The sequence below is a fragment of the Tachypleus tridentatus genome, chromosome 2 (genome assembly GCF_004210375.1).
Source record: "Tachypleus tridentatus isolate NWPU-2018 chromosome 2, ASM421037v1, whole genome shotgun sequence".
NCBI lineage: Eukaryota > Metazoa > Arthropoda > Merostomata > Xiphosura > Limulidae > Tachypleus > Tachypleus tridentatus.
The window spans coordinates 54,033,077-54,177,255 of record NC_134826.1 but is presented as its reverse complement, the minus strand read 5'-3'; the positions used below and the strand labels follow the sequence as shown (position 1 = coordinate 54,177,255).

At 33.8% G+C, this 144,179-nt stretch overlaps 2 protein-coding genes and 1 long non-coding RNA gene across 6 annotated transcripts; 1 reads left to right on the top strand and 2 right to left on the bottom strand.

Annotated features, from left to right (window-relative positions):
• The first annotated feature begins 32,133 nt into the window (after positions 1-32,133).
• LOC143243842 (uncharacterized) lies at positions 32,134-67,274 on the top strand. 2 transcript variants are annotated; one of them, XM_076487537.1, is made up of 14 exons: positions 32,134-32,512; positions 42,635-42,782; positions 46,294-46,361; positions 47,971-48,051; positions 50,262-50,432; positions 51,290-51,405; positions 52,056-52,164; positions 52,968-53,190; positions 55,406-55,470; positions 56,967-57,047; positions 59,255-59,437; positions 60,513-60,598; positions 65,410-65,521; positions 66,550-67,274. In XM_076487537.1, exons 1-14 carry the CDS (start codon positions 32,422-32,424, stop codon positions 66,642-66,644), a joined length of 1,629 nt encoding a protein of 542 aa, XP_076343652.1. In that variant the 5' UTR covers positions 32,134-32,421; the 3' UTR covers positions 66,645-67,274. The 2 variants fall into 2 exon arrangements, with proteins under 2 accessions (XP_076343652.1, XP_076343651.1); XM_076487536.1 differs by having other exon boundaries at positions 59,252-59,437.
• Positions 67,275-84,870: 17,596 nt separating this feature from the next.
• On the bottom strand, positions 84,871-124,295 carry LOC143243841 (uncharacterized). 3 transcript variants are annotated; one of them, XM_076487534.1, is made up of 15 exons: positions 123,561-124,295; positions 101,610-101,887; positions 99,420-99,564; positions 97,811-97,878; positions 97,622-97,702; positions 96,912-97,082; positions 96,128-96,237; positions 95,406-95,523; positions 94,946-95,168; positions 94,289-94,362; positions 89,564-89,668; positions 88,589-88,786; positions 88,406-88,491; positions 87,394-87,509; positions 84,871-86,847 (listed from the first exon to the last, which is right to left on the bottom strand). In XM_076487534.1, the coding sequence occupies exons 2-15, from the start codon at positions 101,620-101,622 to the stop codon at positions 86,727-86,729; spliced, it is 1,629 nt and encodes a 542-aa protein (XP_076343649.1). In that variant the 5' UTR covers positions 101,623-101,887; positions 123,561-124,295; the 3' UTR covers positions 84,871-86,726. The 3 variants fall into 3 exon arrangements, with proteins under 3 accessions (XP_076343649.1, XP_076343648.1, XP_076343650.1); XM_076487533.1 differs by lacking the exon at positions 101,610-101,887 and having other exon boundaries at positions 123,561-124,294; XM_076487535.1 differs by lacking the exons at positions 101,610-101,887; positions 123,561-124,295 and adding an exon at positions 109,880-110,011.
• Positions 124,296-141,004: 16,709 nt separating this feature from the next.
• LOC143235614 (uncharacterized) lies at positions 141,005-143,193 on the bottom strand. Its single transcript, XR_013019339.1, has 3 exons — positions 143,041-143,193; positions 142,772-142,868; positions 141,005-141,134 (listed from the first exon to the last, which is right to left on the bottom strand). It is a non-coding gene; the product is annotated as an uncharacterized LOC143235614 (long non-coding RNA).
• Positions 143,194-144,179: the final 986 nt, after the last annotated feature.

The following is a 144,179-nucleotide window of genomic DNA, read 5'->3' as shown; positions in this document are numbered from 1 at the left end:
CTAGTGCAGATAGCCCTCGTGCAGCTTAATGCTAGATTCGAGAACAAGCAGACCAGAATCTGATGATAAATTTAGATGAAATCCTTACATTCTAATTTAAAACTGAATATAAAGCGAGTATTTACATTATTTTAATAGGACCCAATATGTCCAGATTTAATATTAGTGATACTGACATTCTCTGGATTTAGTGACACCAAAATGTTGAGGATTCTTGTTTTTTTTTTGGAATTTCGCACAAAGCTACTCGAGGGCTATCTGTGCTAGCCGTCCCTAATTTAGCAGTGTAAGACTAGAGGGAAGGCAGCTAGTCATCACCACCCACCGCCAACTCTTGGGCTACTCTTTTACCAACGAATAATGGGATTGATCGTCACATTATAACGCCCCCTCGGCTGAAAGGGCGAGCATGTTTGGCGCGACCGGGATGCGAACCCGCGACCCTCAGATTACGAGTCGCACGCCTTAACACGCTTGGCTATGCTGGGCCAAATTGATTTTCAGAGTACAAATTTTATTAGCATAAAACATACAATGCGTCTCATACGACGAGATGGAGTTTTATCTTATTTTGCCGTTCACTTTGATTAAAAAAAATCATATCGGTAGATTCAGCAACTATGCGGGGTTGTCGACAGGGAAACTGTTTTCAAATCGTTTTAATATTATAAAAACCCAAGATCCAGATACAAACACAAGAAAACATTATTTCTATGAAAGTTTAATAATTATTTGTAAAACAACAAATTATTTTAACGTATATGTACAGTGATAAATAAATAACTGAACCTTTTTTAGTACTCTCAGGTTGTTACGTAGCGGTTTGATATGGATGAGCGTTTGTTTTCATATTTATCTTATTGCACGAGTACAGTTTTTGTCATAAAGCGCATATTTGTACAATTTGATATTTGCACTGTGCACAACGTGGAGATCGAATCCCATATTCTAGTGACGTGAGTCTCTAGCTTATTCCTGAGCCAAATTTAAATTTCTACTAACAATAACATTTTAATAAGAATTTTGTTTGTGTGTTTGTTGCTAAACACGAAGTAACACAGTAAGTTATCTGTACTGTGCAAATCACGAGTATTGAAACCTGCTTTTCAGCGTCATAAGTCCATAGACTTACCGATAAGCAATTATGAAGGAATGAAGATAAAAATATCACGCCCCCTACTGATTACCTTTTGATTAAAATTATTTTTATAATAAATTCATAATCTTTTTCCCAGAAATAATAAAAGCAAGGACAAAAGCAAGAGCTGTCGAATAAATCAATATTTTTTGTGTTTGAAGAGTGTTGATGGTTTGATGTTTTATTCTAATTATGACAGAAACAACAAAACCACCTCCCTTCCAAAGATTTATAGGGATCACAAGTTTAGAGCGACATTTTTACAAGACATAATCAACATTTACAGATTGTATGTAAACGATTATTATTAATATTGTAAGAGACAAAGGCATTACAGAAGATTACGTACGTTATATTAAACGTCGTTATAGTACATTTCATAATGTCCAGTCATACACTTCCTGACAACTGTGCATGTTGACAGCAGTCCTATAGCATAGTTGCCGTTACTGAAGGTTCTATTGTAAGGTTGTCATGTCCAAAGCACACCATTCCTCCATGTGAGCGTTATAATCTATCTAGCGTAAAAGGATTACTAATTCCTAGCAATCATGTCAGCAATCTGATTACACAAAATATTCACGGTCTATTATATCTACAAATGGAATAGCATGAATACCTGATTTATTCTGTAGTTATTTGAAACATACAACGGTTGAATGAGGGGTATGGTTGAAAGCCATACCCTGTTTGCCTCATTTCAGGACGAAAAGAATTCTTGACTATCATGTGTATTGTTACCTGGAACAAGAGAGCGGCTTTTTTCTACTGACCTTTGTAGTCGTGGATTCTCAAAACTTGCAGGACAATGCATTTGCTTACGACAGTTTGGGTAGGACTTGTTTTAGCTTTCTAGATGGTCCTGGTACCTCAAGATCATCCAGACACATTTGCTTCCCAATGTTATTAAGTACAAAAGATATTCTTTTGTTGGCCTGAACATATCTTTTAGACTTGAGTGTTTTACGTAGGAAACGGCCAAAATCTATCAGTTTTCGATTCTGTCGCCTACGAAACGCTATAGTCGAAACTTGGTTCTGATACATCTGTGTCATCATGACTTTATATCGACTGTGCTTATCACGTGACTTTCTGATTTGCCTACTATGATTGTTTCAAAATAAATTAATCCTTTTACTACATGATATAAATCTCGCAGTTTCGATTTGAATAACTTCTAGAAACGACGATGTGAAGGACAAAAAAGCTTTATATATCTTAGGTACAGACTATTACCTCTAATTTAGGTGGTTATTAAGATTTTATACGTGAAAATACTTTAGATTCTACCTTGAACATTGGAACGTAAAATACATCAAGAAATATCGCTTTAAAAATAAGCCGTTTCGCGTACCAATGGTTTACATGGTAGTGAAAATGGCTACTCACTAATATTCCCAAGGGTAGAAATTATCACTAGGAAAGACGTCTCTCCTGAGTGTAACTACGATAACTGGTGACTTCTATCACTGCTACATTTCTTGAAATCAAAGTCTGCCTGTCATTCACAGAAACCAATTATGTGACTTATGTGGTAGTCTTGTTTTGTTCTGGAAGTTTACATTACTTGAAAAGACGTCGTTTTCACAGAGTTGAAGTGTAATATCGTTCTGAGGTTCTACAGTGTATCTTCTGAAAAATATAACATCAGCCATTTTGTATTCAAAGTGGAAACGTCAAATCATGATATGCAAAACATAATCAAAAATTCTAGTTTGATTTGTTTTGGTTTTTTTCGGATGTTTCCGTGAAACTATTCAGCATTCAACTAATAGACTAGAAAGAAGGTAGCTAGTTCACAGCACCCACCGCCAACTCCTGCCCTACACCTTCTCAAACAAATGGTGAAATAAATATGACCGTCACACTTATAACTCACTCCAGGCTCTAAATGGTGGAGAACGAATGTTTTTCTCCTTATTATAACGGAACTCAGTGCTAAGTTCACAGACCCATGGCCCAGAATATGAGTCCCTGGACCACATTAGACATTTTGATCATGTAGCATGATAAGATGGTTCATTTGATAAATTTAATAATCACTCTAATTAAAACGTTTCATAGCGTGTTTCAATAACACTCCACCAATGTTTGCGTCGGTCAGACAAACGTTGGTAAACACTGTGGCTTTGACTGTATTTTCACTTCACAATTACATTGAAATACTGACCAACATATATTTTATTATAATTGTATTTTGTGCCATATCGAGAAATCAGTCGTGATGCACTAATGTGCTGCGACACCTCGTACGGAAAACCCTAATTTAATAACACTTAGTACAGAACCAGTAATATGATGGGTTTTAAGTTACTAGATTAGAAATGATACAGAACTACTTATATATGATGGATTTAAAGCTACTAAACTATCAATAATACAAAACCAGTGATATGACGGGTTTATAGCTACTAGACTGTTAATGATACAGAACCTGTGATATGATGAATTTGAAGCTACTAGACTATTAATGATACAGAACCTATGATATGATCAATTTAAGGCTACTAGAGTATTAACGGTACAGAATCTGCAATATGATAGGTTTAAAGCCACTAGACTATTAATAATTCAGAACCAGTGATATGACGGGTTTATAGCTACTAGACTATTAATGATACAGAACCTGTGATATGATTGGTTTAAAGCTACTAGACTAATAATGATACAGAACTTGTGATATGATGGGTTTAAAGTTACTACATTATCAATGGTACAGAACTAGTGATAATATATAAAGTAGTTTATACGCAGTTGTCAGATGTGGACTTTCCAAATGTTTAGAAACCGTAAAATAACTCATATTATTCCGGTACGTGTCGCAGACACAGGAAATGATTCGTGATTCAAGTAATTGTTAGTTAAAAACGTGTTTTCGAAAGTAATCATTCTGATATGGGGTAAACGCGATTAGAAGAGAATGAGGGCGAGTGAAAACACGTGGACGTTTGATTTACATAACTAAAAGTATTAATGGTACTTGAAGAGAAACTGATGTTGAACAGTGTTGTTATTTACAAAATCTTGATATCATCACGAAGGATTTCTTTTCCAACTTCTCAGAGGTATAAGGACTTTGACATGTGTGTATAAGGGAGTGTGTGTTTTCTTATAGCAAAAGCCACATGTGGCTGAGCCCGTAGAGGAGAATCGAACCGCTGATTTTGCGTTGTAAATCCGAACACATACCGCTGTACTAGCGGGGAGCACGTAAAGGAGTTATTTAGCATACAGTGTAGAATGCTGCAATTTAAGATTGTATTACTCACAGTAGTCTCAAACGAAGCGTATAAGACGGTCACAGGAAGAGGTCGTTAAAATTTCGTGTTCACAAGCGTAGCTATAGAATAAATTAAAATAAATAACGCTTGGTATGACATGACGAAAGATTTGTATGTAAATAACGTCTTCCTCTATGTTTTACTGAATCAGGTTTCGTTCCAGTCTTGTTCTATTACTATTTCAGTCTATTTTAAGTTACATAAAAACAAATAATCTATTTAACTGTTGCAACCAAAGTTTTAAATAGAAAACAAATAAGTTAATGTTTGGGGCTCGTTTCTTACGTAATATGAATCTATTCCTAGAATATTTTAATACATGATTTAGAAATTATAGATGGAAGGCGGAGGTCTTTCTTGGATTGCTTCTACCTTGAAGTGTGCTTTAGCCTCCCCTATAGTCTCCATACTCAATGATCAATGCTTAGTTGGCTTACTTCTTATATACTACAGACTGTGAGCCCACAAGATGTAGAGTACAGCCCTCTCAATGTTTTATCCAGCCCACATCAGCCCATTTCCCAGGTAGAGAATATACCGTTCCAGATTAGAGTGGAAGTGTAGAAGCCACAATCTGTTTTCAGTAGACGATATTACCCAATTATCATTAAAGTTGGAAAGCGTGTGTTGAAAAAGAAAGATTCCGTTTCATTAGACAAGTAAATGAACTAACAGAGAAACATTGTACAGGAATCTGACCATTAAAAGTATCACTTTGCGTACAATTTAAATCTTTGTGATTGAGCTTTTTTGTTCTGAACGAAAAGTTTCAAAACCAGTATTAAAAACATTTTGTAAATGTAACATGATGTAGGGTTGACAATGCCTAAATGAATGCAAGTAAGAATATAGGGATGACACAGCTATATATGGATCATTTTCACGTGACTTTCAATCTTAAAATATAATTTTTTACTGTAAAACGCACTAATACTAAATGGTTACAATATCGGTCAATTTGACCGACATGTAATGCACCTTTGTGTTGTGTATATTGGGTACCTTAAATACCCCATCATATAGAGTTTGCAATTACAATAACTTTGCGTTATCACTAGGTCTAGCTATAAGGTTAATTAACATATCACTACATATATCTCAAAAAATGAAGTAAGTGAACAGAAAAAGTTGTCTTCAACTCGAGCAAAAAATTAGTTTTTAATGTAATCCGTGTGGCTGTAATATAATAAACATTAAATTATATATAAATATATATAGTAAGTCCTTCGAGTTCTATACAACTCTAAGATTCTACGCTTATATAAATAAAATTAAAAATTGTTACTGAGTTTATTACACATAATGCATAATGTATTTAATTTGTTGCAAAATTGTCTTTACAGGTTTCATAATTAGTACAGAGACTAACTGACTTCAGAACTATGGCTTTTATATCAATTGTACTCATTAAAAACGTAATTTTAACTTAATTTGTATATTACAGGAACTTCTGCTCAATAAAACTCTGTTACTAATTATATTAATGAATTACATACGAACTTCAGAGTTGCAGTCATTAGCCGACATAGTTGATTACAGCACCACCTGTAAGACAAAAGAACATCCACTAAATCGAGACTTCAGAAATTTCGTAGTAAGTGGTTGATGTATAATGGTTTTCGGAAATTTTAACCAAAGCGCAATTGTTCACGAAAGTAAAATTCTGTCACGTAATAACCAGGCCAAATACTCCGCCTAAACAATCTATCAAAGAATAACCAGGTCTTTGTTTGGTCAATACAGTGACATGCGATGAATGGGAGGGTTGTTAGACAAATCGTTTTAATTTACGTTTCCCAGAACGTGCTCCTATTTAAGCTATGGTCACCTACCGATCAACAGAAGTCAGGTACAAACAGTAATTTGTGCATTTCCCTAATAGAACGAAAAGTGTTGAGAAGTGCCAGGTTAATTGGTTAGTCCTTATATTAAATGTATTTTAGCACAGTCGACTGTAACGAGGATTGACCCAAAAGTCCCAGCTACGAATAACGTAGATGTTCTGGTGGCTCAGCTGGTTAGTCTCTCACTACATTTTACAATATAGTCAGGCACACCGATAAGTCCACGTTACTTATAACACTAAAATCCGAGTTTCGATTCCACCAGTAGACACAGCAGATAACCCAATCTGGCTTCGCAATAAAATGAACAAAAAGTATGGGAAAGTCTGTAGAATATGTTATTTAAATTTGTTTGCTTTGAGTAGAAACATACAAACACCGTTGTTTACATGGTTATAAAAATGCTGATGTTATTTATTAAAAACGATTAAACACATTTATTAAAGTCACTTTTGAACATTGACATCCTACTGTTTAGTACAATAAATTGTCCAAAGGTGACGCAATAATTAATACACGTTGAATACTACAAACTAATAAATTGTTCAACTCCATGAAATATTTTAAAAACAGTCCTTGTTAGAATTATAAAGTGTACTTTAGTGGTTATTTTTGGTTACGAAAGATTTCCTGATGCTAGGTATGAACGTAAACAATATAGACCTAAACCTAAATCTGAAGCAAGTGTGTAAGTAAACGTTAAAAACTTATATCTGACGCAAGTATCAAAGTAAACGATATAGACCTAAAGCTGACGCAGATGTGGAAATAAACTAGCCTGTAACTTTTAACTGATAGCTTAAAGCTAAACAAGAGCTATACGTGATAGCATCTTATTTTTAACAAATATATCAAATCTACGCAAGCGTTATATGGGATAGTCCGTATTTGTAAGGTAAGAATAGCAGACGAAGAATAACCATCTCTAGCTGATATCAATTTGAATAGCGAAATTAGATGACCTCACCTTCAGATGTTCGATGAACTTATCTTTAAATATTAGATGACCTTACCTTTGAATATTAGATGACATTATCATTAGATATTAGATGACCTTATCTTTCTATATTAGATGATTTTACCTTTTGACATGAGATGACCTTACCTTTAGATATTAGATAAACTTACCTTTAGATATTTAATTATCTTATCTTATATATTAGATAGCCTTACCTTTAAATATTAGATTACCTATCTTTGGATATTAGATGACCTTACCTTTAAATATTAGATGATTTATCTTTGGATATTAGATGTCCTTACCTTTAAATATTAGATGACATTACCTTTAGATATTAGATGAGCTTATCTTTATATATTAGATGATCTTACCTTTTAATATGAGATGACCTTACCTTTAAATATTATATTACCATATCTTTAAATATTATATTACCATATCTTTAAATATTAAATTATTTTACCTTTAAATATTAGATGGCCTTTTCTTTAAATATTAGATTACCTTACCTTTAAACATTAGTTTACCTTATCTTTAAATATTAGATGATCTTTTCTTTAAATATTAGATATCCTTACCTTTAGATATTAGATAAACTTACTTTTAGATATTTAATGATCTTACCTTTGAATATTAGGTGACTTACCTTTAGATATTATATGACCTTATCTTTAAGTATTATACTATCTTACCTTTAGATATTAGATTACCTTACCATTAAATATTAGATACTCTTACCTTTAAATATGAAATGACCGTATCTTTATATTTTAGATGTCCTTTCCTTTAGAAATTAGATGATCTTACCTTTAAATATTAGATGACCTTACTTTTAAATATTAAATGATCTTAACTTTAAATATCACATAATCTTACCTTTAAATATGATATTACCTTACCTTTAGATATTAGATGATTTTACCTTTAGATATCAGATGACCTGTTTTTTACGGGCACAAAGTGTGAGAGCGGGACACGACCCACGGACCATAGAGTCCACATTCAAGTTCGCTAGATTACAACGATTTGTGTAAAAACAAACAAACTATAAGTAGACAGAAAGAAAAGAACATAGATAATTACTGTTCCATTCTGTTCTTATAATTACCTAGATAATTATTGTTCCGTTATGTACTTACAATTTTCATAGCCGTACAATTTAAAATCCTATTTGAAATTGTATATACGTAACTAAAACCTTGTGTCTTTACTCATGTAAAGTTAAAAATTACATTGCCACGAAATCGTGTCGTGTTGATCTTACATTTAATGTATGATATTTCTCGTTCGTTTAAAGAATGTTAACTATAAACTAAAACAAACCTTCTTTGCTTAATACTTCTGATCTACTGCTATTCTTCACTTTCGAAAAATTCTCTTCTATTTTATCTCTTTATGTGGACACCCTGAATAAACGCCTTCAAAGCGAGGTCTTTCGTTCTTGAAACAGCTTGAAAAACAATCTTAAAATCTTATGTCATAAGCTCACATAAGCCCATGCCTAAATTTCCTATTTTATGTAGTTTATAAAACTTTTTTTCGCTTTCTCTGAACAGGCGTCTTTGGTTTCGTGACATTATCCAAATTCCCCCATCGTCATGGGGGTTTAAAAAAAGTTTAATGTAATGTCTGTCTTTCTTAGCACGCGAAACAGCGACAGTAAAGGGGAAAAGATTGGATTTTTCTATGACGTTGTTCTAATAATTTATACCAAAAGCTTAATTCAGACAGAAGCCTTGATGACAATAATGATGACATAATAACATGGTGGATAAGTTAAGTGATCATCAGGGTAGTACGTTATAAAACCTGTCTGAGCTATCCCAAGAAGTCCACTTAGACATTGATTTATAGCACAATATGGTTTTGAGAAACCTCAGGATCGGTGTTACAAGTCAAAAACGGATTATCTTCTGACGAAAATAAAGTTGACCATTAAAAACATACGTTTCGTGAAATATGATAGTTCATTGTAGTCTCTAATACTACAGTAGCAGGTTAAACTGGGATCATGGGTGAAAGACGTCACATGACACACATGGACTGAAGTATAATACTCAGCTAGTGAGATACCTACAGAAATAGATGAAATATGATGCTGGATACATTGAGACAGGTTTGGATTTTTAAAACAAATGTCGATAAAATTTTGTGTTTTCATTCAAAACAGACACCAGTCTAAAGTGATAACACAATAAGCACCCTTCTCTTAAACATTATGCGCGTTTGGTCTACTAACCATTGGTTTGTTTAACAGTGGACATCTGGAATCATGTTATTTTGACTTACTTATCATTGGTTTATAAAATAGTAAACATCTGGAATCATGGTCTTCTAATCTACATGTTCATTGGTTTATACAGCAGTGGACATCTGGATTCATGCTCTTTTTATTTACTGATCATTGGTTTACATAAAAGTGGACATCTGAAATAATGTTATTTTGATTTACTGATCATTAGTTTATATAATAGTGGACATCTGGAATAATGCTCTTTTAATTTACTGATCATTGGTTTATATAGCTTTGGACATCTGAAATCATGTTCTTCTAATATAATGATCATTGGGGTATATAATAGCGGACGTCAGGAATCATGGTCTTTTAATCTACTGGTTATTGGTTTATGTAACAGTGGACATCTGGAATCATGTTCTTTTGATTTACTCATAACTAGTTTATATAACAATGGATATGTGGAATGATGGTCTTTCAATCTACTGATCATTGGTTTATATAATAGTGGACATCTGGAATCATGCTCCTTTAATCTACTTGTCATTGGTTTATGTAACAGTGGACATCTGGAATCATGTTATTTTGATTTACTGATCGTTGGTTTATATAACAGTGAACATCTGAGATTATAGTCGTTTGATCTACTGACATTTGGTTTATATTGTAATGGACGTCTGGAATCATAGTCTTTTGATTTACCGATCATTGGTTTATATAACAGTGAACATTTAGAATCACGTTCTGTTGATTTACTGATCATTGATTTACATAATAGTGGACATCTGGAATCATGGTCTTTTGATTTACTCATAACTGGTTTATATAACAATGTACATCTGGAATCATGGTCTTTTGATCTACTGGTCACTGGTTTATATAACTTTGGACATCTGGAATCATGTTCTCTTGATTTACTGATCATTGATTTACATAATAGTGGACATTTGGAATCATGGTCTTTTGATCTACTGGTCACTGGTTTATATAACTTTGGACATCTGGAATCATGTTCTCTTGATTTACTGATCATTGGTTTATACAACAGTGGACATCTGGAATCATGGTCTTTTAATCTACTCATAATTGGTTTATATAACAGTGGACATAAGTAATCATGGTCTTCTAATCAACTCATAATTGGTTTATATAACAGTGGACATCTGAAATGATGGTCTTTTAATCTACTGATCATTGGTTTATATAACAGTGTACATCTGGAATCATGGTCTTTTGATCTACTGGTCACTTGTTTATATAACAGTGGACATCTGAAATCACGTTTTTTTATTTACTGATCATTGATTTACATAATAGTGGACATCTGGAATCATGATCTTTTGATTTACTCATAACTGGTTTATATAATAGTAAGCATCTGGAATCATGGTATTTTGATTTACCGTTTATTGGTTTATATAACAATGGACATCTGGAATCATATTCTTTTAATATAATGATCATTGGGGTATATAATAGTGGACATCAGGGATCATGCTCTTTCGATTTACTGATCATTGGTTTATATAACAGTGTAATCTGGAATCATGGTCTTTTTATCTACTCATAATTGGTTTTTATAACAGTGGACATCTGGAATCATGCTCCTGTAATCTACTGATCATTGGTTTATACAATAGTGGAGATCTGGAATCATGCTCCTTTAATCTACTTGTCATTGGTTTATGTAACAGTGGACATCTGGAATCATGTTCTTTTGATTTACTGATCATTGGTTTATATAACGGTGGACATCTGGAATCATGGTCTTTTTATCTACTGATCATTGATTTATACAATAGTGGGCATCTGGAATCATGCTCCTTTAATCTACTGATCATTGGTTTATATAAAAGTGGACATCTGAAATCATGTTCTTTTGATTTACTGATCATTGGTTTATATAATAGTGGACATCTGGAATCATGTTCTTTTGATTTACTGATCATTTGTTTATATAACAGTGGACATCTGAGATTAGTCTTTTGATCTACTGAACTTTGGTTTATATTGTAATGGACGTCTGGAATCATAGTCTTTTGATTTACTGATCATTGGTTTATATAACGGTGGACATCTGGAATCATGGTCTTTTTATCTACTGATCATTGATTTATACAATAGTGGGCATCTGGAATCATGCTCCTTTAATCTACTGATCATTGGTTTATATAAAAGTGGACATCTGAAATCATGTTCTTTTGATTTACTGATCATTAGTTTATATAACAGTGAACATCTTTTGATTATAGTCTTTTGATCTACTGACCTTTGGTTTATATTGTAACGGACGTCTGGAATCATACTTTTTCTAGTAAATTTCTAATCAACCTCTTTTCTGTGGTATTATCTAATTAATCTGTGTTATTAGTAGTTTGTACAAATTACTTATCATAGATAATTCTCTTCAATTCCAAGTGAGTTTTCCACCAGGGCTGTTTCGTGTGGAACAAACACTCTCTAGAGAGAGAAACTAATGAGTCCTGTTAGAACTAACACGAAAGTGTTAACAAAAGTGATCTATAGGCACACACTAACATGTATTCAGAAATAAAGAACGGGTTTGGAACTATCACGAAACTGTGTTATCAGTACTAGAAATTCGGTACGTCATCCGTTTCCAATGGCACCCGTTGTCATAATATCGTGAGTGTAACTGATGGTGTGAAGCTTTAATTATAATAATAAAGATTTCGTGCTGAAAAATAAATTGTTCTACTCGAAACTGGGGTCTTCACCTCTTATATATCCTTTCCAAATTACAAATTTTGACTAAATAATTCGAAAGAAAATGTAAATACAGACAACGTGACACAGATGTGATCAGACAACACGACATGAATAAGAGTACATGATTCAATGTGTGGAGACAATCTAATATTATTATTCATGGCACTCCCTTCTATCTTAATGGTCAACACTTTCAATACATATATAGACCTGTCCTGAGTTCAACATGTAGATCTGTCCTTAATTTCTCTATTTCATTTTGAAATAAAATGTTCACAGTTATCACTTCTAGATCTGCTCGTGATGATGTCTCACATTGGATTTATTAAAATTTTCTGAGAAACTACTTTCATAAAGGTAGGAATAATTTCGTTCACTAGACTCATTATGACAATTAATAAATGAAATAGGAACCACAGAAAAAATTGAAACATAATATACAACTGCCGTCTACACGCAAAATATCGTGACATAATTAATAATCTGTGGGGATAAATTTCGTTACACGTTGCAATGTTTTTATGAGGAGGTGTTGCCCAGATTTGTACATATCAACAAAGAGGAAATTTTATCTAGGATTTGATTGGCCAGAACACTCATTCGTGTTTCCTATCTAATTTGAATATAGTTTAATCTCTTTAACACCAGAGGAACATCAAAATGTAGTTTGTTAAATAGCATTATTTTTCTATGCATAAGAATTGGGTATTCTAAATTATTGTTTTCACCATGTTAAAGATAAAATTCTAACTTATTTTTCATTTCACTGTAAAATGATGGAATTATGTTAAATACCGTTCTGAAAGAAGTTGTTAAATATGGGATTCTGACGTTTTCTTCATTATAAGCACACAGGATCGAACGTCTTTGTGTTGTTTTTTTCTTTGGTGTTAAAAAAGTAAGTATACGTTAAGAGGACGGCATTACCTTTCGAGAACTGTTAATGCTGAAACCTAAAACTTCATTAAAAACTCACAGCACTCGGTACAATATAACTATGGTTCTTTGGATTGCCAATTTTAGTTTTATTGATCCGTTATTCCTAAATGTTCCTTTTGTTCGCGTATAACGATCAAAGCTATTATAAACTATTACAAACGCAACCAGATAATTATTATAAAAAGAAATTGATGCAAAGGTATGAGATTTGAACATTTCTGATAAAACATTTTCAGAATTCTGCATTCAAGTAAGATCGATCTTTATTCTTGTGTTGACCGTACTTACATATTGTATTACTTAGCAGCCTTTGATAGCAAACCTTACGAATCCGACTCAGATAACGACGACAACTTCTCTGTTTCTTCAGCTATACTTGCAATAATCTCTCTTTAACGTGATGTGCCAGAAGAAGGAACGTTATACAAAAACACAGAAACTTACCCGGAGAACAGTAACACAACATGAAACTACACGCTTCGGTTTCAAGATCCTGTTTAAGTTCTGGAGAAAATACAGCCACATTTAGTACATAACGAAAATCATACAACACCTTTCTGGCGAATCTGGCAGAATTCACGCCCGTTCTTTTGTTTTACACTGTTGTTGTGTTTTGGCCTATTGTACAACTAATAATTAAATTTTGATGTAGATTATACACTCCTAAAGAGTAGGGATCTATTTAATCACAATATTAACTACCTAACGAATGGCGTCCGCCCGAAATGCCCCCAAAAATAGTTTACCTTCAGAAGTGTATGTTAAGTTCATTTATCTGAATTTCGTCTTCTTACGTTTTGCGGAATATTTTGACAATAGAAACACATACACTTAAGAAGTGAATAATTATATGTCACGTAAAGATGCCATGTACAAACATATACGGCTCAGAAGTAAATTTTAACTTTAAATTATATTGTTCAATTAGCTTCAAATTATATATTAAAATTAACTTTACTAGCTGGGATACCCGCACCTTGGACGGAAGTTATGTAAGTTCATATTTAATGAAAGGTCATCTTAGGACATGAAAACTTGTTTTTTTTATATACAATTAAAAAATAAACAAACTAAAACGCTCATAAAAACAGCAAAACACAAAATGTGAAACCGTAAGTTTTCATATGTCTACTCATGGACTCAATAAACCTTTATGTCAGATTTGGTAAAGATCCATAAGCAGTGGCGAAGTAGTGGTTAATAAAAAAATTTGAAAAAAATCTCATAAAAACCGTAAAATGCAAAATTGAAAATTTGTATTGCCTCATGGACCTAATGAGCCTCCATACCAATTTTAGTAAAGATCCATCCTGCGAAGTATTTACATGGACATACAACAGACGGTACTATAATATTTATATAGATGGCGCTGGTGCATGAGAATAGAGTAAAATAAAGTTCTATGTGACAGGAAACGGAAGCGAAATGGAAAAATCGTGACCTGTATTACAAATTTACATGCACATAGAATAAACATTTCGCGAAGGTGGAGGTTGGACATCGCATAATAAAAATGTTTGTTCAGTATCATATAAGCAAGAGTTTCATTGTAGTATAATATTATGTTTTTCAATTAGTTTACGTCATGTTATTCAGGTACTTTTACATTACATTGCTCAATTTAGTTTTCAGAGGAAAGAAACGCTCCTAAGTTGGAGGGGGCTCAGTGATATTACTATCCCCTTTAGCCCCGCTTGTGGAAGATTTCTTCCTGTTATTCTCTGAAGAAACAAATCACATAATACAAAAAAAAACAGTATGATTAGTTGTGTTATCGTTTCCTGTAATTGTGACTTACTTTCAAAATTCAAGGCGATTTCACTCTTTTTTTATGAAAGAGTATGCAACCCTAACAACTAAAAAAACTTTTGTTTTATTTCTGTTAAGCTACACAGTGTGTGCACTGCCTCGTTTTAGCTTCATAAGCCTACAGATTAACCGCTGAACTCTCCCGTGATTGGGGGCGGAAGGCTTGTTTGTTTGTGAATTTCGCACAAAGCTACTCGAGGGCTGTCAGCGTTAGATATATTTTCTATAAAGTTTTTCATGACATGTTATGCTCCTAGTGTTTATTTTACCAAAGGCAGAATACCACATCGCTCCTTCCTCTGGCGGATATCACACGTTCATATTTTCTTTCACTTCTATTTGACCGGTCCCGATCAACAGAACAAAGTTTTACTAAATAAATGGAAAAAAATTACTTCTATTTGTTTTATCCGAGATTTAATTAACTTAAAATGAAAAAAATTTTGATTACTAGAAAATCCTCTAGGGGATTTTCAAGTGTTTTGAAGCCAAACATTCGAAGTACCTTCGAACATCGATTATCAGGGATCGAACGAAAACGTTATGTTAGAGGTAATTGAAAAACAACATGTTTCTACACCTTTCAGTTCACTAAAACATTTCATTTACTTAATAGTTGAAAAAAGGAGAATTGTGTTATTTCTGTTTTACAGCGACTTTTGTTTCTTTATTTCAGTTAAACTGACTGAAAAAGAATTGAGAAAAGTTCTGCATTTGAAATAATAAAAACTTCTTGAATAAAGAAATATTTCACGAAACCACTGAAGTCTATAACAAGTGGTTAACATTTAAAGCAAGTTTTAGTGCAATGTAAAAAGAAAACGGACCATGTTTATGTTCTATATTTCCAGCAGGTTTCGAGCCTTTTTTCCAAACAGTAACACTTGTTAAAAGCTAATTATCGGAATACGAGGAAAATCATTTGCCGCTAGGTGACTGCAATAGATGTGTTAAGTTGTTATAAGGGCTCAGCGACAGGACGACAAAATTTACCAGATACATAGACAATTGGATGTCAGTAAGTAATATTCTGTACTTTATGTGTACCAGCCTTTGTTATCATTTCTATAGTTAGTTTCATTAAATCATTTTTACTATAACGTTCACAATAATTTTGGAAACAACTTCAATAATGTCACACTTATAAAGATTATTTTACATAGTTAGATTAATGTATGGACACAAAAGAAGCCTATAGCTCTTATTGGGATTACGGTCGAAAATGTTAATAGTGAAACTGTTCGACTAGTGACTGAGTGAACTTTTATTGTCAAAGATTTTAGTTTTCTCATGTATTGGATTAGGGTATTAAAATTATTAGCCAGTTTCTTATACAAGATTCCCATTTGGTTTTTATAAGATACTTTAAATTATTTTATTTCTCATTTACGTATTTAGGTAATCTGCGAGTTAACACAAGTTCTTAATAACTTACTCAAAGATCGAAGGCGCATGCTCAGTAAGCAGTAAGCGTTGACGAGCTACTAGATTGTTTCATTCTTGGGGGTAAGCCGAAGGTGAGTTCTAAGGGAGATTGTCAATCCACATTGTCAGGTCTTTTTAAGTGTCTGGCTATTATAACGCAATATTAATTTGTTAATCTAACATAAGAACATTTAAAAAGTTTTATTGTATTAATATTCCTCCACATATAGAACATGTTATTATATTTGGTATATAAGTATATACCTAATACTTATTCCAGGTATAGATATTTGCGAAGGCACGAGCCGCCAAGAGAAAGATTTAAAACACAGTGAGAAACAAAGTTTAATAGTTAGTTTAATTATAACGTTTTCTCGTCTCCAACACACACGTCTGTTCTGTTGCAGAGTTCACCTTAGCAAGTACAATGTAATTTCTATACACTTTCGTTACATTTTCATGTTGGACAGAGTGCGAGTTTAATGAAGAAGTTAAGCCTAATATCTAACACGTTGTTCTGATTTATTCTCTGACAGGAAGTAAGACTTGATTTTAAAAAACGGGATTTCAGATTACAGAAAGATCCCCTCTATATCTAAATTTACTAAAGAATCATTCAGATTGATAGATCAACTTGTGAATCCTGGCCAGGAAACTGTTGCGTGGAACATGTGAATACTGTCCAAGAAGCTGTCGTGTGGAACATGTGAATACTGTCCAGGAAACTGTTGTGTTGAACATGTGAATACTGTCCAGGAAACTGTTGTGTTGAACATGTGAATACTGTCCAGGAAACTGTTGTGTGGAACATGTGAATACTGTCCAGGAAACTGTTGTGCGGAACATGTGAATACTGTCCAGGAAACTGTTGTGTGGAACATGTGAATACTGTCCAGGAAACTGTTGTGTGGAACATGTGAATACTGTCCAAGAAACTGTTGTGCGAAACGTGTGAATACTGTCCAAGAAACTTACGTGTGGAACGTGTGAATACTGTCCAAGAAGCTGTTGTGTGGAACATGTGAATACTGTCCAGGAAACTGTTGTGTGGAACATGTGAATACTGTCCAAGAAACTGTTGTGCGAAACGTGTGAATACTGTCCAAGAAACTTACGTGCGAAACGTGTGAATACTGTCCAAGAAACTTACGTGTGGAACATGTGAATACTGTCCAAGAAGCTGTTGTGTGGAACATGTGAAAACTGTCCAGGAAGCTGTTGTGTGGAACATGTGAAAACTGTCCAGGAAGCTGTTGTGTGGAACGTATCAATATTGTCGAGGAAGCTGTCGTGTGGAACATGTGAATACTGTTCAGGAAACTGTTGTGTGGAACATGTGAACACTGTTCAGGAAACTGTCGTGTAGAATGTGTAAGGAACCGTGAAGCCAAAAAATGTATCTCAAAACGGCTGGTATGGATATTAAAACTTTTATTATAATAAAGTAGACCTTTCGACCTTCAGATTTATATATTAACCTGAAGATGATCTAAGAAGGTAGAAATGTCGTTCTCTATTTTATTTCAATAAAAGTTTTAATATCCATACCAACCGTTTTGAGATACATTTTTACTTCAAGTGGGTTTCTTGTTATCGCGTATAACCTAAGGATTGAAGTGCCGCTCACGTGGACTGCGCCACTCCATGAACAGAAAACAAATGAACACATGTAACGTCTGTCAGCCGAAGATCCCCCGGGGTTCAACTAAGTAGAACTACTTAAAGATGGAGTTTTGAAAAGTACCAATAATCAGGAGATTTCAGACATGCACATGTGACTTATTTTAAAATGAAAATGATAGTGTTCAAAATAAAATAATGACTTTTAGAAATGTTTCGATGGCCTTCTTTAAGAAAACTAGTTTCAAGCATTTATTTTCTGTAACACGAGGATTGGTTTCAATAATTCACTTACTCATTCATTTGTAACATGAGACTGCTTTTGTTCATTCACTCCTGTAATACGAGGACTGGTTTTACTCATTCATTTGTAACATGAAGACTGCTTTTGTTCATTCACTCCTGTAATACGAGGACTGGTTTTACTCATTCATTTGTAACATGAAGACTGCTTTTGTTCATTCACTCCTGTAATACGAGGACTGGTTTTACTCATTCATTTGTAACATGAAGACTGCTTTTGTTCATTTACTCCTGTAATACGAGGACTGGTTTTACTCATTCATTTGTAACATGAAAACTGCTTTCGTTCATTCACTCCTGTAATACGAGGACTTGCTTTACTCATTCATTTGTTGTAACATGAAAACTGGTTTTCCTCATTCACGTCCCCTGCTGGAACAGCGGTACGTATTCAGATTTACAACGCTAAAATCAGGGGTTCGAGTCCCCTCGGTGGACACAGCAGATAGTCCGATGTGGCTTTGCTATAAGAAAAACAAACAAACACAAACGCTCATTCATTCCTGTAATACGAGGACTGGTTTTACTCATTCATTTGCTGATTATTTATTAATCTGTTTAGAAAGAGGACCGGTTTCAATCATTACTTACAGACTGATTCTCGCCGTATTTTGCACTTTTATATCCAAGTGCTGTTTTTAACGTATTATTCAATGTGTTACTTGGAATTTTATGGTTTCTATTAAGTATACACAGTATTGTTGTTGTGATGGAAGACTAAGTTCGCTTCCGGTTTCCGTTCACAAATTTAATTGTAAGTAATTTTGTTAACGCCTCTTCCAGTCTTCTATAGATTGTAAAACGTTTGGAAATTCTTAATTCAGCCAAGGTGAGACTCATACTCACAAACAGTTCACAATTTAACCCTGTAACGAAACATTTTGAAATTCCATAAGAACATTTCCTACATCTATTTGTTACCAAACAGTGAAGGAGCTAGTCTGAAGTAACAATAGAAAACTCTTGGAAAAAATTCCTGAACAACCTTAAGTTATTCTGTTCTTAACAGAAAATGTCAGATAGGATCAGAACTACTTGAGGACTGTCTAAAGTTACGACAATATTTGCCATAAATATAGTTTATTAATTAAAAAAACAGGTAACTTTGTATCTGTGCTACATTTTGAAACATCTATGGGCGAAAGTTAACACGTGTGTAGAACATTTATAGTAGAGAACATGTTATATTGTCATTATATGGGTTAAAGAGCCATGTCTACACCCCTATAACAATCTTTAATGTGAAGCTACAAGCCAGAGATGAATGCGGCCTGCAACAAACATTTACCTTCAATAGAACTTTAAAATGAAAAAAACAACAAAAACGAAATTGACTGTCACTCTTATAAAAAGATCAGAGCTAACAAAGTATTCCGAACCTTGAATGTTCAGATTAGCAAGCCATCACTAGTTCATCTCCACTTCATTACACGAGTAATTTGATGGGCTGGTGAGCTGTAAGAGCCCTGTAGCATCCCTATTTAACTATTTTTATAGCTAGAAGTACATAATACAATCATTTCACAAACCTTACTCTTCTTGGTACAGGTTAGCATGGGACAGTCAAATCTAGTTATTCGATTAGAGTAACCAAACCTTTGCCAGTGAGTGTTGACAAGGTTCCTTCCTTGTAGTTTATCACATCAAAATTAGAAACGAGCAGATAATCTGAGTATATACTCTGTGTACGTATACGTAAGGTTTAAGTTATTAATATTTTATATGTATAAAATGAGCAAAGGGTTGTTTTTTTTTCCTTTACTGGAAGGTAAATAAATTATCCCACTCTAGAACATTGGTAGATATATTATTAATGTATGTCTACGCATACAGAGACGAACGGTGAGATAATAAAGGCTCAATGACGTCACGTGAAAACTTTCTTCGCTTCCCCACAGACTCAGAAGGATTTTGTATGGATAGACTTAGTTTCCATTTTCCTGATTGACTGCGTGTTCTTCAAATCATCGATGTCAAATACAGAGAAAAGAAATTATATTAGAGTAAAAGATCGTCTTTCATTCATGGCTCCGAAGTTTCAACGCCGCAAATAAATTATATCATTCACTTTCAACAAAATTCAATATATTTTATCTCGGATTCTTCCTTTATGTGGGCAGGATGAGTTATGTTAGTATTAATAGTTTGTATGAAACAGGATCACAAAACTGGTTCCTGTAGAAGAAAACAAACACTTTACGTAGGAGTAAAGAAAATAGTGATTTCATTTACATACGTGTGAAATTATCAATATATATATGTGTGAATTGTTTAATGTCATAACATATACACGTGTGAAATGTCTAATTTCATAACATGTATACATGTAAAGTAATCAATGTTATAAACACGTTTCTCTGGTTTCAGTATTTTCTTATGCTGCCAGAATACATCAACAACGTCTGCAACAAGTCAGAAAAGAGTTTCTACATACTTTATAGCAATACGTATCAGGATTGTTACAATGTATTCGTCAAACTCGGTCTAGATGGTGTCTTTGAACTTGGTGTAGATTGTATTTTTAAACTTTGTCTAAATGATGTCCTTAAATTTGATTTAGTGTCTTTCAACTTGAAGTGCATGAAGTTTTTTAACTTGGTTTAATTTTCTTTAACGTGGTGTAGACGGTGTTTTTAAACTTCGTGTAAATGGTGTTTTTAAACTTGGTGTAGACGGTGTCAATAAACTTGATCTAAATGGTGTCTTTCAACTTGGTCGAGATGGTGTTTTTAAAATTGGTCTACATGTTGTCATTAAACGTGGTGTAAATGGTGTTTTTAAACTTAGTACAAATGGTGTTATTAAACTTGATGTGGATGGTGTTTTTAAACTTGATCAAGATTGTGTCATTAAACTTGGTCTAGATAGTGTCTTGAAGCTTAGACCAGATGGTGTTTTTAAACTTGGTCTAGGTGGTATCATTAAACTTAGGGTAGAAGGTATCTTAAAACTTGGTATAGATGGTGTCTTTAAACTTGGTGTAGATGGTGTCGTTAACCTTGTGGTAGATGGTGTTTTTAAACTTGGTCTAGATCGTATCATTAAGCTTGGTCTAGATGGTGTCCTTAAACTTGGTCTAGATGGTGTCCTTAAGCTTGGTCTAGATGGTGTCCTTAAACTTGGTCTAGATGGTGTCCTTAAGCTTGGTCTAGATGGTGTCCTTAAACTTGGTCTAGATGGTGTCCTTAAACTTGGTCCAGATGGTGTCCTTAAGCTTGGTCTAGATGGTGTCCTTAAACCAAGTGTATATGGTGTGTTAAACTTGGTGTAGATAATGTCTTTAAACCTGCTGTAGATGATATCCTTAAGTTTGGTCTAGATGGTGTCATTAAACTTGGTGTAGATGGTGTTTCTAATCTTGGTCTAGATGGTGTTTTTAAACTTGGTCAAGATGGTATCATTAACCTTGGGGTAGATGATGCCTTTAAACTTAGTGTAAATGGTGTTTTAAACGCGGTGGAGATGGTGTTTTTAAACGTAGTCAAGATCGTGTCATTAAACTTGGTGTAGAGGATGTCTTTACACTTGATCTAAATGGTGACTTTAAACTTGGTCGAGATCGTGTCTTTAAACTTGGTCGAGATCGTGTCATTAAACTTGGTGAAGATGTTGTTTTTAAAAGTGGTCTAGATAATGTTTTTAAACTTTGTCTAGATGGTGTCAATAAAGTTGTTTTAGATGTTGTCAATAAAGTTGTTCTGGATGGTGTCAATAAAGTTGTTCTGGATGGTGTCAATAAAGTTGTTCTAGATGGTGTCAATAAAGTTGTTCTAGATGGTGTCTTTAAACTTGGTCTATATTGTGTCATTAAACTTGGTGTAGAGGGTGTCTTTACACTTGGTCTAGATGGTGACTTTAAACTTGGTCGAGATCGTGTCTTTAAACTTTACCTAGATCGTGTCATTAAACTTGGTGAAGATGTTTTCAAAAGTGGTATAAATGGTGTCTTTAAACTGGGTCTAGATGGCGTTATAAAACGTGGTGTACATGGTGTTTTTAAACATGATGTAGATGGTATCATTAAACTTGGTCTAGATGGTGTCTTTAAACATGGTCCAGATAGTGTCAATAAACTTGGTATAAAACATGTATTTAAAAGTGGTGTAGATATTGTTTTTAAACTTGGTCTAGATGGTGTCTTTAACCTTTACCTAGATCGTGTCATTAAACTTGGTGAAGATGTTTTCAAAAGTGGTATAGATGGTGTCTTTAAACTTGGTCTATATTGTGTCATTAAACTTGGTGTAGAGGGTGTCTTTACACTTGGTCTAGATGGTGACTTTAAACTTGGTCGAGATCGTGTCTTTAAACTTTACCTAGATCGTGTCATTAAACTTGGTGAAGATGTTTTCAAAAGTGGTATAAATGGTGTCTTTAAACTGGGTCTAGATGGCGTTATAAAACGTGGTGTACATGGTGTTTTCAAACATGATGTAGATGGTATCATTAAACTTGGTCTAGATGGTGTCTTTAAACATGGTCCAGATGGTGTCATTAAACGTGATTTAGATGGTGTCTTTAAATTTCGTCTAGATGGTATCTAGTTGGTCTAGATCGTGTATTTAGCTTGTTCTATATCGTGTCATTAAACTTGGTGTAGATGGTGTCTTTAAACGTGGTCTAGATGGTGTATTTAAACTTGGTGTAGATGGTGCTTTGAAACTTGGCCTAGATGATGTTTCTAAACTTGATCCAGATTGTGTCTTTAAACTTGATGTAGATGGATTTTATAATCTTGGTCTAGATTGTGTCTTTATACTTGGTTCAGGTGGTGTTTAAAACTTGATCATGATGTTGTTTCTAAACTTGGTCTAGATGGTGTCCTTAAATTAGGTTTAGATGGTGTTTTCAAAAATGCTGTAGATGACATCTTGAAACTTTGTGTAGATGGTGTGTTGAAACTTGGCCTAGCTGGTGTTTTGAAACACCAAAAATGGTGTCAATAAAATTGAAGGAGATGGTGTATTTAATTTTTGTGTAGATGGTGTATTTAAACTCTGTCTAGATGGTGTCTTTAAACTTGGTTTAGATCGTATCTTTCAACTTGGTGTAGAGGGTGTCTTTAAACTTTGTCTACATCGTATCATTAAACTTCGTCTTGATGGTGTTTTTAACTTGGTATTTGTGGTGTCTTTAAACTTGGTTTAGATAATACTTTTAAACTTGGTCAAGATCGTGTCTTTTAACTAGGTGTAGACGTAGTCTTGAAACTTGGTGTGGACGTAGTCTTTAAACTTTGTCTAGATGGTGTCATTAAACTTGGTGCAGATTGTGTTTAAAAACTTGGTCCAGATGATTTTTTTAAACTTGGCCTAGATGGTGTCTTTAAATATGGTGTAGACGGTGTTTATAAATTGGTCTTTATCGTGTCTTTAAACTTGATCTAGATCGTGCCATTAAACTTGGTGTAAATGTTGTCTTTAGACTTATGTAGATGGTGTCTTTAAACGTGGTATAGATGGTGAATTTAAACTTGGTCTAGATGGTATCCTTAAACGTGGTCTAGATGGTGTATTTAAACTTGGTATAGATGGTATCTTTAAACGTGGTCTAGATGGTGTCTTTAAACTTGGTCTAAATGGTGTCTTTGAACATAGTCTACATCGTGATTTTAAAAGTGGTGAAGAAGGTGTTTTTAAACTTGTTGTAGATAGTGTCTTTAAACTAGGTTTAGATGGTGTCTTTAAACGTAGTCTAGATTGTGTCTTTATACTTGGTGTAGAGGGTGTCATTAAATTTGGTGTAGATTGTATTTTTAAACTTGGTCTAGATGGCGTCTTTAAACTCGGTTTGGACGTTGTGTTTTAACTTGGTGTAGATGGTGTTTTTAAACTTGGTGTTGTTTGGGGTTTTGAACTTGTTCTAGATGGTGTCCTTAAACTTGGTCTATTTCGTGTCATTAAACTTGGTCTAATAGTGTTTTTAAACTTAGTCTAGATGGTTTTTTACACTTGGTCAAGATGGTGTCAAAAACGTGGAGTAGATGGTGTCTTTAAACTTGATGTCGATGGTGTCTTGAAACTTGTTGTAGATGGTGTTTTTAAACCTGTTCTAGATGGTGTTTTTAAACTTTGTCTAGATAGTGTTATTAAACTTGGTGTATATTGTGTTTTTAACTTTGTCCAGACAGTGTCTTTAAACTTGGTCTAGATGGGGTCATTAAACATTTCTTAGACAGCAGTTGAAACAGATACAGCAAAGACCGTGTATATATTCACAGCTGATATAACGTATCTTTACTGCAGATCACCTGTACTATATCTGACGAACTTGCTATTTCTTAAATCTGTTATAACATCTTTTGACCGCAGGCCACTTGTCTGCGTATGATCACCCTGTTATCCATACACCTCATATAACGTCTCTTATATGTACAAAATTGCCAAGTTAGCAGTGAAGGTTTATCTTTGATCTGACGATATTTAATAAACACGTAATGTATGTCAATCGATTCACACGTTTTTTCTCTCCTGATAGAAAGAATTTCGAGCCAGTGGAAACAGCGGTTATCGACAGACTTTGAAATTTAAATCATCGACAAAAAAGGAGAAGACCAAGACCTGAAAATGCCCCTGCTAACCACGAACAACTATTTACTGATCCTACGTTATGATGTCCCCCTGGAGATGACTGTTTGAACAAAATAAATGAGTTTCTATCGCCACATAAAGTATCAAAAAAATGTTATTTCAGTAGCCACGATAACAGATATCAAGCTTGGGGTAATAGTGTTTACCATTGAATTAACTATGCTAGAATTTTTGTTTCATGTAATCAGTACGACGTATGGAGCAGCACTAATGCTGTAGTTGTATTCCTCTTTCCTAATAGAACTTCACTAACATCGAATCAAAAGTTTGCTTGTATAGAAGATTAAATAATTTTGTGTTGTTTTCAAGTTGAATAGTAAAATAATAGAAGACGTAGATTTATTCCTGACATGAAAGGACCACGAAGAAGATTTATAAGGGACAATTTCAAACGAAACAGGAATTTGTCATCTTATATTATATTACGTCAACAGTAAACTTCTTGTATTTCCCAGAGTTTTTCCGATCAAAACTTTAATATTATAAAACAACCTAAGCCAAGGAAACCAACAATCCCTCAAAGTTAGTAATTGTCAAATTAAGTGGAGACAAAAATGGATATACAACCGTGCATAATCATGGGTAACTATAATTAATAATTTAATGTATAATCATAAATAATTAGGGATAATCGTGTTTAATCATGGATAATTATAATAAATAAGAAGGATTTATATCACTGTCGTGCCTTTGCAGACGACTCATTTATAGCTTACATTTAAAGCTTACCTATCCAACTATGTTTGTTTAAACCTAAACAAACTCGTCTAAGGCTTACATATTCGACTATGTGTGTTTCATACCTAAACAACGTCGTTTACAGGTTACATATTCGACCATGTTTCTTTCAACTCTAAACAAACTGATTTACCAAAATCTATCTCAGAACGGTTAGTATGGGTATTAACACTTTTATTGATAAGCAGAGAACATCATTCACAACTTACATATTCGCCCATGTTTGTTTTAAACCTAAACAAACGACTGGTTGCTAATTACTGGCCCCAATCACCAGCTCTTGGACTATTCTTGTATAACCGACCAATCTTCAAATGTATCCACTGCCCTAAAGTATGTAACGCGATTTCGCAACAGCTAAGGGTTAAAACGTAGAAATAGGGGTTACAGGGGCTTTACTATCGTATTATAAGATAGACGAAGATAAAACTTTGTTTCTTTATCCTAGTAAGATAGGGACAATTAAACTACTCACTCCAGTAAACGATAGGAAAAATTGCTTTCGTATCTTAGTCAGATAGAAACATCTTGGTAAGATGAAAACAGAAGTTTTGTTGGCGTTATATATATTAAAAAAACAGAACTGTTAATATTTATATAGACATCTCAAAATAAACTTTCAACTTGCCTCTGTGGTCTCTACACTTGCACACAAACTTCTGACTCCGTTGTAAATGTGGTTGTTTTAAATGCATTTACAGAAGCGTATACAGTTATGTTACTTGAAGTTAATACTATTGTATAATGTTAATAATAGTACTAAATATTCTTATAAAAAACCTCCCTAACACTTGTGTATAAGCCGAGGTCTAGTAAATTAAATATTTCTGTACAAATCCTTGTCTGGTATGTTAAACATTCGAGTGCATAACCCGAAATTAGTACTTTAAACATATGTCTACAAAACCCAAAATAGGGTGTTCTAAACATATGTCTACAAAACCCAAAATAGGGTGTTTTAAACATATGTATGAGAAGCTCGTTTGTGGTCTTTAGAATAACTGTTAAAATTAGTTTTTAATAATTTTAATTTGGTCGTAATAATAACAGGCGACGAAAGGTGGAGCACATAATACACAACTTAATAACCTACTGTAGTAACTAACCTATTTTAGTAACTAACCTATTGTAGTAACTAACCTATTGTAGTAACTAACTTACTGTATTAACTAATTTAATGTAGTACCTAATTTACTGTAGTAATTAACCTATTGCAGTAGCTAACGTACTGTAGTAACCAACCTACTGTAGTAACTAACCTATTTTAGTAACTAACTTACTGTATTAACTAATTTAATGTAGTACCTAATTTACTGTAGTAATTAACCTATTGAAGTAACTAACTTACTGTAGTAACTAACTTGCTCTACTGTTCCTGTCTTTCTGTAGTAACGAACCTACTGTAGTAACTCACTTGCTCTACTGTTCCTGTATTGTAGTAACTAACGTTCTCTACTGTTCCTGTCTTTCTGTAGTAACTCACCTCTTGTAGTTCCTAACTTACTCTATTGTTCCTGTGTTTCTGTAGTAACTAACGTTCTCTACTGTTCCTGTCTTTCTGTAGTAACTCACCTCTTGTAGTTCCTAACTTACTCTATTGTTCCTGTGTTTCTGTAGTAACTAATCTATTCTACTGTTCCTATCTTTCTGTAGTAACCCACCTCTTGTAGTTCCTAACTTACTCTATTGTTCCTGTGTTTCTGTAGTAACTAATCTATTCTACTGTTCCTGTCTTCTATTATTTAATAGGATACAAAGACACGTTCTAGCATCAGTCGTAAATTGTACTCAGAATTAGTCCTTTATGCCAGTTTCCAGTAAATCTCACGATGTCCCGAGGTTAACGCACTTGTATAAATACTGATATAGTCACGCATTCTCTCGTGGTATATCTTATCATTACTGACTGATAACGTATAACACTCCCAGTTGATACTCTGCATTCTTGCATAATAGTGAAGAAAGACGAACTTATAACCAATGCTGTTATCTTCTGTTACTGGAACTTCTATAGACACTAAAGTAGAAACTGTTTGTATCAAAACTCTGAACACACAGTAACTTTTTATTCATTTATTTTTACTAACATGAGAAGATATTAAAATGATCGCAAAAGTCATAATAATGCTTTTCAGACATTTCGATCTTTCTTAGCCCACGTAGTACAACAAAACTTTCAAAATCATTTATTTAGAATTATTTATTCATCTGTCTAAACAGGAGTTCAGCCTCATTCGTGTCTCTAAATAAAGATATTTTTGCTTTAACGACCTGGGAAATTAAAAACCGATCATGGCGAGAAGCGAACTTAGCCTAACGTAGCAGAAAATTACGTTCCTTTAATACAGAACTTTCACTAGACTAGAAAGAACATTGTTAGAGTTTCTATGGCAACAATTAACTTATACAACCAAGAAGGTATTTTCTTCAATGTAGATGTATTCTTGGAGAATGAGAAAAAAATTTTGGAGTGTTTGTTTATACTGAACATTTTAAGGCTTGTATCTGGGTCCATAAACAACAGTTCTATAGATCACTGTGTGAGACTAGTTTCATTAACTCCATTTTCATTCAATCTGACACAACGTACGTTTAACTGATATGTTAGGTGTAACATGTTTAACGGTTTAACAGAGATCTAATACGATTATATTATTATAGATATAAGTGTGGCATTTTAACGGCTTAACAATTCAGGTTTAGCATGTTTAATTCTATTATAGATATAAGTGTGGTATGTTTAACGGTTTAAAAAAGACCTAAGGTGTAACATGTTTAATATTACTACAGGTGTAAGTGTGACATGTTTAACGGTTTGACAAACAATTAAGGTGTAGCATGATTAATGTTATTATAGATATAAGTATGGCATATTTAACGGTTTAACAAACACCTAGGGTGTAGCATGTTTAATATTGTTATACATATAAGTGTGACATGTTTAACGGTTTAACAAGGAACTAAGGTGTAAAATTTTTAATGTTATTATAAATATAAGTGTGACATGTTTGACGGTTTAGAAAAGACCTAAGGTGTAGCATGTTTAATGTTATTATACATATAAGTGTGGCATGTTTAACGTTTTACAAAAACCAAAGTTAATATAATTTTATTAAAAATAATAACTGTACACGTCATCCTTTTAACTCTTAATATATTTATACATAAACAATACCAACTGTATACCACATCCTTCAAAGTGTTAATATAACTATATGTGCAATAACAACTGTATACGTCATCCTACTAACGGTTAATATAACGATATATATAATAACAGCTATATACGTCAATCTACTAACACTTAATATAACTATATATAACAACTGCATACGCCATCCTTCTAACAGTAACAACTACTATATAAATCATCCTTCTAACAGTAACAATTACTATATAAGTCATCCTTCTAACAGTTAATATAACTAGATGTACAATAACAACCGTATACATGAGTCTACTAACAATTAATTTAACTTTATAAACAATAAAAGCTGTATACGTCATTCTTCTAACAGTTACTATAAGTATATGAACAATAATAACTCTAGGCGTCATTCTACTAACAGTTAATAAAACTACATATACAATAACAACTTTATATGTTATCCTACTAACAGTTATTACATCCATATGTAAAATAACAACTGTATACGTCATTTCATGACACTTAATATAACTACATAAACAACAACAAATCTATACGTCATCTTATTAAGGGTTAATATAACTACATAAATAATAACAGCTGTATACATCATCCTTCTAACAGTTATTATAACTACTTAAACAATAACAATTATCTACGTCATACTACTAACGGTTAATATAATTATATATACAATAACGACTGTATACATCATCTTACTAAAAGTTAATATAATTATATATACAATAACGACTGTATACATCATCTTACTAAAAGTTAATATAACAAAAAACAATAACTTCTGTATATGTCCATATTTTAATAGTAAATATAACTATATATACAGTAATAGCTATATACGTTATTCTGCTAACAGTTAATGTAACTATGTAAATTATAACAACTTTAAAGGTCATTCTTTTAACAGTTAATATAACTATATGTACCATAACAACTGTATATGCCATCCTACTTACAGTTAATATATCTATACATAAAATAGCTACTGTATATGCCATCCTACTGACAGTTAATGTACCAATATGTTCCATAACAACTGTGAACGTCATTTTGGCACGTCACAACCAAGTGTGTTAAGGTTTTCGACTCGTAATCAGTGTTTCACGGGTTCTATATCCATTCGCAACAAACATGCTCGCCATTTCAGCCGTAGGGGTGTTATAATGTGACTGTGAATCCCACTATTTGTTGGTAAAAGAGTTATCGGTAGGTGGTGATGACTAGCTCCCTCCATCTTGTCTTGTAGATAGCCCTTGAAGAGCTTTGCGCAGAATTCAAAACAAACGTCTTTCTCTCAACAGTTAATATAACTATATGTACAATAACAATTATATACGTGATCCTTCTAACACTTACTATAACTATATATACAAGAAAAATTGTATATGTCATTCCATTTTGGTTAATATAACTATATATACAATAACAATTATATACGTTATTCTACTGACGGTTAATATAACTATATAAACAATAACAAATGTATATGTCATTCTACTAACAGTTAATATAACGATATATAGAATAATAGCTGCATAGTACATTATTTTAACAGTTAATATATTTATATGTATAATAACAACTGTATACATTATTCCACTAACAGTGAAAATAACTATATGTACCATAATAACTATATACGTTATTATTATAATTATTAATACAACTATATATACAATAACAACTGTATACTCCAGTCTACTTATAGTTAATATAACTATATGTACATTAATAACTGTATACGCCTTTCTTTTAACAGTTAATATAACTATATATATACCATAACAACTGTATACGTCATCTTACTAACAGTTACTATAACTATATGTACAATAAAAACTGCTAAAACCTTTGTCTTTTCTAAAAGGCCAAGCCTTACCATCTTCGTTTAGTTACCCTTTAAGTCATTGGGTAAACCTTAAATGGTTATCTCTATGTTATAAACTGTTTTAGACACAGTTCCTTCTACGTACAGACTAATCCCACTCCATTTTATCGTGCAAGATGTAATTATTTCAGTCTGGTACGTAATACTGGTGAGTTGTAAAGGATCGCTCACCCTACATCACCTTCAACACGTTGAAGGGTGAAGGTAAACGTTGTGGTTGATCAGACATCATATTGACCCTTGTCTGACATGGCAAGATAGTTAAGGTGCTTAGTTAGAAATCTGAGGTTTGCGGGTTCGAATTTACGTCTCACCAATCATGGTTATCCCTTCAGTTGTGGGGACGTTATAACGTAACGGTGAATCCCACTATTTGTTGGTAAAAGAGTAGCCCAATAGTTGGAGGTGGGTGGTGATTACTCTCTGCCTCATGTAGCGAAATTCAAAGCTAGAGCTACTTTCACCAGCGAAACGTGCAGACTGAAGTGTCGTCTGTTTGTTGGAGACAACTAGAGATAATTTGACATTGTCTCCTTTCGGTGGTTAACATATTCATAATATCACCGATATAACTTCCAGAGTTATCCTACTTCCAAGGGTCATCACCTCTAAACTTGCACTTATATAAATTTGAATATACTTGTAATTTGACACTTTAAGATAAATAAGTGGTGGTTTTTACCATAAAATGCCTTTCTAAGGTTTTATCACTCTTTTTAAAATTTCAGAAGATTTCATAGATTAGTTATTTCTAATCACCAAAAGTGTTGGGAAAGGCTCCTCTCACGATATAAAGAAAACTAACATCCACGAGCCAACTGAACTCAGGCTTTCAACTTGGAAAGTGGACATCAAAGGAAATATTCCGAACTTTGGAAGTAAGTTCTAAGATCTCTCAGAGAGCATGCTGGTTCCATAATCACCGACAGGAAGATGGCATTATAGCTAAATGGTGTTGCGTGCAAATCGAGTTATGCGGCAGGATGTTGAAAACCGACAGCCCATTTCCTCTGCACTCAACGTGGGCTACAATAAAAGGCATCATTCGATTTCAGAAAATGGAATAAAATATGAGAGTAGTGACTTTGTGGATATGTTAATATTTTCAGTTCTTAAAGCTATTTATATTTTTTTATGCTTTATTTATACAGGTAAGGACAGTTGCTACATCAAGTTACTAACACTGTAATACTTCATAGACTCTGCCTTATTAAACAGCAGGTTTTTAGAAAGTCATGTAATAGTAACTTCCGCCGTGATGATAATTCCTGTACAATTGTTTGATGTGCAGTACAAGTATGTCCTAAGGAGAAACCAAATTAATCCAACAAGGGGCGCCACAAAATGGCGCTCGTGTACCCATAGCCACAAAGAGTAACTGCGGAGTTCCTAACCCTACTTATCGATCATAAAACGTACCGTGTGCGACGTGACGTGAACTATATAAGTCACTACACTGTAGCCAAACACGAAGCAAACGTCAGATCACCAGCTGCTTAGCGCTAAGCGGTTCTCTCACTCTTTCAAAACCAAGTGAGCAAAGGTAATGAACAGAGGACTTGTGGTCTTGGACGAACGTAACAAGTGTTTTAGGCCATCGCTGATTGTCTGAATAGTTATTGAAGTATTCTGTATAAAAATAAAATAGTTGTGTCAAATATTAGTCAAACTTCTTCATACAAACGTCCCAGTTATTTTCGTATCCATGCGTGATGAACTGGTTATTTTTAAAGAGTAGATATTTTCAATAATGGTTATATCGACAAGTGTCGATATGAGACTACCTGCCAGAAGAGATGTCCGGACTTTGTACGTCTTTCTACTGTCAGTACACGTTACAGGTAAGGTCACAATATCTAACTTAATAGCAACAACCCATCCGAAGGTTCATTTCAAGACAGAGATTGAACCATATTTGTTAAATTGACGATATTCGTAAACATTTTTTATCTGTCGTTGTTTCAAAATCACAAACACTTGCAGAGCTGTTACTTGAGTGACGTCATACATGGTGTTACAGAGTTTTGTACCGAGTATATTTGTATTACATGCTAAGTTAGGTTGTTTTTACGTGTTCTAATAACCACGTTACCGTAACATACGTTAGAAGACACATGTATATCTTACTGACCAAACTACTGTAATAAATATTATACCGTGTTGTGTCTGTTGTAGTAATAACGTTTCTTGTATTACACATTATACGGCGTTATGTCTGTTGTAGTAATAACATTTCTTGTAATACACATTATACGGTGTTGTGTCTGTTATAGTAATAACGTTTCTTGTAATAGACGTTAAACGGTGTTGTGTCTGTTGTAGTAATAACGTTTCTTGTAACACACATGATACCGTGTTGTGTCTGTCGTAGTGATAACGTTTCTTGTAACACACATAATACCGTGTTGTGTCTGTTGTAGTAATAACGTTTCTTGTAACACACATAATACCGTGTTGTGTCTGTTGTAGTAATAACGTTTCTTGTAATACACATTATACGGCGTTATGCCTGTTGTAGTAATAACATTTCTTGTAATACACATTATACGGTGTTGTGTCTGTTATAGTAATAACGTTTCTTGTAATAGACGTTAAACGGTGTTGTTTCTGTTGTAGTAATAACGTTTCTTGTAACACACATAATACCGTGTTGTGTCTGTTGTAGTAATAACGTTTCTTGTAACACACATAATACCGTGTTGTGTCTGTTGTAGTAATAACGTTTCTTGTAACACACATAATACCGTGTTGTGTCTGTTGTAGTAATAACGTTTCTTGTAACACACATAATACCGTGTTGTGTCTGTTATAGTAATAACGTTTCTTGTAACACACATAATACCGTGTTGTGTCTGTTGTAGTAATAACGTTTCTTGTATCAAAAATAATACCGTGTTTTGTCTGTTGTAGTAATAACGTTTCTTGTAACAAAAATAATACCGTGTTGTGTCTGTTGTAGTAATAACGTTTCTTGTAACAAAAATAATACCGTGTTGTGTCTGTTGTAGTAATAACGTTTCTTGTAACACACATAATACCGTGTTGTGTCTGTTGTAGTAATAACGTTTCTTGTAACACATAATACCGTGTTGTGTCTGTTGTAGTAATAACGTTTCTTGTAACACACATAATACCGTGTTGTGTCTGTTGTAGTAATAACGTTTCTTGTAACAAAAATAATACCGTGTTGTGTCTCTGGTAGTAATACACGTTATACGTCTGTAACTTCTGGTTGTTATAAAACATCTTTTGAATAAAACTTTAAATTTTAGGTTTTGAAAACAAACTAAATTCTTCAAGTCCTGCAATTGTAATTATTACAGAAACAACGTGTAGTGTTTAAATGTACAGTAGCAAGGACTATTTCCCACAACAGACACTTGTGTTTACATTGTTTAAGCACAGATAGCCACCTGTATAGCCATACGATTAACAACAATTTTATGAGTTAATTCACTTTGATTTGAAGTTAATTAAGCCTACATTTTCCGTAATTACCTGATATTAACATGTTGAAGTAAGCTCTTAAATAGATTTTCTTGTAAGAGTAAAATTCTATTTTTAAAGCATAAATTTCACGTAAAACGTCATTGCGTAATTCAGTCGTGATAGGAAACTGTATTCCACAAGGTATTTAACGTACAAATGTATTTAGCCTTTAAAAACATAAATGACCACGAAAGAGATATGTCGCTCTAAATATACATCAATGGTGTTTTTGTGTCTGTTAATACACTTGACCATCTGTACACATTTCAAAATAATAATAATCTGATAGCAAGATGTCATAAATCAATCTCAGTTCTGCTTCCTTCCGGCAGTCAACCCTTAAAGGACTTCCGTTAGAGACAAATCAAATTTACTGGGTGGATATTTTTAGCGTTTTATTGGTTGAATAGAGGTTCTGGTGGTTAAAAGGTATGCAAGAGTGAAAAGACATCAGAGCGAAGAAAATTCTACAAAAATAACAATAGTATTGTTAACTATTATACGAAATAAACACCATGGTAGATGTTACGGTGAATTATCATAGCAGTATAACAATTTTATCAGGTAAATATTACAATCCATTATCATAGCACTGTAACAATGTTTTTATTAATTATTTCATAAGTACTACAATGAATTATTACATAACCTGGGCACACTCACCTTCATTACTCAAACGTTTGAAGCTGTAAATCTGTCTAAACGTTTCTGATAACCGTGTCATTTTCTTTGTTTCGTATTTAAATACAATGTAAACATGTTTCTAACAGATACAGTCCATATATATATTATTATTGTTTGTTTATGTATTTCTGAGAAAAGCCACCTTGGATTCTGTGTCCACCACAGGGAATCGAGCCCCAGATTTTAGCGTTGTAACTTGACTCTACCACTGAAATGTCATGTTTCTAACACACATGTTACAGATACAGTGTGGATAAGATGTTAATATCATTTATTCTTCTTAAAAACGCTTCGTACGTAATAGACACAAGACTATTAAAAATTATGAATTTTAAAATGAAGTAAGGTTTGGTTTGAATTTCGTGCAAGGATACACGAGGGCTATCTGCACTAGCTGTCCCTAATTTGGCAGTGTAAGACTAGAGGGAAAGCAGCTAGTCGTCACCAACCACCTCGTGGGCTACTCCTTTACCAACAAATAGTTGGGTTGACCATCACATTATGACGCCCTCACGGCTGAAAGGGCGAGCATGTTTGGCGTGACTGGGATTCGAACCCGCGACTCTCGGATTACGAGTCGATTTCCTTAACCACCTGTCCATATCGGCCCCATGAAGTAAGGATCCTGCTATCAAACGTAATGAAATAAAAATTAAAACCCTAATCAAATATATATATAATTTAGTCCCCGTTTGGCAGCTTTTTACATTTATCTTTAGGCTAAAGCAATCATTGAATGTTATAAATTTATGATTATGGTATTAATTCTTGTTCTACCACGTTCTATAGCAGTATCGCTACTTTATTTTAAATTTCACATTTTTTAAAAAATAATCTTCTAAAGTATATACTTTAAAAAACTGTCGCGTGTCCGTCTATCGAAATGTAACGCTATTTGTTGTGTTGAATTGGACTGAAAAAATATTTAGGTACGTGCATGATAAGTTTACAATTTAAATTATCCCTGCATATACACATGGATTTCTTTCGAAATATCGAGATCAGGAATCAACATATCAGTCAAGAAACCTGGAGAAATCTTGTAGCAATAGTCCAAGCTGTCTAGGCGCTAGCCCCGCTGACGTGATAGTGGTAGATAGTGGACGAAAAAGTTGCTGATTTTGAAATTTTTAAATCGTTGTGTTGGAAATGCTACCGATCTTTTTCAGCATATTATTTGTACGTATGCGTACATCGTAACCAATACAATGGTTGTTTTGTTTGCTTAGGAATACGGTTGGGTGTTTTATTCGGCTCCTGTATAATTTTTAATCCTTATCGATCCCTACTTATACGTACTACCTTACTGAAGATAGCGGACACAGTGTAGTTCAAATATTATTATTTTTCTTGAAAACACATTAGGAACTTGTTAAAATATGTAAATTTAAAACATATAACAGGCCTAAGACTAATATCATATGCAAAGTATAGCCAGTTACAGTCAAGCTATACCAGCATGTTGTAACAAACGATTTGTGTAAATAGTCCTTCGGTCAATATTAAATTTGTTGTGTCACAGCTTGGGAACACAGTGTGGTTGGAAAACTTTTATAGACTTTTTCTAATGAATAAAATAGTCTGATAAATCGAATAGAAAATGCAGTTTTAAGAATATTATGTCTCTAACAATAACGTGTTATGACTACAACAATTAATATTATATTTTTTTCCTTATGTTAATTCTCTTTGAATTTATACAGCGTATAAAGTAGAAACTAATTAATTTACTTCTAATTAAGTAATTACAAATAATATTACCCTGGTCTTACCCCATCTAACGAGCCAGTCTTTCCGACGGCATAACCTTTACCCCTGGTTAATGCTCTCGGTCATAAATGTTAATTATAGTTTAGAACGAACTGTGAAACATCCTAACCTACACGCAGGTCTATACTGGTAGTTCAAGTGGCAGAGCCGTATGTCTGCGGACGTACAAAACTAGAAACCGAGTTTCGATGCCCGTAGGGGGCATTGCACAGATAACCCTTTGCGTAGCTTTGTGCTTAATTACAAACAAACTGCTCATTTCTTCATTGACTATGCAAAACGAAACTTTAATCACATTAAAACTTTATTATAGAGGACGCGTTGTATTAAACCATACACTACTATCATTATATCTAAATCTCTTAAGAAAGAAAACGAATAATAATCATAAGAGAAGTAGAAAGAAAAGTTTTAATATGCTTAACATAGGAAACCAATCTGTTAATATTTGAGTAGAGCTTCGAAAGATGAAAATAAAAATAAAAAACTTTTTTATCATTTAATAGGGAAAATGTGAACACTATGAAATTAGCCTAAATACTAGCTGGTCAAAAGTTTAAGGCCATACTGAAACGAAGCGTTAATCGGTAAACACGTAACGAAATTTAGACATTTGTGTTTAAGCATTAGCGTTATCAACATCTCCCCACTGACATCTCCTGTGTTACATTGGGTAAAAACATGGCAAAGGCTAAAATGTTGACAGAGTTTGAACGTGGAAGAATTGTCGAGCTGCAAAAGCACGGTCTCAGTGTGCCATCGCTGGTGAGATTGGGCGTAGTAAAACTGCTGCTGCAAATTTCTTAAAAGACCCTGAGAGAGACGGAACGAAAATTTCAAGTGGTCGGCCCAAGAAATTTTTGCCGGCGTTGAGTAGGAGGATTCGACGGGTTGTCCGGCAAGACACCAGCCGATCGTCGAACTAGATTAAGGCCCTTACGGACGCAGAATGCAGCTCAAGAACGATAAGACGGCATCTACGAGAGAAAGGCTTTAAAAACCGTAAACGTCTTCAAAGGCCACGCCTCCTTCCACACCACGAAACAGCTCGGTTAAACATTGTTGAGAAGCACCAAACATGGGACGTAGAAAAGTGGAAAAAGGTTTTGTTCTCTGATGAGAAAAAAATTTAACCTGGATGGTCCAGATGGCTTCCAACGTTACTGGCACGATAAGAATATCCCACCGGAAACATTTTCTACACGACACAGTGGAGGAAGTTCCATCATGATCTGGGGTGCTTTCTCCTTCCATGGAACAATGGAGCTTCAGGTTATACAGGGACGTCAAACAGCAGCTGGCTACATTGGCATGTTGGAGAGAGCATCCTGATTGACTAAAGGCCCTCGCTTGTGTGGAAATGACTGGATCTTTCAGAAGAACAACGCTGCAATCCACAATGCCCGCAGGAGAAAGGACGTTTTCATGGCGAATAACGTGATTCTTTTGGACCATCCAATGTGTTCACCCGAACTGAACCCCATTGAAAATGTTTGGGGACATATAGACCAGGGAAGTCTATAGAAATAGATGTCAATTCCAAACAGTGCATGATCTTCGTGAAGCCATCTTCTCCACTTGGAATAACATTCCAGCCAGCCTTCTGCAAACGCTTATATCGACCATGCCAAAGCGACTGTTTGAAGTTATTCACAATAACGGCCGTGCAACTCACTACTGAGACCTCTTGTTGGGCATTTCCTACCCTGTTTAGGACTTCTTTTTGGTATGGCCTTAAGCTTTTGATCAGCTATTATTTAGGCTAATTTCATAGTGTTCACATTTTCCCTATTAAATGCTAAAAAACGTTTTTTTTTATTTTCCCTTTTCTTATCTTCATCTTTCGAAGCTCTACTCAAATAAGTGATTGAGTCTAACAACGCAAAATGCATATTTTGTTTTTTATGTTCATTGGCCTTAAGATTTTGGCCAGATGTATATCTAGAAATTACAAGCCTGTTTTACTTGTGTGCTGAGAAAAGTTTTAGAGACTCTGATAAAAAAAGTGTGATAAGTTTATTTAATAAAATCCGATTTTATGATACAAGTCCATTGTGGATTTGCTAACTCTATTAAATTTCTTATCAAGTTGTTACTTGGTATTTCTGCTGTGCTTAGACTTTAGACTTTCAACAAAATCTAGATGATGTTATTAAACAGAAAAGTCACTTTAATAAGAATTAATTAATTGCATTTTTATTGCTTGAATTAGCAAAGAAATAGGCTATTATTGATGGAGTCAACTTCTACTCTTGTTACAAGTAGAATTATTAAGTTATCTTAGAATTTAGTATTGGGATCTTTATTTTTCTTTGATTCTTTTTGAATTTCGTTTTTATCTCCCTAGCGTGTTGTCTTCGCTAGTCTACCCTAATTTTGAAACGATATATTCGAGAGAATACGGCTATTCATCAATAACCATAGGCAGGTCTTGGGTTACTCATTACACAGAAATAATGAAATTAACTGTCATATTGTAATATTCCCACAAACGAGAAAGGAAATGGGATTTGAATCTGTCACCCTAAGACTGCGAGTCAGTGTCGTAACCATTAAGCCTTGTCCTTCTTATTTCCACTGATTATATCAGAAATATTAAGTTCCTCTGGGTCAGGATGTTGTTATATAACACAGTGACATGGATCAGTCGGTAAGTTGAAGAATCAACTAAATTAATACAGGTGAGAGATAGTTGTCACTCACATCAGATGTTTTATAAATAGTCAATCTGGGAATACTGGGGGTTAAGTCACTCAAAACTTTAAGTTACTGCTGGGTTTAAAGTGATGAAGATAGCTGATTTTTATAATGTAACTACAGACACATCCTGAGCAAAGGCATGAAAGAAACCATCTCAGAACAAATAACTAGTTAGATATATAGCCTTATTGGAAAAGGTTCAGAGAAAGGCTAAAAGAGAGAGAAAAGGTTAGGTTATAGGTAAAGGTGCCTGAACAGGTAAAGAGTAATGCTATTGTTTACATTTGGTCTGCCAGATCGACAAGATAGATGTTTGATTTTTATTTGGAATCTGAATATAATTCAAATAGAGGATACTGGTTTAAGATTTAAAAAAAAAAATGTTATGCTTTACTTAACGCGTGTTTATTTTTCTCGTACGATTGGCTAATAACACGTCGTTCTATTGGCACAAGTGAAGGCCAGTACTTTATAAGAGTTTAGAGAGAAATCAATAAATTGATAGTTCAAAATATTTACTTCTCTTAATATTGAAAAACATTCTTGAAGGACTATACAGTTCCTTTTTGTTTGTATATCATGTTTTAACTGAACTCAAATAACAAACTGATTACATGACCCTCACTAATCACTACATAATAAGATCCTAAATAACAATTATTTCATTAACATTGTGATGACGGCAAGTTTAGTGTCTCTCATAATCTCTTATAATCACTAATGTCTACACATGAATCATTAGGATAATGATATTTTATAACCATTAATTTCTACACATGTGTCATTACGATAATCATGTTTTATGACTAGATATCTCTTTACATGTAACATTAGTATAATGATGTTTTATAAGTATTAATAGTTACACATGTATCATTAGAATAATGGTGTTTTATAACCACATAAATTATTAAGATAATGATAGTTTATAACCACTAATATCTAAACATTTATGGTTAGGATAATCATGTTTAATCACCACAAAGGTCTACACATCTATCATCAGGAAAATGTTTTGTAACTACTAAAAAAGCTACACATATACCAATAAAATAATCATGTTTTATAACCGCTAATGTCTACACATCCATCATGAGAATTATGGTGCTTTATAATAGCTAATGTCTACAGATGTATCACTAAAATAATGATGTTTTATAACCACAAAGGTCTACTCATGTATCATTAATGATCTATTATTTCCACTGATGTCTACACAGTTCTTCAAAGAAAATAAGTGTTTTATAACCACTAATGTCTACACATGTATCATTAGAATAATGATATTTTATAACCACTAATTTCTACACATGTGTCATTAGGATAATGATGTTTTACAACTACTAATGTTTACACATATATCAGTAGCATAATGGTGTTTTATATCCACTAATATCTTCACTTCAATCATTAGGATAATGATGTTTTATAAAAACTAATGTCCACACATGTATCATTAGCATAATAATGTTTTAAAACCACAAATACATATACATATAACATTAGAATAATGATGGTTAATAATCACTAATGTCTACACATGTAAAGTTCGAATAATGTTATTTCATAACTACTGGTATTTACACATGTATCGTTAGGATAATGACGTTTTATAATCTCTAATCTCTAGACTTGTATCATCAGGATAATGATGTTTTATAACCATCAATATCTGAATACGTATCATTAGGATAATAATGTTTTAAAACCACTAATTTTTACACATGTATCTTTAGGGTAATGATGTTTTATAACCACTGATATATACACATATATCGTCAGTATAATGATGTTTTATAACTAGTGCCTACACATACGTCATTAGGATAATGATGTTTCATAATAACTAATGTCTACAAATGTATCGTTAGAATAATAGTGTTTTATAACCACTAATGTGTACACCTGTATCACTACGATAATGAATTTTTATATACACTAATGTCTTCTCTCTTATTATATGGATTCATGTGCCATAACCCCTAATGTCTACACGTCTATTATTAGGATCATGATATTTTATAACCACGACCTCCTACTCATGTATCATTGGGATGATGATGTTTTATAATAACTAATGTCTGCACATGTATCACTAAAATAATGATGTTTCATCACTACTTAGGTCTACATATATATCATTAGGATAATGATGTTTTATTTTCATTAATGTCTACATATGTATCTCTTCGATATTGATGTTTTATAACAATTAATGTCTACACATGTATCATTAGGATAATGATATTTTATAATCACTCATGAATACAGATGTATCATTAGGATAAAGATGTTTTATAACCACTATTATCTACACTTGTATCACTTGAATAATGATGTTTTCTAACCACTAATCTCTACCCAATTATTACATGGAAATAATGTTTTATAACCTCCAATTTCAACACATGTGTCGTTAGGATAATGACGTTTTATAAGCTCTAATCTCTACATATGTATCATTAGGATAACAATATTTTATAACCAGTAATGTCTACACATATATCATTACCGTTATGGTGTTTTATTACCACTAATATCCTTACATGTATCATTAGAACAATGATGTTTTGTGACCACTAATGTCTGCAAATGTATCATTAGGATAATGATGTTTTATATCCACTTATATTTACGCATCCATCATTGAAATAATGATGTTTTATAACCAGTATTGTCCACACATGTATTATTAGGATAATTATATTCTTATCCACTATTCTCTATGCATGTTTCATCAGGATAATGTTGTTTTATAACCACTAAGGTCTACACATGTATCATTAGGATTATGTATGATGTTTGATATCCAATAATGTCTACAGAAGTGTCATTAGGTTACCTTGATATATTGCCACCAATATATATACGTGTATTATTAGGGTTACTGTGTTGTATAACTCTGATGTCTACACGTGTTACATTAGGGTTACGTTGGTTTATAAACACTGATGTCTACATTTGTATCATTAGGGTTAAGGTTTTGTATAGACACTGATATCTACACGTGTAACATTAGGGATACGGTGGTTTATATACCGTGACGTCTACGCGTGTAACATTAGGGTTACGGTGGTTTATAAACACTGATGTCTACATTTGTATCATTAGGGTTACGGTAGTTTATAAACACTGGCATCTACACGTGTAACATTAGGGTTACGGTGGTTTATAAACACTGGCATCTACATGTGTAATATTAGGGTTACGGTGGTTTATAAACACTGACGTCTACATGTGTAATATTAGAGTTATGGTGGTTTATAAATACTGGCGGTTACTCGTATATCATTAGATAATTATGTTTTACGTTCCTGCAGCTTCGTACAGATGTCAATTTCCAATCAGATGGACGGGTCTGTGGTTTCAAAAAGGACTTGAATCTCCGATCAGGATTGAGGGTGACAAGTTTTCCTGGAGAGGAAAGTGTGTTGATTCTGAAGGAGCTTTGTTTTTAATCGATGACAGGTAGGTTTAATACTCCAAGCCTCCGGTTAATCAAATTAGAAAACTAAATCTATATGTAAACTTATCGGTGTACAGGGTTCAACTTGTGACTTCAAATACATCACCGTAACCGGGGTAAAAGATACAATAAAACCCGGATAAAACATACAATAAACTACTGAAATGTTCTATATTTCAACAATGGTCACCCACGGAGGTTGTTTGAATTATTGAAAATTAGACTGGAACTCAAGTCTCTTTTATTCAGAATTCTGTATGTAAACATTTGCATGTTAAGATGTTGATCAAGACATAATATTTAACAGTATTCTATTTTATTATTTTTGTATGACAAAGTGTACACTGGCTTATTTGAGTTGAACTTAGGTTTTCCTAGTTTTAGAAAAACTTCATATGGCATTTGTAGATATCGTGTTTCGGTTTTACCACATTGTTTACTTTAAGTATTACATATAATTGATAGACTCATAAATAAATAAGAGAGGCCTAATTTTGATATTTCCAAGTTTATTGAAGACTGTGTTTATTTCTAAGTGTCATGCGAATGTCCCTTAATTGTTTCAACTGAATTTTTTCTTCAATGTGACAAATCACTGTAAATGGAATAAGCTATCACAAGTCTTAATATCAGAGAAACTGGCTTCGACACGTACGTACACCATCTTGAGACTCGGTCTTCAACGTGAGACTTCTATCGGTTTGTTCCGTTTACTATGGTTCTTTCACTAATTTCTAGATACGACATTGTGTTCATTTAGTTTATTTCGTTAGACACTCCCATACAAGTGAAGACAGTTTCCTTAATGTTGGGTATACAGATGGTGTGTTTGGTATGAGAAACCGTCAGATTGTCATTAGAACACACAAATTGATCCTAGATAGAAAATATCCAAATTGGATCTATTCCGAACACTAAATATTCACGTTGATAAAACAACAGCAGGATCTCAATCAAGAACTAGAGCACGTATGAAAGGTCATGAACCTGGCTTGGTGTGTCGTTAGAAGACAAAATGTGATCTTTACTTTCCATGTTCGTTCAGATTACCAGCTAGGTGTGTGAATCGTGTTTCTTATATTATAAATAATAATGTTATACTTTATAGTACAAGTTCATTAGATGAGTTTACTTTCATTTTCAAAGGTTAAAGAAGTGTTTTATGTAGAGTAAATACATTACTATAAGAAAGGTAAGTACCTTTTTCATGTATGGTAAGTACCTTATTTTATGTAGGTTAGTACATTTAGTATAGTAAGTACCTTATTTTATGTATGGTAAGTATCTTATTTCATGTACGGTAAGTACCTTATTTTATGTATGTTAAGTACCTTATTTTATGTGTAGTAAGTACCTTATTTTATGTATGATAAGTACCTTATTTCATGTGTGGAAAGTACCTTATTTTATATACGATAAGTACCTTATTTTAGGTAGAAACTGAAACACGTGGTATACTAACTGGCATATTTCTCAGGACGTTAAAGAAACTTAAATCTTAACCATCGTTGTTGAATTCGATTGATCGTTCAGACAGCCTAACGTTTGAGTTCAATAGCTTGAAGGCAAGACGTGTAGTATGATATTGCATTTGATCTGTAACAGTCTAATAGGAACATAGAAACGAATATTAATCGAAGATCCTTCAAGTTCTGTTTTAAGCCTAAAAAAACATTAATTAAACTCTGTACTCAGGTAATTCTGACTAATCTGATTCATGATAAGAGTTAAAGATCATTCTACTGTAGTCTGATTTAGAAACTCGCTAACAGACTAAGGGAAATCTTTTTTTTTTGCTTTTACTATCCAACGAAAAGAAATTCTAAGTTTGATAGTTAAAACTAATCACTAATGGATCTAACTCACCAGAATACATCAAAAAGAAATAAAAGTTGGAGAAATTTGAGTCTTTAAAAAATTGGTTGCGTTCCCTCTGGTATAAAATAAACAGAAAATTGTTAAATAGTCGTTAACTGAAAATATGAACTTCCTCAAACTAAAACTATACTTATATCCTAGTTTTTACTAAGTTAAAAACTTCTTCATTACGCAAATCTATCATTGTTTTTACTAAGTTACAACTTCTTCCTCACGTATTTCAAACCTAATTTTACTAAGTTATAACTTCCTTACGTACTTCAAACCTAAGGTAGTTCTATACTAATTTTTACTGAGCTATAACTTCTTGTTGACGTAGTTTTATCCCAATTTTTATTGAGTTATAACTTCCTCACGCAGTTCTATACTAATTTTTACGAAGTTATAACTTCCTCACGTAGTTCTATCCTAATTTTTATTGAGTTATAACTTCCTCACGCAGTTTTATCCTAATTTTTTACAAAGTTATAACTTCCTCACGTAGTTCTATCTTAATTTTTATTGAGTTATAACTTCTTCACGTAGTTCTATACTAATTTTTACTAAGCTATAACTTTCTCACGTAGTTCTATACTAATTTTTACTAAGTTATAACTTCCTCGCGTAGTTCTATTTTAATTTTTAGTCAGTTATAACTTCCTCACATAGTTCTATTCCAGTTTTACTAGGTTGTAGCTTCTTCCTCACATAGTTGTATCCTGGTTTTTACTAATTGTTCAACGCCCACTGTGAAAGACATATAATGTGTACAACATACACTGTGAAAGACAGTTAATGTGGATAACACCCATTGTCAATTAATTGGCTACTCGTAATTGATCGATAGAAATATTTTTGTCACTCTCGTAACTCGAAAGTGCGGAGCACATTTTTTTATGAATTAATGGATCGCCATTTATGCATCGTCAGATTAACAGTTTGGGCATGTTAATCATTAGGCAACGCCCGAGTGCATATATAATCGTAGTGAATAAAGTATGGCATAGGTACTGTTAAGAAAACAGACATAATAATATTTAACTTAGAATATTAAGTAATGTTTGGAAATGGACAGGTAAGGAAAGCCTCATTGTTTATTTAATTAAAACGAATTAATGCAACTCATATTCTAAGGACTGAATTATAGTGCCATAGGTTATTAGTAACATGAAATAATATACACAAATATCAAAATAATTATAATTCATAACTAAGTAAAACAGTTGTTTTTTTTTCACAAAAGGAAGATATAAACATAGCTATAGACAATGAACTGGCAAATTACAGAGAGGTTAGTTAATCAACTGATTATATATAGTTTCTGGTATTACACATTTTACTTATTATTGAAACTTCCATCTGATTTTGTTACTGCTATCTATTTATCGCGTTTATAACAACAAGAACCAAACCAAGCCGATAGATCATTAATCAGCATTGCTTCAAAGAATGTTATTTCAACTTTTACTTCGGGAAAATAGTTCTGAGAAAGTCGAACTTTGAAAACAACAAAGAACAGAATAGAATAAAAGGATGAATTAGACTTTAATATTCTAATAATTATATGCATAAAATATTTAAATCGATCTTTTTGCATTTAAACTAGTGCTTTATTTATTACACTAAACAAGTTTTGTTTTATTGTTTCATTTACAGTAAATTAGGATGCTCGAGATGTGTTGTGATCTATGAGAAGCATCCCAGTGTATTACAATACAGAGAGAGTAAGTTGATTTTAATATTTATGTAGGTTTTATCAAGTTGTTTTTTAAAGTCTTTATGTAGGTTTTACCAAGATATTTCTTTAAATCTTTGTGTAGGTTTTACCAAGATGTTTCTTTAAATCTTTGTGTAGGTTTTACCAAGATGTTTCTTTAAATCTTTGTGTAGGTTTTACCAAGATGTTTCTTTAAATCTTTGTGTAGGTTTTACCAAGATGTTTCTTTAAATCTTTGTGTAGGTTTTACCAAGATGTTTCCTTAAATCTTTATGTAGGTTTTACCAAGATGTTTCTTTAAATCTTTGTGTAGGTTTTACCAAGATGTTTCCTTAAATCTTTATGTAGGTTTTACCAAGATGTTTTTTTAAATCTTTGTGTAGGTTTTACCAAGATGTTTCCTTAAATCTTTATGTAGGTTTTACCAAAATGTTTCTTTAAATCTTTATGTAGGATTTACCAAGATGTTTCTTTAAATCTTTGTGTAGGTTTAACTAAGATGTTTCTTTAAATCTTTATGTAGGATTTACCAAGATGTTTCTTTAGTAATTATCACAAGAGTGATTATTAGTCATGTTTAGAATATACGCTAATGCTAATTCGTGATGACGAGAAACCTATTTGATGTAAAAATATATCAACAAAATCACAGAAAACCTTTATTCTTACTTACGAAGTATAGATTCACGCACACCACAGCTATACAACACCCATAAACCTCACAAATCCGCTGTCCACTACGACCCATAATGTCGACCTATGACTCATTTAACTGCAGCCTCGGTAAATACATAGTGTGGGTATTTTCTAAATATGTAACATCAGCCAGCACCAGCAGTCTTGAGATACGTTAATGCTAAACATACGTGAAAAATTATGCAGTCCTGACAGATTTTGTGAAACTGTAAAATAAAATGAGAAATATTATAACTATTATAAATATTTTACCATCTGGATCATAAAAAATACACGTTAGCGAGCGTACAGCTTATTTTGTGCTATCCAAATTTTCTGTATAACATTATAACAATAGATATACACTGCTGGCCAAAATCTTAAAGCCAATGAACATAAAAAAAAATATGCATTTTGCGTTGTTAGACAAAACCACTTATTTGAGTTGAGCTTCGAAAGATGGAAATAAGAAAAGGGAAAATAAAAATAAAAACTTTTTTTAGCATTTAATAGGGAAAATGTGAACACTATTTTTATTTATATTTCATTGGCCTTAAGATTTTGGCCAGCAGTGTGTTTCTTCTCTCTTTGAAACAGAACGGTAGGAATCTCCATGAATCGCTTGACAAACTTCTTAGTATCTGATTAGAAGGGCGAATTACATGACTTGCTGAAACATATCAAAAAGAGTTCTGGTTGGAGGGACATGTATATGTACTAATCATTGTTAATTTAAACACAGCACACATAGTTGTACTAATAATTATATTTACCAATTTAAACACAGGACACGTAGTTGTACGAATCACTGTTGATTTAAATACAACACATGTAGTTGTACTAACCATTGCCTATAGATAAGTACACATGCACAAATAAAGAACAGTCGGAACTATGAAACGTTTGAAATACTATTTTTGTTGATGCTGTTGTTCGTACAGCTTTCTGTGAGAAACACAAGAACTTAGACGAGGCTTGTTCGAAACTGAGCGTGGACGCTCACCTTCATTCAATATTTCGAGGTAAGATTAATATGTTAGTTGGAGTTAAATATTTAAAGTGAAGGAGTTGGTCAGAAGTTGTGTTGGAATTAAAATGGTTTAGGATATTTCAATAGATTATTTTAATTTTCCTCAATATTACTTGGTGTTCTCTTTCTTTCATTCCTTTAGATAATATTTACTATTTTAATATTCCTCAATGTTACTTGGCAATTTCATTCCTCTAGAAAATATTTATTATTCTAATTTTCCTTGGTATTACTTGGCGCTCTCATTCTTTCATTCCTCTAGATAATATTTATTATTCTAATTCTCTCAGTATTACTTGGTGATTTCATTCCTCTAGATAATATTTATTATTCTAATTTTCCTCAGTATTACTTGGTGATTTAAATTCTCCGCATAATATTTATTATTTTAATGTTCCTTAATGTTACTTGGCGATTTCATTCATCTAGATAATATTTATTATTTTAATTTTCTTCAATGTTACTTGGCGATTTCATTCCTCTAGATAATATTTATTATTTTAATTTTCTTCAATGTTACTTGGCGATTTCATTCCTCTAGATAATATTTATTATTTTAATTTTCCTCTGTACTAATTGGTGATTTTATTCCTCTAGAAAATATTTATTATTCTAATTTTTCTCAGTATTACTTGGTGATTTCATTCCTCTCGAAATAATTTATTTTTCTAATTTCTCTCACTATTACTTGATTATTTCATTCCTCTAGATAACATTTATTATTCTAATTTCTCTCAGTATTACTTAATGATTACATTCCTCTAGATAATGTTTATTATTCTAATTTATCTCAGTATTACTTGGTGATTTCATTCCTCTAGATAATATCTATTATTGTAATTTCTCTCAGTATTACTTGGTGATTTCATTCCTCTCGATAATATTTATTATTCTAATTTCTCTCACTATTACTTGGTGATTTCATTCCACTATATAATATTTATTATTGTAATATCTCTCAGTATTACTTGGAGATTTAATTCCTCTCGATAATATTTATTATTGTAATTTCTCTCAGTATTACTTGGTGATTTCTTTCCACTAGATAATATTTATTATTGTAATTTCTCTCACTATTACTTGGTGATTTCATTTCTCTAGATAATATTTATTAATGTAATTTCTCTCACTATTACTTGGTGATTTCATTCCTCTCGATAATATTTATTATTCTAATTTCTCTCACTATTACTTGGTGATTTCATTCCACTAGATAATATTTATTATTGTAATTTCTCTCATTATTACTTGGTGATTTCATTTCTCTCGATAATATTTATTATTGTAATATCTCTCAGTATTACTTGGAGATTTCATTTCTCTCGATAATATTTATTATTCTAATTTCTCTCAGTATTACTTGGTGATTTCATTCCACTAGATAATATTTATTATTGTAATTTCTCTATGTATTACTTGGGGATTTCATTCTCTAGATAATATTTATTATTGTAATTTCTCTCACTATTACTTGGTGATTTCATTCCACTAGATAATATTTATTATTGTAATTTATCTCAGTATTATTTGGTGATTTCATTCCACTAGATAATATTTATTATTGTAATTTATCTCAGTATTATTTGGTGATTTCATTCCACTAGATAATATTTATTATTGTAATTTATCTCAGTATTATTTGGTGATTTCATTCCTCTCGATAATATTTATTATTCTAATTTCTCTCACTATTACTTGGTGATTTCATTCCTCTAGATAATATTTATTATTCTAATTTATCTCAGTATTACTTGGTGATTTCATTCCTCTCGATAATATTTATTATTCTAATTTCTATCACTATTACTTGGTGATTTCATTCCTCTAGATAATATTTATTATTCTAATTTCTATCACTATTACTTGGTGATTGCATTCCTCTAGATAATATTTATTATTCTAATTTATCTCAGTATTACTTGGTGATTTCATCCCCCTCGATAATATTTATTATTCTAATTTTTCTCATTATTACTTGGTGATTTCATTCCTCTAGAAAATATTTATTATTTTAATTTCTCTCAGTATTACTTGGTGATTTCATCCCCATCGATAGTAGTTATTATTCTAATTTCTCTCACTATCACTTGGTGATTTCATTCCTCTAGATAATATTTATTATTGTAATTTCTCTCAGTATTACTTGGTGATTTAATTTCTCTCGATAATAATTATTATTCTAATTTCTCTCAATATTTTTAGTGGACGCTGCTCCAGTTCCCTGTCCATTTGAAGGACCTTTCACGTTCAGCTACAGCAGAGACCACATAGAGTGCAAGTATCCATTGTCCATTATCGAGTCTTGCACTGACCCCTCTAAACTTTTGTTCCGCTTTCAGGCTTGCGTAGACGTTCCAAATTCGGAGAGGAGTGGTAAGATCTTTTTCGAAATATTAATAACGGAACACAGAAAACAATAAAGACTTTTTTAAATCAAAATATCCTCCTGTACCTGTGACGTAGAAAATGAAAGTCTAGAGTTGATCATACAATAAGCAGGAAGACAAACGTCACAGTGTTTCCATACTCATGACGTCAAGTGAGCTAATGCTTTAAACCAGGGGTGTGCAACATTTTTCGTCGGTGGGCCATATAACTAACTTCATCAATCAAGCGGGGCCACTTAAAAAACAAGCTTATTCGTGTACATGCACAATAAATTTAAAAAAATTCTCAAAATGCAAGCAATAATATTTTATATTTTTGCATGAGTGATCATTTTACTGCGACACTTGAAATTTAGAGTCCTTGCAGAGCTTGTCAATATCAGCTTTGACAGAAGTGGTTGCCACTCTTAACTGACTGGTCAAATGTTCATCAGTCAGCTGACTTCTACATTTGGTTTTGATGAGCTTCATTTTACTAGCCCTGAAATCAAAACAAAAATTATTCTCACGAAAATAGCAAAGTAGAAACTGTTGCACACCCCTGCTTTAAACCTTTTAAAATTTTCGATTCGAGATGGACTATAAGACTGAACAGGTGTCGTGTTGTCTTCAAACTAGATGTATGGTGTAGTTTGTTATAGATGAATTATTTCGTGTTATTTCTCACAGTCACTTGGGGAATTGTGGTTGATATTATCTTGATGGTTTGAAGAGTTGAATCAAGTCTGAGATCTCTGTCGATTATGAAAAATTGACATTATACAAATTATTAAACACGTTTCACATTGTCACTTAAGTATAATGTTTTAAGATATACGTAACTACTGGACGTTCTTTCTTTAGAAGAAGAGTTAACCTGTGTGGCCAGCTGGAAGGAGGGGTCAGCTCAGTACATGGTGGGAAGAATGAACAAGAACCATGGATTATTTGAAAAAGATGAAGATTTATACAGATGTTTCGTAAGTTCGTTTTAAAGTCGCTTTGACTGTGTCACAAAATGTTAGAATGTGTAAATATCTACATGTGGTCACAGACTACAATATAATGAAATGTTAGAATGTCTAAATGTCTATATGTGGTCATAGTCTACAGTATAACGAAATGTTATAATGTGTAAATATCTATATGTGGTTATAGTCTACAGTATAATGGAATGTTATAATGTCTAAATGTCTATATGTGGTCACAGTCTACAGTATAACGGAATGTTATAATGTGTAAATATCTATATGTGGTTATAGTCTACAGTATAACGGAATGTTATAATGTGTAAATAGCTATATGTGGTTATAGTCTACAGTATAATGGAATGTTATAATGTGTAAATCTCTGTATGTTGTAACAGCCTACAGTATAACGGAATGTTATAATGTGTAAATATCTATATATTGTCACAGCTAAAGGTAAAGTGTGAATTATATAGATTTTTAACATGTAGTTGTAGCTACTACAACATTTAAATGAGTTATTTTAGCAACAAAAAACTACAGACAATTATTATATTGTTGTTTTCTGTAAATATAAAATATGAGTTTAACTCGAGTAGTAGCTAACCCAATAATACAAAGATTCTTTATACGAATGGACGGACTTGTATCTTTTTTATTAGATTTACGACAACCTTTCGGATAGTTACATCATGTCTCAATCTGCTGATGCAACATGCGACGGCCTGGTTTCGCCACGAGAGGGCTACCGGATTATGCGTCTGACTAAGAGTACGTTAGAAACGTTTTTATTTAATAATTATTAACAATATTGATGATATAAATGGTATCAATATTAGCAGTGTTAACAACGTTGATGGTATATAGACGATATTAATGTTAGCAGTGTTAACAATGTTGATGGTATATAGACGATTTCAATATTAGCAGTGTTAACAATGTTGATAGTATATAGACGATATCAATATTAGCAGTGTTAACAATGTTGATGGTATATAGAAAATATCAATATTAGCAGTGTTAACAATGTTGATGGTATATAGACGATATCAATATTAGCAGTGTTAACAATGTTGATGGTATATAGACGAAATCAATATTAATAATCTATAATTATTTCTTCAATAGTATTTTATAAATTAATTCTAAATATTTCTCTAGTTTTATTTCATAAATTAATTATATATTTTATCGGATTTAAAAAGAAGTAATTATTTATAAACAGAAACGCGACTGAAGTTATTTTTGTAGTATTCTAATTTATTTAAACCCCTGGTGGCTTAGCCAGAAACATATGTATATATTCCGTAGTGGCCAAAGTACGAATAGTCCATTACGTAAATTAATCTTTAAACAAGAACGAAACTCAAGTAAATTATTTTTCAAACACCATTTACATTACGTTATATGTAAACTTTGATTTTGTTTGTTTTTTCTTCCTTCTGTGTTCACCGCGGGGAATTGAACCGTGGACTTTATCGTTGTAAATCCGTAAATTTAATGCTGACCCATTACGTAGGGGACTGTTGTCTGAGTAATGGGTTTTACAATGTATTATCTTTCACTCTTTACAGTTAAACATTCTAACACTGGTTGTCAGTTCCCAGGATGGATAACATCTCAGCGCTTCTGGCACACTCTGGATTACAGCAGATCTTTCGACTTCAGCCGAGAAAACAACAGTTTCTGTATAAACCAGCTCAATCCAGATTATCCAGACTCACGAGTAACGTGCGTTAAAGAAATCCGTAATTCTTTAAACACGACGGTTGTTGTGGCATACAGTACCTCGGGATGGTAATACCATGCTTCGAACTACAGGGGTAGGGTCGGACGTGGCTCAGTGTTTAGCGTTCCGACCTGTGAATCCGTGTTTCGAGCCCTCATGTGGTTTCAATAAATAATTTAAGCTGAGGAAAGCAACGAATCTCATTTTCCGTGCAGACATAACGGATTCACGACTCACTGTGTCCGTCTCAAGGACTGTTGTATTAAAACAAAAACATCAGCTAAAAACAGCATCTCAAAATGTCTCGTTGATGTTGAACAAACAGAACCTAAGAATCTAGTGACCTCGGTACAACATACACATTGTGACACGTTACTTGTTAGTTATCGTAGCTGTAGTGTATAAGTGTATAGTTACTTAACCTGTTACTGTCAGTGTGGTTGTAGTGTACTACTGTATGGTCACTTAACCTCTTGCTGTCATCATGGCTGTAGTGTACTACTGTATGGTCACTTAACCTCTTGTTGTCATCATGGCTGTAGTGTACTACTGTATGGTCACTTAACCTCTTGCTGTCATCATGGCTTTAGTGTACTACTGTATGGTCACTTAACTTGTTACTGTTATCATTGCTGTAATGTACCACTGTATGGTCACTTAACCTCTTGCTATCATCATGGCTGTAGTGTACTACTGTATGGTCACTTAACCTCTTGCTGTCATCATGGCTTAAGTGTACTACTGTATGGTCACTTAACTTGTTACTGTTATCATTGCTGTAATGTACCCCTGTATGGTCACTTAACCTCTTGCTGTCATCATGGCTTTAGTGTACCACTGTATGGTCACTTAAACTGTTATTGTCATCGTGGTTATAATGTACTAGTGTATGGTCACTTAAACTGTTATTGTCATCGTGGTCACTTACTGAACAAAGTTGCAAGACACAAGACAGTCCTATGACAGAGCGCTGCATTTCAGAGTTAGCGATCCGAGCTTGAATCCGAGCATTACTGTGGAATATTCTTCATTATAATAGGTGTTAAGATGTTCTATTCCCTATTAGAGTCACCGTACATGATAAAACACTTATTGTAGAGTTTAGTAATGAATTTTTTCAAAAGCGAAAATTCGTTGGAAAACCGTGTTCGACAAATTACATAAATTAATGTCTCTTTAATTAAAATTTTCAGCTTAGGTTTACTTTCTATTTATGCTTCCTCCTCTTCAATGACAACTTTAATTATGTTTTCTGAAATGACAGGTTTCAGTTTTGTTTCTTGAAGGTATTCTGACCCAGCCTTCACTAAGAGACCAGAGAGAATACAGTTAGCTTACGTGGTGAACCACCAATACTGTAATAAAACAGTGGAATTTGATCTACATCTTATCATGCATTCGTCGCCAAAAACATAGAGGGCGCAACTTTACGATAGTAAGATGCAACCCTCAAATTCTCAGTTCGAGCACGCTGACCACTGTACCACACTCTAGCCAAGTAAAGGGCACGTTTGAAATTTGAAAGTATGCCTTTGATAGACGTAAAATTAACCAGGCTTGTAAGGCCTAACATTTGTAATTGATATTACGTTAGACTGAAGGTGTTTCGTCTTAACTCTCTTTGTAATAAGTTTAATAATCACGTGAGTGTAAAATTAGCCAATAAGATCCTAAGAATACAAATATTAGTTCGTCAAAGCGATTTTTAAGGATACAACTATTCCTATTTTGAGTCAGCCAACTAGCCGACGATTATTTTTTCTATTGTAAAAGATAAGTTATTTCGTCAACAATTTATGAGTTTTAAGCATCTCAAGCAAACCATTTTTGAGACAATAATGGTTAACTTATATATATACTGTTATTTCAAGATTTACTTTATTTCTTGTATAATACTACTTTATCTATTTTCTTATTTAGTTTACTTAAACTGCAATAAAAAAAAAGTGTTGACAAACACTGTTTGTCTTCCTAAACTAACTAGTGCATGAAGATAGGAGGAAAAGGTGAACTAGCTTGTACACGAATCTAGTGCTATTTTTATTCACATTCGACATAAACCAACTGGAACAACAAGCGAAGTCAGGTTACAAGATTTAAATAACACCACTAGCACATAGAATGTTTTTGGAACAAAAATAAAATTTATCTTAACACTACTTTTTACCACAAAAACACTACTAAATACAATAACAGGTTTTAGTGTTGTTGTTTTTTTTTAGTTTTATTAAGTACAAACACAAATTTATAATTTGTTCCTTAATCTTTAATATTTTTTTTCAGCAATAACGGTTTCGTTTGTGTGAGTTTCCACAGGAGAGACGAACATATCGCGGAACTTCAAATCGGTAAGATGAAAACTTATGCATTTCGTTAATTTTGTTAATGTCTTGTTATTCTATTTATTCGTACGATTTTTCTTTCTTTATATTTTCTACCGGAAGATGACTCTGAGTAGATTCTTGGTTGGAAGGTGGAAATCTCCAGAGATTTAAATACGACACATGAATATCTTTGTATTTAAAACTACTTAAAAAGTTTAAATAAGTGTTAAAAAGTTGGCTTTATGTTAAAAAAAAGTCTTTATGAAGACTTTTACAACCAGTAGAGAACTTGGTTAAATTTAGAACTACCTGAAGAGTTAACGACTGGTAGAGAACTTGGTTATACTTAGAACTATTTGATGAGTTTTACGACTGGTAGAGAACTTGACGTATTTAGAACTACCTGAAGAGTTAACGACTGGTAGAGAACTTGGTTATACTTAGAACTATTTGATGAGTTTTACGACTGGTAGAGAACTTGACGTATTTAGAACTACCTGAAGAGTTAACGACTGGTTGAGAACTTGATAGATTTAGAACTATCTGAAGAGGTAATTAGAAAGGTGTTGGGTTCTAACTACAGATGTGGTGATTAAAAAGGTATTGGCTTCTAACAACAAGATGTGGTAATTAGGAAGATGTTGGGTTCTATTTGTGAAGTCGTTTTCGTTACCAGGGTGATCTATGTGGGTCGAAACACTTTCTGCTCTTTTATTATCGTTACTGAGAGATTAGTGCCCTGTGGGTAAGTGTTAAGTGACATCGCTGAGGTATGGGACTATGGTGTACTGAAACAAACAACATTAGAGATTAAGGGTGACTTTTAGGGTCTATGAACCTTTTGCCATCACATAACTTAGAACTTAGTGGTGATCTACATGCGTCTTTAACAGTGTTTCTCAACTTTTTCTTGTCTAAAGCACACTTACTTTAAAAACATTGTTACAACTCGTTTCAACCTTGATTCTTATACGCATGTGAAGTACAAAGCTATTAGAGAAAACCGTAATATAAATATTTCACGGCTGTATCCCAAAGGTGGAACAGGTGCTGAGGTGCAGCAGTAGGTATATAATGTCTTCTTAACTTATCTTAAACGAAATTAGTTGAAGCGTTTTAAATTGTAATTTTAAAAAGCTGAAAAGATAAAAAAAAATTCACAGAACTAATCTTCTACCGCCACCTAGAGATAAGGAGGGAAAAAACGATCACAATTTTACAAGCCTGAAACCAAAACCTTTTTAAATCAATTTCGAAATTTATGTTGCTTTAAATTAACACATGAAAATATTTCATGCCTTCTTTAGTGCGACTTTAGAGAATAATGTTTTACTTAAGCGGAGAAAACAATATAAAAAGAAAGTAATGTTTGTTAAGGTAGAGTAGTTTATAATTAATTACCAAATAAAACTAACTTCTAATTACCAATTAAAACTAAATTCTAATTACCAAATAAAACTAAATACTTTTAACTTCCAAATAGAACTAAAAAACTTCTAATAATTGATGTTTGTGACCAGGAAATTTTGCTCGAAATATCGAAGACGCTTGTATTCCTCCAGTCCATGTTTCAGGTTTCCAGGATTACATAACTTTAGTGAGTAAGTACTTATTTTAATTTCTGGATTTAAAAGATTGCGTAACTTTATTGAGTAGGTGCTGACTTTGATTACCACATTTCAAAGAAACTGGATTAATTATACTGGCTACCAATACTGTCAAAATTTAGTTTACTCTTGGCTAGGAACTGCTCATGAAACGGTAGGGTATATTAACACTGCTTTCTTATGAATGTAAAGACACGTAACGATAGGGTAACTACAAACGTAAAGACACATAATTGTAGAGTAACTACAGACGTAAAGACACGTATCAGTGGAGTAACTACAGATGTAAAGACACGTATCAGTGGAGTAACTACAGATGTAAAGACAGGTATCAGTGGAGTAACTACAGATGTAAAGACACGTATCAGTGGTGTAACTACAGATGTAAAGACACGTATCAGTGGTGTAACTACAGATGTAAAGACACGTATCAGTGGAGTAACTACAGATGTAAAGACACGTATCAGTGGTGTAACTTCAGATGTAAAGACACGTGTCAGTGGTGTAACTTCAGATGTAAAGACACGTATCAGTGGTGTAACTACAGACATAAAGACACGTATCAGTAGAGTAACATCAGACGTAAAGACACGCTACAGTAGGGTAACTACATACGTAAAGACGCGTTACAGTAGGGTAACTACAGACGTAAAGACACGTTATAGTAGGGTAACTATAGACGTAAAGACACGCTACAGTAGGGTAACTACAGACGTAAAGACACGCTACAGTAGGGTAACTACAGACGTAAAGACGCGTTATAGTAGGGTAACTACAGACGTAAAGACACGTTATAGTAGGGTAACTACAGACGTAAAGACACGCTACAGTAGGGTAACTACAGACGTAAAGACGCGTTACAGTAGGGTAACTACAGACGTAAAGACGCGTTACAGTAGGGTAACTACAGACGTAAAGACACGTTATAGTAGGGTAACTACAGACGTAAAGACACGTTATAGTAGGGTAACTACAGACGTAAAGACACGTTATAGTAGGGTAACTACAGAGGTAAAGACACGTTACAGTAGTGTGTCTACAGAGGTAAAGACACGTTACAGTAGGCTAACTACAGACGTAAAACAACGTAATGGTAAGGTAACTACAGATGTAGAGACACGTAACGATAGGGTAACTACGGACGTAAAGATACGCAGCACTGGAGTAATGACAGTCGTTTAAGTTGAAGACTGTTGGGAATATATTGAAATATTAGAGTTGAGCTGGGATTACTGGGAACGTTTCATAAATGAAGATAGAATTATTAAAACATTGTAAGAGTTTAAAACACACACAGGTTGAACACGTCGTGTGAAAACGGTTTCGGAATCTCACCACGTCAATACAGTCGATGTCGTCAGGTCCCATCATGACAACAGTGCATCTTAACAATAGAGCCGCGGCGTAGTTTTTTTGTAAATGTCATATCCCAATCACATCCTTGTTCTCTGTTATTTTTTCATAAACCACATAATGTACAAAAGATAAGTGATTCACCATACTAATCACGCAAAAATCCTTAGGGGCTGCATTCGACGACCTGGGCACTAAGATTTGTAACAAGTCATGAGAAGCAAATAATGATGTTTTGTAACGGGTGAGAGCCTATGAGTGAATATCAGATACAAAAACTGATGTTTTTAAACGAGACCCAAAGTTCAAACGCTTCTGAGGAGTTGGCTATTCTTCTTCAGGAGAACAAAAGCGTCACATGCCCTGAGCAGCAAAATGTAACATAATCAAGGAGAATCTCCGGCTAAAAACGATAGTTACAAACTGCAGACTTACCTAAATATGGCTTCTGGTCAAATCTAAAATCAAGCAGCTAGTGAATGAAACGCGAATTCGTGTTATTCCACTTGAAAGAAAACGGCTCGAGTCATCAGACACAATTCCTCTGAATATCTTTGTGCTCGGACGTATGGAACGGGCTATAGGAAAAATCATCTTAGTGCACTAGATGGATTATGGAAAGCTGCAGGAAGCAGTAGTGTGCTTTAAACCTTACGACGACGCCTTTCACAATAGAAATTATGCTGTAGGACTATTAACAGGGGATTAATCTTTCACAACTTTATCTGGCAACAAGTTCTTTTTCTGTTCTCTATAATGTATCCGCTTTCGAAAGTTAGGGAAGGACTGTATAAGTGTTTGAAATCAATATATGATTGTGCTCACTCTATCTTTCCCTGTCTCAGCAGCTTCTACTCCAAATACTGACCACTGTCCAGCACTAGCCGAAACCAACGGGCTTCGAATAGAGCCGGGAAAGCTGAGCTCCTTATCTGAGAAGTGTTCCAAGTACGTCACAGCTATGGTTGGATGTCGAAGCGATAGCAGTTTAAAGTTACTGATGACGTGTGCTTCGTACCAAGATGAGAAACGTAAGAAGACTTACGTAGTTCCATTCAGTGCCAAATGTTCAAAATTTCTGTTTAATAAATCTTAAATTCTTGTCAACTGTTAAACGTGTAACACTGCCTTAAGGAAGTTTCAAAGGCTTCATAGTTTTTACATTACTAAAAACATGTATCTCAGAACGGCTGGTCACCTTCAGGTCGAAATGTTGTTCTCCACTTACCAGTAAAAGTGTTAATACCCATACCAGCTCTTTTAAAATACATTTTTATTTCAAGTGGGTTTATCGTCATCCAGAATTATTTAAAACAGTTTATCTATAACCTGTGATGTAAAGTGTTACCACAATTATATATTTTATCTCAGTGGTTAGTTAACAGTTTCGTTCGATTTGCTGCTCGCAGCAATTACCAGGTCAGCGTAGTAACTAAAGGTTCTTGTTCTAACACTAATTACCAGGTCAACATGGTAACTAAAGATTATTGTTCTAACAGTGATTACCAGTTCAACATTGTAACAAAAGGTTATTGTTCTAACATTATTATCAGGTCAACGTAATAACTAAAGGTTATTGTTCTAACATTATTATCAGGTCAACGTAATAACTAAAGGTTATTGTTTTAACACTAATTACCAGGTCAACGTAGTAACTAAAGATTATTCTTCTAACATTATTATCAAGTCAATGTAATAACTAAAGGTTATTGTTTTAACACTAATTACCAGGTCAACGTAGTAACTAAAGAGTATTGTTTTAACAGTGATTACCAGATCAACGTAGTAACTAAAGATTATTGTTTTAACAGTGATTACCAGATCAACATGGTAACAAAAGGTTATTGTTCTAACATAATTACCAGGTCAACATAATAACTAAAGGTTTGTTCTGACAGTGATTAGCAGATCATCGTGGTAACAAACAGTATTTGGTCTATATGTGATTAGATCTTTATGTGTAATGTTTTTTATTATGTATTCGCAGTTGGTATAAAGCATAGCTTAACAAAACCGTAATCAATAATTTGTCAAAATTGAACAATATACCTACAGTTTTAAACTACTTGTTAAGAGTTATTTAGATAAAACTAAAAACTTCTGTAGGTTTCCAGTGTCATGGAACTTGGGAAGAAAAGGGTCGAAACTATCTCATAACGGGACTGATAGAATCGCGACAGAAGTTTTGTTTTGTGAGTAGCCTCAATGTGTTAGTAAACATGTTTTATTACCATATTACATAGTCTTGAATAGCGAGAGAAGTTTTGTTTTGTGAGTAGCCTCAATGTGTTAGTTAACATGTTTTTATTACCATATTACATAGTCTTGAATCGAGACAGAGGTTTTGTTTTGTGAGTTGCTTTAATGTGTTAGTTTACATGTTTTATTACCATATTACATAGTCTTGAATCGAGACAGAGGTTTTGTTTTGTGAGTTGCTTTAATGTGTTAGTTTACATGTTTTTATTACCATATTACATAGTCTTGAATAGCGAGAGAAGTTTTGTTTTGTGAGTAGCCTCAATGTGTTAGTTTACATGTTTTATTACCATATTACATAGTCTTGAATCGAGACAGAGGTTTTGTTTTGTGAGTTGCTTTAATGTGTTAGTTTACATGTTTTTATTACCATATTACATAGTCTTGAATAGCGACAGAAGTTTTGTTTTGTGAGTAGCCTCAATGTATTAGTTTACATGTTTTATTACCATATTACATAGTCTTGAATAGCGACAGAAATTTTGTTTTGCCAGTAGCCTCAATGTGTTAGTAAACATGTTTTTATTACCATATTACATAGTCTTGAATAGCGAGAGAAGTTTTGTTTTGTGAGTAGCCTCAATGTGTTAGTTTACATGTTTTATTACCATATTACATAGTCTTGAATCGAGACAGAGGTTTTGTTTTGTGAGTTGCTTTAATGTGTTAGTTTACATGTTTTTATTACCATATTACATAGTCTTGAATAGCGACAGAAGTTTTGTTTTGTGAGTAGCCTCAATGTGTTAGTTTACATGTTTTATTACCATATTACATAGTCTTGAATAGCGACAGAAATTTTGTTTTGCCAGTAGCCTCAATGTGTTAGTTTACATGTTTTATTACCATATTACATAGTCTTGAATAGCGACAGAAATTTTGTTTTGCGAGTAGCCTCAATGTATTAGTTTACATGTTTTATTACCATATTACATAGTCTTGAATAGCGACAGAAATTTTGTTTTGCCAGTAGCCTCAATGTGTTAGTAAACATGTTTTTATTACCATATTACATAGTCTTGAATAGCGAGAGAAGTTTTGTTTTGTGAGTAGCCTCAATGTGTTAGTTTACATGTTTTATTACCATATTACATAGTCTTGAATAGCGAGAGAAGTTTTGTTTTGTGAGTAGCCTCAATGTGTTAGTTTACATGTTTTATTACCATATTACATAGTCTTGAATAGCGAGAGAAGTTTTGTTTTGTGAGTAGCCTCAATGTGTTAGTTTACATGTTTTATTACCATATTACATAGTCTTGAATCGAGACAGAGGTTTTGTTTTGTGAGTTGCTTTAATGTGTTAGTTTACATGTTTTTATTACCATATTACATAGTCTTGAATAGCGACAGAAGTTTTGTTTTGTGAGTAGCCTCAATGTGTTAGTTTACATGTTTTATTACCATATTACATAGTCTTGAATAGCGACAGAAATTTTGTTTTGCCAGTAGCCTCAATGTGTTAGTTTACATGTTTTATTACCATATTACATAGTCTTGAATAGCGACAGAAATTTTGTTTTGCGAGTAGCCTCAATGTATTAGTTTACATGTTTTATTACCATATTACATAGTCTTGAATAGCGACAGAAATTTTGTTTTGCCAGTAGCCTCAATGTGTTAGTTTACATGTTTTATTACCATATTACATAGTCTTGAATAGCGACAGAAATTTTGTTTTGCGAGTAGCCTCAATGTATTAGTTTACATGTTTTTATTACCATATTACATAGTCTTGAATAGCGACAGAAATTTTGTTTTGCGAATAGCCTCAATGTGTTAGTTTACATGTTTTTATTACTATATTACATAATCTTGAATAGCGACAGAAGTTTTGTTTTGTGAATAGCCTCAATGTGTTAATTAAATGTTTTTATTACCATATTACATGGTCAAGAGCAGGTTACACATGTATTAATAGTGTTATGCAAGTCTTGAACACATGTAAGTGTCAACTTCAACTATTTTAGTGATGTCATTATTCTATTAAACCTAACTGTCTTCACGCACAATTGTGTTCGCAATATTAAAATTGCCTTAGATATAATTGTCTTAGAATTCATTAGCTTTACAATAGACTGTGTTAACTATGATATAAATGTCTCAGAACTCATATCTTCCCACTATACTGTGTTAACTATGATACAAATATCTCAGAACTCATATCTTCCCACTATACTGTGTTAACTATGATATAAATGTCTCAGAACTCATATCTTCCTACTATACTGTGTTAACTATGATATAAATGTCCCAGAACTCATATCTTAACACTATACTGTGTTAACTATGATATAAATGTCTCAGAACTCATATCTTAACACTATACTGTGTTAACTATGATATAAATGTCTCAGAACTCATATCTTAACACTATACTGTGTTAACTATGATATAAATGTCTCAGAACTCATATCTTCCCACTATACTGTGTTAACTATGATATAAATGTCTCAGAACTCATATCTTAACATTATACTGTGTTAACTATGATATAAATGTCTCAGAACTCATATCTTCCCACTATACTGTGTTAACTATGATATAAACGTCTCAGAACTCATATCTTAACACTATACTGTGTTAACTATGATATAAATGTCTCAGAACACATATCTTAACACTATACTGTGTTAACTATGATATAAATGTCTCAGAACTCATATCTTCCCACTATACTGTGTTAACTATGATATAAATGTCTCAAAACACATATCTTAACACTATACTGTGTTAACTATGATATAAATGTCTCAGAACTCATATCTTAACACTATACTGTGTTAACTATGATATAAATGTCTCAGAACTCATATCTTCCCACTGTACTGTGTTAACTATGATATAAATGTCTCAGAACTCATATCTTAACACTATACTGTGTTAACTATGATATAAATGTCTCAGAACTCATATCTTAACACTATACTGTGTTAACTATGATATAAATGTCTCAGAACTCATATCTTCCCACTATACTGTGTTAACTATGATATAAATGTCTCAAAACACATATCTTAACACTATACTGTGTTAACTATGATATAAATGTCTCAGAACTCATATCTTAACACTATACTGTGTTAACTATGATATAAATGTCTCAGAACTCATATCTTAACACTATACTGTGTTAACTATGATATAAATGTCTCAGAACTCATATCTTAACACTATACTGTGTTAACTATGATATAAATGTCTCAGAACTCATATCTTCCCACTATACTGTGTTAACTATGATATAAATGTCTCAGAACTCATATCTTAACACTATACTGTGTTAACTATGATATAAATGTCTCAGAACTCATATCTTAACACTATACTGTGTTAACTATGATATAAATGTCTCAGAACTCATATCTTCCCACTATACTGTGTTAACTATGATACAAATATCTCAGAACTCATATCTTCCCACTATACTGTGTTAACTATGATATAAATGTCTCAGAACTCATATCTTCCCACTATACTGTGTTAACTATGATATAAATGTCCCAGAACTCATATCTTAACACTATACTGTGTTAACTATGATATAAATGTCTCAGAACTCATATCTTAACACTATACTGTGTTAACTATGATATAAATGTCTCAGAACTCATATCTTCCCACTATACTGTGTTAACTATGATATAAACGTCTCAGAACTCATATCTTAACACTATACTGTGTTAACTATGATATAAATGTCTCAGAACACATATCTTAACACTATACTGTGTTAACTATGATATAAATGTCTCAGAACTCATATCTTCCCACTATACTGTGTTAACTATGATATAAATGTCTCAAAACACATATCTTAACACTATACTGTGTTAACTATGATATAAATGTCTCAGAACTCATATCTTAACACTATACTGTGTTAACTATGATATAAATGTCTCAGAACTCATATCTTCCCACTGTACTGTGTTAACTATGATATAAATGTCTCAGAACTCATATCTTAACACTATACTGTGTTAACTATGATATAAATGTCTCAGAACTCATATCTTAACACTATACTGTGTTAACTATGATATAAATGTCTCAGAACTCATATCTTCCCACTATACTGTGTTAACTATGATATAAATGTCTCAAAACACATATCTTAACACTATACTGTGTTAACTATGATATAAATGTCTCAGAACTCATATCTTCCCACTATACTGTGTTAACTATGATATAAATGTCTCAGAACTCATATCTTAACACTATACTGTGTTAACTATGATATAAATGTCTCAGAACTCATATCTTAACACTATACTGTGTTAACTATGATATAAATGTCTCAGAACTCATATCTTAACACTATACTGTGTTAACTATGATATAAATGTCTCAAAACTCATATCTTAACACTATACTGTGTTAACTATGATATAAATGTCTCAGAACTCATATCTTAACACTATACTGTGCTAACTATGATATAAAAGTCTCAGAACTCATATCTTCCCACTATACTGTGTTAACTACGATATAAATGTCTCAGAACTCATATCTTAACACTATACTGTGTTAACTATGATATAAATGTCTCAAAACTCATATCTTAACACTATACTGTGTTAACTATGATATAAATGTCTCAGAACTCATATCTTCCCACTATACTGTGTTAACTATGATATAAATGTCTCAGAACTCATACCTTCCCACTATACTGTGTTAACTACGATATAAATGTCTCAGAACTCATATCTTAACACTATAAAGTAAGTATATGTTTCAGGTTTTTTCTTCTTCTTCACGAGTGACCCGGATGTCAGGTTTACATGACACTTGCTCTCGTAATGTCCAGCCTGGTATTACAGGGAACCTAACTTTCAATATTACGGCAGCAGGTGGGTAGACTATGAGATTAAGATATTTTATATAACGCTATGGAAAATTTATTTAAATCATGCAATTAATATTTATTGTATATTTTCCAACTCCAATCTGTATCCTAAATTAAAGGTATAGATTACCCTTGTGTGGAAGAAAAGCAACACTTTTAACTTGTGACGGCTAGTTTAAAAATCAGTTAGATATTATTATAGAAACTATATAATCCCACGTGCTTTTGTTAGATAAGCTTTCGTTCATCAAGACCCCTCTTAAATGAGAAACCTCTCGGAAGCTCTCAGGTTGTAAGGTTTCTTGCTTGTTCTTTATCTTAAATCGAGTAAATTCTATTCCCAATCTTATATATCAAGTCCCATGGAGATGTCATCAAATGAGCAAATTTCATATTGAAGGTTTTGTATCGTTTCTATCGAAGGTTTTAACGAAGGAAGAACAAAACCAATATTTAAGCCTATGTATCAGGCCTAACGAAGTTCTTTGAGAAGGAGTGACGAGTTTCATATTTAAGCCTGTCTATCAGGCCTAATGAAGGCCTTAGTGAAGGAGGAACACGTTTCATATTTGTATCTGTTTATCAGGCCTAATGAAGGCCTTAATGAAGGAGGGACACGTTTCATATTTATATCTGTTTATCAGGCCTAACAAAGGCCTTAGTGAAGGAGGAACACGTTTCATATTTATATCTGTTTATCAGGCTTAATGATGGCCTTAGTGAAGGAGGAACGTTTCATTTTTATATCTGCTTATCAGGCATAACAAAGGCCTTAGTGAAGGAGGAACAGATGACAACTTTAGATAAATGTTAATTTTCTGTTAGAAATTGGTTTCGGTTAATCAGTGTTTTTTTATTCTTCTTCTATTACAAGAGGTTTTTTTTTTTACTTATTTGAATAGAAACACATTAGTTAATCAAATGTGTAAATGTTTGCTAAATTTTAAATGGATGTTCCAAGCTTCTTATTTGCTCTTGTGAATATTTTTTTCGTATTAAATGCTCTATTTCTTTTCACTGTCTCGCCCTCAGGAGAATGTGACTACACTTTAAGCCCAGCCATCAGCCCAGTGATTTCAGTAGGCTTAGCATTAGGTGCAATATTAACTCTCACGGTGAACGGTTAGCTGGGTACACTTCCTCAAGAGAGTTCCGGTAGTTTCTATCACGACAGATTGGAAGGTGATTTAAGTGACTCTTTGTCGGAGCCCTCTCATGGTTGTTAAGCGAACTTCCAAAAGTTGATAGGTGTCGTTTAATTTATGAAGGAATCCCTGGACTTCTAAACGAGGAAGTAAGCCTTGAATTCAGTTTAAATATTTGTTACAAAGTGATAGTGGTTAGTTACAGTGAAAGGAAGATGTGAAAAATATATGTGGACGTATTTCAAGAAGGCTAGTGGACCAGTAATGGACACTCAGAAGCTGATTGAAAGCAGCACTAGATTTTGTTCTTCGCAGAATAATCTATACATATATTAAAGGTTTAAAAATTATACTTCTCATAACTCACTTAGTAAATTCGTAATGAGTCTTGATGAATGTCTTATATATAAATCTGGCTGTTTTTAAATAACAAGGCGTTACCATTAGTATCAATTACTAATGTTTTTCTGGAAATATAAAAACGTATTTGTTTTATGTGTAAACAAACAAACAAACTGTGTGTTTGAGGTTTGTTTTAAAACACGATGATTTTCCTAAATTAACCTCAATGCTCGTAACCTGCTGTCTTTCAAACTTATTGAGTAACCGTTGTCTGAGAAACCTTAATAAAACTAAAGTATGTATTTATATATATATAGCACATTTCATGGAAAGTATCTATTCAGTGCATTTTGTGATATTTCATGCTTTTACGTGGGGTGAATATGTGATGGCAGTCTATTGACAGTATTAGATGTTTAACAAACAAATATAAACAAAGCCTCATCGACATAGAGATAAAATATTAACTCAAACACTGAAACTTTTGAATGCAAGCTGCCCACCGGCTGATAATACGCATCCAAATTTAAACTTGTGGAGTTTCGTTATTAACTCTACGAATGCACTACCATCTAGTGAGCGTCATGGGAAACTAAATGTTTGTTTTTTTTAAGTTTTCTCGAGGTATGCATACGTTCCTCCAATCATTTAAGAGTTTGGTTTTAACTAAAACGTTATCCTGTGAAGGAGGTGAATAGGTCACACTAATCTCTTGAAGTTTTCTTTTATCACTAAGACGTTATCCTGTGGAACTGCTAAGGGTTTAATAAATAAAGTAAACAAATTTTAAGGGTTTAATAAATTAAGTACAGATCATATCTTTACCTGCTAGAATGATTACCCTAGTTCATTACATACATTTGTACAAGTATACAGGAAGGAGCTCCATAACAGGATCGCGCTAACTAAGTACATTGCGCTACACTGTTAATAACATTCACTTTGACCTGTAAAAGCCTCACTATAGAAAACGAAACGTTTGATTTTCATGTGAAGAAGTTTTCGTATAGAAACTGAAACATTTCCTCACACTAGAGACAGCTTTGTTTTGTTTGTTTTTTTAGAATTTCGCACAAAGCTACTCGAGGGCTATCTGTGCTAGCCGTCCCTAATTTAGCAGTGTAAGACTAGAGGGAAGGCAGCTAGTCATCACCACCCACCGCCAACTCTTGGGCTACTCTTTTACCAACGAAAAGTGGGATTGACTGTCACATTATAACGCCCCCACGGCTGGGAGGGCGAGCATGTTTAGCGCGACGCGGGCGCGAACCCGCGACCCTCGGATTACGAGTCGCGCTTGGCCATGCCGGGCCACTAGAGACAAAGTCCACTAAACTAAAACGATTTCTTATTCTAGAGACAAACAGGGAAATTTAACAAACCGAAACGTTTTTCTCATTCTAGAGATAAACAGGGAAGTCCACCAAACCGAAGCGTTTTCTCATTCTAGAGATAAACAGGGAAGTCCACCAAACCGAAGCGTTTTCTCATTCTAGAGACAGACAGGAAAATTAACAAACTGAAATGTTTTCTTATTCTAGAGACAGACAAGGGAAATAAAAAAACGAAACAATTTATCATCCTAGAAACATACAGGGAAATTTAACAAACGAAACGCTTTCTCACTCTAAAGACAGACAGGGACTTCCCACCACGTCAAAGCGTTTTTTTACTCTAGAAACAAACAAGGGAAGTCCGCCAAACCGAAACGTTTTTCACTCTAGAGACAGGCGGAGAAGTCCACCAAACCGAAACTCTAACATGAATACACTGCCTGAAATACTCTTGAAACAACCTTTTCACGTGGTTAGCACATTAGACAACAATATGTAAAAACACTATGGTATTCACATGCTATTATTTCATAGTGTAAAAAAAACATATGTAATTATCAACTTCTAAACCAGTTTAAATTGGGGTAGATTATTGAATCACATTAGCCAAAAATCATTTCCAGTTTACTACAAATATACACGTGTAACACAAAACTTTAAAGTAAGTATAATTACTGTGAGTCACAGGTTAAACTCCAACTTAAAGTCTCTGTATTCCCTCCACCTGCATTGTCAGTGGACGGGCAGACAGGTGCTGATGTCAGTTTATCTACAATGCCGCCTTATGGTTGGCTGTCTACATCGCAGTCATGTTGCCATGGCTCCTGAACACCTGCCAAAGGTTACCTAGATTCTTTAGTACGCCGAAACTAATGGCCAGTTCGAACAGAAACAGATTTGATCAGACGTCGTATTAAGATGTTTACATGAAGAAAATTATATTTTTATTTGTTGTTTTTAATAATCAACAAATTATTTATACATTGTTATATTTGTGTTTTAAGCCTTGTGTGTGTGTGTTTTCTTATAGCAAAGCCACATGAGGCTATCTGCTGAGCCCCCCAGAGGAATCGAACGCCTGCTTTAAGCCTTGTAAATCTGTAGACATACCGCTGAACTAGCGGGAGGCTTTTAAGCCTTCTTCATCCTTATTTGTCTATAGCTGAGCAACAAATCATCAAATAAGTAGGCATTTTCTTAAAAAGAGAAAGTTGTTCACTCTGACGTAATTCATTCAAGCCTTCCTTACTGAATATATTTCTGACATTCATTCTACACAAAATTTATCAGAACTGTTTACAGCAGCAATGAGTTTTATATTTAAAAATAAACTCGTTTCTTTCAGTTAATTTAACTGTATTAAAAAAAAGACTTTACGAAATCTATTATATAATTTTAGCCACCTGGATACTTATGGCGTCACCTGTTTTTCTTCCTCAAGTCGTTCGACTAGAGTGATTGTCAAATTTTTCATTAACTCACAACTTGTCTTGCACAAAATGTAACTTGTAAAGTTCGAACCTGATGAGAGACGAAGGTTTAGAAAAAAGTGACAGTGGCCATAAATATTTCCAAATAATTTTGGAATTAAATGAATTACATCAACAAAAGACTATTGTACGAAAGAGATCTCTTCGATTCAAAAGTCTTTGTGGCGAAACTAAGAATATTTCTGGTACAATAAACACCATAAAATATAATTATAAAAAACCGGTATGTGTGTTTTTATGACCACCATAGCTCCAAGAGGAAATAATCTAGAGACCTGAAACTTTGTACGTTTACCAAGGGGACGCAGAGAGTAAGCGTCTGGGTTTTTTTTTTTTTTTGATTTGACTCAAAAAATATTTATCCTGTACCTCTAACATTTCTGCTACTTGAAGATCTATATAAAAGCATAATATTTTTTTCTAATTCTCATTAACTGAATGAACAATATGTGGAGATTTTCTATCAAATTATCTTTCTTCAACATAAACACAAGAAAAAATATAAATATGACAATTAAACAAAGCTGAATTAAAATATGTTAAGAAAATGATAATAAACAACGGAAAAAATATGAATCACAGAATATTGGAAAATTCAGAGAATGAAAATAATTCAAATAAAAACACAGGAAGAAAAACGGATCTAATAATAGTAAAACTATATGCTTTTAATAAGAGTTGAACTGAATTAATTTCGCGAAATGGCAACAGGCAAATCAATTAAAGATAATAGAGATATTTGACTGGTGCTTTGAGACCTCTGTGAATCATTAACGCAGCAAAGTATGAATAATTTATGCTCGTAACGAAATATTTGAAGTTTCTTTGAGGTATTGTTAACAAGTTTAATGTAACATAATTTTATTGGTAGTTCATTCGTTCTAAAACAGTTTGTTGATAAATGAATCTGTAAATCGATAATGTTATAGAGAGTAATGAATTATTGGATTCTAATATAACTTATGTTCTAGATTCATAAACACTCATTTCTAGCGGTAAAAGGGCATTTACAACTTAATGTTATTTAGTGGTCTCGAAATTCTTAAAAAAATACTCTGACACAAGAGATTTGGTACAACAGGTACATATGAAAGTCGAAGGATGACACGTAAGGACTTAGGTCTCGAGTGCTAAGAAAATTTAAGTCTTGGCACTGTGTTGATTGAAGAGACAAGTCAAACTACTATAGTCCTAACATCTTGGTACTGTTCTGGTTGAAGAAATCGAACTACTACAGTTTAGTTTACATTTTAGTACTGTCCTAGTTGAGGAAACGAGTCAAACCACTATAGTTCTAACATCTTGGTACTGTTCTGGTTGAAGAAATCGAACTACTACAGTTTAGTTTACATTTTAGTACTGTCCTAGTTGAGGAAACGAGTCAAACCACTATAGTTCTAACATCTTGGTACTGTTCTGGTTGAAGAAATCGAACTACTACAGTTTAGTTTACATTTTAGTACTGTCCTAGTTGAGGAAACGAGTCAAACCACTATAGTCCTAACATCTTGGTACTGTTCTGGTTGAAGAAACGAGTCAAACTACTATAGTCCTAACATCTTGGTACTGTTCTGGTTGAAGAAACGAGTCAAACTACTTTACTCCTAGCATTTTGGTACTGTTCTGGTTGAAGAAATCGAACTACTACAGTTTAGTTTACATTTTAGTACTGTCCTAGTTGAGGAAACGAGTCAAACCACTATAGTCCTAACATCTTGGTACTGTTCTGGTTGAAGAAACGAGTCAAACCACTATAGTTCTAACATCTTGGTACTGTTCTGGTCGAAGAAACGAGTCAAACTACTATAGACCTATCAGCGCCTTCCAAACCCATTACGTGTAGCTGGAGCCAGAGATTACCAAGCGCTACTGACTTGACAACTGACATTATCTGTTTAAAACAGCTAAATAGATAGCTAGTGTATAGAACCATTTGGTGTCTTGTGAGTTGGTGATTAACTGTAATGCACTTTAAATTAATCTGCAAAAGACTCAGCAATACCAGAGTTCATTAATTGTCGTAACTCAGAGAACTTAGGTACAGATAGTTTAATGTTAGATGATGAAACCTGATTGATTGAGAACAACTATTCTGTATCTAAACTACGTTTACAAATAACTAGTGACACACTCATATCCTGATAAAAATAAATTGTAATTATTGTACGCAAACAACGGTGTTTAACTATTTTAACGTAAATATATTTAAGATTGTAACCATTATATATGTTTAATACCGTAACCATATTACATGTTTAGTACTATAACCATTACATTTGTTTAATACAGTAACCATTATACGTGTTTATGATGTTTTAAAAACACATAAGTCCAAGAAGAACTGGGAATCTTTGTTAGTTGTTTTCCCTTGAAGAAGAAAGGTCTACCTTTCGAAAGCGTTCAGATTATACGGTTTATATTTCATTCTATATGTTTAATACAGTAACCGTTATATATATATAATACCTTAACCATTGTAAATATTTAATATTGTAGACTGTACAAACCTGTACAAACACTTTGTGGTCTAAATGTTATGACAAACAGATGAAAACTTCTAAACTATACCGATATCACTTCCATGCAGTTCGTCAATGAACAAATAGATATGTTTAATGTGTTTAAAGAAAGCACTGTCGGACACGTTAGGGACTATACATATATAAAAATATGTTATTTTTTGTTTTAAACATTTTACTACCAAATATTATAAACAAAGTGTGATACAATTCTACTTTAATTTTCCTAACAAATAATGATTAATAAATCGTGCAGTCAACCCAGTACGTATACTTAATATGATTGTCTAGTGGGACGCTTGCAACTGTCTTTGGTGTTATTTGAATGAGGAAAATTGTACTCTTATTGTATTTAACCAAACAAAACTTAACACAATGCATTATTGGCAAAACTGTTTGGGTTTCGATAATAGGTGCAACCAACATAATGGAGCTCTCAGGTTCGCTAAGTAGCCGCAGGGAATCTATCTGATGGATTCTATCTTTTCTTCAAATTGAGAACCTGGCGGCTAGGGAGCACTAAACTCGCAGGTTCAGATCCCCATCACCTAAAATTCTCGTCCTTTCAGCCATGAGGACGTTATAACATTATAGTCAATCCCATTATTCTTTGGTAAAGAGTATCCCGAGAATTGGCAGCGAAAATTAGGAAATAATAGCGCAAAATTTAGAACAAACAAACAGACGCTGTATTCTATTTCTTCCAGTGGCACAAAGATATATCTGTGGATTTACAACGCTAGAAACCGGGTTTTGATACCCATTGTGAGCAGAGCAGAGGTAGCTCGTCATGCTGCAAGATCTACAGGTTGTAGCATTTGACAGTTTATCATACAATAGTCAAAGAGGGAGGAAGGAGTCTTGACCTTCCGAGTTCTCGCATATATAGACTTTTAAAGTTATGAGCTTGGTTCCAGGGAACGACGTCGTAACAATTTGTGTTTTTTATACTATAACTTTCGATAAAAGTTACGTATCTTCACGAAATTGGTCAAAGTATCATAAAATATAACAAGGTTTTCGTATAAAAAAAATATAATTTTTTAAAGATTTCTTCGTACGTCTTTTGCTATTTGAATGTAATTAAGATTTTAAAATTAAAAATACTTTCATGTATCAGAATATTTTCAAATTTCATTTGCAAAAGCTCAAAACTTCCTAATAAAATCCACATAAAAATCTAACAAATTTTAGAAATACTTTACATTTTTTTATTATTTTATCTGTCTTATTTCTTTATTAGTCTGGTAAAATTGACCGGACTCGTAACCAGCATAAAAAATTAGAAAATAAGAATAAACTTACGCTTTTTTCTCATTCTAGAATGACTGCAAGTTATCATACGAAACCAAAAATGTTTATTCTGAATAGTTTAACTCTCGTAGCATTATACATCTGTTTATATTTATTATTTTTATTTTATTTACCTTTCAGCCATGTTTGACTAACATTACAGAAGATACAATCACTGCACACATGCATCTCATGTTATGTATCTAATACCATAATACTGATGTTTAAAAAGTGACTTCTCTTGGGTTTCCTCTGGTGGACCAGTATTTTTGTTAAATACAACAATATTTTGTTTAAAATACATTACATACAAATATATATTATTATTAATTAAATATAGATTATTAAATTTCTCTTATTTTTATTAAAACACAGAACATTTAATAAGTAAATATAGAAAACAACAATCTTTACTTCTTACATTGTAAAGAAGTTTGTACTCACCATATTTAGCATGCTAAGCTTTGCCATAGTTAGCACGTGAATAATGTAAAGCAAAATAATTTTTTATGTTTTATATATGCACTTTGAAGTAACAAAAAACATATATTATTCTACCAATATCACAGAATTCCACTGCAATTTATCAAGCTTAGTAACTAAGCTTTATTTCGGTCTAAAACATTTTGTTTTTCGAACACCATTTTCTCTTACCCCTTTCTTAGGAGACTGAGAACAAAAAGATTAATCTTGGGAAATAGACACCTTGAATAGGCTGAAAAACCACGTGCGTGAATCTAAGCTTGTGATTGATTAAAAACACGTGATATTTTGACGTAAGTAAGCAATTGCAAAAATGGAAGAGATGGGCGGGGCCTCTGTATTTTATTCGTTAAATATAGTTATGTCTCAGTTAATAGAAAGGATAAGGGTTCTTATTTGATATCCTAGCTTGTCATTATCGGTAATTTTAGTTCTTAATTTGTAAGAAACTATAGATTTCGTATTTGGACATCAAAAATATCTAATTTAAACCAATGCAACATTCAACACACCACGTGATACATAGAAACCTGTACTAATGTATAATAATAAAACTTCGTACCAAATGTGTTGACTTACATTCATAAAATAGTGTTTCAATAAAATATTGAACGTGTAAGTCTGCAAACATGATGACGTGCCCTTTGACCCCTGACCATAGGAAAACCTATAACAATACTGTTAAAATCAATAGTATTAATAAAACAGTAACAACAAACTGAAAGACAAAGACTCGATAGACTTATAGGAAGTCAGCTGCTCTTTATATTTGAGTTTATTAAAACCTTTTGAAATCATTTAACCCCACATGGTAGGAACTCAGGCGTCACCTAGTTGAACTGATGGAACCTGAACAGATAAAATAAGTCGTGCAAAGTAATAATAACCAAAGTTACTTAATCTACAAGTTAAAAGTTACGTTTCTGGTCTAATAACTCGCCTTCGCGACAAATCAATAAAAGTGTCTGGAAACTGTTAAGTTAATGGACTTATCCCTTCACCATGTCCTCTTATCCATTATCATTGAAAGTTTTATCTTAAAAATCACACATACATTTTTGTCAATCATAGTAAACCATGTGTAAGTTCATAGATATAAATGCTATGCCTATCATAGTAAACCGTGTAATATATATATTATGCCTATCATAATAAAAAGTACGTAAATTTCGTGATGACGAGAAACTCACTTGAAATACAATTCTATTCTCAAGACGACTGGTAGGTAAGATGACCTTCTTACGTCATCTTTACGTCAACCTTTTTTTAACATGTAGATGACCTCAAAAGGTTGAAACGTTGTTCTATACTTTATTTAAACTGAAGTTTTAATATCCATACCAGCCGTTTTGAGAATACGATGTGTAAGTTTATATATATAAATACCATAGACAGGTTTATGTAAGGAATGTCCTGATTTAATATTGTGAACAATTGTTACGTCATAAAAAGACACTGTTCTGACAATAGTTACTTACCTATCACTAATTTGGACTTTCCGTTTCACTATATATTTGATTTTAATTTATTATGAATAGCTGTATTTCTTTTATTCAAACTATCTGGATATGAATTACAATTTTTATCTTTACCGGATATCCTGTCTTATTACCAATTTTTTTTTAAATCAAGGTTTATTTTCCTTAACTATATTTGGGAAACAACATATTAAAGACTTTTTACTACCGAATTTGCCAAAAAAAAAGATTTCTTATAAATATTTTTGTTATTTAGTATAATAACCACTTTTACTATGACAGTGTGATAGTCATGGGTTATGACACGTAGTTTACTTGAACATGACTTGCTGTTGTTGGCCAACGTCTCGTATTTTAAGTTCAAGAAATAATCATATTCTGATCAGGATGTGAAGTTTTATTGTCCAGAGAGATTCTGATATTCAAATGTTCAGTACAGACAGTTTCCAATAAGTCCTGAAACAATTTGTATATTAGAAATGTGGATTTATCAAATGTTAATACCTTCAGTACAACATGATTAAGTTAACAAAGATATAGCCTATACTCTTATTCTTTGTATTTTACTTATAATTTCTGGCAACTCTCCAAAATTTATGTGACTCCTGATTAGAATTCACATGACTCGTCTTATTTTAATAGGAGAGAAGAAGAAAGCAAACGCATGTTATTTCTAGGTCTTCCCGAAATGTAATTTGGACTTTGCGGGAAGAGTTTTCTTTCACGCATTATGGAAATTGTATCTTCCAATCTCATCAAACTGAATTTGGTTCTCGCAAGGACCGTAATTGGAAGCCATTATAGAGAATATGTCCATAACGAAGAAGATAGTAACTTATGAAGTAACGAAGCGCTCAGATTGTGGTATTGTTTGGTCATTAATTGTCGTGGCAATAGAAACTCAGAAAAACCGAACGAAAAACGTGAATGAAAACATCGTGTGAAACGTTAGAAAAGATTCTTTACACCAAATAACAACAAGAATTTATTAGCCATAACTAGTGAGAACTTGGAGAGTAACCTATGTGTGTTGTTATTGATGGAAATGAAAGCAAAACAGTGGAATAGAGTAACAAGGAAACACTAGAGGTGATTCGTCACATACTATATAAGGTAGTTCTAAGTGCCAAGTAATATAAAGAATGGCACAAATAAGTGGTGAAACTCCAGGTTCAGAATCGTGCTGTGATGACTTTGTTCCATTTTCAGCAAAGGATAAATAATTGGGTAAAGAAGGGTAACACTGACACTGAAGGGTAAATTAGATCCTATCCTAGGAGTATAAACAGTTGAAAGATCTCGGGTGTTTGTCTACTGAGTTTATAAGAACACCAAAAACAGTAATTTGTGTGAGAACTTACATAACCAAAAACAGTAACTTGTGTGAGAACCTACATAACCAAAAACAGTAACTTGTGTGAGAACCTACATAACCAAAAACAGTAACTTGTGTGAGAACCAACATAACCAAAAACAGTAACTTGTGTGAGAACCAACATAACCAAAAACAGTAACTTGTGTGAGAACCAACATAACCAAAAACAGTAACTTGTGTGAGAACCAACATAACCAAAAACAGTAACTTGTGTGAGAACCAACATAACCAAAAACAGTAACTTGTGTGAGAACCAACATAACCAAAAACAGTAATTTGTGTGAGAACCTACATAACCAAAAACAGTAATTTGTGTGAGAACCTACATAACCAAAAACAGTAGCTTGTGTCAGAACCAACATAACCAAAAACAGTAGCTTGTGTGAGAACCTACATAACCAAAAACAGTAGCTTGTGTGAGAACCTACATAACCAAAAACAGTAGCTTGTGTGAGAACCTACATAACCAAAAACAGTAATTTGTGTGAGAACCTACATAACCAAAAACAGTAATTTGTGTGAGAACCTACATAACCAAAAACAGTAACTTGTGTCAGAACCAACATAACCAAAAACAGTAATTTGTGTGAGAACCAACATAACCAAAAACAGAACTTTGTGTGAGAACCAACATAATCAAAAACAGTACTTTGTGTCACAACCTACATAACCAAAAACAGTAATTTGTGTCGGAACCTACATAACTAAAACATTGCCACTCATCAAGCTAACCGTGACTGAAACTTTATTTACTACTTTGTAGTTGAGCGTTACTGAAATTTTATAGGTTTGATGTTGAAAGTAGTGATTGTAGTGGTAGGTTTCAACCATGATGTCTTCAACCCTATCTTATGATGATTTCGTTACTCCTATTTTACCATTCAGAAGTTTATAGGAAACTCTGACAAGGTCCTCAGTTTATAATAAATAATGTTTATAAATGTCTTTAATTAACGTGTGTATTCTTGTGAGTTAAAGTTGGACATTTTCTAATGTTGGTAACACAAATTGCTAACAGCAGTAGAAACAAAATAGAATTTCAACTATACTTTATGTTTTTTCAATTGCATATTTTTTTCGGACAACTTTAAAAATTTACAGGTTCTAGACCAACGACGGAACATTTCTCAATTAATATTTGTGTATAATTTATCATAGCGTTCGTGTGTGTTTCTAATAACAAAGCCCCAGTGGCTTATCTGCTAAGCCCACCGAGGAGAATCGAACCCTTCATTTTAACGTTGTACACCCGTAGCCTTACCACTGTACTAGCGGGGATCTAGAGTCCATCAACATTAAACACTAATAGAGAAAAAATCCCCAAAACAACTTGTTTAGACTCCCTCTGACGGAGAGAATAGAACGCTTCCACTAAATATCGAATTAAGAAACTTCGGAAGATACTAATGTAGCAGCAGTTATAGCTGGCTATTATTCTGAAGTGTGTGTTCACAGCTTCCACTAGAGTTGCTGCAGGGTTAAGATAGACTCCTGTTATTGAAATATAAAATCAAGTTAGCAAACTCTTGCGACCATGACAAGAAACAACAGAAGTACATTGAATATTACTCCTGTCTTCACCCTAGGCCTCTTTAAGATAGCGACTTTCGATAATCATTTCTGAAATGCTTCTTATGCGTCGTATCACAGTTCTAGTTTTATTTTACACCACCTTGTTACAAAAAGCCTTTAATTCCACAATTATCCGACATCCGTGAATCCAGCGAATTGAAATCTTTCAAAATATGAGATAAATCTTAGTCATAAGTCTCCAGATTTGAAGTTCTACCAACTAGAAAGAAAGAGATTCGAAACTTTTCACATTATAAGAAGAGTGTGTTTGTGTGTTTTTCGTATAGCAAAGCCACAAAGGGCTATCTGCTCAGCCCACCGAGGGGAATCGAACCCCTGATTTTAGCGTTGTAAATCCGGAGACATACCGCTGTACTAGCGGGGGGCCTATAAGAAGAACATTAATCGTCTGCTGTAATAATCATCAGCGGTGTAACAAGTTCTTGTAAAGTTGGAGAACTTTTCTAGACGCGCAGAATTTACAAGTAAAAATTGAAAGTATAAGGAACTGCTCCAAACAGCTCCCGTTCTGCCGAAGACAGATCAATCTATGGGGTTCTGGGGGCATTCCCCCATTAAATTAATATAACAATATAATTTACAGTTGTTATGTAAATCACATATGTAAAAACTGAAGTGTTATAGCACGTCTCAGATAATTGTTAAATCGTAAATATTTATTTTACTACTATAAACAAAATAATTATTTGATATGACTTTATAATACCAAAATCCCATTAAAGCGCACTTCACAGTTGTCAACTGATACATCGTTCAGGATTCCCGAGGTCAAAAATGTCAAATCTTGAATTACCATAAGGAAAAACGATGTTAAACTAGTCTGAATCTAACGGCCCCGCGCGAACGCGAGACCAGAGCACCGAACTGTCTGTTAAAGAGAAAACAAATGGGACAGTTAACTCCCTCTAGAAGTGAGTACAAATTAAATTAAATGTTTTAATCCTGTTACACTAGCGTCTTGCTTAAGCCTAATTCACTTTCATTAGCTGGAAGTAGAAAAGATCCTAAAACTTGTCTAACATTTTAAAAAATATTTTAGAAGAGAAACAAAACTTAAATGACTTGATTGCTTGAAAACGACTATAAATTATTTCTGTAATTTCAATAAATTAATTTCAAATACTTTTACCCACTGACAAACATAAAAGAGACTTCATACTTGGTAAACAAGTTAGACTGTTATTTCACTGGTTGGTAGCCTGATATTAGGCCAGCTGTTAGACAAGAGTGGCTGATATTAGTTTTTTAACCATGATTATATTACAAATGGTTTAACATGCTAAAAGTGAAAAGAAGAAAAATATTTAATGAAATATGAAAATTCCGAGTGTGATAAAATAATTAAAACATTAATAAATATGACAAAAATATTATTTTCATACCCTAAATACACGTAACTTTATTAAAGATCAGGACAAACCTAACTTCTGAATAAAAAAAGTGTGTTTACACGTGAGTAATTTAAAAGTATGTATATTCCTAAGCTATTTAAAGCTATGTTCAACCCCTTGAGTAATTTTAAAGTATGTTTACGGCTAAGTGGTTGAAGGTATGTTTAGGGTATGATGATTCGTTAGTATTATATTTGTATGTTAAAACGACATGGCTGCTATTTCAAAATTAACAGATATTTAATATAGTAAGTCTATCTCTTTAATCTTTGTAATATTTATACGAAGATATATTTGCAATTTTGTTGAAAGCGGCATCTTTTGACTATTATCAGCACTTTTAAGCGATGGTTAATCGAATAATTTCTTTTTTATTCATGTGTTTTACCGATACTTTGAAACATGGATACGGTTTACCCTACTCTGGTCAGTCTTAATAAACACAAGAATAACACATTTGAAGACGACTCTCAACAATATAAACAACAACATCTGCTTTGAAAATACAATTACTGCTCGTTATTAGTTTTTACACTTTTACTTATATTTACAGAATTCAAACCTCTGGTGTGTAAGGCTGGTTCTTTAGATCAATCATTTATCTTCCACAACTCCCTGTCCAGATGGCCTTTCGCTCAGTGCCATAAATCTTCAATGGGTTTAGGAGTGTTTTATCTTATTTACAATTTTGTTCGTATAATTGTTTATAAACTCATAACTATCACGTCAGAAACTTTCTTTCTCTGCTAGTTTATGTGATATACACCAGAACGACCATACAAACATCAATAATATATTAATTAAACAGACAGAAACTGCTGGTCAGCTAATCACATTAAATCCACAATAGCGTGTCAGCAAACCTCTGTCAAATGAGACTCACACCACTAATCAGTTTCATTTAATTAGCCACTAGATTTTTACCTGACTGCCTGGTCAAAAGCATAACATAGACTGTAGATGACCGATACGGTTGTGGTAAATGTTGTGTATGTTCACGTGAGGTCTTGTGTTAAAATATAGCCTTACAATCGTATATTTCAATCAAGCATCGCCTTTCACTACTTTTAAAATACGTATATACATTCTAGTAATACAATCAGTTCTACGTGCTCTATTATAGCTCTATTACTGTACTATTAGGTATTTGTTCACAATAATTTTTTTAAACGGAGTTGTACAATATATTTAATAAGTTGTTTCACAGTAAATTACACGTATGTTTACGATTAACTACAGTCCCCTCTCTCGGCTGACGTATGAACTTCAAGATGAAGTTCATGTGAACAAGCATTGCTCTAGCAATTAATATAACGTTGTAGCAACGTTTCTGAAACGTTGAAACTATGTTGCGGAAACGCTTGATAAATTTCGCTGTTGTTTTAATGTTTCGATAAAATATTTGTCTATATGGGTTTATTTTATTGTAAAACAGTTATACGACATTACTTCCTGTCGTAATGAAGAAATCCATTGTATATAAACACCTAAGAAAATTCATTATGTTCTTATAACTTCAATACACGATAATATTCCCCATTCAATGTTCAGTCTGTTAGATAACCATATTTGTTTGTTTTTAACCTTATAACAATTTGTTTTCCCTTAGCTCTGCGTGCAGTCTGTACTGTGTCTACGATGAATGTCTAAACCTGGATTTTAACGGTGTCAGCCTTCTGAGTTGTCGCTTTGCCATTAAGAATGGAACTCCTGTATTCGAACAAGAAATCCAAACGTTAATGATACAAAACAAATAAGGAATTTTGTAAGACTCTGTTCCCAAGACTTGTACACAAAAACTATAGAGGGCAAAATGTTATTTAAATAAAATTAAAGCATTGGCGGTAATTAGAAAAGTACACAACGTTATTTGAACTTAGAATTAAATAAACTCAATTAATATAGGATTTTTTCAACAGATGACATTAGCGTTATAAATTGATGTTGATTTTCATGAAACTGGATTAAAGCTCCACAGTTACTTGTCTATAGTTTCTCCCCTGAGGGAATAGAGCCCCTTTTTAGTGTTGTATGTCCGTGAACTTATAGCTAGCTGCCCCTCAGGGAAGGGAAAAACTCACTTAACTGTAATATCGCTTTCGGATTCTAAACTAACGATGTTCGTTTAGTGCGGCGTATCTCAACCATATTTCAATCCCAGTATAAAGTATTCTACAGCTTCTCTATCTCCAGGTGTCACTATGGACAAGTATCTAAATATATGAGAGCTGGTGATTATTTACTAATATTGAAAAAATACATGTTTGTATTAATAATCAGTCCTTAATGTTTTGCTTCAAACGAAGTTATTCTAAAATAATATATATATATTTGTATTTAATCATAACATAGTACAATAATAAGTCAAAAGATGGCAGCAGCAAAACATTTATTTATTTGTTGGTTCTTACTGTGGATTAATTGAAATTTATAATAATTGAGTCATCAGCGAGCAAGTTATTTGATCTTACAAATTCTCTGACCAAATTTGGTAGGTTATCACAGTTATTAATTGGTATTTATATCACCGACACAATGTCACATATTTGTTGATAAGGCATAAATTTTCATGTTAAGACGCCAGTTTCTGAAGTGTGTTTAGACAAAAACAAACGGATAACTTTAATCTTTGTTTACGAGTTTAAGCCATTCGAACAAACAAACACATATAGACCAGCACATAAAACAGATATACCTATTATCTAAATACGAATTGTTCAAAATAATTAGATTCCTTACACGTAATCCAAACACTATCAGATTTACAAACAAGTCTTCACCGGAAGTCTCGGGTTTTCTTCCTAAGTTTGATTAACTTAATTTAAAAGGCTGTCCTCAGAATTGTTGTAAATTAATAGAACGTATTTATATTTAAAGATGTAATACACAGATACAATATATGAATAAAGTCAAACATTACTAACAGTTAATAATATCTGGGGAGGAACCAATATAGCCACCAGGGGCTCCAGGCGACATAGAAAGTTTGGGCTTCAAAGAAGTCCATCGTAACTACCGTAGTGCCTTATGCGAGTGAGATACAAAATGTCATAACCACCGTGGGTACAAAGTGTGGGCTCCAGGTGAATCAGTCATAACCACCGCGGGGCGCCAGGTGATATACAAAGTGTAGGATTCTCGTTATATTGAATACGAAAACAATTTAACGGACATGTACAAGAGGGTAAACTGATACTCTAGTTAAATGTAACTGTTGGAGTTTATGTTGTTTAATTTTAATTAAGAATCATTTATAACTGCAAGCACGTTTCTCTCAGCTAAAATGGCCTTAGACAGCTACCGTCCTTGCCTTAAGACTGGTGCAGTTTATATATGTTACGAGACATAACTTCACGTATACGATTTCCAAACATTTCTTCGTTGTAAAGAAAAAAAAAAGGATATTTCTTAAAGTAAAATAAACCGTTAACCCTATTCACAAATAGTACTTAAGAAAACATCTGTAAGTAAATATCTCTAGAAGAATAAAACAACGGAAAAAAAACATTGACGCAACAAAAATACATATTTATGAAGATGTTCTGAAAAAAACATGTACAAAGATAGTGTTAGTAACGAGGATAACAAGTCATCGTTGACATATGTGAACTAGACCTAAGCTAATGTAACGTACATTCTTTCAACTTTCTAATCCATTCCTGAATGATTAACAAGGAAATAAAACGGCAGAAAAGTACGTGACATCACTATCCTATCGAATGCTTACACGTGTCAAGTTATTACCTTCATAAGATTTCTCCACTACGTTTTGTCTTTAGTTAGAACTGAAACAGAAGGTGCTAGTGGATCGTTCCTTATAACAGATGCATCGAAACCATTTCTATAGCAAACAATTTTTAGGTTTTCTGGGAAACCAAAACATAACTGATGAGACAGTCCACAGACTAAACATAACGACATTTGTTTTAACCTTGTAAACTAATCACTTTTATCTGGACAAGAACATGAGATTTAAGATGGCTGCCAAAGTGATAACTAAAGGTTATCACATTACAAAGTGGTTACATTCTTATCATTATGAAAACCACTTTGGATTCAAACGAAAACTTGATTTACCGACTCTCATAATATAAAATGTAATCTCAAACATTTATATAAGTTAGAGTTTTCTTATTCAGTTCGACCGTCCAGGGCTAAACCGTCACATATGCACTTTAAAACTTATAAACTATTACATATAATCCATCCCAAAATACCCAGTGTTGAATTTATCTCTCATAATAGGGACATTCTTAAATATGTAACAATGAAGATGTGAAAGGGCTCAAAGGATACCAGGGGGCTACCTAGCCCATGGACTAATTCTTTAAAGAAAGAGTTTTCATTAATACAGTTGCATCAGGGCGTTAATACACACTAATAAAGTGCTAATTCAACTAAACACCCATGAAGTGCTAACTGACACAACTGTGTTGTTTCGTGTTTTCTAGCAACGACAGGTTGTCATACAACTGTATTTTTGGTTTTATCTCTAAAAACGACAGAGAGAGGGTAGCCAACGAGAAACACCATCCGCTACAAAGATTTTGTATGGTCCTTTGATAATATAATGAAATGAACTGTCACTTCTGTAATGCACACTAAACTAAAGTGAGAAATATATTCGACAATATAACGTCTAGGGTCTTGGACGCTTCCATATGTATGGTTACGTGTCGCAATCCTATAATATTTCAGCGAGAAGTTCACGAGACTCAATACAGTTCAATGGAGTTAACACACCTTCTCTGTGTCTAGTATCGAACAAGGTGAGCTTACACATCTCTGTGTCTAGTATCGAACAAGGTGAGCTTACACATCTCTGTGTCTAGTATCGGACAAGGTAAGTTAACACACATCTTCTCAAACAATTTTTGTGTAATAGTTTAAAATAAACAAGTCAACAAAAGTTACAACCAAAGAATATAGTTTATTATTTTTACATAAAAACAAAGGTACTTTGCATAATAGAACATTAAATCGCTGAATTCAAGCTACACTTCAAACCATAAGCAGTTTGCAAGGCACGTGAGAAAGAAACTTCGACAGATTTGTATTTTTGACAGATCTAGTTTTATAACCTCAGTTCAGTTTGAACAAAGAAACCTGTTAATAAGAAACGAGAGAATCCGTTAAACTTCTTTTTAACTTCCTAGGGACTTAAACAATTAATATGGTGTTTTTACCTTTTCTAAATGTTGATTGTCATTCTAAAAGTTTCCAGAGAAAGGTGACAGTTGAGAGAAAATGAAACCCAAATTTTACTGTCCATTAACAGTGATCTAAACTCGCCTCTTAGTTATAAAATTTGTATTTTTACAAAACTGACTTCTTATCTCTTGGCAATGATAAATAATAAACCTCTATGACTCTGATTAAATTCTTATAAAGTTAAACATGATCTCTGTGAAAAATGTTAACCCTTTAAACTACTTATAAAAGCACGATCTCTGTGAATACCAAAATAACACAAATATGATGAAACATTCGTCAAATGAAAACACAGTTATTATTTTAAAGAATACGGAAACAGTCAATCAACATAGAAAAAAGAAAACTGTTCCTAGAAGGAAAACAAGGTACGAGAGGAGCAAATAATAATAATAAAACGTTCAATAACTAAATTTTCATGGTAGTGTATGCTACAGATTTACCAATAAACAAAAGGTGTTGCTATGTTCACTATCAGGACTTCATTATTTGTTAAATATATACGTATATATAATAATATTTTTTACATCTGTCACTTTTGCAAAGGTTATATTTATAATATTGTTTCCTTCTGCCAGCCGGGGTTTATCTTCACGTGAGCAGCTTCTCCAGCGGGTTTAACATTTTTAGACATCTACATATCTATTCAAAACCGTCGTTTATCTAAACTGATCCATTACAAACCCACTGTTTCCCATTAGAATGTTCTCATCCAAATATACACACTTTAGTCATGCCTATATTTCAAGTTTTTAAGACTAGGTGAAATTTGCAGTGGGCAAAGTGATTACGAATCAAACTCCGAAGAAATTAAATATATTTCATAAATTTCTCCAGTCCTTAGAGCTTTCAACAGAGAAAGTCACTCAACACCCATTCTGTAAAGCTAGGCCTAAAGTCGAAGCCCATTCTGTAAACCACAATCATGCTATTTCATTCCCTAACTTGTTTTTCAACTGAAAAATATGTTCTCGAACCTTCGAACCACGCCCTTTTTTATTGTTATCCTAACAGGAAATCCGATGAAAGACTGTTTTCCAAAAACATTATTTGGCGTTTGTCAATAAACTACAAAATATACAATAAAATAAAACAAATACAATTTCTTCGCCCACGCATTTTCTTTTATTCCCAGAAATCTTTGATGAGACAATAGCTAGTACCATAAAGTTATTTAAAGGTTTCTTTGTAGTCACACTTCTGTTGACTTGCTTACTCGATCATTAATATATATTACAGAAATCAGTCTTTCACATTATAAAGATATATTCCAATGACTACAACAAAATTGTAGTTTATATACAAGGGATAATTGGTTTATTGAAAACGAAGTCTTAAACCACTCAAGAACAAAATAAAATTAGATAAGAAAACAAACAAAACAAAATATTTATCACTCGAGTCCTAATACGTTCATTTCAGAGGTAATCACCTCAACACTTCCATTTATCCTTGTTGGACTGTAGCAGTAAGTATACTTGTTACCCTGTAGTTATTATATTTTAACCTTCAATCACAGACGCCGAAAGTCAGCATTATCTGTTGTTATTCGTCGTCACCGATAACATATACTGTCATTGGTCAACATTAAACTCATGATATGAGCCAAAACTAACGAGACGACAACATGGCTTTGTATGGGCTTCGTAACTTGGGCGCCATCTTGTTCACTGCATCTACCTACAGTAAAGGGTCAAAGTGAAACTGGAAGTAAAAGATGGTTAAAACACACACTACGTTCACAAACAATAAAAGAAACTACAACGTCGTGTTCACGTTTGTTTTTCACACACATAAAATATCGAACCACTGACTCACAAACAAATATACTGTTCTAATTACCTCGACAAAATCACAAATTGACCACGCCTTAATTAATGAACCACGTGGATTTTCTATCGACTATACAGTCTACTGGAAGTTCTATAGCCAGTAATAATTCTATGGAGACAGTTTTAATGGGTGGTTTTATTTAGAAAAGCAAGTAAAATAAAGGATTCCTTATGAATCCATACATTCAATATAAACAGGTGTATAATAACTATTGATTTAGTGTATTCATATCTACAACCTAATCTCATGATACATCTATATTTACACAATTATTTTAAATGTTAGGGTAAAAAAACAACGTGACATGGATGTTAGTGGATGACATGGGTAGTGGAATAGAAATCTCAACGACCAATGAATTACAGTAACTAATTTATCCTTAACTTAACTTGCCTCTATTCGTGATACTAAACACCACGTGATCACTGCTATCCAGATTAACAGTCCGTACACAAGTCTGAGAACTACTAGACAGATACAGAACCTCTCCTTCCTCTGTAAAAGCCTAAAGATCAAATGAAAAAGACGTTTCTGGTTTTATGACAAACAGTCAACAAAAGGTTTCATATCTTGCCAAGTAATATTACACTAACACTTCCTCCATGAAAACAACGTTACACTAATAAAATATTTATAAATAGTACAGAAAGGTTTTTCGTGTTTTTTTACTGTTGATGTTCAATGTTGTTAAAACCCAAGTTCTGTAACGTCTAATTATATAACATTTGAATAGTTTCCTGGTGTTTCGATAAAACGTTTATATTAACGTTAATCATAAGTACGAAAAATGTAGCGATAATCATTTTAACCTTTGAATGGTTCAGAACGTTTATACTCTCGACCCAAGATACTTAAAGCTATAAGAACAAAAGAGTTAGTTATCAGACAACATGGTTTGTCATTACATAATTATGTCACTAATACTACCAAGACAAGAAATGTATCTCGCAATGTAATTTACGTCTTAGTAACGAAGTAATATTTGTAGTTTTTTTTTTTTTACTTACTTTTAAGAGATCTATACTGGTGTGATTCAAATGTGCTATCTACCACATATGTCCTGTTGACCCATTACGTCAGTGTTTCATTTCTTTATTGTTACAACAAACGTCCTGTTGGCCCATTACGTCAGTGTTTCATTTCTTTACTGTTACATTAATTGCTAGCATCAAATACCAAATAATTTCAGAACAGAACTGTTTATCAAAATTTGTTTAAAAAAGTAGTGCGCGCATGGGCAAAGATATCCTGTTTTTATATGTACTTGTGACATCATTCGTAGCAGATAAAGTGGCACATCAACACAACCTCTCACGACATATTTTGTTTAGAATATTACAAAAGAAACTTAGTATTATTTCAGTTTTTACTTATTATAACCACTGTGGGCTCCTTACTAACCATACAGTAACGTTTTCTTGTTTCAAGAACACTTGTGATGACAAAGTAGGTTCCGTTTATTTCCCAGCTTCCGTGACATTGAAAACCTAAAAATAACAACATACAAGATAGTTAGTACCGTGTTTACTGTTAGTACCGTGTTTACTGTTTACGGTATTACATGAAATAGTGGTACTTCCTTACTTTTTCTCTGATTCTGTGAAGGACACTCCGTCAATAAGTCCAGTCGATCGTGTTCTTCACAAGCTGCTGAAAGAACTGACCTCTCAGTACACATGGGGTCATCCGAATCGCTCGTCACTAACTTGGCAAATCGTGGCTTCGATCCCTTCATCTCGAACACTCCCATTAAGGGGCAGCCACCTGCTTTTGGGGTCTTGGCTAAAAAGATAGTAATTCATTGCGCTATTAACAACCGACACATTGAGGGGAGCGATACTTCAAAAGGAACAGCAAGCTAAAGACAACTGCTACAATATCTGGTATAGACTGAATATTTCACAAACAGACTGTCTTCACTACAAAAGAATACACTTGAACTAACATTTGCCAGAGAAATCTATTAAATAATTCAGGCTGTGTCTGGGAGACGAGCAGAAAACTTACACTGAATAGATTTTATGAACACAGGCTAAACTCTGGTATCACTTGGTTTGGGCTAATATGACCCCATTTTTATCTCAGCCGATTGGTAATTCATAGGTTATACCAGAGAAACTGTAAAACTGGTTCTAAATATCGTCTGTTTATACCAGATGTTCACATGTGTCGTTTAAAAGAACCACGGGCTTCAGTTATACTGATAAGTTAACGTAGAACAGTTTGTTCCAATGTTGATCGCAAATCAAATAAATATTTGTTCTAACCACATCTGTACGGGAGAAATCAGAACACTTTTAGTTTTGTACTGATACAAACGAAATTGTTCTTAATGACGGAGTTAACCTGAAAGGTAACCTAGAAAGGTCGAAACGTTGTTCTGTACTTTATTAGTAAAAGAATTAATACCCATACCAGCTGTTCTGAGATAAAAAACCAAATAGCTTAAACAGGTCCTCAGATTCACGACACAGCTTAAACTCATAACCAGAGTCAGTGTATAGTACATTTATATTGCTTCTTGTCAGTTGTTGATTGTAAACATGTTATTTCACTTACTGGTCAGTGTCACATATCCGTCATTGGCTGAATCAAATGCCTCCTCGGAACACGCTTTACCGTTGTCAAGGTAACGTGCCTCACTGGCAGGAAGCTCATCCTTACCTGTTAAAACAAAAGTCTGTTACACGTGCGGCAACTGTCGTTACGAAGTTAACAAACACGAATGACTGGCACATCTGTTGGTATCAGCTTTCCTACATTATTAATATTTGAAGGAATAGATTATATTAACTTACAACGGCGGTTTCATGTTATCACAGCTGGAACACTGGACGTGTTAAGAAACAGCCACGAGGCTAATAAACACTATTATGTTACTAATATGAAGACCAGAATGAAATATACATGTACTTAACACTTATATTTAATAATGAACTGTTTATTATAAGACAAGTACAAATAAAATGTTTCTCAAGGCTCACTTTATAAGTTATTATTGGTATGCTTTTTTGCAAACTGGGTTCGAACCCCCTGAAGTCCTCGCCAAAATACAAGTTGATCTTTGTCTTAAAAATAATTACCCTACAAATGTATGCTATATGATAAGACGAAATTGTTCACAAGAAAGATATGATTTCATACTATAACACGGTCATAAAACACGTGCGTGTCACTTACGTTCTCACGTTTGTTTCTTGGGTACAAAAATTATGTTATTTTTACATGAATGCATTTTCTCTGTTTCACAATCTGAAACACTGATAGTCAAGTTGAGAGTATTAGTTACGGCAGCCAAGCGAGAGTGGATTGAGTCGGTGTAGTTCAGAAGGTAGGGTAGTCGAGCGAGAGTGGATTGAGTCGGTGTAGTTCAGAAGTTAGGGTAGTCAAGCGAGAGTGGATTGAGTCGGTGTAGTTCAGAAGGTAGGGTAGTCGAGCGAGAGTGGATTGAGTCGGTGTAGTTCAGAAGGTAGGGTAGTCGAGCGAGAGTGGATTGAGTCGGTGTAGTTCAGCTCAGATAATTGGTCAGTGAAGTAATTCTGGTCGATGTAATGTATAAAATAAAAAGTGACAGTAGTCCCAAAAGATGGACTTGTTTCTGTTCGATGGTCCACAATGATCGAAATAAAAGAAAAAAAAACTATAATTAAATATAAATTCGCCCTTCTTTATTTTAATATTTTTGGTACAGATGTCAAATTCTGTAAACTGAATGGTGACATAAGTAGCAAGCTAAAATGTCTTTGGTGTCACGTGACATGTGATGTCACAGCCCTTACAGAAACACCGTCGCCAAGCCTAAGACTTGGCGACACCTCCCATATGTTAACCTAGTAGTGACAAGATACGATAAGTAAAGTGACGTAGCGCGTTGGTTTTTCTCTTTTTGAAGAAGTTTTTTTTATATTTTTTACAAATTCGTCTTTCCAAGTAGATATTACTGAAGTGACATTTTCTTCAACGCTGATACATCTCAAAAATATAGTTGGCTACACGAAAAGAAACACGGTATTCAGAAATTCGAAATATGTCTGTAGGAGTCTCGCATTGTAAAATGTTTTTGTGACTGGGTTTCTACCGTTTTGCAGGTTGTGGTAATTTACCATTAATAGTATGAACTCTAATGGCTATCCTGATCATCAGAACACTGAATAATAACGTTATTTTACAGCGAGAACAAAACAAAAAAGAATACATAACACACGAAACGATTCTAGACAAGAATTACAATTTATTAACGTTAGTTACCACAGTTAAAACGTTTCCAAAGTTCTGCTCATCTCGCATGACGAACCACAGGCAGATTTTAGTGGAAAGCTACTTAATGTAATATATAAACTTTCTCCACCTGGAGGAATCAAACCCCAGATTTAGACGATACAAGCTGTTAAAAAAGCGTGAACTTATCGAGGGAAGAAACATGAAAGAAAAAAGAAATGGACAGAGGCAGCTTTTCCCACGGTGTCAGATCTGAACTGCGCGTGTGGCATGAATAGCGCGCGCGGCAAGTTAAAAAAAAGTTTGTGTTATAGAAAGCGGTGTTTGCACCTCAACAAAAAAAAACTCCGATATTTCCTCCACTGTTCCTACTCAAGGCTGGAAGTGTTGCCTGCCCGTGTTCTGTTGATCGAATTCTAAACTCCAAGGAATACTGTTTTATTTTTTTAAAGAAAAGAAAACTTACGAAGAGACCAGGGAAACTAAGCTAGAAACGAAACTACACAAAGCTACATTTGTGTTATATCTTTATGGATAACCATGCGTGAGCATAAAACACGGTTGTATGTAACCGTTTACTTACTCATATCAGTATCGCACGTTCTTGAGACAGACACACACACTAAAGTTCGTTATATGCCATCGAGTACAATCAAAATAAAAATGATCTGTTTCAAATTTCTCTGCAAAGCCACACAGTGGTTACAGGAGGTAGCTGTTCGTAATGTTAAACTGATAGTCCAGAGGAAATTTAACTACACAAGGCACCGACCACCGACTCTTCAGATACTTAAATCCAGTAGTGACATGATCGTTACTGTTACAACCTATAAACGGCCTCAAAGCAAATGGTACACTAACCATAGGCCCTGGGATTCACAGTCCAGTACGCCGTCTACTACCTCACAGTGGTACATCTTACCAGAAGTGTTTGGTTATGGATATATCTTAAGTTTCATTGAAGACCTTAAGTTTTATGTAGTTTACTTTAAGTCTGTAGTAATGGATCATACGATAACGTTGTAGACCACGACAATAGAAAGGGGTACTGAAACAGTCTGTACCCTTGTACCCTTTAATTCAAACCATAGAAACTTGTAGCTCACAACCATATTCCCCTGCGGTTCACAGATGTATTTTTCATTATAATAATCCCGAATATAGAAAACGTAAAACACACAACAAACCCCATCTTGAGAAAAATAACAATTTACACAGAGAATACTCTGAAGACGGGGCTTTGGGGTTTGTCTTACAGAATTTATCTGGATTTAGAATGATGAGAAATGTGAGCGACTCCCTTCACTAGAAACTTCAAGGTACTATGTGTGCCTTCAACCTAGTGAATCCAATTATATTAGACGTTATGATGGACTGCTATCCTCACTCACCCTTCCAAAGAAGAATCATTTTTACTGAATAAACTTGCACCACACTAAGCTTTCCTTCGGTCTGGTACACACACACACACACACACACACACACCTGGTTGTCCATGTTCCTCCGGTCTGGTACACACACACCCACTTGGCTGTCCATGACTACACTTTTTTTAGAATTCTAAGTGGAATGTCGGTATAATTATACTGTAAAACAAACATTCCTTATTTAGTTTACAAATTTAACAATTTAAAAAAAAATGCTTCTCGAGTTTTCAAAAGAAAGATTGGAACAGACAGTTCCTTCCCATACCGCCATCTACATGACAATGCTGTGCTACGTAATTAAGTACGCTGTCAAACTCGTACACGATGTACGGCTAACAAATACGTTAAATACTGAATGTAATTCAGGGTTAGAATGAAGAAAAAAACGCATATTTTGATCTCTAGGTCGAAGTTGGAAATCAACCAGGTCCACGTTAAATGAAACATTTAACCTCTCTAATTTAATGAGATTATAATGGTGCAAACAAACTTATCCATTAGTTTAACAATCCTACAATACGATAAGACAATGCTGTATGATCAGTGATGTCGAGAAAACCCACTTGTAGAGAAATATATAATGTAAAAACAGCTCGTTTGGGTTGAGAAATTTTTTACGTAAAGGAGCGAACAACGTTTCGAGTTTCTTCGGTAATCGTCAGGTTCACAAAGAAAGAAAGAGGTAACTGACCGGAAGCTGACCACATATTTGAAAGGGGTTGTGTATCTAAGCCCGCCCTCTACATTCCGACACTCATTACACAACCCCTTTCAAACATGTGGTCAGCTTCCGGTCAGTTACCTCTTTCTTTCTTTGTGAACCTGACGATTACCGAAGAAAGTCGAAACGTTGTTCGCTCCTTTACGCAAAAAATTTCTCAACCCAAACGAGCTGTTTTTACATATATAATGCTGTATGATCCATTAGTTTAACAGTGCTAAAACACGATAAGACAATGCTGTATGATCCATTAGTTTAATAGTGCTACAACACGATAAGACAATGCTGTATGATCCATTAGTTCAACAGTCCTACAACACGATAAGACAATGCTGTATGATCCATTAGTTTAACAGTCCTACAACACGATAAGACAATGCTGTATGATCCATTAGTTTAACAGTCCTACAACACGATAAGACAATGCTGTATGATCCATTAGTTCAACAGTCCTACAACACGATAAGACAATGCTGTATGATCCATTAGTTCAACAGTCCTACAACACGATAAGACAATGCTGTATGATCCATTAGTTCAACAGTCCTACAACACGATAAGACAATGCTGTATGATCCATTAGTTTAACAGTCCTACAACACGATAAGACAATGCTGTATGATCCATTAGTTTAACAGTCCTACAACACGATAAAACAATGCTGTATGATCCATTAGTTTAACAGTCCTACAACACGATAAGACAATGCTGTATGATCCATTAGTTCAACAGTCCTACAACACGATAAGACAATGTTAATAGCAGCGTTATTCATTTTAAAACAACTTATTCCTGTGATAAACAAGGTACTACTTATCAGTACAATAATACAGCTTATCTGTAAAACTTTCTTACGGTTATGAAAATAAATCTTATCTTTCCAAAAGCTATTTTCACTTAACTGTCAAACTTTCTTACCCATCTGCATTTCAACTACATGTGGGGTTCGCCTGTGGATTCTTATACACTTGTAACCCCGGTTTCCAAACTTGCTGTAAGGGAGAAAAAGTCCATCAAAACGTATATTTTTAATTGCTGACTCCACTAAACACATAGGGTGTTTTCTATATTAGAAAGTTTGCATGAAAAACCATTAGTAACAATAAGCTATGCCCTACAAGTAGAAACACAAATGAATCTCACACGTACTTGTTCTTTGTGTTAGGATAATAAATGAAATTCTGATATTGAAATACGACAGTATTTAATACATTCCTACCAGTCTTATATTTGACAGGCATTACGTCCTAAGGCGAGAAGACACTAACAATAAAATATTTTGTTTATTTATAGTTGTTACGAAGACGTAAACATGAATGGTTTAGTTTCACACACCTGATCACGTGATTCATTTGATGTACCCTAACCTGTCAAATTGAGAATGAATTTGCTACTGGAAATTCTAGGACCCTAATCAAAGGGTCACGTCTTAAAAATATATAAAATATGTTTAGCTACCATCGGTCAAAACAAACTTTCATCAAGGAACACCTCAGTTCAAACGTTAGGTCATACGTAACCCCCCCCCCCATCCTTAAAATAGCAATAAAAAAAAAAGATCAGATTTCTACTCACCATCCCGACGTTATCTGAACAGTTGCTTCGTACATATAATCATGCAGTTTCCAGATCCGGTTACAAGATACTCTGACGCTGTCACCCTCACGGGAACTATTTACCATGCGGAAAGACTTGAACTTGTTGTCTGTGTTATAAGACACAGAGCCGTCCAAAGACTGCCAATGTGCATGCTCAGTAAACCATCGCGGGAAACGACACTTGGCTCCCGAAAAACTCTCTGAAAAACGAATTTCGCTAGAAATAACTTTAAAACTAACAACTACTTACTACTATCTCAAAGTTTCTTTAATATATTGATCATGGCGAAAACACCCAATTCTTGAAGAAGAAAATTTGGCAAGTAGAAGTCTAACCAGACGGACAAACAAAACACAACTGAACGTACGATCTGAAGTAATTTCTAGGAGATAATTATTTCTTGTTGATCGTCCACGATAGTAAATAACATACTCACCACTTCGTGTTAATGTCATAGTTCGAGACCCTTCAGTGGCAGAAAAAAGTCCATCGCATGTGGCGTCTCCTGACTGGGCGATTTGGTAACCAGATTCGTTTCTCAGTTTGTCGTACACCTTCAAATTTAAGTTTTCATTATCAGTGTTTTAAGTCCAAAATAGGTTTCTCAAATTATGCAAAACATGTTACCTGTATTTAATCAGGTATGTCTTAAATAATTATAAAGTTGGATAAATTTTAATTATTACAAATTACGTATAAGGGTTATTCGAATTGAAAATCTCTAACGTGTCAATTTTTGCTCACAATTTTTAATTCGAAATATTCAAAAAGCTATGAGAGTGAAGAGCAGAAACCAAGGCCCATATCCAGTTACTTCCTAGGTATCGATCGATTCATATTAATACATAAACTGGGTTTTCATTCGTCTCAATGTGGTAAGAATTAATTATTTGTCTTAGATAGGTCGTGTATTAATTTGATTACGGACAAAAGAAACGGTCTCGCTATACAGTTGTTTGCATAGATATTACAGTTCTTACGTCACACTGCATAGTCGCCATGTTGAACGTTAAGTTTCCACCAATTAGGCTTAACACGAGTACGTGTGCGATGTTTTGCGAATTGTTTTTTAATTAAACTTTTTCTAGAACACAAATACAAATCCTTAGAACAAAAATAACATCGTATCTGAGTATGGAACATAATACTGGAACTTACAAAGCATCGAAACTTGTCTTCGTCGGTAATTGTATCTTTGTGTTCCATCCTGGCGATCAGGTATCTCGTGGTACCTTCTTTCCATAACCCAAAACACGTCAATTTCTCTTCTATACAGACACGAGACATTAAAAACACAAGGTCAGTATCCGAAAAGGTACACGAACTCTTATTAAATCATAACGAAGTAATATTCATACACCGAAATGCTATCCTAACCAACACTTAGAATATCATGAGAGATCTTGTTTCTACAAGAACTATTTCTAATTTATAATCTCACTTGATGACAGCGTTACCCGAGCCTCGACATATTTAAACAGTTTTACAAAACTGATAAATGAAATTCGATACTGCTCCTGACTTTACGATAACATTTATGAGCTATCCACGTGTATACTGAATATTCAAAGTTACTTCCATAAATCCAGTACAATATGTTAGTTTTTAATTAATTCGTATACAAGAAAGTCGAATAAAGGGAGTACTGAACACCATGCTAAAATTCCTTGTCCCCCTTAAGCAACATGAATACTAGACATTCCAACAATAATGAACCGGCCCGTCATCACCATCTATACTCTAGCAAAGAATACAACCATCTGAAGGCAGATATGTCAATAAATAGAGCGAGTTTATTTGTTTCTTTAAGCGCAAGCTTACACAATGGACGATCTATACTTTGTTCATCACGGGGAATAGAACTCCGGATTTTAACCTTGCAAATCCGTAAAGTGACCGGCGATCCACAGGAATGCACAATTAACACGATGCAAAAACTAACCTCTGCTTTCCGAGTTGCGCACATCCGCGCATGCTTGGAATTTAAAGAAGAGATGCGATTCGTCAGTGCAAGAGTCGACTGTAGACACTGGATTACGACACACGCCGTGACCTCTGCTGTAGCTGAAGGTAAAGGAATCTTTAAAAGGACAAGGTATTGGGGTTGCGTCCACTAAGGTAAAAATAAATAAATAATTCGTAATAGTTAATTAGGGCTGTTCCCATTAAGCTAAAAAATAAATAATTCGTAACAGTTAAATAGATTATTTTAGTTAAGGCTTAGTCCGTAGAGAGACTTAAGTGAACGCTAAGTGAAAATGGTACACTTTCACTCCAATTAAGTACACCTATTAAGAATATGCAAATTTGGAAGCAAAACAGTAACTGTAGATATAAGAATAGCGCTAGAAACAAATAAGGAAACTGTAAATAATTAACTAAATAATAATAATCCAGTTAACACTACATATGAAAGGATTGAGAGAAAATTTACGGCGACACCACCAAGCGTCAGAATCAGGAAACACAATTAATGAATAGGTGGTAACAGAATGACGAATACAGGTCTTACTGGAATAGTACATACATTTAATTATTTAAAAGCGTGAAAAATAAATTAGGTGTTCCTTAAATTAGGCTTAATAACATTATATGAATAATTTATCACTATTAATCTTGTAAAAACAGAATAACAGAGTCCACTCGACTTACGCCTAAACATGGAATAAAGAGGTGCATCTCCACTTATCTCACGACACTTTCCTTCTAAACTGTTAGCTGAAGAGCAATAAGCTAGAAGACAAAAATAAAATCGTGGTTTTACATAACCCTCTCTTTCATCAGATTACACAAATTTGTATGAAATTTAAGAAATACGTTACAAAATCTTCGCGTACTTACTTTCCTTGTACTGAAGTACATTTCGGTGTCTCTCATGAATGACAACACATCGGAAGCAAGACTCGGACCTGTAAGAGTGGTGTTCGTTGTAAAAACAAAACTGAAATATCTAGTATCATACTCCCTAGTCTATTTACTTTTACTGTCACAAAGTAAGCAAATACATTACAACCTGATGCAAGATTTTCTAAGACTTCTTTGTATCAAAGCGTTTTATGTACAACTGTCAAAATAGCCTAACCCATAACAATGACTATTACAATTACCAAGCCTACAACAACGATTATTACAATTGTCAAAATTAGTTATTCATTTTAATGAATTCCACATGATTGACAGAAACACCTAAATATTTCTTTAATGAAATCTGAACAACTATTTGTACTATGTTCTGTTAACCCCACTCTTCCTGGCACCCTATAAGTTTTCATTTTAGAACAAACTTTACAAGAAAAACACACAAACATATAATTTTAAAGTGAAATATATGTATAAAAGGGTTATATTTAATTGATTTAAATATTGGTAGTAATTTGAAATGTTTGATTAAAAGGCTAGGCGTGGTCCGGTAGTTAGCGTGCCCGTGTTGTTAATCCAAAGACTTGTGGTTTATAACCTATTTGCGACAATAGGTACTTGGTACTTCGACGCCGTGGTTGCACTATAAAACAATGTGTTACGTCTTACTTTCGAATGAAGAATACTGGCAAAATATTTGGCATGGGTACTCTTAATTATGTATCTTCTCTCCAGCCAATCATTTCAAAATTAGTGACACCTATAAACTTTGTAGCTTGTAACAAAATTCTAGTGCAGACAAACTTTAATTAAACTGATTTTTAAAGAACGAGACCTAAACAAGTTTGTCAGGCTTTTAGTTTCCACATTTTCTCACTAATAACTGATTTTACTTATTGTGGCCAAACATATTTTATCTTCATTTCTGTCATTGTTACCATGAATATATTAAATCTTATATACGTTATGTTCTTATACTCGATGGTTTTAGTTTGATGAATAATGAACTCGAAATATTTTGTCCTTAAACTCCAGGTATCACGTTTTTACTTTAGTTTGTTTTGAATTCCGCACAACAATGAGCAAATGAAGTCACTGGCAAGTGAATTAACAGTGACATTCCTAGGTGGCGTGACGTAGAACTAGGTAAACGCGATGTTATAAGAAAAACTTGTGAGGTTGGATATGCTCGAAGACGAGATCAGTATGGCGTCTTCCTATCGGTTCTAAAGGAGGCCCGCATGGCCAAGTGGTGTTGGCGCTAGACTCGCAATATGAGGGTAAAGGGTTCGAATCCCCGTCACAAATATGTTCGTCATTTTAGCCATGGGGCGTTATATTGTCAAGGTCAATTCCACTATTCGTTGGTAAAAAGTAGCCCAAGAGTTGGCGGAGAGTGTTGATGACTAGTTGTCTTCCCCCTGCTATATTAGGGACGGCCAGCACAGATAACTCTCCTGTGGCTGTGCGCGGATTTATAACAACAAACAAACAAAAAACGAGACGTTTCTGAAGGTGTTTAAAGAAAGAGGTATTTCCTTTAAGTTCTATTTCGTATCAAAGTATCTGTGAATAATAAACTGCTACTTACTCGCTCTCAATGAGAAACTTGTCACCATCTACTTCCCTACACACTCCTCTACTGGAGATCGTGCCGTTCTGGATCATGATAGGGTCCCGGAAACCCTTTTGGAACCATCTGCTTGTCCAGTGGGCCGGAAACTGGCAAGATGTGCCTAAGGTGATCACGGTTGTTGTAACGGTAATATCAAAAAGGTAAATTTGATTTTAAATAGAATTATCATATATAAGAACTTTCTTTTAAAAAAGTAAACGACACCCGTTTTCTTTACGTGAAGTAATTATGTTCTCAACGTTCCTTGACCATAATCAAAATTCTTAATAAATATCTGGTACGTGATATCTAAGGTTTCTTTATATTAAAGATTGATCCAAATATTGTACCACATTGTTTGTGTCAAGTTATGCACAGAGCTACACAATGGGCTATCTGTACTTTGGTCACCACGGGTATTGAAACTATGTTTCTAGCGTTGTAAGACCGCATACGTACCACTGTGCCACAATTTGGCAAACAACTCTGAGAAATTCAGATGATGTTTTCAACATTCCTCATAATTTTTAGTTGCGGCTCGAAATTAGAAGAATGAAAACAAAATCGCATTTGATATCTGTCATTTGTCTCCTATATACCAGAACTCAACAGTTCGGATGGATTATGAGAAACAAATGATAATTTATATACTTAGTACGGGGCAGAGATGTGTGGGGGATAAAGACGTTTATTTCTTTGTTATAGGTCAATACTACCTAATAACCGATCTGTCTACCACGATGAATTTAGCTACACATTTTACCACTGCAAGTCCGTAAGCTTACCGTTGACTCACTGAGGGACAGACATATCTTAAATGCTATTTTTTTTTTTAACACGCCTTTCACATCGAACAACCGCAATGAACAAATTTAAAAGGAATGCATGAAGAGAAAAACTGCAGTAAATTTGTTTTTATAACCATTTTTAGACTTCTGGTTCTATTTTGCCTGCTATAGACATTCGAGCTGCATGCAACACAGACAAATATTTCAAAAGATACAAGGAATAACCTCAATTGTAATTAGTGGTATTAATTTATATACTGAAGGCAAGTTTCTTCAAAATGTTTGTTTGACTCATAAGAGACTCCGTCACCAACAAAGCCAGTCAGCGTGATGAAGTATTGAAAGAAAGGTCTCTGGATACATATTATAATAAACTGTTTATAAACCAAAAATACTGATCTAAATCTATCTGTAATTTTAAGGTGAATTAGAAAACTTCCTACGATTTAAAAATTGTATTATTTGGGCGAGCGGGGAAAGAGCTTAATCTAACAGCTACATAATTTGACACGAAATTAAACAAAACAAAATCTCCTAATCATTTAACAAAATCCACTTCTTAAATCTCAAACCTTAACCAATAAACAGGGGCCCCTCATCAACTGATGCTGCTACCTACAACACTCCCGCTCTTTAAGGGTTAACAACCCTTGAACATTTCTTTCAGATCTTAAGAGGCAAAACACTTCTATATGAACGTTCTAAATCTAAAATAAAAGGTTTTTGCAGCAAGAATAGATATAATATGTGGAATAATCCAGTAAATAGTCCTAGGTATGAGATGCAAGTCTTGTATCAGTTGATTTGTATATTGTTCTTAATAAGACAAAACCACCTTTGTTTGTGGTTCTCATTATTAGAGAGCAAACTCAGCTTATGTCAAAGTATTTTGTAGTTTTTAATATAAAAAAGACCTTTACTCTAGGTGATAAGAACCACAAATAAACTAAGCTCTTATCAAAGTATGTTGTCATTTATAATAAGAAAAAAGAACATTTATGCTGCACATAATAAAAATTACAAACAAACTAAGCTCTTGTCAAAGCATTTTGTTTTTTTTTTAATAAGAACAAAACGACTTTTACTCACCAGATAACAATGAGAATCATAAATAAATTAAGCTAATGTCAGTATTTTCTGCACACGTTTTTATCTATTTTTATTGAAAATAATATCGAAATAGTTGTCTTAATACAAAATGATAAAAGCCTTATAATTTAGTAATTGTCTGACATTGTTGCCAAAGCATGAATTAAAGTCATGTCAGCTATTTTACAAGTTAAAACTTTCCAACACTAGTTTGTCAATAATGCCTACAAATTAGATAATTGTTTTAGTTTTCACGGATATTAACGTCATTTTACTCTAATCCAATCACCTGGGAGCTTCATTAGACGTGCCGTAAAACAATTATATTAGTTTAAGAACATCTGCACGTTTCATTCGTTGTTTGTTCTTCGTTTCTCGTCCAGGAAAAAAAAAAAAAGTCCTTTCCGAAACGTCGTCTGTTTACTAATGAACGTTGGATTGTTCTGTCAGGTTGTTGGTAGTTCCCGATCACAAAATTAATCCCACCGGATCTTTGTTAGATTAACAATAGTGTGGAAGTCATCTCCAGAGAACGAAAAGAAGTTTATTAGCCCAGCCTGGGGAAATCTGTAATGCAAGCGGGGAGATTATGGGTAGAACAGACATGACCATTGTTAGAATATCTACAAACACAGAAAGACAGCTGATACAAGCATGTTCTTCTGACAAAACATTGGTGTACTTTCATAAACAGACCTTCAGGAAATATGCAGTATTCTTAAACAATAACTCAAAGCGTTGCAGTATTTAACAGTAAATATTCCATCATTATAACGTTTATTAATTAACAAGCTAATACGTCTAAGTAACCTAACTGTTCTGGATATTTAAGTACATGATTAACCCTAGAAGTGCCCATACAAAGAGCCACCAAACATGTTGAATCCTTTACATCACCAATTTGTTTTATATATAGAGTTATCAATAACATATGGATAACAACAATTAAATGAAATGGTATAACAGTTATACAGTTAGTTCCACCAATCTTACAGTTGGCTTTTCCTGGGTACTCTATATATTTCCATTTGTTTCTTGGTCACTTCTTTATACATATTATAACGGTTAATAGGTTCTATAACAACGTATAGAAGAGTCGATAAGTAGAAACGTTAACGACGCGATATTACAGAAGCCTGTGATAAATTAATATTATGTACGCTCGTTTCCATAGCTTTTGTTTCTTTTACGTTGAACGTTAACGTGAAAATTAATTGAAACAAATGGTCATTTTACAATATTTTCAGCATGGCGGCCAGTGTAGGCTCGCTGGGCCCGCCGATTTCCTTTAATAGTCATTTTTTTCACACAGACGGCGTCATTAGCGGTGTTTTGCAGTACGGTCGATCTATTTTTGGGATATATGACGAAAATTTGAGCAATATTACGTCATTCGAAATTGCGTTAGAAGGTCAAGGAGACCAGTCAAAAAAACAACTTCTTACCAACTCGATGAAGAAAAAACGGTATCAATGGGGTCTGAAATACAAGAACTGGACGCAAGAACAATGGAGGAAGGTGTTATTCAGTGACGAGACTCATTTCTTCGTACAGGGTCAAAGAAGTCTGCATGTTCGCAGATCTCCAGGTGAGAAACTTCGAGAATCTCGCATCAATCAGTTCGTAAAACATTCCTTGATGAAGATGTTTTGGGGCTTTTTCAACTACTATGGCGTCGGAGGCTTACATATCGTAGAAGGAATGATGCGAGGACCACAGTACATTGAAGTTTTGCAAAGAAGAGTCATTCCGGAATTGAAAAAGAAATTTCCAGATGGATCTGGTATTTTTCAGCAAGATCTGGCTCCGTGCCACACATCGAAACTTGTGAAGAATTTTATGACTACAACGCGAAATAAGGTGCTGGACTGGCCTGGAAACTCTCCGGACTTAAATCCTATTGAAAATATTTGGGCGATTTGCAAAGAAAGACTCTGAGGGAAAAGACTGTACTACAAAAGATAAGCTAATTGAGGCCATAATTGAGGTGTGGTACCACGATCCAAAAATTAGTAAAGATTGCAGTCAACTCTTGGACTCGATGCCAAAGAGGATTAATGATCTCCTGAAAAATAAAGGCGATCATATCATGTATTAATTTGTAAGTTAGTTAGTTAGTTATCACCATTAGATTCCATCAAGGAACATAGAGCCGCAATCGCTTGTGGATTCTTCAACAGGTATTTAAGTGAGTAGGTTGTTAGCCCACTGCACCGAGCCGTCCCTAATTTAGTAGTGTAAGACTAGAGGGAAGGCAGCTAGTCATCACCACCCACCGCCAACTCTTGGGCTACTCTTTTACCAACGAATAGTGGGAGTGACCGTCACATTATAACGCCCCCAAGGCTGGGAGAGAGAGCATGTTTGGTGCGACGTGGGAGCGAACCCGCGACCTTCGGATTACGAGTCGCACGCCTTACGCGCTTGGCCATGCCAGCCCCTAATCTGTAAGTAATGTTTGGATTCTCAGAAATAAAACGCAAAAAACTGAAAAAATCGTAAATTTTCCGTCTTGTTTCAATTAATTTGCACAAGGGTGTATACCGCACTGGTAAGTAGTTTCAGTTCACTTTTATTCTCAGACTAACCGTAACACGCTCAACTAACTGTAAACTTCTAAAATTACTTCAATGTGCTAAATACTTGTTGTAAGTCTAGCTGTCTACAGCACAACACATACAATACGTGTAATCTTATATATTATACAATACTTTTAGTATATATATCCTTATATAGTACACTTACTATATGTACACAAAACTTTAAACAACACAACACAACAACATACAAGACAACGTCTAGCCTCATACAACACACATTTCTATTGTACTTTAAAAAATGCTGTTGACAGTTATTCCCAAGTTCATGTGTCCTTGCCGCACCAAAAAACATACCTGGGTTCCACCATCAGGTGGCTGTTCACTTGTATAAAAGAACATTTCGGCAAATCCTGGTAATAATTCCAACTTGATCAAAACAAATTAACTAAATGTTGTCTTAAGTGACAACTACAGCACATTGAACGTATTGTAGTTGAGGATCTGTGGTGGTAAGCTTGTAACTGCAGCTTCGAATCCAGTCATAACTCAACGTAGACTTGTAACTGTAACTTTACGTCTAGACGCGCGATTTACATTGTACGTTTCCAGTCCTCACATCCCACCGACACTGTTACAACACAGAAGCTGAAACAGTTACCGGTTGTTGTACTGCTCGTTTGTCTCCTGAATTTTACGCACCATTCTAGTAACCCTTCTCTGAACCTTTTCCAACAATTCAATGTCTTTCCTAAGGTAAGGAACCAAAGACTGAATACAATATTCCAAACGTGATCTCTAAACAATGAAATTGTAACCTTTTTATGAAGATATAACGTAAAATAACGTTTCCATAGCTCTAGTAACAACACACTGGATGATTTAAGAGACAGATTGACTATTACACTGAGATTTCTTTACTTCATAATATTGTTAAGGATATTCCCATCCAAATTATACTTAATGCATGTGGGGTATCGTAAGTTGACTTATCTTACATTTATTAGTTTTAGTTATAATCTGCCATTTTATTTGTCCAACTCGTTAAATCCTATTATAAATCAGCAGTATCCTCTTCACAGCCAACAACACCCAAGACCTCAATATCATATGTCATCAATTTAAATAATTCGTTAAATAACTGTTAATTATCTAAATAAAATTGACTGACCGCACGGTGAGAAGATTATATCAAATACAAACGTTCAAAAAGCCGCCAAACAACAAGTTTTCATTTTAACCGATTTGTCGGCTCACTCCCGAAATAAATTTCGAATTTCACTATTTAACTAAACCAATACTGAGTTAATTACAAACAGTGTAATATCATACAGGCTATTGTGAAGATGCACGACCGTCAGATAGAACATGAATGGACATGGGAACTTGGACTGTAACGACGTGGTGAGGCTTCAAAGTCGTTTAAATGTAAAATACGAAACTTCATAACCGCTGCATACAATTCTGTCTCATTCTTACGAATCATATTTCTCCATAGTTTGTTCTTCATAGTTTGGAGTTCTCGATACTTTAAATTAGTAGTAACCCTTCTTACGTAATCAAAGAAGAGAACGTGTTGGAGGAGAACTATACGAAGGTCAATTTCACTGCCCACTGGAAGCAAGTAATAGCACGTGTCAGACGTTAGCTATGAAAACAGCCGTGTTTGAACATCACTCCAATTTCAAACCTACGTACACAAAGATCTTGTTACGAACTCACAGGTGGCGGTAGCTTGATTTCAACACTCGTATTTCTACAAAAGATACTTGTTCTACTCTATATTCGTGCACGCGACTCTGACACACACCAGTTTCACACAGAGGTCAACAGTTTAAGGCTGACCACATAAATCACCCTCTCAACAAATATAAACATTGACATCACTGTACGACTGAGGCAAGTTTAGAACGTTCAGTGAAATTGACTAGCTGCTGATATTGTTGCACGTAATGAAATAGATTGGTAGAAGCACCGACAACGTGTTTCAACATTGTACAAAACTCTTTAAAAATGTCACCTCAGCAAGTTGTGATAATAGAAAAACAAAATTAACAAAATAAGAATTATTAACAAACAGCACCAAGTTAAACGCTGTATATTAGTTATTTTTCATTGTGAAATATTTATATGAAAATACAATCTACTCCCCATGATGCGCACGCAGTTACATAAATAATAAATATTAATGACTGCTACTAGTGCATACAGCACTTATTAATTCAAACAAATGACTTTTTTTCCGGTTATTTGTTTGTTTTGGTGTACCACAAATATTGTTCTTGAAAAAACAGTTACAGATCTGACCTTGGTAGTATTTAAATACGATTGATGTTTGTCACGTAGTTTGTTCAATACAACAGGAAATAGCTTTATCTATAAAATCATCACACCGTGACGTCCAAGTTCGATTTTAAAATTCCATATGGCGTGGACTTCAGTAAATACAAGAATAATGTTCGGCCTGAAGAGATATTTCTTCCGTTCCTTATAGAAAAAAATTACCACGAAATATGCTTAGCTGATGGCACTAATAGGACACTTCAAGTACTTACCTAGATTGTAGATGAATAACTTATGTTAGAGTTACCTATACTAGATAGGTATTTAAAAAAATTCATTGGAAATGAAGCTGGTAGAGAATTAAATTAGTAGATGAAAATAAACTTAACTAATAACTACAGCAGAGATTCTATGTATACTGTCCCTCGTTCGTACAGTACACTGTATACTGCTATGTTTAACAAGAAACTGGTGTTAAACAACACAGGACACATACAGGCTGTGTTTAACTCCAGTTTCTAAGGTTTGATCGAAGCAGGACAAAGTCTTTTACACAGGCACAAAAATATAATTGCAAACTTTACGACAATAGACGCTCCTGTATCAACAAAACATAGAATCGAATCGTGGCTACTGTCACAAGTACAGAAACAGTCCCAGTGTCACATTAGCAGTCAAAATATAGAATAAAAGTTAATAAGTAATATCTAGTAATTAATAAATAACTAATTAATACATGACCATACAGACCAATAATAATAACAACAACCAGTGTTATCCCATCGTCACAACAGTACGTATATGTTGAGTAAAACGAAACCGGACAAGCGTTACAAGTTTGTCACATGAGACGTTTCATTTATTCACCGATCTAATTGCTTTGATTAAATTACACATCTATGAACATCGTCATATGAAACACCTGCTTATTGTACTGAAGTCTATTTCAACACTACTTTCTCATGCTTACATTTTCAATAATCATAAATACAACTTAGCTGTATATCCGAGTTATTCCGATACATATTAATAATTATTCAGTGAAAATAATTACATACTACCTTTTCTACCTGGAGATATCGTATATTTTCTGATTTTGTAACAGAATACGTTACAGCTATTTTATTACCGTCAGAAGATCCAAATGAGCGTGTGTTTTTTTTTTAAATTCCTCCATAAATGTTTAACCTCAATTCTTGTTACATATATTATTTACGTACATATATTTACGGTACGTTTTATTTGAAACAATCGTAGAGTTAAATTTTGAACTGAATTAAAATCAAATTGCTAAACGTTTAAAGCTTAAATCACTTCGTTAAACCCTGAGATGATTCAAAAACTCAAGTTAAAACATGTTACGCAAAAGTCACTTTGTAGAAACCCGAAATTAATTAAACTGTGGTTCTGATAAGTAAAGTAAAAATGTAATTCCTTGAAATCTCTGGAAACAAAAAGAATCGAACATCGAACTTCAAATCTAAACGTTATAAGCCTTTAAGTTGAGTTGCAGAACGATATTTTATGAGTAAATGGATGTTTTAAAGTTTTCCAGTTAAAGCGACAGCTGGTATAAAGCCAAACTCCGATATCGATGGTGTTCAAACTTAATGTAAACAAAACACTACTTTTTATGGTCCCATATTTATACCTGTATCAGTAGAAGAATAGGACACTGTTTGTTTACAGTGTTGTCTGTTCCTGCGATGTAATAGAATTTTCTTCCGTTCTTGCTTTGAATCAAAACTAATTTATTATTGTCACGTGATCTGGACGCACGGTCGAAACCTGCTCTGGGAGCGAGAGGTGAATAGGAAATGAAGCTGATAGCACGTGTTTGATACAGCCAGACAGCGTATTTGAAAGGACCATACTAGTATCGCCTGATGTACAGGATGGATCACGTGAGTCGCAATTTAGATAACGGAACACGAGACCTAGAATGTGAAATTGTTTAAAACGATACACTTTCCATGTTTGTTTGCAGAACAAAACAGAAATGTTTCCGTTTTGCTGTTTCTTGTAGGGTTTCATTGCATATACCCACAATAACCTACAGAAAATATATATATATGCCGCGTGTGGTTAGAAAACAGCACGACCAGACCCTTATTAACAAATACTGGTCTAGAAAATTTAAGATATTTACTCTTACCCCAACTGTAAACAGGACAATCAAAATAAACATAATACAACTTGGATGATCCCTGATCTTTGAGACGTGAGACCCAAATTCGTTGTTAGCCGTACACATATCTATTTACATAAACAGATGTCACATTCCAGACGTCGTAATAGGAGATTATTTATTACCCTGCTTAGGAACCTGCACAAATGGAAAATGTACGGTCATGACCTATAAGATTATGTTCCTTATACTTCAGCTTATAACAGTTATTAACACTACACAAGTACCGCGGAGCAAAGTCGAAGAAATCAACCCAGTATTTGAGACCGGCACTGCTATTCAAAAAAACAGTTTCTACCTATGACTAACCAAAACACCGGACTAGTCACCAATATAAAACACAATATATACCAAAGTGTTGGGTAAACCACTTTTAAATGTGTTTAGATCGTGGCATCTAAGACTACCGGGTGAAGAAAGGAGACAGAAAAGTTAAATAAATAACTTCATAGACACAGATATGTTGATTTAAAAACAAATAAAAATACAGTGATATGAAATACACACACATATTTATATGTCTTTAGGTTATTTACAGAACTTTAAGTAAAGCCCGATTTTCTTAGAATATTTAAGTAATTTTACTATTAAATCTCAATAATACCATAAAATGCATTTCAGGACGGTTGGTATGGGTATTAACACTTTTACTGATAAAGCAGAGAACAACGTTTCGACCTTCATAGGTCATTTCCAGGTTAACAAAAAATATTCTAAAACGCTGTATTTATACAGATTCCCTGGGCACAGATTGGCGAACAGTGCGATGACATAAAATATCCCCCGTGCTTTTAAGATGTCGATATATTGTAATAAGAGTGACTGTCAGTCCTTTTTGTGGATGGTCGGTCAGTCAGTCACTAGTTTTAAAACTTACTAGAAAAGTAAAGCAGCAATAAAACTACTCTCGTTTCGGGTTAGTAGCCTATACTAACACTTATTTCGAATTAACAGTTAATTACGTTTAGTATTAAATACTAATTATGAGACGTTTCTTAATATTTAAGAATTCTAGCTTCAATTCTGTTTTTTATTCAGTTTGTTTATTACATATTTTATCATGTCTTGTGTAATTACCATCACGTGTTTCAATATATCTCTACTTTTGTGTGGTTTACATCCCACATTTCATCTGTTTGTCTGTCTATCGGTCTGCTGCTATCTTCAGTGAAGTCCTGAGAAGGATAATATCAACCAATATTCGATCCCAGGTTTCCTTGTTGTGTTTAACAGCGAGACCAATGATGGAATCCTGGATTACACAGTCTTTCATTGGACTTCCCTGGAAAAAGTAGCCGCCGACTTACAGACTATATGTAGAGCACTAACACAACGATAGTTATTATTTAATAATAATAAAAACATAAAGTAATACTCCATTTAGACTTGAATGACACGTGTTACCTACCAATCGTGAGAACACAATAAACCGATTATCACAACTGTACCGTAAGAAAACAATTCTCCGATTCTTAATTAGTTACATTAAAAAATCTAAGGCTTCATAAAACTGGAACGTTTTTAAAATACATCTTTTTGTAGAATAATTACCCATTTTCAGCTTTCTTTTCAACCACTAGAAACACAGCGCTAGTTTCGTCTACTAACTTGGAAGTTAGTTTCTTCTGCTGAAACAGTTATGGCCTACTAATCGTCACATACAGTTTCTCACGCACTTCTGTATTTCAGTCATGCAATACAACATTTGTTTTTATTTTTCAAACAGATTACCTACACACGCACGCACTCGGTGACACTCCAAAATTCTTCCCGTAGCACATACAACCACGAGAACGTGGGTCTAAACACGTGACGAGAATGCGAGAATGAATTAATAACTATTACACAGTGATCATGTCAAGAAATTGTCCACACTGGGACATGTTCGACTTTAGTCCTACCTCTCCGTAATATACTTCACGTATTGTAACCAAACAACCTTCTCTAAACAAAGTAATCACCGGTCACTAGCCAGTTTTAAAGTGTTAGAAAGACAAGTTGCCTTCCTTAAAGATGAAACACTATCAAATTTTATATACTTAATTTTTAACGAAATTCAATGGACGAATACTAGTAGATATATGAGAAATAAAAATAGCTTCTCGTTCGTTCGTTGTTTTTTTTCATAAATTTTGCGCAAAGACTATCTTCCCACAGACGTCCATAATCTTCAACTGAGTAAGAGAAGACAGAAAACAGCATTATCATCCAATTCCCGAACATTTCTAGATTTGACCGTCGCTGTTATAACGTACCTAACGGAACACGAACACTAAATCCTTGCATAATCCGTTGAACATACTATACGCATTCCGTCAAAATCACTGTATGTTTGCTTTTTTATTTTTCGCGCAAAGCTACACGAGGGCTATCTGCACTAGCCGTCCCTAATTTAGTAGTGTAAGACTAGAGCGAAGACAGCTAGTCGTCACCGGCCACCGCTAACTCTTGAGCTACTCTTTTGCCAATGAATAGTGGGATTGACTGTTACATTATAACGCCCCCACGGTAGAAATAGCGATCATGTTTGGTGACGAAGATTCGAACTCACGACCCTCAGATTACGAGTGGAGTGTCTTAACCACCTGGTTATGCCGAACCATCACTGAATGAAAAACTTTACTTCTTATTAATAATTATAACGCTAGAAAATTGGGTTTAGATTCCTTCGGTGGGAAAGCTTTAGGGTTAAGATCAATTAATAAGACACACACAACTGACCGATATTCCCAAGTCACGCGAACTTTGGCATCAAAAAGGACGTCACACGCTTCAGGAAAGACGATTAACTGTAATTACTAGGAGTTAAATGTTTGTAATTAGTGAACTTCCGGTTCCTATCCTCGACTTGAAAAAAACAGGTTTATAAAAACATAAACGCAACCAAATATACTTGGTACAGGAGTGGCTGGCAGCTCAGGTTAGGAGCACTCACGGCTGAAAAATAATATATATATATATATATATATATATTTGTTCTGTCACTAAATATTATAGAATAGAAGGAAGGTACCGATCGACAGCACCTAGCGCCAACTCTTGGGATATTTTCGCCTGAGATTTATTTAAAGTGAGAAGCGTCATTATTTCTTATAACTGTGACGGAAGCACTAACAGTTAGTTACAAACAGTCTAAGAAAGGTTATAAAATAACCCAGATCTGTGTTTTGGCTTAAGCTATTTACTCTGCGAAATGCAACACACTCATGTGTATTATGCTGAACAATCACACCACCAGCTACATAAACCGAACAGCTACACCGATGATTTTTAGATGGACCGTAAGAGAAAAACATTAAACAATTTATGTGACGTGTTATGTGAATTAACCGGAAGCAATAATTTGACTTTATTAAATAACCTTGGGTGAACCAAAGAAATTGCTCTGTGATTCAAGCTCGAATCTTTATTCTTTGAGAAAATACAATGAAACAGACAAATAAAATAAAGAAATTCACACGTTTATAACTGACTGTGCATAACCGGTAATGACGTAATTTTAATAGTGTTCGGCTCTACGTTGGCTCCTTAAAAATGTCGAAAATTCTGAAGTCAAGTGAACCACGAGCTTAAAAGATTTGTCAAAATCTCTGGTTCTCATCTCGCCATCTAGAGAAGGGAATGACAAACATATTTCCCTATCATCACACACACGATAAAAAAAAAAAAAAAAGGTGTTTCGGAAGACGAGAAACGAAACATTTCAGATGGTCTCCGTAATAGTCGACCAACTCTGATGCTAAAAATCAAAGATGTTTTAGATTTTCCTTCAATCAGTCGTATAAGTGGTTCCAGCTTCAGAGAGAAAAATATTTTCAAAATACGGACATCTTATATTAATTATCAATGATGTCTTTTGTGGAAAAATCGATAATATTAATATTAGAAACGTTTATTATGTTATAACTACGTTTCATAAGTTAAAAAAATGACACTTTGAAAATAACAGCTGTGAAACTACCTTTTGAAAAGAAAACCAAATATTAAATCCATATTGAAAAACGTTCAGTTAGTTATTTTTAAATCAGTTTTATCACTTGTCTAAAAAGTACAATTTTAAATTAGTTTCACTGTGACTTCCTTCTGGTGACCCGGCATGGTCAAGTGGGTTATGACGTTTGGCTCGTAATCTGATCGTCGCGGGTTCGAATCCCGCTCACACCGAACATGCTCGCCCTTTCAGTCGTGGGGACGTTATAATATGACGATCAATCCCACTATTCGTTGGTAAAAGAGTAGCCCAACAGTTGGCGGTGGGTGAATGACGAGTAGCTGCTTTCCCTCTTGTCTTACATTGCTAAATTAGGGGTGGCTAGCGCAGATAGCCCTCGTGTAGCTTTGCGCGACATTAAAAAAAAAACAAGCTTCCTTCTGGAACAATCTGTAACACAGAATTTAACTTGTCTAGTAACATAATATCATTTCACAAATATCCTTATCGGTAATGTTATATCAAATGTGGTTCATTTAAAATCATATTATATACAACCGTCTTACTGGTAACCCGTAATGGGCCGGTAAAGAATAATGTCCTTAAAATGTTTAAAGAATAAAAACTTTATCAAGCTGATAACATTTGCTTCTTCGCAGACATAAATAATACTAATAAGCATCTCACTGTGATGTAATGCCACATACTGTAACTAAATGTTTTTTTGTTTTTAACCAGCTAACATGTTCTACGTCCCACACAAAACTTTGAATATTAAATTCATTTAACCTTGATTTTAAGTCAGGGTTGTACTAGTGGCAAGTCACATAAGGCTTTAAGGCGAGATCTCAGAGGCGGAAGCCCTCCAATGGCTCTGTGGTAAGATTGAAGAAGGCTTATAGCTCTAAAAACCAGGTTTTTATACCTGTGGTTGGCACAGCACATGTGTAACTTCGTACTTAACTACAAACTCAGAATTGGACCATAAATAAAGATATAAAAGTGTCATAGCGTCATTAATGCCTACTGGTATTAACATATGTATGAATGATAGCCATAAAAACAACTAGGCGTCAAAGTCAAACTTGAAATAATCCATGTTTTACCTCTATTTATTTATTATTTATGGACACACAACGTACAGTACTACTACTATATTTATATAGATAAGTAGTTACGTGGACATAACTGTTACTACTCTTATATTTATACAAATTACATAGTACTAGTTAATGCACGCGCACCATGGACAGCATTTATTTCTCCGTCTTTACGGGGATGGCAGGACAACTGATTACGGATGATTAACAAAAGTGACCGTGTAACATGCACAACATTAAACGTCACTTCCGTTGGTGTTGGCTTTATGTCATAAAAACTGATCAGTCTGGCAAACTGGCACTGTTCGTTCAATTATCTGTTTATATTCTTTTTTGTTTTTATGGGAGGAGGAGCACCTTATGACGTCGAAACACACTTTCTCTCTCTCATATATACAAAGAGTTTGTGTGTTTTTTCTTATAGCAAAGCCACAAAGGGCTATCTGCTCAGCCCACCGAGGGGAATCGAACCCCTAGGTTTTAGCGTTGTAAATCCGGAGACATACATATGCAAAGAGAGAAAGAATGTTTGTTTGCAATTGATCACAATGCTACACAATGGGCTATCTGTTCTCTGCCCACCACGGGTATCGAAATCCGGTATCTAGCGGTGCGAGTCCGCAGACGTATCGCTGTGCCACTAGGGGGCCTCTAGAGAAACAGATATTCGAATTCATGATGTTAAATATACAACTACAAAATAAATATGACGAAACACACCATTATAGAAACTTTGACATTTAGACTTCCACAGCTGTGAACTTTCACCTCATGGTAAATAGTCTGATCCCAACAAACAAGTGCCATATGTTATTTCCGTTGTAAAGGCAACAAGTTCGTCCGTTCGGTTTTATTTTTAAAAAAATTAGAATGTAAAAAAAAAAACACGATTCGAAATAACCTATTTCGTGACATAACGTATTTATATTATATTTATGGTAAAACCATTCAGTCTTTCCGGTAACCGTTTTATATTTATAGTATGGTATAGGTTATCCGTCGCCGTCTCTCATTTTGAGCTATTCAGAGTAAAGGCACCCAGAAAGCAACACCATAATAGGACTGACTGTCATTCTTATATTACACTCCGACGTTGGACTGGTTGGCCCGGCATGGCCAAGCGTGTTAAGGCGTGCGACTCGTAATCTGAGGGTCGCGGATTCGCAACCCGGTCGCGCTAAACATGCTCGCCCTTTCAGCCGAGGGGACGTTATAATGTGACGGTCAATCCCACTATTCGTTGGTAAAAGAGTAGCCCAAGAGTTGGCAGTGGGTGGTGATGACTAGCTGCCTTCCCTCTAGTCTTACACTGTTAAATTAGGGACGGCTAGCACAGATAGCCCTCGAGTAGCTTTGTGCGAAATTCAAAAAACAAACAAACAAACAAACCTTGGACTGGAAGGAATACATTGTGGTCACAACGACTCTAGCCCGACACGTCAGCCCTAAAATTCGACGCTTTGCCAAAGGACCAATCGCCGTCTAGTAGTGTGAAAACTACACACGGAATGTTTCCAGCTTTGTTTGTAGTTAAGAACAAAGCTACACAATGGGATGTCTATGCTTTGCCCACCACGGGTATCGAAACCCGGATTTTAGCGTCATAAGTCCGTAGACATGCCGCTGTGCCACTGGTGAGCTGAAGGCAGATGTTTTTTTTTTTTTTTTTCCTCTGGCAGTTGTACTTACATTTTTATCCATATAAACAGATATAATAGTTTGTTGTTGTTTTCTGCAGTGATGAATACCTCATGTTGACTTCCCAACTGAGGCATATTTTAAACAGTTTTCCTGGAATAAAATTTATATATGTAATTGTTCTATTAGGTTTTCAATGGTTTATGGACTTGTTTTATCAGTTATACGAGCGTGTCTTAGTTTTTTCTTGCAGAAGAACAAATGGAAAACTGACTAAGAGCTATTGCTTGTTTCGTGGACATTAAAATAATAAAAATAAACTTCTTTGGTTTTACTTCTTGATGGCGAGAAGCCCACTTGAAATAAAAATGTATCTTAGAACAGCTGGTATGGGTATTAACACTTATCGATAAGCAGATAACAACGTTTCGACCTTCCTAGGTCATCTTCAGGCTAACAAAATGAGTTTGCAACTGTCAGTTTCCGGACACGTCTTAGGAACGAGAGTATAAACGGATACGAGAACGGCCCCTACAATCACTACATTGGATACGATTGTATAACCTTATTTTTTAAACAGGACGACAAACGTTCAAAAGTTGCACTAGTAAGTTCTGTAGCTACAGAACCGAAGCTTGACACGTGCAAGAGAGTGACTGTATGAACTTAGCGTTTGAAACATACAACAATTCTCAAAGAATTGTTACTACAAAAGTCGTACTACAGTTACTACGTTTTTCGTTTACTAATCGATTATTTAATCCTTTTCATAGACGTTTTTAACTTTTAGAAATTCCGTGCGATACACACAGTCGATTCGCCTGAGAAACCACACATTTTACAGAAAAGAAAAATGAGATTAACAGGTAATAAACGATTAACTTTAGTTGTAAAACAGTGCTAGTCTGAAATCCTAATAGTGTTATTTCATTTTCCTCGCGTTAACTGTAGTGATCTGATAACGACCTATATTTTAATTATCAAAAACAATTCCTATCAATGGTACTCAACCAGTGACGAGTTCTATGACAATTAACAATCTTCACACTAATTTGTGGTTCACAACTCGCAAGTCGTTTATCATTGGTTTCAATAACATTCCGGGACAACTTAACGTCCATGTCTACTACTTTTTACTGACTTGTTAGATTTGGTGAGTTTTACGTTGTCAGTTTTAAACTCAACAATCATTAAGGTATAGTCGAGTACAGGCAGATAGATCTAAAGGATAACAACAAAAAGCGCTAAAATTAAATATGACGCATCACTAACAAGTCTCAAAATCTCAAATTTAATTTTTTGTTGAATCGCGAAATTCCTCGATCTTTTGAGTCGCAGAATTATTCATATTACTCCATTTAGTTTGAGTGTCGAAATTTCCCACTCAATTTTTAGGTTAACAGGTTAAGAGTGCTGCCATATTTATAGCATGAAACTGCCATGAAAACTACATATCTTACAGATGTTACAAAACCTATTTCATTGTTTTAGTTATAATACCCCCAGTTTAACCCTTTGTTTCCGACTTCTGTAAATCTGCCAACCAACCCATGTGAAAGATTCGGCGGGCTATTAGAAATGCTTGCATCATGTGATGTCAACCGCAGATGAAAAATTTAGGGTTAAGAGCAGTGACATACACATATAAATAAATCATTTGAATATTTTACAGTTTCTTAAATTATGGATACAAATATTAACAACATAGACTGAATGCTTAACAAATACTTGTATTCAGTTTACACAGCACATGAAAACATGCGACACATACTTTATTATACGATTTTGTTAGATAAATTCTAGCTTAAGTAACTGGTACTGCACGTGACCACGGTGAGTCGCCGTATGAGCTTCAAGAAAAATGTTGGTCAAATCCAAATTGAGGCGATAACTTTGGATACTTAAGAAATTCATACTTGCAATTAATCCCTCAGACAAGATTAAATTGATATAGTTTAATCACATCAAGAAGTCTTGAAAAAATGGCAGGTAAAACTACAGAGACCTGTTTCTTATACACAGGTATCAGTTTTCAACACTATTGCGTCAAACAAAGTATGTGTATCGACACTGCGAGAGAAGTAATTACTCTATCATCGGTTAGAGGGACTTAACAGTAGTTGGTTGGATATTTGTACCCCAAAGCGACACAATGCGGAGTCTGTGCTCCGTCCATCGTGAGGAATCAGACTCATTTTAGCGTTGCAAACCCTTAAGCTTGCTGTTTTATCGTAAGTTTTCTAATCCTGCACATAAATCATAATATGACAGTTGTTTATAAAAACTAAAAAAACAACAACAAACAATCGCCACGTCTGATTGTAATAACAGTTTGGAATTTTATACCAGACGAGGCACACATGACCACGTGACAGGAATGGAACCTAGAGTTAGTAGATGAGTAAGAGAAACATGGCTTTTCTGCGTTAGGTTTGTTAATTGTTTCTCAGTCCAGAAGTGAGGAAATAGTTTCATGTATGTGAGCACGAGGCACGCGGAGGCTGTTGAATAGAAAAAACAAGTTAGGCTAAAGTTCAAGGGTCTAGGATAAGCGTTGTAGTGGGTATTTGTCGGCAGGAGTCGCTTTACGCCTGCAGTTTGTCACACACGTATGAAGTGCATTGTATCCACGCTGCACGCATTTAACAGCGACGTAATTAAGCGGACGTATTTTCTGGTTCAGATAAGAGAAATTAAAAATCTAAAGTGAAAGGGCACAATTTATAATAAGCAATGTACTGAGAACGTAGTATAGCTAGCTGCCTTAATTCATTCACGCATGCGCAGTTCTCAAAATTAGAACATTTCGATGTCAAGAGGACCAGTAGTAACTTTAATTTATGAGCGTCTACAGATAACCACGTACCACTAGACGGAAATTTCTCAAGGTTACTGACCATTTCACGAATTTTTTATTTTTTTTAAATCGAATTTAAGCTACAACAACTGGTGTAGTAGAAAAATTGTGGACATTTTGAATGGTAAGTTATCCTGGAGAAAATACAACATTAGTACAACTTCGATTTTCATCAACAGTGTCACAAAATTGGTTCATCTTGAACTGTAGAATGCACTGTCACTAAACTAATTTGAATTTCTTCAAATATTTATCCCAGCCTTACATTTAAAGATAACAATTATATAAACCATCGTTGGGGGAATATGGACAGTAAAATTTGTAAATAATTGGTCTACAGGCACAATAGCTAACTTGGACAGTCTGTGCTTAAAACATAAAAAAACTGGGGATAAACGTCCTCTTAAAAGTTATATTTTTTTCACACCTTACTTTGTGTTAGTTTTTTTTCTGGGTGTGGTCCAAACAGCTGACCCAGAGTGTGTGCTCTTACAGATTCATCTCTCTGCGATGATGTATGACAGTTTTAACGTGCGTCTATTCCCGTGCTTTTGAGACTATATGAAACATAAATATATGTCAGTTTCAATTCACAGCAAAGCCGCGAACTGGGTATACTATAACGAAATAATTGGGGACACTACGCTCTACCACTCTGAAGACTACGGTTATTTGACAACAAACATAGTACTGTCAAATGCTAAACCTGGATCGGTTATAGCTTGAAGCAGTGGCTTCATACTGTACAGACCAGATTCCAGATACAAACAAAAGAATATGAGATACCTTCTGGAAACGAAAGAACCTAAACTACTCCATGGTTCGACTTTGAGCTAAATTAGCTCAAACTGATCGTGGTGGGAAAAATCTACGTTGTAGGATGTTTCAGGTCCAATTTTTTTGCTAGAAAAATCGGCGATTTTATCAAGTGATTTCTTAATTAACAAATCAACAGCTCTGAACTTCTAACCCAAACCAAGATGTTGCTAACAGACTCGTAGGACACGACTCATTCCGATTCCTTCTCTTATAAACAGTTTCTCGTGTCCCTTACCCACTTCACATTTCGAAAATAAAATTACTTTGGGCTAATTCAAAATTAAAGTTTCTAACAGAAATTTAAGAACAATCAATAAGAATTACTTTATATAAACATTATTTCTGCCTGCCTTCTAAATATTTTAATAGTGATAATTATAAAACAAAAGTTATTAAAACGTCGACATTTGAGGCATGCAGAACTCTTACACGGAATCATATTTAGCAACAGCCAATAAAGACACAGAGTGAATAATGATGTCAAAATACGGGGAGTCTAAATGTTATGTTACGACACATTAAAGTTATTTTTAAATACGTAAACTTCAAGAATTACCTCGAATTCTAAAGAAAGACAAACAGAAGAAAAGGAAAAGAGAGAAATGTAACCTGTCTATAAAAATAATCCCACTGTGATTGTAGATAAAGGTTGTTTGAATAATTAAACCGTATAAGAATTGTATTAAAGTCAATTGGAGTATATAATATGAACAACTCTCCAAAAAGGTTAAAATAGATATAAGAATAAAGTCTGTTACGTTAATCAGGTAATTACTCTTAAATCTCTTTCGTAACTCGCTTCCAATTTACTTGCAAATATAAGTGTAATTTTCTGTAGATACTCGAAGTTTGTTTACAGCGACCAGATTCATCCACCTGGTGATCTTTTGTTCAACTAACTTAGCATATCCAATGAATAAGATGCAAAAGATATATGCATATATTCGTTTTAGCATAAAAACAGTCTTGTCCTATCAAACCTGGTTCAATATTTCTAAGTACTTTCTTCCCTAAAGTTTCTAATTACACTTCGAACCAACAGATCCCCTGAAGTCACCATTTTCTGTTCCATATTCTAATTTCATTAAATACGTTGAAAGCTGGTTTTTTGTTTTTTTTGCAATAGTTTCAAAGTTATTTAAGTATCAAGAAAATTACAATTGTTATACTTTTTTTCAGTTTACTTGAGCGATATAATCAAGATTTTCATGTTAATTTCAACACTCGGGTTTTCATCTTTTACAGTTTTATTTCATATGTAAATCATGAGACCAAAAGTAGCTATTTGAAAAGAAGTATTTGCTAGAGGAAATATTAATAGTTTTATTTTAAATGCATCACTCAGGAAGGGGAGGTAATGAAATTCCCCCATATCTTGTTTTTATTGAAGTAAAAATAACCAAAATACAATTCTGTATAAAAAGTTATTAATAACTTTGATTATAAGTACAGTTAAACCTGAAATAAGGATCGTGCAACATGACAGATAATTTTACAGAAATTAGAGGAAACTGAGTAGTCTTTGGATTTAGACTTTTTTTGGGGGAGGAGGGAGATCTCTAAATAATTTCTTGTACAAGATCAGCTGAAAAACAGAGCATAGATATAACAAATCCTTCAAAACACTTCACGTTTTTTAAAAGTAAAAAAACAACATACACAAACAAACACGTCACGAGAAAACAAAACTAAAGATATTTAAAATGGAACTTGAAGTTTGATTACATTTCTCACTCAACCCAAGCTGATAAAAAATAATAAAATGAGATTTGTAATATTATCAGCAGACTAACTTTAAAAAATAATACACAGAATTCTTGGGTTTGTAAAATATCATCACTAGTTTCAAATCAATGCCATTCTGGCTGGTCGTTTTACGTATAAAAGGATTACCAAGCTAAGCCTTTCAGGGGATCCTTGTGGGAATATTTTGTAATTCGAGACGGAACAGAAAACTTTGTCAGTTTCTTGTAGAAATTGTGTGCAATTGTTAATAAAATGATTCAGGTATAGGTATTAGCGTACCATCATAACTACGGAATTTAAGCCTCTTAGGCCTATTTCAAAAAAACATCAATAATTCTTTGCGTCGGAAATTATAATATTACTAACGTACATGTAAAAGTAATTTTAGAAGGAAACTGATCATGTCCGTGTTCGAAGGTTCGTTCGCTAGCCAGGAATTCCAAGACTGTTCTAAATATTCAAACATTCGTTAGAGAGCACTCACTCAGTGTCAACTTTTGTTGTTTTTTTCTTCTTAACAGAAACAGTTTGATAATGTCTGAATAGTAATCGTACGTCAAATATCAGTCACATGGAAAATTATATCTTTTTGAAGCAACAAAAACATTTACCAAGTTCACAGTATTACACATTCCATAAGATCGTTGTGATGGGGCACAGACTGAGTGTTCATCAGTTACCTCAGTCCAATAAATGTACTGAATGTCTCTAGCATGAAGCTAATTGAATAATTATAGTAAAATAAGTGTGACAAATAAAACACACTAACAGTAATGAATGATTTTAATGTTCGAAAAAAATTACTGGTGTAACATTACACAACCCAAGGGGTACGCTTAGTTAATCAAAAACGTTATTCAAACTATAACTAGTAGTAACGAATTTTCTGTTAAGGTTCCTTATATTTCAAGTCTGTGTTTACTTTGTAATCAAACTATCAGTGTTACTATGTTCCGTTTTGCTGTTTATCTATGGTTATATTTAAATAATGAACAATTTTACGTTAAAATGACTGATTGTTAACCTGCTTGAAACAGCAAGTGTTAAATAAATATTTTGCTTAAGTCAGGGTATTCTTGCAATACAAGCTAACCAGTGTTAAAAGTAGAATAAATAATGGTGTCTTATTAATTATTAGTCCAAATATGCGATTCGCAAATGACTTAAATAGAATTGACACTAAACACAGTTCACTCGCACAGTCCGGTTGACGCCAAACAGTTGGTCAGTTAGACCGAAAAGGATAAAAGAAATAATTTATCTTGTATAACATAGTATAATATTACTAATAATATGTAAGCATTCTTAGATGAGGACGTTTTTTTTATTTTAAATACTGTTCAGACCATCCAGCTTTCAGACCTATTCGCGAATCGCAGCTCCAGGTAACAACGTTAAAGACATGACATGAACATGACAACAGAAATTCTAGATTATTTTTCTTTTAATGTTAAATACAAAGCTATACAGTGAATTATCTGTTCTCTTCCTACACTGTTATATAACTTATTGTGTTGTAAGTCTATAGATATATCGTTGTGCCACTGGTGGGCTTCTAGAAATTAGCTTTATTACAAATAATCCGGTATATTATACCAGATGTCGATAGCTTTCGACGAAATTTAACGAAACATTATTAAATTTTATTTATTTTGGCTTTTAATATTCCTTTATATTTAAAACAGAAAACATCGTTTCTTTAAATCAACTTTTCTGTTTTGCATTGAAGTGTATGTAAAACAACCATAAATAGGCACAATGTACGGGAGGGATATAAAGAACATGCTTTTTGTTTTTTCTTAACTAGGGCATTAACCCTTTACCCATTATATTTTAACAGCAATAGCTGAACCATAAGGTTGTTCCCACTAAACGTAATAAAGAAGCCATCTGGGATGTTTCATTAGATAGAAGAGAGATATTCTGTTTTCAGTTATTTAACTTTCTATCAAACACAACTGTACGTTTTAGAACACAGTACATGGAAATACAAGCTCTCAAGTAAGTAGGACACAGATAGACCATTATATAGTTTGGAGCGAAAACAAACCAAACATAATCACAACTGGAAGCATGTTTTACTCTATAATGAAAAAATCGCTAATTTTTTGAATAAATTAGCGGTCAATTTAAATCACTGATGATGTTTGTTTATACTTTGAAACAAATCAATATGATGTCATAAGAAGTTTAAATACATAATCACTGACAAAAAACAACATACAAGAAACTAAGGATACCTAAAATAATATTTAAAAAAAACTCTCTCAAAGTTAAAGCCATAAAACAGAAAGGAAACTAGTTACTAACTTGAGCACACACATCTCCACGAATCCGGCTTAGATGGTTTACTTCATGTCTTTAATGAATTTTCTAACAAATCTAACATATATACTGAACAATGTTTTGTTTGTTTGTTTTGGAATTTCGCACAAAGCTACTCGAGGGCTATCTGTGCTAGCCGTCCCTAATTTAACAGTGTAAGACTAGAGGGAAGGCAGCTAGTCATCACCACCCACCGCAAACTCTTGGGCTACTCTTTTACCAACGAAAAGTGGGATTGACTGTAACATTATAACGCTCCCACGGCTGGGAGGGCGAGCATGTTTGGCGCGACTCGGGCGCGAACCCGCGACCCTCAGATTACGAAGCGCACGCCTTAACGCGCTTGGCCATGCCAGGCCCAACGTCAATTTCTGAACAATGTTTATACCTAGTTACAGTTTCCACATTTTAGATTTAAAAACAGACATTTTGGAGTGACTGTTAAACGTTTATTAATAAACAGACTTTTCAACTATACTTGATAACAGGTAGGAAAAGGTTAACAAACTCTCAACATTTTTATTAAGAAAACTCGATTTATCGCAAAAATCATTAATTTTCGAAGATAATCATATATGACCCTTTTTTGAAAAATAGGCTAGAAAAATCGTTAACATCTTTATCGTTACATTGTGCATCGACATAATTACTAATAATATATTATTAACTTAAGCACGCCACATTAGGCGGAAATGTGTGAATTCATTATTATTGTTTTCTAAAAATAAACTAAAAACCGTTTAGGTGATGCCGTCATATAACGACTTCCTAGTAGGTTAGTTAGATTAAAAAAAAATAAGTTATGATGCAACTCACCACAGGCTGGATATCCACCTAACAAAAACAGTGTCACGAGAATAATAAATCTGTCTCGACGGGTTTCATGCCACCAGGCCTCAGCACAACTGAACACAGCGCTTCCAAACACCATTATTAATTTCGGAAACTTCAAACTAAAGCAACAGGCTTTGAAAATTCTACGATTATTAGAGACTGGTAGTTTCACCAAGGCTTATTTCTTGTATTAGTATCACTACGAGAGCGTCAAAACCAATAGCATTCGTTTGTTCATTGGATCATAAAGAAGAAAGACTGTCTGGAAAACGGCCGGGATTTCGATCGTTTCTTCAATAATGGCACAAAAACACTGACAGGTATTTACTGGTGTCCGTAAAACCTGAAATGGTCAGCTTGTAAATAAAACAGTGATTTTCTTGTTTTTATGTCTTATAGTTTAAATTGCCTTAGCCCTTGAGAAGCGTAGAGGGAAGCCGGTATATTTTGAGTCTACACTGTAAGTTTCAACGAGGTCGGTATTCAAGCGACAATACTATCGCCAACAAACACAGTTACGTATCTACCCGTCGATATATAATGGTTATGGGCATTCATTATAATCCTTATAGTTCTTCACACCAGCTCTTTCGTTCTACAGTACCTTAAAGAAGAAAAGCAAACACAAAGATTCTCAACTAGTGGACGCGGAGTCTTACTATAAGTCTAACCCTCCCGCTCTATAAGTTATATCATTGCCGAAGGGTAGCAAGGTGAAAACATACGCAAGGAAATTTCCGTACACAGATCGTCTGTTTGGCCACGACGTGCCATCTGTCGTGAAAATATTTAATCTGAAAAACGTTAATAATAATGTTTATAATAAGAAATTAGATAAAATCAAAGCGTAAAATTAAATTGTCAAAATGACAAGTTCTTGATTGCAAAATAAAAAAATACCATTATATCTGTTTATGTGGATAAGAATTTTAATCATGACGTGCAATTGCTAGCGAAAGAGAAAAAGAAAAAATAACATCTACCTTCAGCCCCCCCCCAGTGGCGGTATGTTTGCGGACTCAGTCCGCTAGAAACAGTATTTTAATACTTGTGGTGGGTAGAATAGAGATAGGCTATTTTGTAGCTTTTTACTGAATTTCATCAAACACTCTACCTTCAGTAATGGAACTTTAAAGTTAATTAATATTGTACGCATTTTTTTCATCTAATGTCTAAGAGGCCACATTGTAATAAAACTGTTCATTTGTTTTCAGATTTCAAAGTAAAACAAAAGGAAAAAATAACCTATCAATTAAGAATCTTAAAGAAACATTAAAACACTGACTTGTCGAATTATGCTTGTTAAGCGAAAAGAATGACTAAAACGTTGAAACAGTTGCCTTGTTTGTTAGGCCTAGTAGATGGCTTAAATATCGGAATATCAATAATGTTTGTCAAGCATATTGAACGATTAAAACTAGACCATTCTTCTCAGGCCTATTGTATGTTTTAATCATTCAATAGGTCTGAGTTCAAATTGTATGAACCACGAAAATGGGTGTGATCTTTAACTAGTTAACAGGTTTTTAAAATCCTGGTGGTTTAGCTGATGTTAGAGTTGAACACTAAAAGATTTTGAATTGGGATTGCTATACTGAAATATCGTTCAGCAAAATTTTCATTTTCATTATTCATGACAAATAAAGGAAGACGAAGACGAATCAGGAAGAAAATGCCGAATTTCTAGTACTTTTTTTCGTCCTAGATTTAATAACATCAGTAAGAACATTGTGATTGAATCGTATTTGCCCACATATATGACATAAAGTCCTGGTCATTCGCTAAAAGTTAATCACACTTTGTGATATCAACATTTAAACCCCGCGATCATTGTCAAAAAAAGAAACTGTGTCGCATGTAGTCTAGAACTTCTGAAGAAATTTATTGAGAAATATTTGTCGTTGAAAATGAGAGACTTGTAAAAGAGCTTTCATGAAACAAACTCTTGCTACGTTTATGGGGTACAGCACGATTTATTAATGTCTAAATTCGATCACCCCTTCAGGGTTAAAGTAGAAACAAAAATTTATGATCTTATGGATAAAAAAATACAAGGAACTTCTGATTAGAACTGAGAAGTCTTTAATCAACAGTTGCCATTTTATGTAGTTATATGTCTGTGGATATGAACATGTTAATACTTTCTGTCTTATTTCTCTTCCAAACACTGTATATATATATATATATATATAGGATTATAACTACATTTGGCCAGGTGGTTGAGGCACTCGACTCGTAATCCGAGGGTCGCGGGGTCGAATCCCTGTGGAACCAAACATGTTCGCCCTTTCAACCTTGGGGGCGTATAATGTGATGGTCAATCCCACTATTCCTTAGTCAAATAGTAGCCCAAAAGTTGGCGGTGAATGGTGATGCCTAGCTGCCTTCCCTTTAGTCTTAAACTGCTAAAATACAGACTGTCAGCTCAAATAGCTTTACGCAAAATTCAAACCAAATAACTACATTTACAGTTTACCCCACACATATTCATCAGATTTGAATGTTTACACAATCCTTTTTTTTTTCTGTTTCAAATTAATATTGTTTTCACCGTATTTATTTTACATCATTATCCTACATTTGTTTGTTTGTTAACTTTCACATATCGTTACTCAAGGGCTCTCAGCGCTGGCCGTCCATAATTTAGAAGTAATAGATAAGAAGGAAGGTAGCTATTCAACATAGCACACCGCCAATTTCTGAGCTACTTTAGCCGAATTTTATCATTGTTGCGTTTTCATTGTTATTTCAGTGATTGCATATCAGATGATACGCAGGAAGGCATATTAATTTTGGTTACATCAGCTGTTCTGGTCTGTTGTGATTGGGTTACGGGCTCCAGGGTGTCTACCTCTAACATATTTTAATTCCATTTTTCTTAGTTGCAGTTGTCTAAATATGTTAGTGCACAAATAAACTACACTATATATACCTCTATAATGTTGTCGCTAAGTATCCACCACTGTTGTAAAAAAATAATCTTTCATTATTCTTACTTAGATGATAAATCTAAATTCCAAGACTCGTTAACTGTTATTTCTGCCTTTCGATTTATTTGTAAAATATCGTTTTGGTATTTCTCACAGAAACGATAAATGAATAATGCAAAGTCATAAGGTAAGTACTTCTGGACTGACAGATCGGAGGAAGGTATGTTACAAACGGCATTCACTACCATTTATTGGGTAAGACTAATGTGAACCTCCAGTCATGTGAACAACACACTAGATTTTCATTAAGTTTGTTTGGTTGGTTGGTTTTGAATTTCGAGCCATGCTACGTGAGAACTATCTGCGCTAGCTGTTCCTAATTTAATAGTGTAAGACTAGAAGGAAGGCAGCTAGCTAGTCATCACCACCTACTGCCAACTCTTGGGCTACTCTTTTACCAACGAATAATGGGATTAACAGTCACATTATTACACTCCCAAGGCTGAAAGGATGAGCATTTTTGGTGTGACTGGGATTCGAACCCGCAACCCTCAGATTAGGAGTCGAACGTCCTAATCACCTAGCCATGCCGGGCCATTTTTATTAAGACTCACTTGGAACGCCTTGATACCCCACACCAATTCTTGGATTTACGAAGCTGGTTAATATGCAGAAAATATCTATATTTCTGTATCGGAAACCCGTATAACTATATTAATCCCCACAAGCACTGTAAATTTAACATACATAATTTTACTCACGCTTTTTTTATTTATTCTGGTAGTGTTATCTGGTTTATTAGGGTGAAAGGTTATGTTTCAGGTCGCCTAAACATACCTGGTTCGGCGTTCGACTCGCAATCTCCTTCCACCAAACATGCTCGCCTTTCAGCCATGGGGACGTTATAATGTCCCTGTCAATCCCATTACTGTTGGTATAAGAGTAGCCCAAGTGTTGGCGGTGGGTGGTTATGACTAGTTTCCTTCTCTTTAGGCTTTTACTGCTAAATTAGGAACGGCTAGCGCAGAGAGCCCTCGTGTAGCTTTGCGCTAAATTCATAACAAACCAAACCCACTGGTTCAGCGACGAGTCACAAAGCTTATAACGTTAAAACCATATTTCGAAACTTATAGTTTTGTTCTCAGTAACAAAAACCTACATCTGAGGTTTGATTTGGGATTCCAGAACTGTCTGAGCATTTTTGACTGTAAGAATCCTGGCCATTCCCTTGTATAAAGATTGTCCTTTCCGGAACTTCCATGAAGATGGCAGCAGCTTAACAGTAAACATAGACTAACACTAGCTAGTAATTAATCTCTAATTAATAACTACTTATATGATAGCATACACTGCCGCCCAGGACAACGATTAAGGTCTTTTTTTTTTTTAATATTCACAATAAGCTACACAAAGGCTACACGCGCTGGCTGTTCTGATACACTGGTGAGAATTTATCCAGTCAACAGCACCTACTGCAAATTCTTGAGCTGCTCTGATGGAATAGTGGGATATAACAGTCATTCTTATAACGCACCTACGGCTTCAAAGCACTGAGAATTATTATTCAATTTTACGTTAACGAGAAACGAGTTTTGGATACTCGGTCACAACTGACCATTTATTGAGGATATTTTATATCACCTTTAACTTCTTTATTAATTCGTGTTTTGATTTTATCTGAAAGTGTTAGGCCTAACAAAGAGTAACTCTGACATTTCAGTGGTACAGTCATAAAGTGCAACTTACATTCAATGTATGAGATTTCGTACATCTGGTAACGATGCTTAATATCAATACATTATGACTCACAAATCTGCCCCCCCCAGTAACACAATGTCTATAAAATTATAATGCTAGAAACTGGGTTTCGATACCCGTTGTTGACAGAGAACAGGTAGCCCATTGTGGAAATTAGTGCTTAAATTCAAAGAAGCAAACTCAAAGATTGTTTGCTTGTGTCAGAAAGTTTGCGCTAAGCTACATAAAAACTAATCGTGCATGGTCATTCCTAGTTTTATAATAATCGATAGCCAACTCTCGTCTGGCCAAAACTGAAAACTGACCGTGACCTATAGTATAAGCACAGCTCCAAGGTACGAAGAACGTTACTTCAGCAAGGTTTGTTTTAGTATTTCACGCAAAGCTACTTGAGGGATATCTGCACTAGCCGTCCCTAATTTAGCACTGTAAGACTAGAGGAAAGGCAGCTAGTCTTCACCGGCCACCGCTAACTCTTAGGCTACTCTTTTACCAACGAATAGTGGGATTCACCCTCACATTATAACACCCCCACGGCTGAAAGGGAGAGTATGTTTGGTGCAACCGGGTTTCAAACTCACGACCCTCGGATTACGAGTCGAACGCCTTAACACACTTGGCCATGCTGAGCCACTTTAGCAAGGAGAAGTGAAGCATTAAACCTCGAATTCACAGACATTAAAATATTGTAATGAGAGTATCTATTAATATATTTATTTAACAAAATAATTCAACTCTATCTTACACCTAGATGGAACACAGAAATCGGTTAAGAACTCCGGTTTCCATGGAATAAACGTTTCATCACGATGGGATTGCTTTTGTTTGCCTTGATGAAAAAATTAAACGTTTCTTAATTAAGCAACAAAAACCTATGTAATATGGAAACAGGTTAATTGTACGTTAATATCAGTAAAATATGTAATTGTTTTACGTAAAATAGGTAATATACGTTTTTGTGTAATAAATGTTTGTATAATAATTTAATGATGATATAACTTCATCGTTTTCGGATATGAAACGAACTCAAATAGTCTATTTTGTCATCAAACTATTCCCCTGCTTCCCGATTCTAACGCCATCTGTGGAGGACTGCTGACTGATAAGCTGTCACCGACAATATGGGATTCCAGACTGTCTGGTTGTACAACGAACCATCAAATGGCCCGTGCCGTGACATGGCTCATCAACCGCGTGTAAGGACTGTGTGATTATTTAAAGACGTTAAAAAATAAACTCATAAACAAGTCATTTAAGAATGTCGTATATTTATTTATTAATTTCTAGAGGGCGTAAAACAAACAGTTCTGTGTAAATAATCTTTATGACCCTCTGGGTGATGTTATTTTTTAATTCGATTTAATATCATAACAGAACGAAAATACAAAAGTAACTAGTGTTTCTTTTGTTATCTCTTTAAGGACGTTATAAATTATTTGTTAAAGCCCAGTAAAAACATTTCTCTTCCCCTTCTTCTAGCTCTAGTCAACCACACGTTTCTATTCCCCCTTCTTATAACTCCACTGAAACATACACGTTTTTAATCTCCTTCTTCTAGCTCCAGTCAACCACACATGTTTCTATTCCCCTTCTTCTAACTCTAGCCAAACAGACGTTTCTATTCCCTTTCCTCTAACTCCACTGAAACACACACGATTCTATTCCCCTTTATTCTAACTTCAGTCAAACACAGACATTTCTAATCCCCTTCCTCTAACTCCACCGAAACACACACGTTTCTATTCCCCCTTCTTGTAACTTCAGTCAAACACACACGTTTCTAATCCCTTCTTCTAACTCCAGTCAAGCAAACATTGTTTTTTTTTTTTCTTCATATTCCAGCTAAAATTTTTCTTTCAATTCCAGCCAAACACATACGTTTCTATTCCCCTTTTTCTTACTCCAGTCAAACACATATGTTCCTACTCCCCTTCTTCTAACTGTAGCCAAACACACGTTTCTATTCCCCATCTTCTAACTGCAGCCAAACACACACATTTCTATTCCCCATCTTCTAACTCTAGCCAAACACACACGTTTCTATTCCCCTTCTTCTAACTCCAGCCAAACACACACGTTTCTATTCCCCATCTTCTAACTCCAGCCAAACACATACGTTTCTATTCCCCTTCTTCTAACTCCAGTGAAACACACACGTTTCTACTCTTTTTCTTCTATCTTAACCCAAACAGACGTTTTAATTAACAAATAAGTCAATATTTCATTTGTATGAAATCAAAATATCGACTTGTACTTCATGTTGTAATTACACTAAACAAATGTTGAACGTGTTGTACTTCATATGGTAATCACACTAAGTTTGTTTTCTACATAAATGGGAAACAAAATGAATGTAATTATATGTTATATAATTATATGACAGTTATGAATCAAAATCACTCAGCAGAATTTAATAACACAAGATTTTCCGCTCACATTTTATTATAATATTTAAGTATTTGTGTAATTCATTTCCGAGTTGACCTTTCTTCTTGTTATTGTTTTGTATGTTCGAAACTGTCGATTTGTTTAAAAGTAAAATGTTGTTTGTTTTTATTTTGTTTTCTTAATTTCGCGCAAAGCTACTCGAGGGCTATCTGCGCTTGTGTAGAAAGTTAGCGATACATAGGTAAGCATTCTTCGTCCATTTGACCAGCAGTTGCCTAAAAAAATTTACAAAACCGACACTTTCTAAAGAATGCCATAAAGGAGCCGATTGTATAAAGATATAACACAAAAGAAATTACTAAATGCATAAAAAGAAAATAAACGTCGTAATAAAAATTAATTAAGATACTTTTAAAATATCCCCTCTTGAGTAAAAATGTCGAAATAGTTAGTTATGTGTAAAACAAAAGACCCTTCCCTAATGGGATTACGTCCTGGAAACACAAATATCAGTTTTCTTGATTCACAGTTCCATCTTCTGACTTAATTTATAAACAATTACAACTATACATTAATAGGTTCTGTGTCGCGCGTTTCTATGTATTCCTCTATGGCACAGTGGTATGTCTGCGGCCTTATACTACTAGAAATAGGGGTTCTATACCCGTGGTAAGCAGATATTCTAGCATGTAGCTTTCTGCCTCACAACAAGCCGTATGTTGCGTGAAACATAAAGAGACGAGAATAACAACTGAATAGTTGTTTCGTGTAATACACTTAAACATTATCTTACTTTTCTGTGTGTAGCAATACAAGTTTAAGAGGGACCAGTATCCCTGTTCTTGTGCAGGTGATTACCTCAATTTACGTTTAAAAGGAAACTATCTTTGAGTCACGGTCTCAGACAATATTTTGTTTTCATCTCAATATTTAATGACTTCTTTCATTTTGTGAGGGTGAATGTTCATGGTATAACACCTGTTTCCATGTCTATGACAATACCTAGTTTCAGACAAACTGACAAACGTGGAAGGTCTTTCTACGCATACAAAATTCACATTTCAAATAACATACACATTTCTTAATTTGACCGTTCTTGATATTACGAAAATTCGCCCGTATTTGAAAGGTTTGCAAGGATTTGAGGTAAGTTTTCATAATTTTCCGCGTTAATTCTGGGTTAAAAGAAAGTGATGACCTAATCACATTAGCAATTTATTTGTCATACTGTTTTAAGTCTTAAAAGTGTGGTCAGTGAAGAGAAAGCGATATAAACTTCTGGGATAATTATTAATTACAAAATTAGTTTCGAATTTCCACTTGACTGTTGAAAGAAAAAGTTAGGCGTTTGAAGAGTGAAAATTTAAACATTGTAATGTATAAACTAACACTTACTAGTTACTCCTAATATTTCTAATTATTGTTTTGTTTTAAAGCATTAGTTTATGCAATTAAATAATCTAGTAATCATATTTAAAGCTCCATAATGTCACAAGAAAAGTAGTTCACGTGTGCACGTGCCAAGAAATCTCGTTTATTCTCGTCTCCCACATGACAGCCGTATATTATTTTATTAAGTTTATTGGATATCGCAGTTGAGCGATTAACACGAATTAACAAATGTTGACTTTTATTCTAAACAAAGAGCATGTTTTTCACTCGTTCGTTTTTGTGAATTAAGTTTTCATGTTGATTTCACATGACTCATTTTGCTTGTGATGTGTTAGAGTTCTTTAGATCTTGAGACCTTACGAGTGGATCTCCAGTGAAGCACACAGGTCGTACAATATCTCTGAAAACATATGGGGGTTTATGTGTATTTTTATCTCGCCGCCATTTAATGCTCAGAGCCTAAAATTTGAGCTTAACTATTGAGCTAACATTACTTTATGACTCATATAAACTCAAAACAAAGTACTAAATAACACAATAAACCTTGTTAATTTATGTTTTTCTTATCATTAACCCCCCGGCATGGCCCGGGTTCGAATCCCAGCCACACGAAACATGCCTTTTCAGCTGAGGGAGGGATAATGTGATGGCCAATCCCCATATTAGTTGTTAAAAGAGTAGCTCAAGAGTTGGCGTTGGGTGGTGATAACTAGCTGTCTTCACTCTAGTCTTACACTATTAAATTAGGGACAAGTACCGCAGATAGCCCTCGAGTAGCTTTGCGCGAAATTCAAGAATAATACAAAATAATTATCAATGTAGCGTCCTCCCAAACTTTACATAAAATGTCGTTTCCTGAGTGATCTTATGCTAGTCATCTTTCTACGATGTTTTTTCTTATGTTATGTATCTAAACACGAACGTCTGGAGAAGATGTTTTTTTCAGCGCAAATACCTAATAATAAAATTTTGTATCTAACGTGTGAAAGTATTTTTAAGAATCTCTGTGAAGCTTTTAAAAACTTAAGACTTCGGAATCGTTTGTCATATGCTTCCAGATGGCGCTTTATTAATAAAATGAAGATTATCTAATTTCTTATCGAGCAAATCAAACCACGATTTTTTTTAGTATTCAAAAATTCTCTTAAGTCGTCGTAACTTAATATCATTTCACACTTGTTTATTTTGTTTCTGACAATAAATTAACTCATTTTAATTTTAAAAAATCTTCATCCGTCCTGAGCTGATTTGTCCTTAAAAATCCCAAAAAATTAGTGTGATTTGATAGTAAAACTAACTATAGACTGCTCGTAAAAACAGGGACACCAGAATGTTATTGATAATTAGTGGATATTCTTTTATGTGTATGTTAATGTCATGCAGTTTGTCATGTTAAATGTCCTTTTTCACGTTACTATCAACAATATCATTTTACTAAATTAGATCAGTTAATATCACAGTTCTATTGTTAGACGTCTACCATTAAAAATATAGAAAAATATATGTTCTGGAAAGTTAATGGTTCACATCTACGTGAACGAACTCAAATGAAGATTGTCGGAGAAATATGCGTGTCACAAAAACATCATCACCATCAGATATCAATCACTTTGTGGAATATTCAATTCAAAGGTACAGTTTAACAGTGCTTTCCCTTTGATTATGTTGAGATAAAAATTTCCAGACTTACTTATTTTTTACAGCTTTAATTGTCTAATAAATCACAGAGATCACCTCTTGATAAAACAACAAAATACAAGTAATTGTTATCTTAATTATTTAATATTTTAATTTAACAGTAAATAACACAAGAAGATAATTTCAAACGAAAAATGTTTTATAACAGATCAGTGCTTTATTACTTTAAATACAGGTACATTACAACTTTAAATACAGGTATGTTATTACTTTAAACACGGGTAAAGTTAAAAACAAACAAACAACTCCTCACTATTTCGTTGAGGGTAAAGTTAAAAACAAACAAACAACTCCTCACTATTTTGTTGAGGATAAATTTAAGAACAAACAAACAACTCCTCACTATTTTGTTGAGGGTAAATTTAAAACAAACAAACAAACAAACAAACAAACAACTTCTCACCATTTCGTTGAGGGTAAATTTGGAAACAAACAAACAAGTCCACACTATTTTGTTGAGGATAAATTTAAAAACAAACAAAAACATTAACTCTTATCACTTCGTCTCATTTCTTCTGTACGTAATTAGTATAAATATAACAGTATCTATTAACAGGACTAGAAAAAAGAAGAATTTTAACCAACGTTTTTAAAGTTAATAACCAGAATACGTGAAGTTCACACGTTTTCTACTTTACTTATGATAACTGATAACTCATTTTCAACAGACAAACGGGTTGTTCTATTTTTTACTTATATTACGTTTAATCCTTTCACAAGTATCCAAATGCAACTGTTTGTTTGTTTGAAGTTAAGCACAAAGCTACACAATAGGCTATCTGCGCTTTGCCCACCATAGGTATCGAAACCTGTATTCTAGCGTTGCAAGTCCACAGACATACCGCTGTGCCACTAGGGAGAAAAACACAATCTAAGCAGAGGAACAATATTTAAACATTAAGTTAGATTATCAGCTTTCTAATTACTAAGTTTCGTACGTCTCCCACCCAATATTCTTTAAATATTGCCTTGGTACAATTACAAGTAATTACAACGTTCTCATACGTTATAATTTTCTACAAAATATAACACGTGGAACGGTTTTACAATGAGGAAGATTCCGTTTTCAAAAACTCCCATCTAGCCAATAAAAATGTCGTTATTACTTAAGATGTTCGTACGTAGACAATTAGGGTATAATTAATGAGCTCTCATTGGTTCACAAACCCTCCATTCTCACGAATACTAAACTTTCAAGATACGAACAAAAGAGACACACTGGAGGATAAACGTGGCCAAGTATTTTACGAAGATAGAAGCTATTATGGTAACAAGAACTATTAGTTCTTAATAACAGGTTATTACCACGTGTAGATAGCAGCATTTTTCAGGTTTGATTTGGTTTGGTTTCTGAATTTCGCGCAAAGCTACATGAGTTTTATCTATGCTAGCTGTCCCTAATTTAACTGCGTAAGACTAGAAGGAAGACAGGTAGTCATCACCACCCATCGCCAAATATTGGGCTACTCTTTTACCAGCGAATATTGGGATTGACCGTAACATTATATAACTCCCTCGGCTGAAAAGCGAGTTTGTTTGGTGTGACGGGAATTTGTACTTGCGACCCTCAGCTTACGAGGCGAGCGCCCTAACCAATTGACACATGCCGGGCGCCAACATTTGTTTAGAGTACTCAATTTCAGGTCTTGGTTACATCTGTAAAAACTGTAAGTATTTATTATGTAACAACTGAAATCAACTCGTAAGTTATTTAGCTACAAATCCAGGTTCATATATATTACTTCTAGACGTTCATGAATAAAAAATATGTTTACACAGTAAAACCTGTCTAACCGGAAACTGCATAGGGCGGAAACCTGTACAAGTCAGAAATATCAAAACTTTGTAGCATTGTCTTAAGATTTCTCTTATAAAAAACTCTCTATATGACAGAACCTGAGTAACGCGGACGTAAAACTATCACCTACTCGATCTATCAACAAGTAGGATTAGAACCTGAGTAAGGCGGAACATTTTTTTATTAAATATTAATTTCTTATTTAATTAATGATTTCTTTAAATATTAATAAATTTTTGTTTAATTAATAATTTATTTAAATATTGATAAATTCTCGGACATTTTGTTACAATAAGTATTGGTTAAATATATTCTGTTCTATTTTCTCCGTCATTATTTTGGTGATTGTTCGTTTGGTCGCATTTGCTGATGGAAAACTAGAGAAACCACGGGTGATAAGTAAAAGTAAAAATCCACGCTGTTTCAAAAATTTAAGGAAGAATCAACTTCCTGTGGAATGGAAAGCGAATAATAAAGACTGGATGACAAGTGTTATATTCGAGGATTTTTAAACAAATTAAACAAAAGAATGGAGCAAGAAAATAGGAATATTCTACTTTTCCTAGATAATTCAACTCGTCACCCAAAAGTTCATCTTTCAAATGTTCGTTTAGTCTTTCTACCTCCATGTAAAACATCAGTTCTAGAGACACTAGATAATGGAATTATACAGTGTATAAAATTGAAATACAGAAAACTGATGTTTCAACATATTATTACAAACATGGAGTACTGTAAGAGAGCATCTGAAATGACCATGAAAATTGACGTGTTAGATACAATTACATTTTTAAGTCACTCAATCAAATGTGTAAAAGATGAATGTGTAATAAAGTGCTTTTGAAACTGTGAATTTATTCTTGATAATGGCAGAAATTGTGGAGAAGTTGTTTGTTATGATGATTCTAGTGAAATCCAAACTCTGATGGAGAAGACTGATACAGAATGAGTCTGTGAACATGGAGTTTTGCAAACGTTGACAAGAATGTTTTAACATAAACTGATGAAACTGATTTAAAATCTATAATAGAATCACAAGATGGTAACAGTATGAGAGATTCAGAAGATGAACAAAATGGAAAAGATAGTAAGAAAATAGAAATTCCTACTTCATCACAAGTGTTAAGTTATATTTACGATATTAAATTGTATGCAAAAATGAAGGGGAAAAATGAGCTTCATGAAAAGGCCGTAGAATTGAGTTCTTATTTAACCGCACGTGAAAGCCCATTAAAAATATAAACAGTTGAAATTGGATAGTTTCTTCAAATAAATTTGATTAAGATTTTGTGTACTTATGTATATTTTGAATGTATATTTTGTTCTCATTTTAATAAATATAGCATAAACAATATAATAACTTTATTCACAAAAGTCTTACTTCCCTTGAGTCAAACACGTATAACGTTCGGCTGAAAAATTATATATAACTAAGGAAATGCATGTTCACCATCTGAGCTGGAAAACCTGCTTAAGCCGGAAATCTTACTCGGTGCCGGGCGATTCCGCCTTAAACAGGTTTTACTGTATATAACAGCTACATGTCTGTCTGTCACGGACAATATCTTTTGATCGGTTAATCACAGAAAAAACATTATACATGAATATGCTTCTTTCCAAGATTACACTAATAGAAAATTATATTATGTTTTTCAGTTCCTTAAATTTCACATCAATATCCACATTGGTCCATCTACATTATCAAAAGTTGAACGATTAATCTGAAATATAATAACAGCTTATTAAGCACAAAAATGTTTCTTTTTATGAGTGAATTTCACCAAAATACAGCAGCATCCTTTCTTCATTTGACTCTGCTCCGAATATAGGGGAAGTATCAATACAATAAACAAATAAAGAGAGGGTTGTGTTTGAGAATATATTTGTTGTTGTTCGGTTTATATTTATTTTTTTATTTTCATGTCGGTACAATACACATGCTTTACTTTATTCTATTGTCTCGAACAAAACTGATTTTAATTCAGTTCAATATTCCCTTTGACACTTCTCATAAAATTGATAAAAAGCATTCACTTCCATAACAGTCTTTTCTTGCGCTCAGTTAAAAGACAAGGAACGGTGGCATCCAGCAGAAAAAAATTCCCATAGCTACTTCGCAAACCTGAGCGTTCTATTATGATGAATGCACTGGTGCACCAAAACTCAGATATTTTACTAACATTGCAATTCTGTCAGAGTTCTTTGCTTATAAACACAAGGCAATTTTTCTCATTGAAATGACAAAAGACAACAGTAAACGGTCCACTAAATACTCTGATTCATTGGGTTAACTGCATATTTTGTATTTATTCATGGCTATTGTTAAGAAAATTATCACTGAATTGTTTCAACGAGCTTTTGCTAGTTGTAACACGTTTTACACACAAGAAAGGTTGTAATACATGAACTACTGAATTATAATGTAAACAGAAAACTGTAGTACACGAAGTATTGTAGTTACATATAAACAGAAAGCTGTAGTACAGGAATTATTATATTTAAACATTATCAGAAAACTTTAGCTCACGAACATAAACGGGATTCTGTTGCTCCTAAAATATTTTAATAACATTTTTTCCCAAGATTTATAAATGAAATTCTTTATGATAAGTTTAACACAAAGTTTCTAAAGTACATGTTCCCATTAAGAAAGAAATCGATATATTTTTTGTTTAATTTTTCAAAGGTGTCGTTACATCATACATGTAATTTAACTTGTGTGAAATATTGACCAATTTATATACAAATAGAATTACCGATTGATTCGAGCGCGCGTGACCACAAACATGCCCCACCCCACCACCAGTCCCCTCACAGACAAACACCTCGTCACAGTCTCCGTTACCGTTACTCTAAAAGTTGTGAAATGTTCACAGAAGTACAAACCACGATAAAATTTTATGGTAAACATCGATACTTCCAGAAAGAGTTGAGCAGCTGGACTTAGATAGTTGGAAGGGGATCTTTCTCTTTACCTTTGTTCTCTTTGTATATCAGTTTAGCATTTCGTCAGTTTTCTAATGACGTTTTAAGTACCTCCAATCACTTCACCAATACCTAAATATTATTGTAACTATTTCATTCATAAAAGGGTTAACTCGTGTAAAATGGAATTAAAATGGTTCGGTGTATATTAAAAACAGATCAAAACTTATTCTGAAAACATGCACGTGATTCTTTCAAATGTCTTCTAAATACACACACACTTCAATGTATAAAATATATTTTAAAATATCCATGTTGTCCCACATGCCCATAAATGTACATGTTTATATTGTTTCTGGCACACAAATTGTTTTCATACTTACGTTTCACTACATTAGAAACATAACTAGGTTGTTTCAGAAAAAAAAAATCTTTCATCATTATTATACCAGTAATATAATGTGATCCACTTGACATAAGGAGGACATCGATACGTTTTATTATTAAAAGTATTGATAATGATTGAAATTTACAACTGGAATTAAGTAAGAAGTATACCATGTTAGTGCACCATCGATAGCTGAACTCATGTTAGTACATAATCAACAGATGAACTCGTGTTCTGGTGTTAAGTAAAGAACACACCATCAACAAATGACTTCATGTTTTGGTGTTAATTACGGAAGTCACCATCAACAAATGACTTTATGTTCTGGTGTTAAGTAGGGAAGTCACCATCAACAAATGACTTCATGTTCTGGTGTTAAGTAGGGAGTACACCATCAACAAATGGTATTATATTCTGGTGTTAAGTAGGGAAGTCACCATCAACAAATGATTTCATGTTCTGGTGTTAAGTAAAGAAGTCACCATCAACAAATGACTTTATGTTCTGGTGTTAAGTAAAGAAGTCACCATCAACAAATGACTTCATGTTCTGGTGTTAAGTAGGGAGTACACCATCAACAAATGGTATTATATTCTGGTGTTAAGTAGGGAAGTCACCATCAACAAATGATTTCATGTTCTGGTGTTAAGTAAAGAAGTCACCATCAACAAATGACTTTATGTTCTGGTGTTAAGTAGGGAAGTCATCACCAACAAATGACTTCATGTTCTGGTGTTAAGTAGGGAGTACACCATCAACAAATGATTTCATGTTCTGGTGTTAAGTAAAGAAGTCACCATCAACAAATGACTTTATGTTCTGGTGTTAAGTAGGGAAGTCATCACCAACAAATGACTTCATGTTCTGGTGTTAAGTAGGGAGTACACCATCAACAAATGATTTCATGTTCTGGTGTTAAGTAGAGAAGTCACCATCAACAGATGACGTCATCTGGTGTTAAGTAAAGAAGTCACCATCAACAGATGACGTCATCTGGTGTTAAGTTGAGCGTTTAAGCTCTTGTGAGTAGTTGTCCAGTCAATGCTTTTCACAGAACTACAAAAATAAGTTAGCAAGTAATGGGTCTAATCTTTCACATTTGTTTGAATTCGTAAGGCAGCTATTATAACACAATAAGTGAAAAACTAAACAACTCATTGAGAAACAAAAATCCCAAACGATCGTACACAATGTTTAACTTTGCCATAATACGGTGCAAATCGTATTCGTATTGTTTAAATTAGATTTATTTGCACACTTCGTAACGTATTTCGTTTCTAAGGTACAATCTTGAATGTGAAATAAGACCGATTTTCTCAGTTTATGTCCTACCTGCTAACAATAAAGACAAATTCTAGTTAATTAAAAACATCCAGCAGCTATTACTCCAATGCCTCAAAATAAAATATTTTGTGAAGGTTTTATGAAGTTTCTTTTTGTATTTTTCATAACCCTAGTATCTTTGAAAACATATTAGAAGGGTTTTATTTAGATGTATTTCAAAACCAAGGTTTATTAATTTGTTTTGTTTGCATCTGGAACACTGGTCGAAGAAACTATAGATAAAACAACAAATACAATATAATGGAACTTTCGTAATGAAGCATTTGATGTTATCTTGGCTAAGCCTAATTAGTTACTTTTGATTTTCGATACCAGACGCTAATTTAATTTCGTCTGCTAACGTGTTGCTATCTGCAAAGAAGCCCTGAAAACAAATGTGTCCGTACGAAAAAGCAAGATGTTTTTTTTTTTTGTTCACCTTGCATTTCACCAAAAATTCACGTATTATAATGTAAGCTAAGTATTTTTAGTAATTTTTATTAAAATTGTAGAATTGTGTTTGCGTTTATCATGCACGTATAACATATATTATTTTAGTCTGTTGACGTACACTGTAATTGTTGATTACCTACAAGCGTGTTTTGTCTCCCTTTAAAATATTTCTATGAGTGCCTGTGCCTGAAGACAGTAAACATGTATATATATATAATATCAACAGTATCGAAAAATACTAGAACTTAAATATCTAGAATCATGAAAATATTCTAAACAATTACTGTGTTTGTAAATTAATTTAATGCACATGAACTTAGAACAAAATCTGATTAAATAGTGTTTTTATTTGTATTTAACCACAAAGCTTCACATGGGGCTATTTGTGCTGTACCCACTACGGGCATTGAAGCCCAATTTTTAGCGACTTTGTTCAGGAGTTCCCAATCTTTGCCAACCAGTGGATCCCCTTCATCTTCTTTACTTTATTGGTGAACCGTCTCCTGTTACAAAATAGTTTTTATCATGTTTAACTGGTGTATCATATACGTATATTACTACCTTTAGAGCTTGACTCTAGTTTTAAAAAACGAATAATGAAAATAGGTTTAAAGACTTACTTTACTGTCAAGGATGATACTGCTTTGTTAAAACAATATTGTCAATTTATGGATCAATGTCTGACAGTTTCAAACGAAAACCAAGCTTCATGCTAAGATTATTTCTATACTTCGATTTTATATGTGACAATCTAAATGGAAATGAACTGTCTTGTTTTTTTGTGATTGACAAGCAACTGTGCTAAGCCAACAACAAATTTACATAATTTAATTAATATTAATTACAATTATCAATTTGGAATTTATATATATAACTATATTAGTTTTATAATATCTTAGCACTTTATTTTATTCGTTACGCCTTCAGTACACACTAATTTAATAAATTTGATATATTACTGCTGACACCAAGGGGACTGCGGATCACAGTTTGGTGTCCTCTGTCTCAGTCCATAGATTTACCCCTGAGCCACGGATATGAATAGATTAATTATTTAATAAAATATCAAGCTTGAAGAATTCTAAGTTAACATCACAATGAACTTAAAATGTACAATAAACATGTACTAATTAATAATTATATTACTCGCATATAATTAGATAAGTTTAAAATAAGCAAAGCATTTAATAATTATCAGTTTCTGTTCTAAATAACTCACTCTAGTTCTTCTAACCTACTAAGTTAACTTAGCATCAGAGTTTGTAGGCTTAACGACTCTGGGATCATCAAATGTATGACATACCTCATCCTTCATAACGTTTTATTACTCAATTATTCTTTGGTTATACACCACGTGTTTTGTTGCTTTACTCACAATACATTGGTTTATTGTCCGCTACTAATTTAATGAAGGAGAGGTACTTACGACTACGTTCGTTATATTTATTTGTTCCCCCCCCCGGTGGCATAGCGGCATGTCTGTGTACTCCGCTAGAAACCAAACCGGGTTTTGATACTCATGGTAGGCAGAGCACGGGTAGCCCATTGTGCGGCTTTGTGCTTAATTTCAAAACAATTGGTTTGTTTTAGAGTAAAGTTATATTGGGCTATCTGCTGGGTCCACTGCGGGGAATCGAACCTGGGATTTTTAGCGTTGTAAATTCATAAACAAGGTCATCATGTATGACGTGACTGTCTACAATGAAGATTTATTACACATTAAAATGTCTATTTGGTTGGGTTTTTTTGACAAATCAAAATTTGCGCAAATTATAAATAAAGATAAGGTAAGTTATATTCATGACATGGAGACAATAACTAGAATATATTCCATAAAATAATTAACACATTAGTAGTTTTAACAGTTCAAAAGTGACTAAATTTTGTTCAAAGCATGATGTTAAAAGAATCATAATCTTAAAAAAGTTTCTCAAAAACAACAAACGTGTCTGATGTAGAAAAATATATATTTAATGTGGATTTGAAACGATAGTTTAAAGAAAGGTGTATATTCTAAATAAATAAACCCACGAGCTATCAATCAAATAGAATAAGAGATATTAAGATAGATGGAGATAATTATTTAAAAGTATCGTATCCTATTGAATATAAGTAAAGCGTATCTCATTTATCAACGTACCTTCAACCAAGAAGAGTGTCTTAAAGTATCCATGATGCTGCTAAAATCCATCAGGAAGTCATAATAGCTGTAGACTTGGAAATGTAGTCAAGCAAACCTGAACGTGAAGAATGGGTTTAGTTTTAGCTGGAGAACAGAAACACGAAAATGGCATGATGATAAGTAATATATGTAAAATTCGTGCTTTAAAATAACATTTATCATCGAGCTGTCTACAAGTTTGTTTATGTATATTTACCTACATTAAAGTTTCTTTCTGTTGTATTTACCTTAGGTACATGAGCTCTATCTGGACTGAACGTCCCTACTTTTGAAATAATAGACTAGAGGGAAAGCAGTTAGTGAACTCACTGTTAACTATTGTACTGCTTGTTAACTAACGTGGCAGTGATTTAGGCTTAAAAGTCCGGCAGGCCTAGACAAGCTCAACTGGACAATCAGAGGCTTTCAGAACTAGTTCCACAGTGCAGATCAAATTTAAGGGGACTCAAGTCACAAAATCTCAGTTCCACAGCTGACAACTAAGCCTATTTCGACATCTCATTAGTCCAGTCTCTCCTTAAACACGTATACCTCAACTAATATTTTTTTTTAAATTGCGCGAAATTTTTAAACCTAATTTTTATACTAAGAAACACGTTATCTTCTTCTGTTGGTTCTTGTGGAGAAATGGACGTGTTTCTATGGTAATTCTTACGACACCATAACAAACATCCTACAAGGATACACTAAACGTTTACTTTAAAAATATCATTAACTCTGATTATCTTGTTCTTTCTGTATTACCCCACTCCTAACGGTAAAGTAGTAGACATATAACGCTAAAAATCGGGTTTCAGCTCCCGTCGTGGACGTAACACGAATACTCTATTAGGTAAGTTTGTGCTTAAATAAAATAGACATATCACACATTCTGTAATTTTTATAACAATGCAATCAATAAAGATAAAAGTAAGATTTTAATCTTCTAAATTATTCTGTTTATTAAAACAACATTAACTCTTGTTACTAGAGGTTTTAATCGTTTTGGGAATATTTAGTGACTTTTAAAATAAGAAATACGTAAACAAAAAATCTCTCCATGTCGCTTCAGTTTCATCAAGATTGTCGAAGCAGAACAGTGAGTTGTATAAGAAAATATTTAAAGTATAACATAAATATATTTTCAATTTTAAAAATTATTCATTTTTAATGAAAATTCAGTTTCAAACCCTTCTTCAAGATAGTAAGGTGTATTTCACATCGTGCCTGAAACACCTAATTAATTTGATTGAGTTCTGAAAAATCTTTATTTTTCGTTAATTCTATTTTTATATAGATGACAAATGTATATAACATATAGTTCGAACATTTCAAGGAATAAGAATAATTTCCATAATCAATAATATTGATTTCTAGAAGATCGATA

Bases quoted from the DNA above. Each gene is read 5' to 3' on its own strand.
- LOC143243842 (XM_076487536.1), top strand. From the start codon at position 32,422: ATGGTTATATCGACAAGTGTCGATATGAGACTACCTGCCAGAAGAGAT. The intron at 46,362-47,970 runs GTAAGTTGATTT...TTGTTCGTACAG, and splicing joins TGTATTACAATACAGAGAGA to CTTTCTGTGAGAAACACAAG. The intron at 60,599-65,409 runs GTGAGTAGCCTC...TATATGTTTCAG, and splicing joins CGCGACAGAAGTTTTGTTTT to GTTTTTTCTTCTTCTTCACG.
- LOC143243841 (XM_076487533.1), bottom strand. From the start codon at position 123,675: ATGGTGTTTGGAAGCGCTGTGTTCAGTTGTGCTGAGGCCTGGTGGCAT. The intron at 88,492-88,588 runs GTAAGGAAGTAC...TGTTATTTTTAG, and splicing joins TTCACAGAATCAGAGAAAAA to GTTTTCAATGTCACGGAAGC. The intron at 86,848-87,393 runs GTTAAGTTAAGG...TACTGTAGGTAG, and splicing joins AGTATCACGAATAGAGGCAA to ATGCAGTGAACAAGATGGCG.